Genomic DNA, 137,387 nt, shown 5'->3' on the forward strand with positions numbered 1-137,387 from the left:
TGCTTTAATGACAAAATGAAACATATTATATCTTTATCGATTATTCTCCTAATGTTTTAACAGGTCGTCTTGTCTCTCTGCAACCGAAGTGGAATAAACTCAACAGGGAACCGCTCCAATAATCACTAAAGAGGAAGTGTTGTTGTGTGTCGGCTTCACCAAATCACAGCCGATACCACAGCAGGCTCTGCCGTGATGGATGATTGCTTGGTGTTACCCCCTCACCCCCTCACCCCCTCACCCCCTCAGCCTGTGGGCTTGATGTGGTCCAGCTTGTTAAGCCGGCCCAGTGGCTGCGCTCCAGGAGGGATACGGCCGGAGTGAAGGGGTGAGAGGCAGGGTAAGAGTTTACCACATGATACAGTCAGGATGTGACACAGACTAAACAAACCAGTCACACTTTACTGACTCAGTTAAGCTGAGACCCCCTGACCCTCCACACTGGCTGATGAGTTAATTAAAATACTAGGAAAAGAATGCACTGTTATATTAGTTGGTATTAACAAATGTTTATATGGTTTTTAAATCTGTATACTCTGTACACATGTTTGCAATAAAGGCTCTAGTACTTTTGAGAGAATAGGATGAAGGTGAATAGCAGCGGAACATTTTAATTCAATCTGAATTTCAACCTCAGCCCATTGTTGGTTTGTTGGTTCGTTAGTTTGTTCAAAATCTACAGAACAAAAAGGTTCCCAGGAAAGAATTCATAAATCTTGATAATCTTTGAGCAGCTTGATAGACTTCAAGCGGACTGTTCGGCCTTGGTGTTTATCTTGAGGGTGAACTGTTCAGCTCACTCATCACATCAAGTCGTGGACCCACAGGGAGGAAGTTGTTAGACAGACTGACACACGGCTCCGTGCAGAGCTTTCTCTCATAGTTGGACCAAACCGTGGTCGGCAGCGGTGGCCCCTGGCAGCGGCGTTGGAATCATCTTATCAGAACGCAGGCCGTGCTGCCTCGGCTCTTTGGCTCCCGCCACGATATCGTATTGCTGAGTCTCACTTTGCATGAGAAATCGAAGAGGCGTCCCGTTCTTTATAGCCGCTGCCCACGACCTTTGTCAACCCAGCGAATTAACCTAGAGGCGTATCAGCTGCGCTGGCCCTTTTCTTCTAGAGCCCGTCCTATTAACTGAGTGAGGAGCACGGGGAGGGTCACACTTAAGTAACCTTATCTTGTAATTGGGTTCAAGGTTAAGTGACCCTGGAGCACGAGGTCCGGGGGGGGTTAAGGTCACAGTGTCAGGCAGGAGGGGGAGCTTTTAATCACAGATGAGGCTGGAAATCAAGGACCCGGCTTTTGCTATCTGTCCAGGCCAGACCCATGCCACCCCCCATCACCTCCAGCCTCACCCTCGTTCACCCACACCCCACACGATGCTGACCGTGGGGGGGTGGAGCCGGGCGGGGTTCGGGGGTCTCGAGCGGAGCAGTTGCCAGGCAACCCGTATTCAAGCCAAGGTCTCTCAAGCTTTTAACCTCCACAAATCGATAGAGACAGCGAGTGGGCTAATATCCATCGAGCAGATGGGAAAATTAGGCGCAGGTCTGCCGGCAGGAGAGAGAGGAAAGACGTACGGTCGTCCTAACGATCACAGCATCACTCAGAATCCTCTAATTGAAAGTATGCACAGCGAGGGAAGAGCCCTGAGACGAGGGGAGAGGACGACGATGACGATGGAATTGCTGCGATAATGTTTTTTGGTGAAGCAACATTTCATCAAGCTGTGGCACTCTCCTCCTCTCCAGTGATATCCTCCTCTTCTTCATCAAGCATCACCTTCTTTCTGTTATCATCACTCACTCTTTCATGTCTTCTCATTTATTCCCTCCGTTCTATGTGTTTTCCAACGTTCTTAAAAGATCGTTCCTTTTGTTCTTTCGGTTTCTGAAGGTTTGTCTTTGTGAGCACATATATATTTTGTTTCCTGATAATGTGCCATCAAGAATTTGCAGTAATGCTTAAATAGCTTTCGTATCATCTTGTTTGTTGATTCGAATCAGCTCAATGTGACATTTATTAATAATTTAACCATTTTTGTCCAATTGAACTGCAATTACAAATCTCCAAATCCAATTGATGTGGTTATTTTTAAGAAAATAAAACAAATCCATACATTGCTTGGTAAAAGAGGAGTATATTTTTATTTTTCACAACTGCCCGACCCCCCCACCCTCCCCCTCTCACTCCCTGTCTTTTAGAGAGGGAGATGGATGACCACTGGTGGAGGGGTTCAGGCAGCATGACCCACAGACCTATCCATTGCCAAGGGCGAGGAAATAGCCCAGATTAAAGAGCTTGTAAATAATGGCCCATAAACATCTGCCTGTTAGCCCGGCCAATCCATCTCCGTCTCCCATCTGGTCCCCTCTCTCTCTCTCTCTCTCTCTCTCTCTCTCTCTCTCTCTCTCTCGCACTCTGCTGCTTTTGATTTCCTCATCGTGAGCGGTCCACAGGGCAAATGCATCATCAGACCAAAGTCAGTCATATTCCAACATAAACAAACACTGCGATTGACCCTCGGGTCGTGTACAGTTCAAATCACCACCAGTCCCTGCACCCATGACTTCATCCAAAGACAACAACACAGAGCATTAGCTTTGTTTTCTTTGCTTGGGTTTTCTTCTCGTTATTAGACCCCCTGTGTGTGTACTGCTCACTCAGATTAGCATATGGCATGTTCCTATTTAGGTGAAACCACAGCCGTGAATTCTACTAATTATTTTTGCATGATTACAGTTGTTTTTCAGTCCGACCTCCCCTTTTTTTTTGTTTTTGTGCCACAGTCAAACCTTCACCGGGGCTCTTGTTAGCTGGGTCTAATTAGGACCCCGCCCTGATTAGTAATTAGGCTTTGTTAATGTCGGGCTCCAACATCTGCTCCAAAGACTGGCCACTTGCTCTCCCACTCCCACTCCCCACTTCTCCTCCCACGGCGATGTGGTCTGGCTGGAGCTGTGGGAATCGACCCCTGGCACCGGTGCTAACCACCTCAGTCATGGCCTGACTGCAGGTGGCAAATTGGAGCAAACAAAGGGCCGACGAGCCTCATACTCGCTCAATGAGTCATTTCATGTCACATCCAAGGTCTAAACAGCTTCAAGTAAAACATGGACATCATCTTGTTCATTATGTTTAGTATTCTAGATCAAAACTCTTTTTGGAAGATTAATTTGTGCCTCTACAAAGTGAGTTTCGACCACCAGGGACCTGTCACTTATTCAGAGCAGTTTTTATGCATCTTAAATTATTACCATCAGGTGTGTGTGTGTATCACGATTGACGACATGATGGCTCCAAAAAAGTGAAGACAAAGCATTGCACTCGCCCCCTGGTGGCTGGCTGCAGCATAGGTCAGAAATCGGGCCTCCTCCGTGTTAGTGTAGGGGACTTGGACCCAAAAGTTGAAGTACAAATTCATTTTTCTCAAAGACAGTTTGTTTTGTATTAGGTAGTTCTTATCAAACCGATGTTCAAGTTGAAACATCACGATTGGATCTATCTTAACACATTTCATTTACACTGTATAGAGTGTGTAACATGTTGTGTCTCTGCTCTCACATCCACACGCTGTCACCTGGTGCCTGCTCATATCTTATGCACGTATTCTGCTTGCCTTGGCAAAGCCGTTCCTCGATGTTGGAAGGGAGCTGTGTGGAGGTGTTATCTGCAAACCTATGCAAAATTGGAAATGAGTGAAATGCAAGCTCGGGGAATCACCAAATAATGTATCGATCCCTGTGAACTTTGTAATTGTAAAAGTAGCAATCTTGTCCTTTTTGTAATAGCTGAGCAGACAGGGACTCTGTGACTTGGTGTCATGTACACGCAACACACAGAACAGTAAATCAAGACCTGGACCTGGACCAGAACCCGGAGGTCCTTGTAAATGACCCCATGCATACACCAATGGTTTTTATAATCGAAATATTTATATTATTATATTATTTTTATTCTGGGGGGGATAAAAGTGAATAAATCTAATTACCCGAAACATATACAGCTTTTGAAGCATCAACAAGATATACTGTTTTTCTTACTAGTATTCAAACATATTGAATATTGCATATTGAGGCAAACAATATTTTAAAAGAATTACAAACCAGATTACTTGATGTACTGCAGTGGTAATGACAGAATGCCGTGGGGCTTTATTTTGAAATTCCTATACCCACAGGAAGTGGATGTGAGAGCTGAGAAATGTACCTAAAATACAGTTTTTCATCCAGGAGGGGATTTACTGTATAGGCTGAATAACTTTGAGTTGTATTACCTAAATTATACTTTATAATCTTTAAGTGTGTCTCATCAGAAAGAAATATATTTGGCTGCTTGATTATACATTTTACATTCTGCATACACTTTTAAAAACCTCCTGTCTGAGTCATGTCTCATCTTCTTAAAACAATTGTCAACAATTATCTTTTCTTAATAGATGCCATGGGTTATCTGTTATAATTATATAAATTTATGATATTATTTCTATTATTTTGAGCAGAAATATCTTCTTTCAATATTATAAAACTTCCCTGCACAGTGTTTGACTTTGATTTGTCAGAGAGTAATTTAACAGCGTTTCATTTCTACTTCTGAAGGATCCGATCATTTCCTGCAGCCACTCGCTCCCGAACAAACTTTGACAGCCACTCTTTTGTGAGGTGTGTGTGGGGGGGGGGGGTCTGCAGGGCCGTCACTCATCTTTCTCCTCGCTGACACTCAATGTCACAACCGACACCGGCCCCCAGCGAGACTCATAAGTTTGAATGGGAGGCAGGTAAGTAGATTTTCCCGGCAGGTGAGCTCCATGATCTCACATCACTGAGAGGGACACTGTCCTTCACTTCTCAAATGAGCCCTCTAACCTCACACTGTCAAAATGACTGATCTTCCATCTTAGCGCCGGATCTCACTCAAGGTAAGGTGTCCAATGATGGCCGCTTATGTGTCTTACTTTAATGCATCTTCAAAATGGAGAAAACCATATTCTCACACTCAATATTCGTGCTGTTATTATAAAAATATTTAATCGTTTAATTTTTCATGCCGAAAGCCTTTTTCTTTCCCCTAAAATCTCCATCTCCTCGTTTCCTCTTTTAAGTCACGCGTCGATTCAATTTATGAGCTGCCATTTTTGACCTAGTGAATGACCCTACACCTTAAACACATTCCAATGGAGCCAACAAATTTATTTGGCAGATAAATCATTACTTACCAAATGCTGGTGGTGTGCAAGGTCACAGCCGTGGACGGGAATAAAAATGAAATTATAGCGATCGTAGGTTGAGCTGAGTGTCAACACCGATGTCCCAGGAGTTTGTGCTTCCACACAATTTAAATCTATATTTGAGACACTTATCGTCTGTATGCATCTTTCTAGATTATGTGCAAATAGAGCAGATTTAATACAACAAAGAAATACTGTATTTATATTTGTTTGTTATTAAAAGTATCTGGACGCGGCAGATGTTGTGCATTGGAATAATCCTGTTTCCAATCAAGTTTGACAGACGACTCTCTCTTCACCTATTCTACTGCATATTTAGTAATAACAGGCTTTGTTCACATTGCAGCTGAATGTCTATAACTTCTCATATGAGCAGTATTCATAAAATAAATGCAAAGAAAATATTTGATAAACCTGCTTGACTGGAAGGAAGTCATATTTTACAGACAATCATTATCGTGCAGAGCTCTCACTTCATTTTAATTCATCTTGAAAACAATGGCAGAATTTCTCAAATAATAAAGCAAAATTTGACCTTCAAAAGTTCATAAGAGGGGCATAAATAAATCCATTTATTGGTTGACATATTAGTTGATTTTGCAAAGCTCCAGATTACAATGAAGTTGTTTTTTCTAAATTCTAACTTTCATGTTTAAAGTTACAAAACAGTAATGGGGATGAAAAATAAACTATATATAGATAAGTCCTGGTATCTGCAGTTTTCCAGAACTGACTCTGTTTTGAAGCTCAAACTCAAACTTGTATTTCTCTGGTGTTTGCCTTCACCTTGTTTAACTCTGTGTTCCCTGCGCCTCAGGTTCATCAGCCTCATCTACTTCCAGTCTGTCTGCTCCACCACCTGCTCTGTTTGCCTGTTCCACCCGATATTCCCTCTGCCTGACCCCACTCCACTGACAACTGTGGCTCCGCTCCACAGTTCTTGGCTGAATCCTGCTTTTCGGTCCAAACTTAAATCAACATTACACATACGCTGCTTTCAGACCTGCACTGGACTCCGGCTGTTTTCCTGAAATTTACTTTAATTACTTTAATTTACTGGGCACATGTGAGTATGGAGCAAGAAAATTCACAGCAAATAAGAAGTCAACTTGGAAAGACAAAGAGATTCAAGAGCTTTTTGTGATCAGGGCCGACACCAGTGTGAATGGACTTCAAACAAAAACACTTCATTTGTCATGTCCTGACTCCTTTGTATGTTAAAGGAAAACTCCATAAAATATCTGTACCCAATTTCTGGTGTTAATATCTGAACATGACCAGTAAGTTGGACTCAACCTGCATGAGTGAAGGAAGCCATGCTGAGAAAGAGGCAGAGAGAAACGGTGTCCACACAGAAAAGGTATTTTCTGACTGCAAGAGTTTTGTGGCTTTCCACAGTGTGTTGTGTGTTTGTAGTTGTGTCGCCTGACAACGTGAGCAGAAGATAACGTGAACTTTGATGACCTCTCGGTTGACCCTAGTCCGGGTGGCCCAACTTAACCACTGACTTAGATTACACAATTTCTCTTTCTGTTCATTGACTGAGGAAAAGTGAACAAGCTTTAAGTCGACAGCTTTGCCACAATCACACACACACACACACACACAGACACACACACACACGGACGTCCAGCAACATTTCCCTCAGACGTATTTGTGGATGCACGTCAGCGTCAAGTATCAACAGATATTATTCTACAAACTGTTTGTATGATAATAATTCAATTCCCCCTCATTCCATCCAACCCCTGCTGTGTTGTGTTGCTTCGAAAGCTTTGATCTGACAGTGGAGCAAGTCATTATTAAGCCTGCACATCACACAGGTGGCTCCACGAGGCCCTAACACCTGTGAGATACCTCAACTGCGAGCTGGGTATAATTGATAACCCGTCATGTGAACATATGCACGGATCGGATACGATCAGGATGAATGAAATGAAATGTGCAGCCACCTCTTGTAATTCTTCATGGGTGGCGGTTTGCGAGGGGGTCACCAGGGGATGCTAATTTGATTTGTCTGACCAATCACCCAATAGGGCGGCTTATCCATGACCGCTGAACCTGTCAGTTTTCCAGTTGGCTGATCAGGGCGAGAACCTTCACTTGACCCCCCTCAGCCTGTATGGTAATGTCATATACGTGGGGGGAGGGGCGCTGGTCGGGGGGGGGGGGGGGGGGGGGGGATGCAGCCTGAGCTCAAGGCCATTGGCCGCTCTGCATCTTGTCATGTCCGTAATAAAACCCAGTGTCCTTGAGGAGAACTTGCAAAGAGGAATCTGATGAAAACATTTCGTGTGTTTATTATTTTTGAAAATATATGTGCAACAGTAAAAAATTTCATTATTCCTGATATGTACGTGAATCATTTCTTCTACTGGCCACTCTTATGGGATGGCAGCGTTGTTTGGTCGGTCCAGACTTAAATATATTTATTAAAAGTGTGAACAAGCATTCACAGGCTCCAGAGAAAGAATCCTGATGACGTGGGTGATCCCTCTCTTCTCATCTGGTGCCACCAGCAGGTCAAACTAAACAGCTACAGGACAGATTGGTCCAACATTTAGTTTTTTAACATTCTTCCCACACAATGAATCCTAAATTTGTGATTGTGATGCAGATATTTGTTGTTTTTGAATGAAATGTACCAACAGCAGTTCAGAGCTGTTCCTCAGATTTTTCCTATATTGCCATAATCGTGTCATCCTACGGCAGGAGTGGGTCGTGTGTTAGCATCGGTACTTCTGATAGCGGGCATTTAGGATTTAAACAAATGTGTAAATGACGCCGGATTTGAATGTCCTTCAATTATGTTGGCTGCAATGCTGTTTACCACTGAAACTCCAAAAGGGTTTTGTGGATTCAAACACTTCACCCACCTGCATCAGCGTAGTGATGAGTGAATTTCATGTTTTATTTTTCGTTGAACTATCCCATTTCCTGCATTTACAAAACGTCTGATCTAAAGTCTCTAGCAAAAGGCGAACACACACGCACATACATGTTGGCGGTCGTGGATAATCCCGTGCCAGGTATAGTTGATAAAAGCAGGTAGACAGTAAAGGGGATTTCCTGGTCAGACTCCAAAGCCCTGTGAAAGCATGCAGGGGTTTACATGGAAGTGCTGCGATCAGAGCTCTGCCGCTCAATTAGCTACTGTTGTAGGTTGGGGGGGGGGGGGGGGGGGGGGGGGGGGGAGAGCGAGCCGAGGTCCAAATCCTCTCTTGCAGGCCAAGCTGCGAGGATTAAGAATGGTTCCTGTCCCATGGCTGACCTCTTCAAAGCCTGCGCAGATGTCCTGATCCCCCCCCCCCCCACACACACACACACCACTCACCAACACTTACGCACACTCAAGCACCCCCCCACCATCTCCTCGAACTCTCTCTTGACCCCACAACCAAAACAAAGCACTCAGGTGATATCTCTTATCACGAGAGCACTCACCAGTTCTTTGAATTGGTATCTCTGGTATCTCATCTCGCCTGCAGTACGTCTTTCTTTCTCTTTGTCGCTCTGCCTCCTGCTCCAGAGACGGGTCCCTCCCTGTGTCCGCTGTCCTTCGGGCTGTGGGCACGGTCGGGTTTTTCTGAATGAGCATTGAAATAAGTCTGTCGTTCCCCACACTCTACTGCCCCTTGGTTGCAGTGTGTTTTCAACCAGGAGCCAAGGTCAAGAGACTCCGGCAAAGACAATGAGCGTGAAGTTTTGAATGACAAATCTCAGACAAAATAGGAAATACACTCTTTATATGGAGATCGCTGAGAGGGTCTGTGAGGTCGGCGGTGGTCCTCAAAGGTCACGACCCCTTTTTAGGGCTGTGAGTCATGTCTCGATCAAAATAATGGCCACCCAATTGGGGCTTCATTTAGGGCTAAGAGGGGCCTGATGGACAATGGATGGATTAAATCATGATAACAGCCAAAATCCAAGGTTATTTTCAACCAGTAAAGACCCTCAAACATTCAGTTAAAATAATCCAATGAGAGATTAGGTGTTTAAATCATTCTTTTCTGTATTAGTGTCTTCTTTGGTGGCCTAAAACTTGTCTCAGAAAGTGCACGGCAAGCACATAACTCCTCCAAGACTTTTATTTGGATCTGGTCCTAATTCCACACGCTCATAAATATCAGTCTCCTGAACATTTCAGATTTTTTCCTTCAAGATCCATAAATTAAATGTTAAATGTTGAAAAATGACCCTCTCTCACAATGGGAAAGAAAGTTTAAAAACAAAATCATGGATCCTTCCGTTAAGTCTTGTGGAAATCAGGGGAGTAAAAAATCCTGCAACCAATACAAATACAGATGAAAACAGATTGTCATGGATGGGTGACTTTTCTGCATTGGTATATAAAGGGTCCACTAATACTGTTTGTGGTGCTACAGTCCGAGGCCACTGCAATTCAATGGTGCAGAATGTCTTAATATAAATCTAATTTCTAGGGATACTGGGCTGAGCATGAAAAAAAAAGTTTCTACCTGTTTGGTTTTTACTTCTTTCCACATTTAACTTAAGAAAGATGTGAAAAAGCTGTTTTATTTTGTAGTATTTGCATGATGATGTTTAAAATCTGTCTAATTTGCCTGTTTCCATGTTATTCTAGCATCTCAGTCCTGTAACAGCAGCAGGAGAAGGACCATACGACAACAAGCTAATGTTTCATCCTAACTGCACTAGTATGTTTATATCCAGACTGATTAACCCAGAAAAGTGAGTGTAGTGTTTCTACATTTTATCTCAGGTTTGAAAAGAAGCACAAACAGGACGTAGAATGTCCAGATGTAGATGACACCTGTATGTGTTCAGACACCATCTCCATCCCATCAGCCGTCAGCTGCTCATCGTCCAATCTGTCCATCTTCCATTTCCTGCTGTCGCTCCTGCATTCACCGGCCCCATGCCGCGCCGTCCCCTCCATTCCTGCCTTCTTCCTCATTCCTTCCATCGCTCCCTCCCTTCCCCTCATTACCCCCCACCTCAGTGCGAGGCTGTCAGAGTTTTAGGGATTCGGTGAGCTGTGAAATCGCACAAATTGCTGTTGCTTTGCGTCTGGCCCGGCAACAGAGGGGGGAGATAGGGAGAGAGGGAGAAAGAGAAAGAGAGGGAAGGATTTTATGCTTCAACACTTCTGAACCTGAATCCCCCCCCCCCCATCCCATCCCTCCCTCCCTGTCTGCCCCTTTCTCCCCTTATTCACTCAGACATGGACAAGAACACGCACAGCTGCAAAATCTACACCCTACAGTCCAAACAACCCCCACCCCCCCCAACACACACACACATACACAGTCAACTTCTCCATCCCCCTCCTCCTCCATCACCACCACCTCTGAACATGTAACCACACCAACGCCCTCGCCATCCTCACGGTGAAGACACCTCCACCACTTTGCTTCAGCGTGCGGGTCACTTCACAGAACAACTCGACGAGAGGCGGCCGCCCTCGAGAGAGAGAGAGAGAGAGAGAGAGAGAGAGAGAGAGAGAGAGAGAGAGAGAGAGAGAGAGAACTCCCCCTCAACCTGAGGAGGGCTGTTTCCGCCACCTCCACTAAAAAGAGCAAAGCCCCCCACCCCACCCCAACACACACACACACACACACACATACACACACACCTCAAACACTGCACACATACACACACACATGCCCCCAGGAACACACAAAAAAAAACTTGCAAAAGGTCACAAACATACATGTTGTAACAGTTTTTTCACTCTTTATTATTCATGTTGTTTCTTGTTCGTGCCAAAGAGTAGTTGTCATGACCTCTGCTGCATTATTTGCAAGGATTATCATTATCAGCAATGAAAAAAAATACATCTTTCTTCAATGGTGTTACCTCCAGTGAGGTTATGGTTTTAACCCCTGTTTGTTTGTTTGTTTGTAAGCAAGATTACACAGAAACAACTGAACCGATTTCCACAGCTTCTGGTGGAAGGATGAGGAATGGCTCAGGAGCCGTATCTTAAGCTTTAGTTTAGCTTCTCTTCATTGGGTTCCTGTAACTTCTAGAATTGATTGTAGATTTTATTGCTGACTTTAAGGACCCGTTCTGGAATTCCTCTGAGGTAGATTTCACATCTTTGGACAACACACATGTCTTCAGCGCAGGCCCGACTCCACAGGTTGAGGCTGAGGACCAGAGGGGATCACATCCACTCTATGGAACCAACTTCCTGAGAAACTCCTTATCCTCTTTTAAATATCTTATTAAGAAACCAGGTGTCCCATCTCTCCTGATTCTGATCTCACAGTCTATTTTCTGATTGTTTTCTTTTAATCCTGCTTCTTTTGTGATCTTCAGATTGAAGATTAATTAGTTTGAATTTAATTAAATTGTTTCTTAATGATTGGTTTTTAACAGTTTGCCTTCCTTTTTTTTTTTTTTTTAATCTTTAATGAGGCACCTTAAGACCTCTTTTCCAAGAGAGGCCTGAGAACAAGAAACATTCACAATCAGCCACAAGCGATTACACACGAGCAACAACAAAACAACACAATAACGACACACGATTCCTAAAAAGACAACACATAGTAAATATTTAAAATCTCCAGGGGGAACATAAGACTGTAGCTTGAGGGAAGTTTGTAAATCAGTTAATTTGGTAAGTGCAACTGAATCCAGTTCTGCCAATATATACATGAGGGATGTCTAGGTATCTTGTGCTGTTTGTACTGGATTTGAATTAGTAACTAATAAATAATAAAGTAGTAAATATTTAACTTGTTAAGAGCCTTGTCACTGTGTTTTGAAAGGGGCTTAATAAATAAAGTGTTATTTATAACGACAGTATTATCATTATTATTATATTTATAATAAATATAGTTCAAGAGCTTTAGGGAGAATTTAATGTTTCAGTGCCCAACTCATCCACACTCCAATCCAGAAGGTGGCGGTAATGCGCAGAGAATCCTCCATTATTAATGCAGAAGTAGAACTGTAGTGCCACTGCAATGCTAACAGCTAACAGAAGAAGATGCTACTTGGCTAAACTCCTTTAGATCCTTGTTTTTAAAAGCGATCATGGTCTCGTTACCTTCACGACTGTTTGTTTTACAGTCGGCAGCAGTAAACTACACCAGTTACTTTAACTTAGTGCAGGTAACTATCTGTCTGTGAAGTTAGCTAGTTAGCTAGCTAGCTGGTGTCTCCAGAATGGACGCGTCCACAGCGACAGTCCAGGGTCTGAGGCGGTTTATCAGCGAGAGACTGACCGCTGCTGCCGCGGAGATACTCGGAGCTTGCGAGACAACCATCGCAGAGTACGAGGGGGAGATCGACCGTCAGCGCAGACTGTTGGACGTCATCTGGAAACCGGAAATCAAGCTGCACAGAACAGGTCCGCACGAGCCATGACAGTAAATAAAACACCACGCGTGCATTCCAACACTTATATGTGAGTCCTAAACACGTGTTCTGTCTCCTCTAGTGGCCCCACAGCAGGAGGAGCAGGTCTCTGAGGAGGAGAGGAGCCAGAGTCTGCACCAGGAGGAGAGGAGCCAGAGTCTGGACCAGGAGGAGAGGAGCCAGAGTCTGGACCAGGAGGAGAGGAGCCAGAGTCTGGACCAGGAGGAGAGGAGCCAGAGTCTGGACCAGGAGGAGAGGAGCCAGAGTCTGGACCAGGAGGAGAGGAGCCAGAGTCTGGACCAGGAGGAGAGGAGCCAGAGTCTGGACCAGGAGGAGAGGAGCCAGAGTCTGGACCAGGAGGAGAGGATCCAGAGTCTGGACCAGAAGGAGAGGAGCCACAGTCTGCACCAGGAGGAGAGGAGCCAGAGTCTGGACCAGGAGGAGAGGAGCCAGAGTCTGGACCAGGAGGAGAGGAGCCAGAGTCTGAACCAGGAGGAGAGGAGCCAGAGTCTGGACCAGGAGGAGAGGAGCCAGAGTCTGGACCAGGAGGAGAGGAGCCAGAGTTTGGACCAGGAGGAGAGGAGCCACAGTCTGCACCAGGAGGAGAGGAGCCAGAGTCTGGACCAGGAGGAGAGGAGCCAGAGTCTGGACCAGGAGGAGAGGAGCCAGAGTCTGGACCAGGAGGAGAGGAGCCAGAGTCTGGACCAGGAGGAGAGGAGCCAGAGTCTGGACCAGGAGGAGAGGATCCAGAGTCTGCACCAGGAGGAGAGGAGCCAGAGTTTGGACCAGAGTCTGGACCAGGAGGAGAGGAGCCAGAGTCTGGACCAGAAGGAGAGGAGCCAGAGTCTGGACCAGAAGGAGAGGAGCCAGAGTTTGGACCAGGAGGAGAAGATCCACAGTCTGGACCAGCCTCCGCCGGTGAAAGAGGACCAGGAGGAGAGGAACCAGAGTCTGGACCAGAAGGAGAGGAGCCAGAGTTTGGACCAGAAGGAGAGGAGCCAGAGTTTGGACCAGGAGGAGAGGAGCCAGAGTTTGGACCAGGAGGAGAGGAGCAACAGTCTGGACCAGGAGGAGAGGAGCAACAGTCTGGACCAGGAGGAGCCAGAATCTCCGGAGGTGATAGAGGACCAGGAGGAGATCTGCTCCAGTGAGGAAGGAGAGCAGCTAGTTCTAAAGCTGGAGGAGGATGAGGAGGATGAGGAGTACTTGCAGCTTGTTTCGAACAAGGGGCCTGATCCGGATAAGGTCTTGTTGAATCCTACGTCCGAGGAGAGACCCCACAGGGAACCAGAACCAAACGAGGACCAGCTCCTCCCTCTCGACTCTCCTGCAGCCCAGAGCCAGGATCTCAATCAAAACACACATGAAAACTCAAGATCATCTTCAGATCCGATGCGTTGCGTCCTAAAGAGGCGGGCAAAAAGCAAAAGGCAAAACCACAACCTCACCGTGTCAAAGATTTCCTCGATTATCTGCAACGAGGATTTCGAGTGCGACACGTGTGGCAAAGTCTTTAAATGGAAGTCACGATTGATCAAACACGCCAAAGTCCACACAGACGACCAGCCGTTCTCCTGCAAAACATGTGGGAAACTTTTCAAACACAAGCAAAGCGCTGCGTTCCACATGAGAGCGCACACGGGCGAGAAACCTTTCTCTTGCAAAACCTGTGAGAGAAGTTTCGCGTGGGGCAGCAGCTTGAAGATCCACATGCGAACGCACACGGGAGAGAAACCCTTTTGTTGCAAGATATGCGGGAAAAGTTTCCGATTTAGAGGAAGCTGGCGGGTCCACGTTAAAACGCACGGGAATGAGAGACCGTATTCCTGCAAACCGTGTGGGAAGACTTTCACATCCAAGGGTGGTCTGCAGTATCACATGAAAACCCACTCGGCTAAGAAGACGGACTCCTGTGCAATTTGTGGAAAAACGTTAAGTAGCGGAGCGCAACTCAAATTGCACATGAGAATCCACACGGGAGAGAAACCCTTCTCTTGTAAACCATGTGGGAAAGATTTCCGATTTTCCAATTCATACAGAAGGCACATGAGAACACACTCGGGTGAGAAGCCACTTGTGTGCGACGTCAGTGGGAAGAGCTCTGGTCTGTTGTCAAACTTACAACAGCATAAAAATATCCAAACTGACACAAAGCTACACACCTGCAGCACATGCGGGGAAGACTTCAGAATCGGGAGTGAATCGGAAGCTCACATCCGACTCGTGCACCCTGGTCAGAAACCAGTGTGAGGTAACAGAGATAAATAGACTTATAAACGATAACGCACATTCTCACATCACGTACTTGAAAATATGTATGGATTTTTATTCGCAAGAGAGACTAGCAACGTTTGCAATTGAGTGCAGTTTGAGTGTGGACCCTGTTAAAGAAAGAGAGTGAATCAAGATGTAGAAAATCTGTAGTCTCTCAATGTTACATTCCCTACCAATGTATAATGTTTTTACTATTTGTGTACCAATGCGTCAGTGCTTTTGTACTTTATTAAAGTTTCTTGAATCATGATTTTTGTTACATTTTCTTATGTCCATCACAACTATTGAATGTTCTCATCTGCATTTGTCAGCAGGATTATGCAAAAACTAAGGATTACCTCGAAACCAGGTGGGAGGATGCAGATTGGGAGGTTTTGAGACATGTTGGGGAATTTCTTAATAACAAATCCAGAGACCTTGATGAGAAATGATATTCAGAAGTGTGTGAAATCTGATGCAGCGTGATTTAATGTAATTTATCCGCTCTACTGAGGGATATTCTAGATTATAGTTTTCTATTCAAGTAACATTTCCTAAATACAGAGCTTATGAATTAAGGGAAATGGGCAAATTAAACAAACTAATGCTAAAATTCAAAGAACCTGAAAAACAAGCAGCATTCTCACAACGTCCTTGAGTTGAACTAGTTTGATTAGAATAAACATGCAGCCTGAAGCGCCTGAGGAAGTCATTGTTTAGTGTCCTGTTATGTTCTGCACTGCATCGTGCCAAGAACAGCAAAGCTACAGGAATTTGTCTCATCGTGACAAACAAGCACTGATAGAGACACAGATGCTGAGTTGATTGATGAACCATAACAGAATAAAAACAGTAGAAAGTGACGATAGATTATGTTTTATACTAAATAAATTAAACAGTCTGTCTAATACAGAGAGCTTTGCTTAATGTGAAGTCAAACTATCTATACTGCCCTCCAGTGGCGCCATTCAGTTACTGCTCCTCACTGAAATCCTCTGCAGTGCAACCTCTCACAGAAATGAAGCTTTAAGATGAATGGAGAGTTTTATTATGTATATTCAATTCATCGGTTTCATCATGAACAGAACACAATTCATTCTAGTGACATGGTGATGCAGGAGATGGAAACATTTCAAATTTAAACTATATTTTAATCTGAAGGTTTGAATATATTCAGACATTTTAAAGCCACAGACTTTTTCAGAGCTTGTAATGATACAGATGTTGAATAAATGAAACAGCTTCTTATCTACGCTACGGATCAAAGTAAAAATATATATAGATTATTGTATTATCTATCATGATAATTTATCTGTATAAAAAGAAGCACGTTTTGACTGATTGAACCTTGGAGGCTCAGTAGCAGTGAGAGATGTAAAGTGAAAACAGTGGATTTGAGGTGCATTGGTTTCGGGGGGGGGGGAAGTGGAGCTCGTTAGTAGAGTCCTGATGACTCCACCAGTACAACCATCACAGACTCTGTTGTGCTTTCTCTTCTTGTAGTTCTGTTAAAGAGAGGAACAGCAAGTACCGGGAGGAGGTTTCACTCGCTGCAAGACGAGAATCAATGTAAACCATTGTGTTATATATGACACCACTTCCCCCCCTCATGAGACTCTTCCCAAAATCAAACTTTCTTTTTAACTTACTCTCTTTGCATATTCTTCTAGTAGTGGCCTTTTAAGCTGCTCCACTCGACCACACTGGGTCTAGTGCCTTGCTCAAAGGCATTTTCACCAGTAATAGGTTATATTTCCATATATTTCATTCCATATTTATTGTTTCTATTATGGTTCCTTTTAGATGACTGGTTTTAATCGGGCTGCAACATAAGGATTTAATCCCTTTCAATCAGTGTGCAACCATTATCTACATCCTCTATAAGGGATCACTTCCTTGAGTATGAGCTAGAAAAGTGTCAGTCAGGAGGTCAGTGATTCCTGTGTGGCCTAGAATTGTAAGTTGTAAAATGTTGTAACACACATATATAAATACACTTAAAATGCAAACCATTTCGTAAAAACCTGTCCCTTTGCGTGTTTTACTTCCTGTTTTATTTTGTACTCGCATGTGTTTCTCAAACTGCTTCACTTCCTGTGTGTGTGTGTGTCCCTCAGTGATCACCTGCCCTGCCTCTGATGAGTCCTACCTGTGTTGCTCTTCACCACGTGGAGTCTTCATCACTCGTCACTGATGAAGAGAGAGGATAGTTTCACTTCATCTCCAGGTTCAGTCTCTGTTCAACTTTCTCTGCGATGCAAATCATTTTAAAGCTCAAAACTTTACCAAATTTTATGATTTCTCCATGTTTTCTATTTAAAAAAGAGGTTGGAAACCAAATTAGTTTTCAAATATACTGAAAGCATTTCAGTACAGATCGATAATTGTAGATTTTATCCATCAGTACAAACATGTGATTCCTGCCAACACAGTGTTGCAGTGAAGTGTCCAGCTGACATTATGACTCTATGACAAACCTGGTGCGTGGTCATTCCACCACAGACGGGACGGGACTTTCACTTTTCGTTTCTTGGTAAAGATTAGAACAGAAGTTTACTTTGATTGATCTTTGAATCAAACCTTGAGATTACACTCAATGTGAAAACTGAATGAACGTCGTGGTGGAGTTCCCCGTGGAGATCTGCTTGGATAAATTCAGCCTCTGTTACCGTTAGTGAAATTAGGTCTCCTTATGTGTGTGTGTATGTGTGTGTGTGTGTGTGTGTGTGTGTGTGTGTGTGTGTGTGTGTGTGTGTGTGTGTCACATTACACTGGTATTCAGCTGTTATTACTTTGAAGCCTAAGTAGTAATACTGGTAGTAGAACTGATTATCTCAGGGGGCCTGGATTTACCCATAAATTCTCCCCTTGAAATATAATCTAAAAGGGAAACACCCCCGATAACCCCCCCACTGCACTGAAAGTCTCATTTGAAAGCGAATATAATATTCAGCCGTATTTGAGAAGTATCTGGGTAAATTTAATATGTTGGTGTCCCTGAAATTCAAAGAAGGAAATACAATTCCTCGAAAACAGACAAGCAAACATTACTCCTCCTCCCTAGTGTTAATGTGATTCTGAATGTTAAGCCACATATTATGCATGAAGATGGAAATAATCCACTGTGGTGATAATGTATCATCCAGGCTATAAAGGGAAGAATGACTTCCTCTGCACATCAGCAAAGTCGGTGCAGAAACAAAAAATAGTCTTGGTTCTATACCAGGACACTGAGTTCTCACCGTCTCCTGACTTCAGCCTGATCTCAGGTCTGCTGTTGACGCACATCACAGTGATCTGAAAGGTCATTCTTTCATCATGAACAGCTGTGAGGACTGTGGTATTAATCAGTGACCACAAGCCTGTTGAGTAACATTTCCAAGTATCTGGAGGCGGAATTGTTTTTTTTTGTCTGTTCAATGTGCAGTTTATAGAAAGAGGCTGTTGATCTGCTGTCGGTCTGCAGCTACTTCCCTCGCCCGCTTCTCTCCTGAAACACCAACACTTCCCTCAGTCTCTGCAGCTTCAGCTCCGGAGCCGTCGACCGGTGGAAACTGTCCGGCTGCTGAGTCCGGTCTCTGTCCGGAGGGTGATGAGCCAGAGGAGACGTGGAGGATGTCGTGGGCACATTCTGAGGAACCAAGGTAGATAAACTCTCATGCTGGCGTCATCCTCTATTACCACATGGGCTTTAATATCAGTTTGATCTCATGCACGTCAGCTTTGCACACAGAGGCGTCTTCTTATCCTCTTATGTGGAATTTTTATTCCACGAAAGAGAATTATTCTGTACATTTATTAACATATTCTGACATTGTTTTACAGGTGAATCATTTTGTTCTTTTTTTTAATTTATGAATTTGCATCAACTTGCATATTACCTCAGAATTGTTATCACTTTGATACCATAATTCTGGTTTCACTCATTTCTTTCTTTAGGATTTTATTGTTTTATCTTTATCTACTTGTTTTTTTTCACATTGCAAATTTATGAGACCTGCGATAGCGCTTCCAGTTCCTGTCTTATTGTTATGCTCTGTGTGTGGAGGGGGTGGGGGGGGGTGTGGGTTTAAAGTGAAACGTTAAATTAAAGGTTAAAAATGAAGAGTGCGTTAAGAGAACCAGAAACCACTTAAAGTCAAATTAAATTCACATTCACAGATATGTTTATTTCTATCACACTGTTACAGTTACAAATTTCTCCTCTTGAATTCAACAGCCTCACTGCAGCACCCAGGGTCCGACTCCAGTTCTGATCACACTGCCTGGCTCAAAAGCAACTGAGCAGCTTCACAAAGGTAATACACTCTATATATATATATATATATATACTGTATATAATGTATATACTCCCAGGCCACTTTTTACACCCACGTAATGCAAATGAATTCAACAGCTCTGCATTAACCCGCAGTGTTCAGATCGTGTTAAGTTTCCGAGAGATGCTAAATCAGGTTTTTGTCTCAGAGGTCACAGCAACATTACACTGACATGGAACCTTCTTCCTCATGTTGGTAAATGAGGTGAACAGAGTTAGCAACTTGCTTCAGTTCACTGCAAACTAAAACCTCAGGAGTAAACATAAGGTCAGATTCATTTCTCTCTGATATATTTACTTCTGCAAAAAGGAGGCTTCGTCCGATTGTTTGTTTGTTTAGCGAGACGACACAGAACCAACCAAACAGATTTCCACTGGTGGACTGATGCATTGTGGGTCAGAGATCACTTTTCATCAATTACCCAGAAAATAATTCGTGGAGCCTGATGTAAAAGATTGAGGGAACCGTTACTGTCTCTGTGAGTCTGTGCAAATGGGTGCAGCTCATCTGACTTGAAGACAGGCGCTCTGCTATTCTGGCATTGAAATGAAATATTCTTCCCCTTTCATGTTGGTAAACGAGGTGAACAGAACATTCAAGCAGACGTGTGGTCAGATTCATATCTCTCTGGCACCGACTGTCTTGGATGGCTGAGCTGACGCACTGGATCTCATTAGACCTTTGTATGATATCAAACCGGCTCTTTTGTCACGTAGAAGTGCAACAGGTGCAAAGTCTGTGTGGGTCTGTGAGGCAGAATGGCCTTTAGCTCTGACACACATCAGTACCTTGACATTAAACACACACATTCACACACCTACACAATGATTTGCATCCCCACAGCCCCCCTCCTGAGGTATAATGTAAAAACAACTTTTGTGCTCTAACGTAGTTTGTGCATCACTCGGGTTTGGTCTCTTCTGGTTCAGCTCCTGGTGCCTGATGTGAACATCTGTCTCTAAACACTCAGAGTTAAACACATTTGGAGTTAACGTGGTTATTAAAGCTGAGGGCTGAGGGGCTGCAGAGGCACCGAGTGACTCATTCAGCTCCTAACACATCTGCTCTGTGCTGGAACGTTCAGAAAGAAAACCCCCCAATAAGCCGAGTGCACTAAGTGTGACAAGGGTCTTTTGAAAGGTCTCATTAAACACACTGGATCCTGTTGTGAGTGTTTTACACTGTTGTACATCAATAGTTATAGGTTCAGTCTGACAGGTGGAACCCTAGGGGGGGGGGGGGGCTGTTTTAAGTTCAATTCGTCATTTCCTCAACACAAAGTAAAATCATCAAACGTTTTTTTTTTTTTTTTTATTTGTTACAAACATTTGTTATAAACATTTTTATTTTTGACTTGAATTTCAGCTTCCTGTTGATGCTAAGTGTTGCATATTCATAGCAGCAGTGTGGATGTGGTGGAAAAGCAGCATCCACGCTGACGCCACTCAAAGGGGCTGAAGCCACATCCTTAGTCACGCCGCTGACGCCTTCGCTGTGACACACGCTGAACCCTGTTCCGCTAAACGCTCTCACACAGACAGCAGCCGTGACTCAGGCAGCTCAGGGGCACAGCTTCTCATTTTGACAAATAAGAACGGGTAAGATTGCTGCTTTTAGAGAGAGAGAGAGAGAGAGAGAGAGAGAGAGGGAAGTGATCAAGTTATTGGAAAAAGTTTGTTTTGACACCTTTAGAAATCCTGACTTGTTAAAGTGTGTGCTCGTTAATGAATGTCTTTACATGCTCCTGTTAATTCTAATCTTCTATATTTTAACCGTTTGTCTATTCGATTAGGTGTTTGGCTCTTTTATTTTATTTTTTACTTTAACCACTGATTATTTTATAACAGATATTTCTATGTACAGTTTCAGCTGCTGTGTGTCCTCTCGTCGAAGCGGCTGGTAACACTGGCTCGTCCCCATGGCGCTGAAGGCTGTTTCTTTATTGTTACTGTGGGAAATCACTCTGCTGATCCACTGTGGTAAGTCGACTGATCCAATTCTATTCAATCTATTGATCTGAGTTCCTAATGGAAGCTCCTCGGTTTAGCTCAGGATTTCACTCTCAAACCTTTGGCCAAGTTTTGCCTAAAGATTCGGTTCCTTAACTTGTTGTTTCTCTTGGAAACCGATTAATTAACGTGTGAATGAATGTTATTTTTTTTTTTTGTAAACCTCACCAGCTGACCGCTCACTTCATTTCATTTGTGTTCCAGTCACGTCTTTGTGTAATGTCACCTGCTCGACGGACTATGATGTGTCACTGAATTGCTCCTGTTCAGGAATAAGCACACATCCCGTCCTGGTGCAAGTCAGCTGCAGGTACGAGTTACAGATTTCCATCTATCTTTAATGTTGATGTTTATTTCCTGTGAGTGGCTTCATGATCCTACCTGCAACTCAAAGGGCTCTGGAAACAGTCGAGTCGATTTAAAATGGCTTCGTTTACCTCAGGAGAACACAGCAAGATGCTGAAGAGAAGTTCATGTGAAACTGGTCTCATGTTTATTATGAGTGATTGACTGATTTAGCATTTTGAATTTCTAAGCTACTTTATGTGTCGTCGAGTGTGTTTTTCATAAATACAATATATGACTAGAACCAAACTTCTTGGGGGATTCCTTGAATTTGACCTTTGGATTATGACTCAGTTATGTACCGACCTCTCAGGACATGTTAATGCTAACAACAACACTTCCTGCTCCCTGCTGGACAAACTATATAATGGTCACACTGTTTCTAAATTTTACAGCAAAGAACTAAACTAATAACTTTTGTTCCCGCTGCCAAGGAGGTGATGTTTTCAGCCCTGTACGTTTGTTGGTTGGTTTGCTTGTTGTTAAGCAAGATTACACAAAAAGGATGTGGTCTATGGTTCAGGGAAGAACCCCTTTAAACTTTGGCGTGGATCCGGATCAGGGGGCGGATCCAGGATCAGGCCCATGCAGGGTACTGGTATCTATCAGTGTGTGTTATCCGGTGCAGCCTGATTGAATTGAAGGGGCCTTGGCGGAGCTAAGAGCTTTAACGAGGGTCATTCCAGTCACTTAAATAATCCCATTGGTCATTTCTCAAGCAATGTGTTAAATGTTTTCTGTTTCCCACCTTTTTTTCATCTCTATTTATACGTTATGATATAAAGCTGGTAGTAATCTGAATCCATCACAATTTTCTGACTTTCTCTCTCACAGACCAAGGTTTTATTCATCGGGGGAATTGACAGATTAATCAAAAATGAATGCTCCTGCCTTGCATGGTTTACTTTCTGTCCGCCACGGATTGTAACTCAGAGTTTTTCTGTTGCAGTGACACCGAAAGCGTTGTTAACGGCAGCTGTGAGGTCAAAGGGCCTCGGTCCTGGTGCGTCATGAACCCGACGGATCTCGATATGCTCACAAGCGTCGGGACCAACTGCAACGCGACTGCCAGTCACCAGGGGGATCGAGAACTAACGCAGGAGACCGAGTCCTCCAGCTGGGCTCTGAGTGAAGTGGGTAAGTTAGATTTAAAAACGTGACGTGGTGTTTTCATTCCGTCACGTACTGAACAGATAAGAAGACAAGAACACGGACATCACAAAAGGTCAGACAGACAGACAACAGCCTCTGAGCTGCATCACTCATGACGTGTTTTCGTGGCAAAATATATGAGTTAAGATGATTTCTGAGAAGTTTGATGTTAGTTTCCATCTGTGTTCACACATTCAGATACTTGTTAAGTCTAAAATCATACCACAGCCTATAGATCAAATCAGACCAGCGCTAGAATGGCACATACCTCCACCAAGGCCCAACATCCCCGCTTGAGAAACCAAATTTAACTTCACTAGATCCACAATTTTATTTACAGCTGCATCCAATTGCAATTGTTTTCATCAAAAACCATGAATTATTCTCTTGAGAAATCAGGGAAAGTCTTGTAAAAATTTGAAAGTTGAAAAAACGTATCCTGGATCTGTACCAAAAGAGACGAGGACAGAATGATTCTGCGGCAGTTCAGCGAAGAACCCCGGTTATTCTTTGTTCTAGCGAGCTCTCGTGGAGATAAGAGCAGGTAGCACTATTCAGGCAATAGCTAAAAATATCTTCTCTTATTGGCGTGCGTGCATTTTCAATTTCACAGTGAAACCTCCGCCTCCTTCAGACGTTCGAGTGACGAACACTGACGGACGCTACAACTTCTCATGGGCCAACCACAACTGGACCTACTGTCTCCAGTACCTGCTGCGCATAAGAGAGAGCAAACACCCGTCAAAGGTTCGAAAGCACAAACAGAAGGTGACACGATGCTGCTGCAGGACGATTAATGTTTAAAGGTTCTCCCCTGACGACTCCCGTGCCATCTTCCTGACAGGCTCCGTTTCCTCCCCTTCTCGTGAAGTCCCAGCACACCTGGCTGTACCACAGCAAACTCCGGCCGGGTGTGAACTACACTGTGGATGTTCAGGCCAAAATATGCATTCCCCACTTCCTTCAGGGTCCGTGGAGCGAGTGGAGCGCTGCCGTGGACTGGAGGACAGAAGGAGCTCCTGTGGAGGAGGAAGGTGAAAGAACTGAATCCAACCTGGAAACATTCACATCATCAACTTTGTCACGATAAATCATTTCATTATTTGATTACGTTTTTCTTTCTGTGCATGTGCAGGGATGAATGGATATCCTTGGTTGGTTCTCATCCCCATCATTACTGTCTTCGGCATCTTTTTGTGGTGTTTCAAGAAACAGTGAGTATTGTTCACACTGGAGTGACTTTGTGTTTCTCTCTGTGTTGTTTTTTTGGCCCCTTCACAACTTTAAAGGAGACATTCGCTTTCCTCTGGTGTGTTAAATAGGTTTTAATGTTTATGTGAAAGTTCGGCTTCAAATTAAAAAGAGGCTAAAAGAGAGAAGCAGCAGCAATGGACGGTTTGAGGAAAGGGATTTCTGAACATTAGAGTATGAAAACCTTTTTTAAGTAGTAACCCAAATTAAAATATGTCTCTATTAATAACTTCTTAAATTGCTCTCCAGAAATTCGGTGGCCCATGTTTCCTCATTTCCTCAAACACAGTGAAGTTTCTCATGTTAAAACATCACACATGAGCTCAACAACTTCATTTCTATTTATTCAATCAGGCTTTCCTTAAACTACTACAACGATTCCTGCAACTAGTACTCGGAGAAACCTGCAGATATCATTACATTTGGAAAAGTAGAAGATGTAAATTGTGTTTAACGTTTAATTTCCTTTTAAACTTGCACATCGCTGAATCTAAATCAATTGTACATAAAAGAAAAATAACTGCAGTGTGAAAGCAGGCTGAGCCTCGAGATCACCAGCACTTTAATTTCCTGTAAACGATTAGCATGAGTTCTCACTGCTTCGATCGACACTTTCCGGGCATCACCTCCCACAAGCAGACAAACCACGGCAGCATCGTGTGTGCACCTTGCACTGCTCTGGCTAAAAGACATAGGAAGTCATGCAGAGCAGTGTCAGAGAACTGAGAACACCACCGAGAGCACACACAATTACAAGAAGAAGAAGAAGAGCTCACGTATCATGAAGATGCAATCTTCTTTGAGCCATAACGATTATTAACTCTGCTTTGGTTCAGTGCATCACTTTATGATTCTTTCTTAAAAACAAATGGGTCGTTATTCGTAGCAGCAAATGCAACGTGGTCCTTTTGAAAGTTTCAGTTCGTGGGGAAGTTGTTTTTTGCATTTTACTGCATTTAGGTGTTTTATAATGTTGTTTCACCGCAGAAGCAAATAAGGATAGAGCAATAAAGGTGTTAAAGGTGAAATGTGCCATCATGGTGGTGGTGCTGCTGTCTGTGCAATTCATTGATTTCACTTTGTAAAGCATTGTCCTGAATTCAGAGAGAAATCATATTGTACAGAGCCACTGAAGATCATTGCTGACGACCCTTGCTGTTTTAAAAACACCAGATCTTTAAATATGAAATAGTTTTAACATGGATAGTTCAACAATATTCTCGATGAACTCCTGAAACGTCTTTACAGCAAATAATGTCAGACTGTCTTCAAATCAACATTGTTTTCGACTGTATTATGATATTTGCACCTCATACAGACGTCTGACTTTTGACACTGAGTCAGAAATGAAGTGGTCACTGCAGATTAACACAGAATTGACACAGTGGCGTCATATAGTGCTGGCAATTTTGACTCATGTTCCAAGCAAACCAAGTGTGAGATACATTCGTATTTTCACAGAAAAAACTGCTGTGAAATCATACAAATAGGTTCTGATGATTAAACACGATTAAATGTTCTTTTTCCTGTGATTCACACCCTGAACCCCTCTAAGGTTTATTATTAATATTAAGATGTGACTGTCTCCGGCTTGAGTGCACAGCAGCTCACATTAATGTCTGTTTGCAGTATCAGGATGACTGGTTATGTTTTATAAAGGCCTTTAGCCTCTGCACCTATGAGTTATAAATGTCATTTCTATTTCCTTCCTTCCTCTGAAATCATTTGGTGTCTGTTTCAGCTTTTTGACCAAAGGACTCAAGGTGGTGACGTTCATCCCCAGAGCAAACGTGTTTTTCGAGCCTCTGTACCACGAACACGGAGGAAACTTCAAGGTAACTTCTTCTGTATTTATACTTTTCTACAGTTGATGTCCACTCACATCCACCAATTCAGATACATTCATACACGCCACCAGCACTTTCTCTATCATGCATCCCTCCTAGCATCCTTAAAGAGATAGATGGGGATCAAACCGGCGACCCTGTGGTTAGAGGGCGACCCGCTCTGCCCCCTGTGCCACATCCGAGGAAAGAAAGTGAAATAAACTCAGTTGAGTGTAATTTCAAAAGCGGCCCAGCAGGTGTCGCTGCCGGGACTGTTCAGCACATCTGGACTGAGCAGCCTCTCCGGGGACTTTCCCCTGGCGCACATGTGAGGCCTCTGATGTTGAGAGTGACGCTGTGTGCAGGGGCTTCAAGAGGTTTCTCTGTGGTTGGATATTTTTATATGACAGCACAGTGGAAACTTCCCCTGTCTTTAATGTGTCATCGCGTCAGACCTAAAATAAGACTGTTTTCATCTGATACGGCCACAGATTACGAAGATTTTTTTTTTCCACCATTGGTTTATTTCCCCTGATATATGATCTTCCCTCGGGTTCGACACCCAAACAGACGATTACTGAAACACACTTAAATGTCAAAACAGCCTAAAAATAGTCACATTGAACTTTGCCCCTAAAAGATAAACCACCCGAGTGACAACCTGGAAACAGGTGTTGGATTTTAAGCAGCTGAAACTAGATCATATTTTCAGGGTCGAAGATTCAAAGACAAAAATACTTTTCCCCAACTTGTTTATCATCCAGGTGTTGAGATAGTATTGTATAATTCCATTGTTACCAGGACATTTTCTAGAATCCCATTTATCCTAAACCTGTGATGTGGACATTTATCTCGGGATTAATCTGAATAGAAAGAGCAATAAATACATCTAGCACTAAATAAATCTAGTATTAGTTTTAATAATGGTACAACATACTCGTAGAGTTTACGGTTATTGAGGTACTCTTTAAAAACTACTGACAGCTCAGCTTAAATAAACCCAACACCTTCAGTTGGGAATTTATGTGCAGTTACAACGATTTTCCAGCAGAGTGTGCTACTACGGCAAATACCCTGGAGAGCGTTCAGTGTTGTGAAAGGGGAAGAAGTACAAATATGATGAAATACAGAAGAGATCAGAGTCAGCGTATTTAAAACTATAAAAGCACACAGTTATATGCAAAACATAAAAATCTATAAGAGCAAAATATGACGGTGTAAAGAAAAACATGTGGGAGACAAGAGATCACAGCGTGAAATGCAAACTATAAAACTAATATATAGTTGTATTCGTGTGCTTTTAGCCGAATTATGGCTTGTGCAAGAAAAGCATATGTGAACGATATAAAGCACGTGATATATAGATGTCGTGAAGGGCATATGTGGGGTCACTGGTAACGTTAAGAAATAAAATACTTTCAATAAGAGGTCAAAAGACAATCTGCTGCAAAGGAGTTTAGTTTATGTATTTGATTCTGATGCTGCAGAGTTTCTTTAGTAGCAGCATCTGGATTCTCAACGTCTTCAAACACTTGAACTGACGACAGTTCATTAAACTAAGGTTAAATTGGTAAGTTTATGAAGGACTTGCTCTTAAATGAAACTTGCAGGACCCCAGTGAAAAGCTGTGGTACATCATCCTGAATCTGTGGCAAGTGACACAACAGCACGTCTTCAGTGGCAGGTGCTTTTCTGCAGGTTTGCTCTTCAGAACTATCTCATCCGGGCGTTGTATTTGTTTTGTACACGGTATCTTCAGGATCACCTCGATAAACTGAGCCAGGCTCTTGCAGGACTCTTTGGTCTCGACAGCCTGTGCTATCTGTCTCTCCCTCAGCACAACCAGAGACGCCTCGGCGATGCTGAAGATCTTTTTCCGTCAGGAAGTGGTGACGTGAGCATCGAGAGTGCGGTTCATTCTTATCTGGGCATCACCTTTCTGCGTGTAGGCAAAAACATGGCTGCAGACAATTGACACTTAATAAGCTGCTGTTCACAGCAGTGTGTCTTATAGGTCACATATGCTCAGTGTGAAAATGTTCATGTCAGCTCCTTCTTCCTCCGATGAGTCTTAACGTCTAATAGAAAATGGTTAAAAAAGTCAAAACTTTCCTGCAGTGTGTGCAAAAATAAGTTGGTGGGTAATAATTATGAGTAATGCATATTTTATTGCCATTATGGTGATATCATGTATGATTACAGATACTAAAAATGTTTAGATCCTGCTGGAGGTTGTAAAATCCTCAAGTAGTGAAAAGCCAGAGGTTCCTGCCTGAGGAGCTGGAGGCTGCTGATGGGCGGGGGAACATTTCACCACCGAGCGTTACCTCCTGCCTCCGCTTTTCACCTCTGGATGAGCAGTGGAACGTTTCTGATAAAATCACAGAATAACACCTCAGTCATCCTGGAAGTTTCCCTTCCCTCACGCAGTTCACTTAACCCCTGGTCACCCTCCCCCCCCCCCCCTCCTTCCTGCAGTAAATTGTACTTTCAAACCTATACACTCCTTAATTAACACATTACATCTCCATCCATCCATTCATCCATTATCTATACAACTGAACCTTTCCCAGAATGTTGCCTTCCTTATATTCCTTTAAACATGCACAGTGGTTCTATAGACTCTGAGTTAATGTCTTCCATCTGCTCTGTTGCAGGAGTGGGTGAAGCCTATATTCAGTGAGTACGACTACCTGCGGATGGAGTCTCACGTTCAGCTGATGAGCGAGAAGCACTACGACGTCCCTCAACGGAGCGAGGAGAAGAAGAGCTTCAGAGAGGTCAACGAGGCCAGTAATGGCGGCCACCTCCTCCACGTGCTGCAGCCTCAGAGCAGCTTGCCGCCGCCCTTCCTCTGCGACGGCAGCTCGCAGGGCACCGGCCACTCCGCCGGACACGTCTCCATCCACACGGTCACCCTGTCCGGAGAGGAGTACGAGGAGGAAGCCATGTCGCAGAGCTCCGTGAACACCCTCGCCAGCTACCAAGACGGAGAAAGCTTCGGGTCGTTCGAAGAGGTCGACAGCGAGCATGCTGGGTACGATTCAGAGGGACCTCAGCTGGACGGGCCAAGTGCGATGTCACCAGAGTATGAAGACAAAATGTCCATCGAGTTATCAGAAGTGGGAAAGATAAACTTTCAGCCACGTGCTGAGTTCAACGAGCCGGAGAGGATTTCCCTCGACTCCTTCACCTCCAACGAGCAGTCGGAGGACGGCTACCCTCGGGTGGACCTGGACACCATTGACAGTGGCTTTGCAGAGTGCAGCAGCCCCGGGGCCTCGGACACAGCGGAGCACATGGACTCCGACTTATTTCAGGAGCAAAAAAACTCAAACTCAAACTATGTGAGGCAGTGGATGATATGTAACATTATTCAGGAGGACGCCAGCAACTCAGACTGTGAACTGCGTGAAGCACAGTGATGATTATCTTTCATCGCTGCATTGCATTCAGCTGCGTTTATGCAGGACTGTGACTTCAATGCAACACTTCCCCCTCTTTACAGACACAGTTTGGAGTTCTGTGGGTCGTGCATTTAAAACACGGACGTCGTTGTCGGTATTTTCTTTTGTTTTATAATCGTTGTTTGTGTTTAAATATGGTTTGAAAATGGTCTTTTCCCTTCATGTCTCTTGCGTTGAGTTTCTCAAATGCTCATTCAATGCATCAGTTGGTCCATTAACAGGTCGTAACAAAGCAATGAGCATCTGATATGATTTGCATGGCACCCTGCAACACAGAATCAAAACTCTGCATTCATGCTTTGTGCATAATATCTTTGTCATTCTGTCTCGGTCTCACGTTCTCAGGCTTCTTCCTGCACCAATGCGTGCTGCCTTATCAAGATGTCTGATAGCGTTCTTGTAAAGGACCATTATCTGTCATCACTGCAACCACCCGTCCTGTTTTGTGCAATGTCCCTCATCTCTAAACACAGTGATTATTTCTGAGGTGTGTTTTTTTTATATCAGTTTTACTCTTTCACCAAATGTTATATTCGTTTGGTAAATGCACAACTGTGGAGGTGCAACTGCAGGAGCTGGCAAAAGATTTAAAAAAAGACTAAACTTATGAAACTATGATGTTTTTGAGTAATTCATGGCTGTTGATGAAGCATCTGCAGGGACCGATATGAGTGTGTGATTTAGTTCAGCTTTATTGAATTTAAGGGAATTGTTTGGTTTTGCAGTTGTATCAGATCTAGTCAGCGCCATTCTAATTGGTTGGTTTGTTGCTTTCGTTATTAGCAGGACAATGCTTGAATGAATTTCCTCTCAATTTGGTGGAGGGGTGAGACCTGGGCTTTTTAATGAATCCATCACATTTTGGTGCAGATGTGGATTAAGGGGAATTAGAGATCTGCACTCTATTATTCTAATTCTGTTTTCTCTGTCTTAAATTCCATGTAAATATTAAGTTGGGTTTGGATGTTGTGGTGTTTGTTTCTCCTTGGTGCTCTGTGTGCTCAGACTGTGCCTGCAGATGTCAAAATAAAAGAAAGAATCATGATTAGAGAAGCTGATGCACGTTCTTCAAGACAAGATATATTAATAATTCACCTCTACAAAAATGACAATGAAGAAAAGCATGAAAAAAATGATCAAGAAATGACACCAAAAAAAACACAAAAAAAAAACACTGAGGTTTCACTTCCTGTGATGCAACTGATAATAAATTGAGCCTCAGTTCATCTCATTCAGTGTGTGAGCCACCAGCAGCACCAGGGCAGCCCCTCAGGTAACAGCACATTTCCATTCTCTACCATCATGACAACTATATAGATTTTCTTGTCTTTTTCTTGAAGATTAACTTAATAAATTGTTATATTTAACTCTATTTGACTTTTGATTCTTGCTACTGTGGACTGGGATGATACATGTGTTGAATTACAGTAGAGGTGGACACTAATAGAGAACAAGACGAATTGCAAAGTGATGTTTTACTCTTGTACGACAGAGTGGTACTCATCTCGATGGAGACATGAAGTGTCCCCAGCTCCTGTTCGTGTGCTGGTGCTCCAGCATCCTCGCTGTGAGCAGCTGCTTCACAGGTAAAGGCTCAGCTCTCTGGACACTGACATGATGAAAACCAGGCGTCTCACAGCAGATCTCACCTCGTGCTTATTTGTGCGATCACCTTCTCCCCATTTAACTGTGCAGAGATAATTTCACTTGGGGTCCTGCGTCCTGCGTGGTCGACAAACCACAGAGCAGACGGGAAATGTTTGAAATGTCAAGTTGTTATTCACGTCTTCTTTGAGTAATCTTCATTTACTCAAGCACAGTGATTTTAGTAAATGTTGAGTAAACCCCAGACTGTGAGGTAGTAATATTTTTACTACCCCACAGTCGGGGTTTACTCATCATTTGTCAAATGTTATGGAGTCTTGAAAAGCCCAGGTCTCACCCCTCCACCAAATTTAGTGGAAATTAATTTAAGCATTATCCTTTAAAAGCCCCCGACTCATCATTTACTCAACTCACTGTGCTTGAGGTTTTCCTTTTTATGAAACGTTATTCTTCCACACTTGAAATAAACCTGGTCAAATTATCTCTACTTGAGTAAATGCAAGTGCTGCTTTTCCATGCTTTCAATGCACTTAAGTGAGGTAACTAAGTAAATGTACTTTGTTACATCCCACCACTGGGAATAAGTAATTATGTGCAAATCTACATGATATTCTCTCCCTCACTTGAAGTTGGTGGATATTCCTGTGTGAGTTCCTACTGGAGAGAAATCGCATGTGAGTTGAACATCACCGGTGATCCTGTGGCACCGTCCGACACCACCTACAGCCTGAAGTTCACACAGACCGTGTAACTGCACTTCTTCCACATTCATATATATAAGTTAATGAAAATTTTGAATTCTTAATGTTTGTGTTCATGCATCATGTTATAAACAAAACATGTTAATGGTGGTTTTATTTTTAATTTTCAGGGGAGGCCACGGAAACAAATCTTGTCCACTCATCTTCACTCAGAATCACACTTACAGTTGTGTCTGCACGGTACTAAAGACGAAAAAAACTTTCGGCCAAAGTCATCAGTTCACCTTGGAACTGTGTAAGAACTCCAGCTGCCTTTCACTCATCAAGGGATTTATACCTTATGAACACAGTGAGTAGGATTTTATTGTACTTCAAATAGACCGTATGTGACTTTGTGAACTTGTGTGACATGTGTGTGTGTGTGCATGCATGCAGTGGTGTGTATTTGATATCTGGGGACTGACACATGCACATGCGACACACGCACACAAGTATGCAGAAAGCCTTTATTTTACCATTTTGCACTAGACTTATCTCTAAACATGTCATAATTGTTCTCTGTATAGTTATATATGCAAATGAAATACTTCTGTTTTTACATTCTTTATTTACATGCTTATATGTTTACACTTTTATATATCTAACCTACTTCGAAGATAGAAGCCACTTACAATTTAATTGTGCCTGGTTATAATGACAATAAAGATTTTTCTATGTAAAGACCTTCTGCACTAAATCCATAATGTTTGTTGGACATAGTTTTAAAACTATTGGAGCTAAATAAACTGACTCACATTATCTCAGCTACTCAACCACTTTTGAATCCATTAGATCCACATCTGGATTTAGATCCACCTCAATGTGCCCACACTCAGAGATGTTAGTCCCCTATGTGGGATTTCTTGCATTATTTGGAATCTGTTTAGAAGTTTTTGCGTTATTCTGCTTACAAACAAACCAATGGACATAAACAAAAGCTCCTTGCAGAGACAATAGTACATTGTAGGATTATGACAAGTATTATTCAGGAGAGATACTCAACAGCACATTTTAGGTAGTATCTTTGTACTGTACGTAGTAGACAGATTTCTATGTATGTAAATATTATTCGATCACTGTTTGTGATCAGTTCAGCTGACACCCCCGGATAAAGTTGATGTCCAACAAACACCAGAGGTTTTCAACATCACCTGGAAAAACATGTATGAAGGCCATAGGTACATTGGCAATTACCTCGACTACGAAGTCCTCCTGGAGAAATCTCCCAACAGGGAGAGCAAGGTGAGATCCACTGTCACACACAGACAAACTGAGACGCCCTGGTTCGCTGCAGACCTAAGATCTGACAACGTTCTGATTGTTTCCCCAGAAACTTTCCACCAGTAAGAACTTTTTATCGGTTCCACGGATACAACTTGAAGCCCATGCTACATACTGCACTCGAGTGAGGTCCACTGTCTTTGAATTGCCAGAGTTTGCCACAAATTGGAGTGAATGGAGTCCACAGATATGCTGGAGAAACGGAGTGCAAGAAGGTAAAATCAAACCTTTTCTTTTGTCTTCATGGCACTGACTATGTAAATGTATTGATAAACATCAGAAGTCTGCTTCCTCTAGTGTTGTACTCATGTGTGGGTCTCTGAGTTATTGTGTATCTCAGGTATTACATATATTGAGATATACAGTTACTATAGTATGAAAGACATGAGTCAGTCTCAAAGACCAAAACCCACTCTACTGCTTTTGTGGAATAACCATGAAAAGCCCTAAATGTCAGTTCCACTGTGACCCCTGACTCACTAATGCTGAATTGTTTCAGACTCTCTCTCAGAACAAGAAAACATCATGATAACTTTGACCAAATTTCTGGTGCCGGTGTGCGTGGTTGTGGGAGTTCTGGTATTTGTGTTCCACAGCCCCGCTGCAAGGTAAATCATGTGCACTTTAAAAAAAAATTCAACTCTATCATAACCAAAGCTCTCTGATCTGGATAATGATTTGTATACTTTGCTTTGATTGACAGAATGAAGATTAAAACTCTGTCCCACACGCCGTCGCCCGCTCCTTTCTTTAAACCCCTGTTTCAGCAACATGAAGGAAACCTCAAGGTGAGATGGCCGAGCGGGCTCCTCCCACACAGGGCTGCACAGACACTTAACCACAGTGGAAGTACACTGATTGACAAAATTACATATGAGGATAGAATTTAATACAGGGAAACAATCAAGGCACCCAAACAGCTAGAATGGAATTCTGTTGAATACATACCTGCAAATATCCATCCCCTAAATAGGCCAGATTTGTTTTAAAGGTCAATGTATTATGCTGTGTAACATGTGAAAATAAGTCATGCAGCTGTTTGCAGCCTTATGACTCCTCCTGTCCATGTATGTACAGGAATGGCTCTCACCGCAAGGTAAAGGTGCACTACCGTACAAAACCAACGAGATCTTGATAAACGATGCTGTGACCGTTGAACCGAAACCCAAAACCGAGGACCCAGAGGAGAACCAGGACGTCCACATCACTGCAGTGACACAACTCATATTCCCTCAATGTCCAGCCTCCTACGTGGGCTTACCTGGGCAGCAGGTGGCGCCCCAGCCGATAACCACGGTCCATCCTGCAGGGGACACTTCTTACACCCGGCTCCCCGGCTCTGTCTGGGGTTGCAGCATGGGGGAAGTGCAAGTGACGCCGCCGCCGCCGCCTCAGGACGTCTTCGAGAGCAGCTGCACCGACTCTGGTTGCAGCTGCGACGAACTGACCCCAAGCCCAGAGTGCAGTTTACCAAACAGTCCTGTTGAGGCCAGTTCGCCGCCACGTTACTGTAAAGATTACTGCATCCTCAACAAAACAGCAGAGGGCGTGGTTCCTGTTCTAGTGTCCAGATGAGAGAGGTGCACAGATATTCCATCTGTTCAAAATGTTAAAACCTGTTCCCTGCTGGCACGGATCAGAGCGGCTGGTCATTTCAGGAGAGGGTCCGAATCAGGCCTTTATGCATTTTGCCAAACTATGTTGTATTTGTCTTGTTTGTATTTTATGTCCTGTTATACTTGTTGGGCATTCCTTCCACATTGAAGCTGATTACTCTGAACTCTGACGTCTTCTCCGGGGGGGGGGGGGGGGGGGCGAGGGTTTATAGAGCAAGGATGACACTGACAGTAGGCAAAAGTAGGGCCAACCTCACAAGTGTGGAATCAACACCGGAGCTCAGCGTCGACTCACCAGACCATCGGCCACATCTTCTGTGGGAGCCCACTGGTCCCATTTGCCTTGAGCCCTGAAGGAGACAAACAACTGGTGCGATAAGATATGAGGATTTTTTGGGGTTTGAGAAAAATGCTTTTAGATAATTGCCGGGTCGCCCTCCACCTTCCTATTATTGAAATGTTGATGAAAGCTACGAGTGTTTTTCTTCGGGGGGGCAAAAGGCACTGCTCCTAAAATAAAGGGGATGAATGAAGTGCTCCTGATGTGCTGTACAGTTTTTCCTTAAGGGGATCAATAACGAGCAATTCAATCACGTGAAGGTTTCTCTATTAAACTCTGTTTGTTCTCAACCATTTCTTGTATATATGTTAAAATGATGTAAATGAAAATAAAAAGTTGGCTCTGCTCTGAAACGTAGGTTTGGATTTTATGATCTTTTACATTATCGTATTTCCTCAGGACAGCTAAATTGATGGAGATAATTGGATTTATGAATTCATATTTATTTTCTTATTATTTCAAGTCTACATTTTTCTCAATTGGACTTTTACACATCCTGGTTCACACTCCATACCGGCTGGTGGCGGTATTGCACCCTAACGGTTTTTTGTTTTTACCAACCTCTTTAAAACACCGATAAGAAGCAGCGATAGAGGAGCAGCTGTGTATCAGCAGACGTGACTCTCACTGTGTGTGTGCGTGCACGTGTGTGTGCGTGTATGTGTGTGCGTGTATTTGTGTGCGTGTATGTGTGTGTGTGTCAGTTACAGCTGCAAACATCTGGACTCTAAACCCAAGCTGTGGCTCATTTCACTGTGACATTCTTTAACAGTCAGTGAGAGCAGAGCAGTCGTCTCCCCCCCTGGACGATGTGTCTATGCTGCAGCTTGAAGATAGAAAACTTTGTGCTCATCCTACCTGGTTTATCTACAGTGAAGATTTTTATTGACGTTTTTTTCTTAAAATTTAACAAAATTGTCTGTATTGTCGTTTCATGTGGTTTATATGTGAGTTTGACTGATTTATTGCACTGATTCTATTTTTCATACATTACATGTCGACTTGGTCAGAGGTCTGTTAAGCAGCCGACACAATCTTCAGACCCAAGTTCACAACTTTTCAAAATATAAGCTCTGATATTCATCTCAATATGAAGCATAGCCGCAACAAAATGAAACTTGTGCTTTTACTTTTAGGTCAAATTGGCCAAACAGGAAGTGATGTTATCAGTCCAATATGGTGATTACAAATAATCAAATCATCAAAATGATCCTGTGGTGAGTTTGACCCAGTTTGACCTTCCACCGCCGACCAGAGACACGCTGCCCCGCCCCCACTGACTCCTACAGAGCGCTGGTTGTCTGTTTATTCAATTTTTATTAATTTTGAACATATCAATGCACTTCCCTGGACCATTAACAATACATTTAATTATTTACACGGTTCACAAGAAATCCGTTCCACATTCAGACAGACAGACGTGGGTCGGTGGAATTAAGTAGCTGAGTTGACACATCTCCACCCACTTATCTCTATGTTCATTTATCTGTTCATCAGGTGCGGGTGGAGCAACAACAAGTCACCTTTCCCCGAAGCGCCATGACACAGCAGAGGCCTTTCCCCACCAACATGCCCAGAATGGAGCCCACTCATTGGAGGGTGAAGCAGCGGCTGGATGCTTCACCTCCGGGATAAAAGAGGAGCCCTCTGATCTGGAGCCGGTCATTAAATGGGAGGTGTGGGAGGGGAGTGTGCTGGACCAGCAGGAGGCTGATGGAGCTGAACATCAGCGTCAAGAAACAGCTGCATTGAAACGTAAGCTGCTGTCTTAGTAGAAAAAGCCCGAGTGGCTGCAATGAACACTGTGATGATTTCAGATTTATATTTTATATTTATTTCAACAAAGGTTACAACAAAGACACTTTACATGAGTTTAAAGTTGAATTTAAATCAAATAGATAATACACATCAGAATCCAACATGAACACCATGATATATACTCAGTATTCACACATATACACACTGGCCTAGAACAAACTCCTACCAGAGTGCTCAAAACCACCTCTGGGGCATTTCCTGCTACAGAAGGTGTCTCCAAGACCACAATTTACCGTGACGACACACACACACGCACGCACAAGTTGTGTCTCCATGACTTGAGAGGACATTAAGTTGACAAATTGACTTATATTGATTTCCTGGAGACTTGCTCAAACCTTGACAGTAGGAACTACTTTTTCAGACACAATTTGATCTCAGAATAAGTGACCAAGATGAAAACATGTGACCAGATCAGTGGAACAAACCGACGACAACAGAAGAGGAAGACGAACCTGCTGCCAATCTGAAAAGGAGAGGGGGGTATAGATTTCTCTATCCTAAAAAACATTGTAGGCTACATATACAATTGATTTACAGTGAGAATTATGTTTGAAGGTTTTATAATGGGCTCAGAGGGAAACCAGTCAAACGTCATCGACCAACTTCCAAACTCTTTATTTTGAATCCAGGGAAAGAAACGAATGCCACCAACTCGAGATGGAGGAAGAGGTTGTAGTTGTGAAGAAACCCCGTGTGACTTATTCATCTGCCCGAAAAACAACTGCTCTGAATGAGAATCTGGGCGAAATCGGCTCAACACAGCTCCACTGGCAGAGCAGCAACGGCTCAACAACTTCAGAGTCACATGCACAAGAACCGCTCGCACGTCAGCAGCCGACATTCATCACAATGACAGCCCCACAACCTACATGTGACCGTAAGAGCTGAAAATGCATTACCACTAGAGAAGGTCACGTTTATTTATGAAACGGATTTAAAACAACCAGAGATGACGAAAGAGCTGCACAGTAAAAGAAAACATGAGAAGAAGAACGCCTCAGCCTCTTACCCCAATAACAATAATCAATAAAAAGTTGTCTTGTTACGGTCAACGCTGAAAAATTATTGTCGTGTTTGATCTTTTTTTTTTTTTTTTAAGCAATACTTCTCGAGGTCCTTGTTTCACTGGAGAACATCAAGCAACAAAACAAAACTGTCCTTCAAATACTGCAGTCAGGAAATTCCCCCGGAGCGCCGCTCTCTGAACCTCCAGATGTCGGCACGCTTCCCCTTCCGCTCCAGTCGGTGCAGGACTTGAGATGTTTGGAACAGAGGCTCTCTGCCGACCCCGAGCTGAAGAAGAGGATGGTTAATATCTGTGACAAGTTTTCTGCAAAGCTCTACATGTGATCAGGATAATGAAAGTAGCATAGACCCCCTAGCTCCTCACATAGACGTAATTTTCTTCTATCAAACTCTAATCTGCAAAAAATCAGCAGCTTCATGAATTTAAAGTTCATGAAGCTGCAGAGTAATGTTTATGTTTTGTGTATCTTGATTGTAGAATGAAAGGTTACAACTTAAATTTCGAAGTACTTAAATCAATCATGTGCTTTTTCTTTCAGTGAAAATATTCAGACACGAATCACAGATTTCAAATGTTCCAGCTCTTACTATTTCCCCTGAGGAAATGTTTCCTGTTTAAAACCTTCAATTGACATTGACATTTTATTTTGTGTAGAATGCTACACACTGCATACAACAAATGAAGTAATGTCCACTCTCCAGATCTCGTACCTGGGCCTGTCTGGGGGGATGACGACCAAAGAGAGCGTCTGGAGGATAATGGCCAAGCTCTTCACCAACACTTTGGCCAAAAACATCAACTGGAGGGGAAGAAATAACAAGCAGAAGATAGAGAACCTCACCATCAAAAGAGTCATCATCAGTGAGTGTGATGCAGCAAGAACATACCTCTAAGCCTTGGGGGGAAAAGTGGAATTTGGTGTGCAGGTAGCGGGCGGGGGGGGGGGGGGGGGGGGGGGACTAGAGAAATTAGGTTGCCCTAGAAAGGCAGGCGGTGGGTGCAGTAACCTCTTTTCAAACTTGACCTACTTCCCTCCTCTCCCACAGATGCAGTCCGGCAGAATTCGTTCTGCAAGGACGCCGTGGATGAGGAGATCGAGCGATTCATAAAGCGCTGGCTGCAGCTGGCAGGGGACAGAGATGGAGGGAGAAAAAGACGACAAGAAAAGGGCAAGGAATCCGCCAGCATGCAGGAATACTGCATGGATGACATGTTTACTCATGTGATTGAGTAGTTTCAGATATATCTGCAACAACAACTGTATATATCCTACAGCCATTTTACTTTAATCATCTAATGTGTAACTGGTAAGTGATCTGAAATAATAATAAGAACACAACACACTACAAAACAACACGTCTATAGTCAAATGTAGACGCTTGCACACATACATACAACTACACTTATTGTTCCCTTTATCATATTTACTCTCCTCAATGTTAGGTACAGTAGATATAAGAAATCTATACAGTTCCTTTACATTATATAGTTAATGACAAGATTTGCACTATTAGCATTATTGCTTTTGTTTATTTGGGGTTCTTCATTCTTTGCACTTCCATTTTTAATCATATTTTAATAACTGTTTATGATGTCAATTAAGAGAATTTTATTTTATTTTATTTGCCTTTATTTAACCAGGTCGGTCCCGTTGAGATACAATGACCTCTTTTCCAAGGGAAGCCTGGCCAAGACAGCAGCATACAAAAAAATGTCAACAGAATGACTTCATTGTATTCGTTGTTATTTTACCTTATCATCAGCATTGATTAAATGTTATTGTAAGGATTACAAATATATATATATATATATACAAGAATATAAAAAAAATAAACAAAGGTTGTTACACCGCAAGGTTATTTGTTTTACTCATAAATGTTGAAGAAGATGAGTGTGTTCCTTTGTCACATTTTCTTTTTCTTTTATATATATAACAGTTCTGAAAATAAAAATAATTTAAACACTTCATCTTAGAAATATATAATATAATGTAAAATATGCTTGCACTATGTTTAAATTCAAAACCGACCAATAGCGTTTATGAAGTGGTTTTATATTGTTGTTGTGAGCTTGTGGTTTACAACCTGTAGGTGGCACTGTCGCCGCCAAACCGACACCCGCTAAACGCAGAAGAAGAACGGCACCGGAAGCAAACGTTGGAGTCTTGTGTAGCAGAGAGAGTTTTTTGTGCATAACAGCAAACGTGTTGCTCCGTGTTGCTTTGTGATTGTGTCATTTCACAGAAAGGTGTTGTGTTCGTTTGCTCAATGTGATTTAAGGAGCGTGTGTACGTGCTGGTGTCTTCGGAGAGCCGTAACGTCCCGCCGCCACCTAGCATCCCCAGCTAGCCTGTTAGCTTCCTGTCAACACCACGGGCCGAGTCAAACCATGAATTCGGTCCAGAGCAGAACTTTGCCGCCGAACCTGCGCGACGACGAGACGCTGCTGGTGGAGAACGCCATCAGACTGGCGATCGACTCCATCCTGAACGTGTTGTCCGGCGTCCACGGCGCCAGGACCCATGAGTACCAGCGGACGGTGGCGGACAGGGACAAAGAGATCCGCCGGCTGGACCGCAGGCTGCGGGGGATCGAACACGAGCTGCAGGTGCTCCGGCTGCAGGGATGCACCTGCTCGGTGTTCGGAGACGAGCTGGGCCCCGGTGGGTCTCACACCTCCTCCGGTGACCGGCAGAGGGGCGAGCGGAGCGGGTTCGAACCAGGCTGCCTGGACCCTGAGATGTCAGCGGTGCAGCAGGAGTGTGAGATGAGCATTTCCTGTGAGTAACCATGAGTGTTTACACCTCTTTTAACTTTGAATCATAAGAAAGCACAACTGCATTTTACTTGAGTGGTCGTTCTCGAACCAGAAGATCGGGGGTTCGATCCCAGCCTTCCCTAGATACTGAACCTCAAATCGCCCCTTCTCATAGAGAAAGTGATACACCTGGATGCACTGGATGAATGTAAAACTATACTTTAGAGCACTTAGAGTCGTCATCAGGATTAGACAAGACCCCTAAAGATGAGATATTGTTATTTTGTGTGAATGAGTTGTTTATGTTTAGAAGATGTTTGTGTTTTAATCACTCAGATGCACACAGACATTAGATTGGCACCATAGGGTGGAGAAAACTCAGGGGATCCAGTTTCAATCATGATATTTAAGAAATCAAGAAACAGCTGGTTTTCACTTTACTCTCCGGCCCTGTTGGTTTGCTTTGTTCACTTTGATCACTGGACTCAATTGGCTTTTGAATTTTTCAAAAGCAAATTTCACAAGCACGATGGGCTTGTTGCTGCGTGAAATTTCAAACACAGGGATGATGCCAAGCAGAGCAGGTAGTTAAAGGGCTGGAAGACATGATAGAAACGGCTGTTTACATTGATGAAGAGGTCTCTGTCTCACTGAGGTGATCAGCACATTGATGAAGAGGTGCCCAACATCTGGCTCTGCCTCTGTGAGGTGATTGACCCCCCCTGCCTCAGGAGCTCTTTGCTGGAGTCCAGGATCTCGTTCCTCCTCCACAGGCTGCAGCAATGACTCAGTCCAACCTTCACCTCCTGCTGAACTAACGAAATCTGAACAAAACAAAAAAACAGCTCCATTCACAGTAATGACATCAAATGTAGCGTGTCACTTCCTCCAATGAGACGCTGTTTTTTGTCTCTTTTCTCCACAGTGGGTCTTTTTGCCAGACCCCTCTCACACGTCTCCTCCCAAAGTCCAGAGTCGGCTCCTCTGTCGTCCCCCAGCAGGTTGTGCCTGGAGCAGGCCTGCGCCTCCCTCTCCTCACAGACTTCAGGTGTATCGGAGGCAGCCAGACTTCTGCCCTCATCTCCCAGCAGCCTCGTGGTCAAAGAAGAGCCGTGTGACATCGACGCAGTTTTAATCAAGATGGAAATGAGCGAGGAGCGATTCGGGGAGTGTCAGGAGAGCACAGGAAGTACATGTCAGGACGAAGACGGCCTCGCTGTAAAAAGTAATTTATCCAACATATAATTCCTATTGTATATAAATATTAACATGAGCATAAGAATGTATTTGTTTGAATGTTTTCTACAGAATTTTTCTGACACGAGGGCTGGATATAAAACTGGCTTATACTTTGAATCCCAACTGAAATGAGTCTAAAATCTGTCCTATCAACAATTTTCTTCAAAATACATTTTACTTCTTCCTTAATCAGATGTTTTTTATTTAAATCACAATTACACACATTTCAAACTACTTCTGTGTATTTTGTTAAACAGAAAAATAATGTTCTATAAAGTTGAGTATAAGATATGCCACTGGTATTTAACATTTCCAGACATGTACCCAGTCCAGTGCCACAGGGTTATGCAGCGACGATTTAGTGACATCTTGACAAAAATGAATCTGTGTGTTTTTTAAGATTACATGACCCAACAATCTGTTTCTGATCACTTTAGAAACACCGGACGGCAGAGAGAGGGCAAACTTCAGGGAGGAACCTCAAGCCGATGAAGATAGAAACCAGATCACAGATGGAGAGCACCTGAGGTACGTTACTGCATAGAAACAGATACTGAAGTAACCGACGACTTCAGGGACCTCATCGGGTTTACTGACTGTTTTTTAAAGTGGAAAATCCCCAATCAACCCACAATAAAACTCTGCATCTATATATTCATAATGAGATAAATGCAAACTTGACTATTCATTTTTAGATTTATACCTCTGAACAGATTTGCCCTAAACTTGGTGGTTTATAACTATAACACAAACAGCTGATGCTCTTTTGAAAAACCCAAACCAGCAAGTATTTCTGCCATTTGACTTGATAAGTGAAAAAGGGCGACACATTTATTAAAACTGTTGATTTGTTTACCTGGTTGACAATTCAGATATAACTTGTTGAAGCTCTATTCAAGAGGTAGGAATCTCCTCTGACAGTAAACTGTGATCTAAAGCATGACGTCTTCTGGGGATGAAGGTGAAACAGTTCTATAGTTATAGTGTCAAGAAGGATTTAATGCCGACTGATGACACTGACACCAAACTGTTTAGCCACACTAGCCGTACTTACACGAACATCAGTTGATAACGGTCTTCATTCAGCATCACATGGTTCTATGAGGCTGCACAAATTCTTTATTTACAGTTTAGTAGTTTGAGAGCAGCAGATTAGTAATGGTGACATTCCCACTATTCAGCTTTTTCCTTTGTGCCTTCTAGACTCTGACAGCTGGCAAACATTACCATGTAATAATATCCTGACAGTGACGAATGTGTAACAGCAGACGTTACTTACCCTGTAAAACATAAATCTGTTCATCCGTCAGTTATATCTTATCAGACTTACAAGTATTGTATTTGCCCATATATTCTAAAATCTGAATAAAGCTGCATATCTACTCCTGTGTTTGATCCTCTCTCACCTCTTGACCTCCTCAGGATCCAGAAGAAGGGCGTGCCGATGTCCCAGCTGCCGGAGGAGGCTCAGAGACTGAAGCGGGCGGCGTGGAGAGCAGCGTCCAGGCGCTACTACGCCCGGAAAGTAGCCCGGCAGCAGCCAAACCCCTCGCGCTGCAACCCCTTCCCCCACATGTCGGCCTCGCAGTATTCACAACCTCTCTCCTTCATGGACAAGAGTAGGACGCTCATATCTCACCTACCCAAAGACTCTCAGCTGACGCAGAGGGAGGCCTGGAGAGCCGCGTCCAGGAGGTACTACGCCCGCAAAACTGCCCGTCCCCAGATGGACCACACGCAGTACGGACACTTGCTCCAGAACACGGAGCCGTCAGGAGAGACACACGACCCTGACGGAGCAGGATCCCACAGCAACAGCGAAGGAATCATGTGCAGCTGACACGGCGATGGTGTTTGAGGAGATTCTGCATATTTAAAACTTTACGAGGTGTCCGATACTGGACTGTGTGAGTGGTTGCATTTTGCTGATCATGTTGATTTGTCTCAGGTGTTATGATACGATCTGCTTTAACCTCAATCTCTAACCTGTCTACTTGCGTTTGTAACTTTTCATAGATGAATTATGCAACTAATACTCCTGAGGACGTCACTGCGTTTATATATGATCGATTTTATTTTTTGTGTTAAACACCTCATCTTCATGACTGTATTTCTTTGGAACACACTGCATGTCTGTACAAATGCATTAATATATTCTAAGGCAATATAAAGCCACTGTATCAGTGCAGTGCCCCCTAGAGCGCAAGACCTGTAACTACAATCAGCTGCCCATGCTTAACTTATAAACTCAACATATTTGTATTAATAACAGGTGAAGCAATATTAGATTTGTTACTGTTAAAAGTTTGTAATTTTTTTTAACATGTTAAATAATAAATAATTTAAATACTGCTGTGATATTGTGTTTCACGTTTTGTTATCAAAGAATCCTTGTGTACATGTTTCATTTAGATGTTCAACACTATGCAAAGTGAAGGGAGGAAATGCAACAATTCAATTTCTTTTTGTATTTTATTTTGGAATAATCATACACTGAATTCAGACACATACAATATCCAAGGGTTGTATAGTGAAGTCAGTAAATACATTCAAGTGTTAATTATGATAAAACACTTTATTTAATTAACAGTTCTACATAATGAATGAGATGAATAAATATGAAATGTTATCAATAACAGGGATATGGATTGATCTGTACCTCATGTCTCTGTGTTCACTGGCTCCAGACCTCACCACTGTGGGTTTCAAACCGTCAACACGTCGCTCCACCTGCCAGCAGCTCAGAAATAAAAAAAACACACAACACTCTTGCAACACGAGGCTGTTTGTGTCTCTCTGGAACCTAAAGATAATAACGTTACACATCTCTCTCTTGACCGCAGCAGCACTAACACGCACAGCTGACGTTGCACAAGTGTGGTTCCTCCATGTGTGTCATGACCAGTGAGTGTTCGTCTCTTCACCGTGCGCCTTTCAGGGTGAAATGTGATCTCTCTGACAGCCGCTGCGACAAATGCACAAAGAGAACAGGCGTGCGTCCTGCTGCAGAACCGACCGCGACCCCCCGATGCGCGTCTGTTCTGTGGTCTGAGCGATGACATGGACAACCCGAGCTGCAGATAATGAAGCCTTTTGACATTCCCAACACATGCTCGCCTTTATGCTCCCGTCTCCTCATCCCAGGCTGCAGAGAGAGAGAGAACAGGGCTCCACTTGTTCAGCTGCTACCCGAGGCTGGAGGTTTCTGGAGAGAGAGAGAGAGAGAGGGGACACGGGGTCTCGAACCGGCTGGAGGCTCAGGTCGGGACACGCAGGGGAGATAACGCCCATCCTGTTTGTGGCTGTGTGCTGTTGTAATGTTGGATGTAAACATCGCAGCCATCCCAGGCTCACGGGGAGGGGAACAGGATGCGTTACCGCTCTGCTGGCAGCTGCTCACACGATTTGCATGAGGGCTTGTTTGTTTTTGGGAAAACAGCCTCAACCGTCCCTCCACCATCGACTTGGATTGGTCTGACTGGTTTTTAATACATACAACATATACGGTCGGATTTTTGTGCGACAAGAAAGAATCTATTCGTTTTCCAGCCTGGATGAAGGGGCAGACTGTGGATCATCGCTGGAGGACTTTTGCGCACTGGATGGTGCGTTTACAATTCAGGGTTACGCCGGATTAATGGCTACTGGTGATCAGATATATAGATATTCTTAATCTGTGATCTTTGCTAATGTTCTGTGTGTATTTCATAGTAAATATTTAAGAACATAATACATTTAAATATGAGGAATTAATCACTTCAGTGTCTACAGTGCCACTGCGCCATTTGGAACTATTCTCTCCTCGCAATTTGCTTCCTACTGGACTTTAAATTCGACATTTTTTTTAGTGTAACCTTCAATTTTTGCGTACAACTTATATAATTTAGACAAATTTATGATTTAAATTACCTTTTATGCTGGATAAACTTACACTTGTCCCGCTTGGAGCCTTTGGAAAGTCTTTGTGCCTTTGGATAGACCTGCGCACTTTTGGAGATGCCCAAATGGATCCATAGATTTCCTTTTGTTCTGTTGGACTCTGCTCTCGTGAAAATATTTCCCTTTGAATTTTCTTGCTCCAGTCCACAAGAAAAGGGTCTCATTGATCCACGGATCCCACAAAGAGACTATTTGCAGCCTGTCACAGATGCTCCAGGGCTTTGGAAACGCACAGAACGCAACTGAAAGTCTCTGAGAGCTCAGCTGCGCACCGACTGTGCCTGGTTCATTAGAATCAACTGTATGACAACTGGATGGGCCGAGATAAGTTCAAACCATAGGGGTAGACCAAGGTGTATATGAGGAGTGGGTTTCACTGTTTAAAACCATTGTCGAGCAATTTTTGAATGGGAATTTAAAGCTAGTATATTATTGGGTCAAAATGGGCCCTTTTGGGGTTTTGTGGCCCTTTTTGGCTTTTTAAAAACGACCCAGTCCAATTTGGTCACCCCTACATGTACAGCATACATGGAAGTGTCCTTTTTTGCAGGGATTGCTGGGAAGAAGAAGGAGGCTGTCGAGGTTGGGACTCTAGTGAGGGAGGTTCAGGCCCAGCTGCTGTGAAAAGGTAAGAAATCCTCTGTCCCACTGGGGCCTGTGGTGCCCAGTGCGGGCTGAAAGGCACCCTGAGAGGGGGAACTCCACGTTTGGACAGAGAAACGGAGGTTTTCAGGTGTTTTGAGGTGGTTTAATGTGTGAGATAGACCAGGGAGGGCCAGTGTTGGGTGTGCATTAACGAGCAAACATGGAGGCACGGCTAGGGGGAGCCAGAGCTCGGCTGCGCGGCGGAGCACTGGGCCTGAGCTGAATGGGGCTGGTGTTGGGTTTGTTTTAAAACTCACCAAACATGGAAGAACTCCCGGTTGTTACCTACGTGTCAGGCTTCGTTACTATTACCGTCAAAGTTTGAATTAAATGAGCCTGAAGGGTCCAGAGGCTCCTCACAGGCTGAGATGTGGAAAGACAACACGCTGTCATGTTGGTTAAAGTAAAAAAAAAGACACAAAATCATTGAAATAAGTCGTGGAAATGAAAGTAAAGTAGTTCAGGAGTAAATGTGATGAGATTTAACGCGTGTATTTGGATCAGGCCTCAGTTTATCTGATCCTAGAAAACATTCAAGATGGCTGCTCCACTGCAGCAGACAGGTGAGACACTTCCTGATTAACACTCAGCTCGTGTGTGCACAACAGCAACACACACTCTCACGTCCCACCAGTGACTTTATATTTCATTATTTATATCTTCCTATATAGTGAGTTTGTGTATAGACTCGTTAATACAGAAGCTGAGTCACTGCAGCTCAACTTTAGGTCCAGGCTTTGTGACTGAGAAGTGGGAGTGTTTGTGTGTAAAGGCCTCTGCTGTCTCGAGCTGTGATTGGATAATCCACAGATCAGAATTCAATCAGGAGACGTAATTAATCCTTAATTTACTGGGAAATAATTAGCATATTGATTGATTAATGAAGAAAGGAAAGAAAGAAATCCTTGCTTTACCTCAAAGCAATAACAAATATATCATTATCTGGCTCCTCCATTTTACAGAGATATTATAGAAAATGACTTAATTTAAGAATTATATCAGTTGCACAAAGGGTTAATTTACCATTGTGTATAAATATGAAGATGTGAGATGAATCAAAATTGGATTATTCGGGATTAAATATGAATCAGAATATTCCACAGGACTTTTAAAAGAAATACAATAAACTAAATGATATGGTTTCGTTGCAGAGAAACTTTTCTGTGTCAAAACAACAGAGGTTAACCCTTTCACTACCTGCGTCGCTACCTGCAGATTTCCATCATGTGTTCAGAGATGCAGGATTTTCTCTTGCAGGACGTCATCATCTGTGGAAACAAGAGCACACAAATTGAAATATAACACGTGAGGATAATTTGACAATAATTTCATGGCTATTGTGCTATTATTATGAAATAAAAAAACATTTATAGGCACTCGTAATTGGGGAAAAAATATAAACCTGTGATATTTATGGGCAGAGCAGATGATTTTCGGACAATAGCTGAAAAAAAACTATCGCAAAATTGACACTTTACTGCTTCTAATGAGGATTTCATCACATTTTACAAGATCTTACAACCCTACGCGTCACGTGTGTTTGAATAAGTTCAACAGACACGTGTGTTTTGTTAATTGATCAAATTTTAACACAACATCTGAAGTTAGCCTGAAGGTAAAGGGTTAAATCCTGCTCCTGACGTCACTTCTCTCAGTCCACGGTGGTGGTGCTGAAATCAGATGGTGTGTGTCTGTGTGTGATCATGGGTGAAATACTGCTCCATCTGGTGGTCACAAGCACTTAAAGAGGAAATGAAAAGACAGACAGAAAGCGTGAGTGTGTCATGGGCCTGTTTCGACCTGCTCAGCCGTTTGGTCGTCGGCTGCGTCCACAGTGTCGCCACTACACAGGGGCTGGGATGTAATCTCCCAGTGGAATGTGTGTGTGAAGCACCACAGCAGGCATGTGGAGCCGCTACTGAAGTGTAGTGGGAGTTATCAGGATACTCGACACACACAATATATATCCTCCTACGGTGGAAAAATCCTCCCTGTTATAATCCAGTCAATTATAGATTCTGTCCAGATCCATAAAACATTTATATTGGAAGAAAATCGTGAGACGGAATCCTGATCTTTTATGCTAGAAAATCCTAACTCTCAGTTTTCTTCAAAATTGTGTAACCCTACTTTCATCCATCCTTTATCTTCCACTGGTCTGAGCTCAGGTAGCAGAGATAGCCAGACCTCCCCCTCCCCAGCCACGCTTTACACCTCTCCCTTGATTATCCTGAGGAGTTCCCAGGGCAGATGGTTTACCTTTAATATCTACATTAACAATGTTACACTGTGGATAGTAGCTCTGTCCCGGCCTCTAGCTGCTCCTGCTCCTTGTGTCTTCCTCGTTCAGCTCGCTGCTCAGTGCTGCTGCTGCGGAGCTATCAGCTCGCTCCATAGAAACACACAGAGAGCGGCCTGGTGCTGAAAGCCTCCAGCGCTGGGTTGAGCTGTTTCACAGACAGGGAGAGGCTGTTAACTCCTTCACTGCTGAAACCTGCAGCAAGTGAAGGGCAGCAAAATCTGCTCACTTCCTGGTAGAGACGTACAGATTGAACCACATCAGTGTGTCTGGGTTGGATGTATCTGAAAAACTTGTGTCTTAATCCTTGTTTGTCTTTATTTTTAGGAGTCATCCTCATCAGGACCTGAGTCGCCCTTTTTGTTGCACGTTAACGACACGAGCCGAAGCTCCAGAGCGAGACATTTCACGTAAGATGCCACAACTCTCCTCTAGGGCTGCACCAGCAGATTTGTGTCTCAGTCATTCGTCCAGCATCTGGGAATATTCTGTGAAATTAACCGTGAAATAGTTTTGTTCTCTCTGATTAACGGAGCAGTCATAAACATTTCAGGCTTTGAGAAGCAAAATAATCAGTTTGCGGTGACAAGAACAGACTCCCTCAGCACAACTACTGTAAAATCATCCAGATGTTTTAACCCGAATGTCCAGAGAACACTTTTACACCCAGAATGCTTCATTTTGATAAGTGCAGCATCCTAAACATCATGGCTGACATGAATCATCTTCTCTCTCTCACAGACGTCCACCTCTTGTCTCAGTGACCTCAGCATCTGAACCATGATGGACGAAGACATCAACGAGGACCGGGCCAAGCTGAAGCAGGGCCTCGTCAAAGTGCTCCACTGCGTGGCCACCATCTCCTCAGCCGCAGCTGTGGTTAACCCCATTTTTGGCGTGGCCGGCTCCCTGATCCGGGTGGTGCTGCACCACGTTGACGACGAGGACATCCGCACCCTGAAACGTGAGTTTGGCTCGGTCAACCGGATGCTGGACCAGCTGTCCCAGCAGAATCGCAACACGCTGGTGCAGATCAAGAAGGAGACGGTGGACGGCCAGTACTGTCAGGTGGAGGAGAACCTGAAGAACCAGTTCAGAAAGTTCATGGAGATGGTGGAGGCGCGGCCGCAGCACCGCGAGGGCAAGAAGGACGACTTCGAAGACAGCTACGCCAATGACTTGGGCGACCAGAACCTGCACACGCTCTACGACGGCGTGGTGGGTAAACCGAAGCTCTTCAGCAGGCCCATCCTGGAGGTGTACCTGAAGCACTCGCAGGGCGACCGGCCCACCATGGAGCGGCTCTGCACGCGGCTCACCTACCTGTTCTGCATCGGCCTCATCGCCCTGATGGGCTACGCCGCCGTCATCGGGGACGATGAGGAGAGCCTGACGGAGGAGTGGGCCGAGAAGATGGAGCATGTGCAGGAGAAGATGCAGGAGGCTCTTCGCAGGTGCCAATGAAGAAGCTGTGAAATGAAAAGCTTGTTTTCTGCACTTTGTCTTCAGGACTCGCAGGTCCATATTCCAGCTGTACCTTCCTCCTCCTCCTCCTCCTTCTAAGTTTCCTCTTCCCCTTTAAGCACTTTGTCGCCCCCTTGGTTCACAAGTTGAGAACCCAGAGATAACATTTGAGCAACAGTGTCACATTCAAAAAATCACAAATCAAATTTGTCCAAACCTGCTGAATAAGCATCTTTCCACATTGTTTCTCTCCAGCTGGAGGTAAAGTAAACAATATTATAATACAACATTCACCTAATTGTGTTGGACTTTATTCACAATTGGCTACAAGTCACTAATGAATTCTTCAAATTTAGTGATCGATCTGGATTCTACTGTGATGATTTAAACTGATGAATGAATGTTGAGATCAATCATCTGTGGGCTCATTTTAAATCATCTTAAATCTAAACCAGGATTTAAGTTTCATGCAGAAATATCACCTCTACAAATTGGGCCTAACAGGCTATAGTGAGTGATATTACAATCTATCCCCCACCACAATGCACTTTTAGAAAATAACTGCTAATAAGCCATTTATTGCAGATTTTGTGAACACTACAAAGGAAAAGTATGTTGAAACGAAGTACTAACGAGGTTAGGCTGCTGCCATTGAGCCTAACAACACTACAGAGCCACTTTGAAATTAGACAAAGTTAATATCCTCAATTGTTTCTCTCATTGATGAGATAATTATTCAGTTTGAGTTGCCAAACAAAGTTGTCAGCAAAGTTCTATATCTGATCTATAACGTGAAACGCTAAACAAGGAGCAAATATCGCAAAGTCTTGTGAGCTATGAATGTAACTACACGTATAATCACATATTCACAGCCCTGTGTCATGTGATCACACACATGTTACAGTGTACACGTCTTATGCATGGAGCTTGTGATACATTACACCTGTGGCTGTCGAGCGCTAATTCAAGATGCTGCTGTGCCGAGTCATTTATTTTGTCTTTACTTTAACTCACATTTACGTTAAGAAAACACTAATAGTACAAATAAAAAATACTCAACAGAGTATTAAGGCCACATTGAGGAAAGGATATTATGTGATTTTGAAAATGTTCTAATAAGAGCATAAAGTCGTAATTTAAAGACTCACATTTCGTGTAAGCATCCTCAAATTATGACTTTGTTGTCATAAATCTTTATCCTTGTAAATTTACAAAAGATTTTTTTTATATATTCTCCGATTGTCAGATTTTTTTTTTTCTCCATTAAGTGGCTTTAATGCATTGTTATAAAAGCCAGACCTGTTTTAACACTAAACTATGCTCCACAACAAATACACTAAATCTAAACCAAATATACTGAGCTTCTATTTTCACCATGTTCCATGTTGCATTGTTTATTTTATACATAACAGATTTTACTTTCTCTTTGTTGTGTCACGGAAAGTTTTTATTTCCCTTTGACTTTCTTTGACTTCCCCTCTCTTGTCCTACAGTCTTTATCAACGCAGGAGCTGCACTAAGTGTTGTTGTAACATGTGGGTAAAATGATCAGTGGGTTTCTCTGGGGTTTGGTCATTTAGAGCCAATAAAACATTTATTATTGATCATCTGGTTGATTCTCAGCATCAGTTTAACTATTAGCTCCTCGTCATCTTGTCTTGTGCGTCTTCATCTGACCAACGGTGCCTAAATGGGCTATTTTTGTATTCTTTCTATTAAGGGTTGTAGGCTTATATTATTGTATAAGGCATTATCTGAACGGTTTTTTTTTCTACAGTTAAAAGAATGTTTGTAAATGTGCGTCATGTTTTTTCTTTGTTTTATCAGACTGGTGGTATCGGATGGGTTTGATCGCTGCATCAGAAAAGTTGTTGAGTAGAAGAATAAAGAAAACGTGTGATCACTAAACAACACGATTGTCGTTAACAGCTTTCAAACCTGTCACTTTGTATATTTTATATTTTACTGAGGTCCACACTCTCGTCCTTTCGATACCAGTCTCTGTGTTAAACTGGTTTGAGTCCCTGGCTGAACGCCGCCTCTCTTATTGTTACAACAGATTCTGTATATGCTACGTTCATATAGTCAACATGCTGCAGACATGCAGGAAAGAGCCTCTTATAAATGTCTCGTGTGTGAATATGTTGCCTTTTTTTGTTATGCAGCACAATAAATAAACATGAGTGAAAAATACTGAGTTGGAAGGGTTGATTCTTTACTATATATAAAACAGAAGTTAACTCATTAGTTCAGTGCGTTAAAGGTAAAGTATCAGAGCATTATTTCTAAATGAATGTTTACTTTATTTAATATTTTAACTACTAATTTATCCACTGAGCCCCTGTCACAGTATTAAAAACAGACATTAACTGTGTCAAACCGATCAAAATCAAACGTTTTAATTACTATCAGATTTACTATAGTCGCCATAAGTATGTGGACGATTTACAGTTTTAGGGGGTTTGTTTGTTTAGCCCCTGTAGTTCGCAATATGTAATATGTATGCAATATTTTAGAAGATGATACTCGGTGTGCTTCTAATTCTATCGCTGCAGTTCAGAGGAGACTTACGCTGTTTTCAACATAATAATGCATGTGCACAAAGACCGGATCCCAGTTTGGTGATCCCTTATCTCTATAAACAGATTCCACATGCGAATATAGCATCAGCTCAAATCCCTGATCTCAAACCCCATCCAGAAACCATTAGGATGAAAGTGAAATGGAGACGGTGAGTTAAGCCGGTGAGAAAAAAAAAAAAAAAAACTGCAGCCAGTTTCTAAAAACTGATGTCTCATGATTTGGAACGAGATATTAAACAAAGACATGAGTATAATGACTGGGTGTCCGTGTACTTGTGGCCATATACTTGTGTTTGTGCCTGGCATTGAAAAATATTCAGATCTGTTGTATTACATCAGTCCATTAAAACGTAACCTTTAAAGGCAGTTGTACTTAATTCTATTTTGCCCAGACACACAAAACTGTTTGGAAAACTACACTTCTCTACACTGGTATGTACAATGTTCTCAGTTGCTGCTGACGATCACAAGAGGGGATGTAAAGTTGTAATTCGCTGGAGTGAACACAAGAGGGCGTGAGAGCCTCTCTTCACCTCCACTCCACCTGTTCTCCCTCAGCTCCCTGAGGGCCCACAGACACTGAAGCATCGTCTCTTCTCTGACGAGCTGATAAAGGCTGCTGCTCTGAGTGGAAACACATACACACTGATCTATGTCTGCAGGGGAGCAACACACATTCACGAAGGGTTGTGTGTGTGTGTATGGGGAGAGGGGGGGGGGGGGGGGGGGTATCTGCAGTATATGACCGAGGTTAAGTACCTCTGGAATGGCCCTAATGCCCAATTATCTGGCTGAACAGGTTTGACATATATCTCAATGTGTGTGTGTGTGTGTGTGTGTGTGTGGAGGGGGGGGGGGGGGGGTAGCATAACAGGTGTTTGAAATGCGCAAAGCTGTGAGGAGCTGCAGACCCGCACCGAGCGTCTCTGAGCCACTGACGCACGTCCTCCTCTGTCATATGATGGTGGCTCATTTATCTTTTCCTCCTCATGACTTCAGCTCGTTCAGAGAATCTAATTCTTCCCATCAGAGGAACGTGCATGATTCATATTGAGTTTTACGCACGCGTCGAGCTGAAATCACACATGAGCCGAAGTCCTTAGTTTCACGTGTTGGAGAGGAATCGATTTGGGTAATGATTTTTGTCCTGGGGAGGGAGGTTCTGTTGGATCCTGTCAGGGCGCGTCGTGTGCGCATGGATGAAGGAGATGTGCAGGTTTAAAGGGATCTTCCTCATTTATTCTTGGCACTAATATAAATATCACAGTGTATAATCACATTTCAATAGGTTCTTAAGGACATATTTATATTTGAAATAAATCAGACTGGAACTCGGTGACGCGCGTCAGATCACAAACAACGTGCGGTTCACAGATGCGCTCATGGGAACTCAAATCTCTATTAATACCCAAATAACACAACATATTCTGAATCTTTACACAACAACATATTCAGTGTGTGAGGCCCAGGTCGCAGCTGAGGAGTGTAAACTGCATCCATAACTGATCTGAGGTGTGTTGCTGGTAAAAATCAATATTATTATAACCCCCAAAAAGACACAAAAAGACACAAAAAACAACAACAACAATGGTTTCCCTTCGTCTTACCTCAGGTTTGGAGGCTTCCAGCAGCTGAAGCGCATCATGGCGATGAGGCTTTTGCGCCAAGAGCGCAGGAGTCCTCGCTCTGAAGAAACACAGCGTCCACGATGTGTGGGAAAGAATTTACCCACAAAAAAACATATAATCAAATCAAAATTAGCTCCGATGTGTTGAAAAGACGCTCAATCGTCTTTTCATGGTGACATGAAGACCGAGAGGAAAAGGGAACCGACCGCATCTTCACCTCCTGCAGTTTGTGCTGTTTCTGTCTGTCTGTCTCCTCTCTCCCCCCCCCCTTCTCTCTCTCTCTCCCCCTCTCTCTCTTTCTCTCTCTGTCTGTCTCTATCTACCTCTCTCTTTCTCTGTTCCTCTCTTCCTCTCTCTCTCTCTTTCTCTCTCTGTCTGTCTCTATCTACCTCTCTCTTTCTCTGTTCCTCTCTTCCTCTCTCTCTCCTTCGCAGGGAACAAGTGCGCATCGCCTCCCTCTTCCCCCCCTGGCTCCTGTCCTTGGACCCTCCTCAGCTCCTCAGCTCCTCAGTGGATCCGCAGAGAACCGTGGGAATTTTCTCAAACTCGAAGGACAAGACAGAAACTTGTTTGCAGCTGCTCGTCGGGCGTGAAGGAGCAGCGGGCAGATTCTGTCGAGGTACAAAGAAACGCTGTTTATAAGTGAATGTGCTGAATGTCCTTATCTCCCTTTGGCAAATATGCAGCGACTGCGAGGTGTGTCCGATGCTCTCATCTGTGCGTAAAATCCAAGCATTGCGCATTTCTCCTTGGGTGCGCATGTCAGGTAAACACTGCTGTGTGGACAAATCTCATCTTCATGTATTTTAAAGCTTTATATTGAGATCCACCGATTGTATTTCATAACAGTAGAATTGACTTATTTCCCCTTATTCTTTTCCAAATATAGCCAATCAGAGATCATTTCCAGACTCGAATAAACAAAAATAAATTAACTTGGAAGTTGATTTGTGAAGAAGTTGCGTGACGCAGCATTTGGGTCCATGGCAGACACGACACTGCTGCAGTTTGTGTGTGTCAGGTTGTGATGAAACGACGAAAGGGGGATTTTAAAGATGCTCGGGCCTTGTTTTGCTTCTGCTCTGCTCTGACTCATCCACAGACCCAAGGGCATCTGTGCCATTTCCTCATCCAGGCCCCCATTTTGTTGACTTGATGTCATTACCGGCCTCCCTTCATTTTATTCTGCTGGAGGAGCATCACATTGTTTAAATACTACAGCTTGCACGATCAAGATTTGAAGAGAATTGTCTTTATATGCTGCGTTTGTCACATTCATTGTTTGATTTTATTTCCATATGAACAATTTAATGTCTCCAACAGGGCCGTGCACAGGCATTTTGAGGGGCAGGTGCCCAAGTGAGAAAAGGGCTCCCCTCACACTTATTATATGTAAAAAAATAAAGTTACAAAGAGCAGCTACACATTTATTTATTTATTCAAATGCCCATACACACAAGGATGTTTAATACTCAAACAGAACACACACAATATTATTTCACACACTATTCATACTTTTTAATTTTATTGACCTGCTGGGATTCTGGATGCTTCTTCTTACATCAATACAAATATGTGCATTAAAGCCTTTAAAAGCAAGATAACAAAACTCCATTCATTATAGTAAACACATTAATACTTCATGGCCTCATATGAACAGTGAAAAAACGCACCCTGTGACAAGGTGTCCCTTCTGACACTTTTTCATGAACATCTTTGCCGAGTAAAGACTTTGGACCTTTCTGTCCAACATTTAATTTCTTCCTCCTCGAGGTTTGTTGATGTCTGACAGCAGATTTTGTCCCTGTGTCCCAGATCATGTCCAATTCATTGGAGCGGGTTGTGGCCCAGAAGAAGGAGGCCATCGAGGCAGTGATGGACATGTTTCAGCAGGGGGCGGAGGTGGTGGCGAGCGCTGTGGGTGAGCTCTTCCCCCTCTGTGAGGCCGCCGCCCCGGTTCTCCGCCTGGCCTTAGACAACGTCCACAGCAAAGAGGTGTTTTACGTCAAAGAGCAGTTCCTGACGGTGCGGAACAAGCTGGACGTCCTCTCCACGCAGCTGGAGGACATAGACTGCGAGATCAAGAAGGGCAGGCTGGACTCTCAGTACTTCTGCGTGGAGGAGAACATCAGGAACCAGTTCAGGAAATACATGGACATCCTGGAGGCGAAACAGCAGTTCAAGGAAGTGAAGACGAGGCTGTTCCTGGAGCACTTTGCTAAAACAGGGGGAGAGAAGAACCTGTTTGTGTTATATGATGCTCTAATGGGCACTAACAGCTTTGGAGAGTCAGTGTTAGAGTTGGTGGAAAGGTAAGATGTTGTTTCCATCGTAGTCATATAACTGCAACTCCTCCTTTGACTCCTCTTCTGCAAGAATGTAGAAACATGCATTGGGGTCAATTTAGACTTGAACTAATTTCATTTTCTCTGGATACAAACAAAAGATAAATACCTTGTAAACAGTTTGTCCATTTTGCAGATATGTGGCGAGGAACCGGCGCCTCCTGGAAGATTTCTGTGTCCGCATGAAGGAGCTCTTCTGTTTGGGCCTGATCGCCCTGCTGGGCCACTGCGCCCTGACCCAAGGCCAAGAGCAAGAAGAGGACAAAATCCAAGAGTGGAGCAGCAAAATTGAAGAAGTGGAGTCCAGGATGAAGACGACCATCGAGGCCTGCACCGCTGCCTTCCCGGACCAAGCCAAACTAGACGCCCAGCGACTCCTGCAGGAGAAGGAGGAAGAAAACCTGCAGGACACGACGCAGCAGATTCTGGAGCTCTTGGTGAAAAAGTACGACTGGGTGAGCTGGTCTGTGCGGCTCATCAACCACTCGGGCAGCACCTACCGCAACTGGCGAGCAGGGGAGCACTTTCACCACGTGGCCGGACAGAACTGGTTCGAGGTGCTGCAGGTGAACAACATCAACCTGGTGGTGTCGTACAGCGTCAAGCCGCAGCCGGTGCCCCGCGACTGCATCCGGCAGGCGATGGAGGGTCAGGGGAGGAAGGGGAACGCCCCGGCCGTGGTGGAGGTGCTGGAGAAGCAGCTGTGCGGGTTTGTGGTTCACGCCGTGAGTCGCCACAAGGAGTCTGCAGCTGCGTGGAGCTTCCCAGAGGAATGTCACTACTGGGAGAGACACAAGAATGTGGCCGTGTGTGTGCACTCTGAGTAGAGCTGTTTAAATGTGTAGCATTGACATAGTGCAGGTGTGTGTCGCTTGTCCAACTCTGAGACTGAGTTTAACATGAAAACTTGAAAATACTAATTCTCACATTATCAGTATCAATATAAATTTATTTTGATTTAGTTCAAAATACAGTTTTCTCCTCTGAAAGTTTTTTTCATCAAGGTCCATGAATTATTCTCTGAATTCATAGGCCCCAAAAAACTTCATATCTGTCGGGCTCGAGTATTAATTGGTACTGGTACTGTAGTATCATTAGTATTAGCCAATACAGTGTTTACATATATTCAGCTTTGCAGTTCAAACTATTTCAGATCTTTGACTAAATGCACTTTTATTTTTAATTTTCTGTCAGTGTTGCACGTATTCTTTTTACAGTAGATATTGAATTATGGACATTTTTCCTGTAAATGTATTTATTTATTCATGCTGCAGCTGTTTAAATATTAACCGCTCGCATATTATAAACCGTGTCACCATGTGTGTGTGTACTTGTAGTTTTTGACTTACTGACCAGTTCAACTTAACGAGTCTCTGCACTAGCACTATATGTAAAAACAGGGCGTGTCTTTATGCTTTTACTGCACCTCAGCATCACAGTCATAATCCAGTCTCCCATGAGAAACTGCCTCGGCTCTGAAGAGATGATTTCATTTTGCTGAGGCTGCATCTGCAGAGCCGTGCTCCCATTTTGTCTGTGCTCAGCAGACTGGCCTATTTAACTGTGACAGGAAGCGCAGAGGTTTCTTCTTCAGGCACGAGAAACAAAGAGGCTCCGAGACAACGTGCCTTGTGTTCCCCCGACACGTCAGACCCGCTGAGGCTGAACCAAAACTACTGGACCCCAGAGCCGCTGCTGCCTTCAAATACCTCGTTGTGTTCGATTTTATCTGCAACAATCTTCATTTGTTTCATCGTTTATGTCAAATTTTCTACCTATGTGTGTGTGACACTCTCTCTTTATTAAATCTTTGCTCCCACAAAGTTTTTCCTGCATATTTCTACTGGGATTTTTCTAGAAATTTCAAATCACATCATTTCTTTGTCGTTGATCAAAACAAACACATCCACTTGTAAGAGCTGGGGAGTTTTTCTAATCTACTGGTGCATCAGGGGCAAACCAATAGTGGAAAGGTCAGATGGGAGCATTGGTTTGACTCCTGACCAACTGGACTGTTTACTGTATGTCTATCACTCAAATCCCTGTGTCTCCTTCTCTGTAACTATATCACAATAAAGACAAATAGACCCCAGAGTTGTAAATTGGTCCAATTCAAATACTAAAAGCGCACCAGCTTCTGCATTCAAAACAAATCATGATAATAAAACAAGTGCTTGATCGATGGTCGTATTCTTTTTATGCCTTATGACAATTATTGACAAATTACAAATAATGAATGGACGCGTGAACAAGTATAATCTAATATCTGTCTCTCTTTTCTTGTACAAATGTGATTTACGCAGCTCTGTTAGTGTCGCTGCCCATTAGAACCCGGCTGCGCTCCCTCAGCAGCAGCGACTCCGACTAATTTAATGGATATTTACACGTAAGTCAGCATTTCCTGACCGCAGCTCCACTCTCACAGTCTATGAATAACCTCTGGCCGAGCTAATATCCTGCAGACGAGCAGCAAAGTGCTTGGCTTTGCAGAAAGGTGCACCGGTCGTAATGCCCAGTTGTAGGTGCAGAGCGGGCGGAGGCGGCCATGGTGTAATATCTCAGAGGATCTGGAGGGTCTTCAGCTGCTCTGTCGTAACTCAAGCCTGCCAGAAGCCATCAGGCTTTATCTGGGACACACATCGCTGTGCAGGAGGATGTGGACTGTGTCATCGTTTCTCTCTGTGTGTGCAGAGGGGAAATGGCTTATGCTGGGGGGGATATCGGTTTTTGTGAGGAATCAAATTTGTGCATTGATCTGATGTTAAGCCACAATTATTCAGATTTTAAATGAAGGTGAAGTGAACTTTTTCCCTGAAAACTGCTTTGAATTTCACGAAAATCCAAATTATTCATGCAACAGAAGAGTTGGAATGTTTAAGGGATCAAATCATTACTTTATTTCCAGTAATGAGGCCTCAGGATAGAAATATGTGTTAAGATAATTTGGGGTAATTATGTGTAAAAGTAAATGAAACTGCGATTTCTGGTTCAGAGTGTTTTCCCAGTTTCCAGTCTTTATGAAAAGATCATCCAACCGACTGCTTCAATAAGAAAGCAAATATTGTCCTGTTTAAAACATCAAACTATTATACTTGTTGAGCTTTGGTGACATTCTGGGATGTATTTTTGGACATTGGAAAGATTTCCTCTTGCTTCCAGTCTTTATGCTAAGCTAAGCTAATAGCCTTTACAAACATGGGGGGTGTTTGATATCAATCTAAACATCTTAATCTCGACAAGATGAATATTCTAGAAGATCCCATCTCCTGAGGTGTGAAGTCATTCTTCCAACTTTGGTGTGTTTGTGTGTTTTATAGTGGGAATGTGGAAAAAACATGGACGCTGTAAACCAAATGTGTTTCTATGTGTTTATTGTAACTTCAATATTTGCACAATAAGGACTGAAGAAAGTGGATCAGATGGAACCGGCTCATAAGTAACTCAAAATACGTTAACTGTAAGAACATCTGTATTGGCTAAAACGTGATGGACAGTTTGTTTTTGACAAAAGTTCATATTAAAATCAATTTAGCTGATTATAAAATTATTAATTGATTTATAAATGATGATGTCTGCGACTTTAGTGAGTTTTCTGACTTTGTGGCATTCAAGTTAATTTTACTAGCCGTAAAAAAAAAATTGCAATTATTCCAACACCAAATTGATGCACTTAAAGTATTATAGTGTTTTTATATGAAGATGGCCCAAGATGCAATATACAGTGTTTCAAAATGCTACCTCTAGTATTGAATTAATGTGGATGTTAATTATCTTACATCTAAAACTCACTTTCTGTTTATTCCAGAACCAAATCAAATCCTCCCACCAATGTGTGTCACTGTCCAAATACTACACAACAGAGACACACACGTCCCTGTGCACCTGCCACCTCGTTGGCATGAAGCCTTCTTATAATGAGAGAAATCCCAGACAGGTGACTAACCTTCTACGTTTCACTACTTAACCTGAAAAAACAGAAGATGTGGAGCAGACAGTGAGACAGACGGGTGTGCCAGACGACAGCTCAGTCCTCAAAAGGCACCACAGACACCACAACAGACAGATGACGCAACACAATGCGACAAACACAAAGCAGACAACTGCACCGGCTGTGGGACAAGACCTTTATTTATTTAGCACCTGTCAAAGCAAGGTTACAAAGGTCTTTACAAATAGAAAACACACAAAAACAAGCATAAAAGAATCCAAGAAAACATTTTAAGCATGAAAATCAGGGAATGTGGAACAACACGATCTTTTTAAAGCTTCGATTCAGAAGGAAACCACCGACTCATCCTGCTGAATTGTCTCTGGAAGGTTTTTGCCGGAGCCTTGGAGCTTTTATTTCAAAAGCTCTGTTCCCTTTAGTCTTCAGCCGAGAATCTTGAAGAGTTAAAAGGCCTCTGCCAGAGGATCTCGACCTGAAGATAAATTATAAAACGTCCTGGAAGATGGTGTAAAGAGGCCGGAACCATGGTGATGAGTTCATACCGCTTTACTCTTAAAAACCTTGGCAGCTTTGCTCTGTACAGTTTTTCTCTTTACTGTCCAACCTTTGTTCTTCTCATAAACTCTCTCATCATTCCAAACTCTTCAGTTTTACCTTTTAATTCAATGTGTTGGCGGCTTTTGGATGTAAACTTTAATATTATAACAACGAGCCTTGTGTATTTCCCTGGTTTTCCTCCTGTGTGGACATGGAGAGCAGTGGCAGCCTGTGCTGTCAGCCACTGGATTCATTAGTGGTTGTGTGGGCTTTGCAGAGGTAACAACTATTGATCCAGGAGGCTCTTCCCCTGCGTAAAAGGCTCTGGCTGTGGTAGCCCGTCAATCCTGACTGCCATTAGAAGACTGAAGCTTCTGTTTACTGATGAGATCCACCGCCTCCATCTGCAGGAGTTTGTTCTGCGGTTGAGGGGAAAAGACTAAAGAAAAGTTTTCTGAAAAGGAAAAGGGTGAAATCTGCTGAGGCACCACAGGGGGTTCACAGACAGAGGGCGCTGTCGACACACAGCTCTACAGTCAGATCTTTAAGCGTCTGGTGCCAGGATGAGGATTCAAAAAATTTGTAAATCTGCTTTTTGTGGCTTTTGTGCTGTTTTCATAATGAATATATAAATGGACATTTTTATAACAAGTATTTATCTTTATTATTTAGTATTTCAGTGTCACACTAGGCAGTTGAAGACTGGGGACGTGTCCAGTGTGTCCCACTTCTTGTCCAATGGCAGCTGGGACCGGCTCCACTTCCCTTACAACCATGAAAGCATTAGCAGTAAAGAAAATGGAGGGATGAGAGCATCATTACCCTCATCCTGATTTCTCCCACTCACCAGGAAGCAGGTACACGTCTGCGTTTCCCTTTTCTTCTGCTGGGACTTCAGGCCGAGAAAATCCAACTCTCGTCTTTTACCACCATCCTTCCCCAAACACTCTCCTTACCATCAAACTGGATCTCTTCATTCTCCAAGAGGAGACAGCAGCCAATATCAATATTTCATAAACAAATGAAAGACTGGATATGGAGGCGAGCGTCGAAGTGGCCCTGGAGGGGGAGAGGGGATCAATGGAAAGGATAGCTCCCTTCAACGGTGTCTGCCAATCCCGGCCCCTCGCAGGATAATGCCATTACCCATCAGCCCGAGTGAACATCGACCAGCCTGCTGCTCTTTGAGTGGACTAATCTGATAAAAAGCCTTAAAACATTTGTTCACTGACACACCGGCTGCAACGCCGAGCCCGGGGCCGAGCACTGACATGACTGTGGGTTTAGTTCTGTGTTACAGATGTGTCAGAGTTGTCTGGATGCAACAGCAAAACCTTCTGTACCTGATAAGGGTTGGCGTGGTGTAGATGTAGGTCAGTTGATAAGTGCTCTTAACTACATGGAGGTTTTTTGAGATGGAGGTGGAGGTTTATCTGAAGTCAGTTAAATCCAGGAGAGGAGATTAACCTGAAGAGTTGTGTGATTATTTATGGTGGAGGAAAAAGCTTGTTGTATAATTTATGTAATCATTTAAGGTATTTTATGTTTGTTGTTTAGAAGAAACTATCTGAAAAATTTGCTTTTGGTGGAACTGAAAAAGAGTTTGTGTCTGAAACGAGTCAAGAAGCTGCTCAGTTTTATTTTAAAAGGGTCAAAGGCAAAAAAAAACGGTTAAGGAAAAGTAACTAGCATGAAACAGAAATCCTTGTTTTACAGGATTAAATAAATATGCATACTACACACTATTATGTCCAACTATTGAGCTGTAGTTCACTCTGTCTGACACGAAGCATTCGTCACGTCTGATGACAAACACGCTGCCTGAACGTGTTTGAATCATATCCTATCAATCACTGTTAGTGACGTCCTTTCAAGCACAGAGCCAAAACCTTTTATTAATCCCAGTGCACACATTTTATCAACAACACATTTTATCAACAACACACATTGTCTGTTTCAGCTGTTATTGTTTTACAGTTTCATTTCCTTATTATTTATTTCCTTGCTCTTATTTGTCTTAGTCTTCAAATGTTATAACCCTGATGTGTAAATTTCTGTATTTCCCAAACTTGTCAACCATCATTAAAATGGTCCTTATTGTCCTGTAAATGGATAAGTAATGATAGAAATGGACTGTGCAGCTGCAGATCAGTTTAAATGTCAGTTTTACCTGATGTTTAAATCTTTTACAGGACGTTCATGTGCCTGGCTGCAGGAGGAGCGTCTGGGGAATCCGTCTGTCAGCAAAGCTTTTAAGTGGAAATCCATCAGGTGGTAAACACGTGTCCAGGCCATCTGCACCGCTTCAGAATTTCCCTTGTGTTTTCCAACTCGTCTCCCCCCCCTGATGCCCTCGCTCTCTGCCTGCACCCTCCTCAAGGTCTGTGTAGTTTCACACAACACCCCCCCCACACACAGATTCCTCTGATTTGCAGCAGGTCATCGGCCCCGTCAGAGTCTCGGAATATTAATCTTTCTCCTTGTTTATCTTTTACCTTCACTTACATGACTCTGTGTCTCTGCTGCATCTCTCTGTCTTTCCTCATGTGTAATCTGCAGCTCTTCACCTTTCTGTCTGTCTTCTCTCATCCTGTCTTTCTTTGTTCCAGTGAGGATGAAAGTCTGCGAAATGCAAAAACAACGCCTGCAAAAGAAAAGAAAAACACTTGGCACATATTGTTGTGATCAGGGAATAATGAATTAAAGTTTCATTCTCGTAAATAACTGTAGGAACGCTGTTATATATTAAAAGAAACTGGAAATCATTAAGTGATTTTTTTTCTTTGGCTTCATCAGTCACAGCTGTTGCATCTGGTTGTGCAACATGAACATTGGGGGGGGGGGGGAAGTTGTGCATAATGTCCACAAGGGAATGAGTAAAAGCGTGAGAATGAGAGAACCAGGAAATGCCCACGTCACACAGCTCCAGTGCTCACACTCACAATCTGCACCAAACCCTCACGGGAGCATCAACACACAGAGGATCAGACGCAGGAGCAGATTTAATCAACTCCAGTCATGAGTTGACGTTCTGCTTCAACAGACACATGTTGGTGTAAAGACAAAAACTTACATTTCTTAGTGACACAAGTGGGAGAAACTGCAATTTTCCAGATTCACCTCAGGCCCTCGGCAGCTGTTCAAACAGAGATGATGTTCAGTTTGATGGGATTTGAGCTTTTACGTGACCGATGTTGAGTTTTAACACGTGAACCGATAGAGGTTCAGTTGAGTTGAAGCCTGATGTTCAAGCATTGGACGTCTTGTTGCTTGATGGTGTCATTAAATCCACCATCATCTAAGCTGCCGTGCCGTTCGGTCTGGTTCTTGGTTCGGCTGCCAGAACACAAAAAGGAAACACACACGTGCAGCGGTGGAATGTTAAATGGGAATTTTCAAAGCAGATTAAATAACGGTGATCAAAATGTTCAAAGTTGTTGCCTCGTTACCAGGAACTGTTTGTGTTGAAATTGGATTTCTATGCAGAGTCAGCACTGGTTTACTGAATCGGGTGTGAGAAGAAACCAAGACCAGTTACTGGAATACCTTACTGGTTTCAGGGAACAAGTGTGGGCTTTTTCTTAATTTGACTTTTAGTGTAGGAGGCAACTGTGACTAACACGCTGTGGTTTTTGCAATGCTGTAATTTTGGAAGGAGGCCGACAGGGTTGATGATGTGTAACCTCAACATTTAGGGATGTAACCCCCCCCCCCCCCCCCACACACACACACACACCTCCCACCCTACAGTCAGAGTATAAATAGACCCCCAGCTGTTTGTTTGTCCAGAGTGAAAAACACTGGTAAGTGCTGTATTGATCTGCTCTTTAAAACACGCTCCATCCTCTGCATTAGTTTCTCTCTCAGTCCCGGAAGCCTCGACATGCTAACATGCATGTGGCCTGTCTTTAACAAAATGGTTCTCTTGTTGCTGTACTTCTTTTTTGTGCATCATTGTGAAGTCAGTGCTGTGAGATGTCTGGCTATGACAGAGCAGCTTCCTGTACATGAGGGGAAAACCAGGAGCATGTAATGGTGAAAACATTAAAAACCAACCAGTTTTATTGTGGCAATAAAATTATGTTATATTATGTTAAGAGTAGTAAGAAGCCTTCCATTAATTCATCCAATTACATTTTGTGACATCAGTGTGTGTCTCAGAAGATAACAGTGGCCCTGAAGTGCAATTCACAACGGAAACAGATCACAAAACACGAAGTCAAATGAAAGAAAACACAAAATGAAATCACTAAACAACATAAATAGGTTTTGTCAACGTTTACCCAACCATGCACCCATCAGGGGCGGATCCAAAGGCAGGGCCAGGGGGCACTGGCCCCAGCGCAAATCTGATTGGTCCCTCAAGTGCAGCTGTCATATTAGGACCCTTATTTTTTTAACTACTCACTTACAAGCAATACTAACAAAAAGTGATAATGTTTTTTTAATTTTTTTTATTTCTAATTGTACACAATGTGCACCTCACTGAATCAAGCAGTGTTTAAATTGTGGCCCCTTTATAGCCCCTGATTTAGACAAATCCCAGACAAGCCTTGTCTATGGTAGATACTCATCTTTTCCACTAGATGTTAATGCTTTTGTGTTTTGTGATTCGTTGTGTTTTGTGATGTGCCTTTCAGAGCCATCGTAGAAGATGCACGTCCTTCTTGGAGGCTTTCGGTAAATCAGAAGTACAAGAATATGATTAAACCCAAATGTCTGCCAGCATGAGTAATTGGGTTTCCAATTCACGTGGAGCTTGAAGGTGGTTTGACTCACTGGTGTAAGGGCAGAGTAGGACTCGGGGGGGGGGGGGGGGGGGGGGGGGGGAATCCGCCTGCGATCAATAAGCCACCTCCTCCCAGCCTCCGAAGCCTTTATCTGTTTCCTCAGATCTGTCTCGAGTTAATATTGATCCTCTTGAGTGACAGATGGGCTCGTGGCGAGTCCGACTGTCGGCCTCTTGGCTGCCGGAGTCCCTGTTGTGCATACAGATCGTTGCTGCGTGACTCAGACCGGTCAAAGGTCGGTGGTGATGTGGATCATGAGCAAACTGTACACGGCGGCTCAATAAAAAAAGAGGGCAAGGCGGCGATAAGTGACCAAAGGTGGATCAGGATACTGTAAATTTAATAACAGTTGAAATAAATGTGGATTAGCTTTTAAAAGTCTTTAATTAAGGTAAAACCTGATCTCATTGGGACTTTATACCCACTGCTCAAGTTACAGAATAAGATAAGCAGTGAACAATCATCAACGAGGAGCTGATAGAAGCTCTGTCACTTATATTTTCCACAAAACTGCCCATGAGACTTGCTGAGGAAGCACTTTCCCTCTGTCCCTGCCCTCTCTGCTGGTGTGTCGCCGAACACCCGGTTCACTGTGACCTGGAAACATCTGGAGAGCGGAGCGGGAAGCCCAGAGTTACTCAGACTGAAAGCACCTTCAAACCAAAACCAGAGGCGTTCCCGTGAGAAAACATCTGTTGACATCATCTCTAGAATTACTCAAAGGAGGAATTTAGAGACGAAGAGGAAGTGACAATTTTCAATCTGGGTGTGGAGACTAAAAATCTCTACAATTACTGGATGGACTGGCAGGAAATGTTGCACAGACTTCTGTTGATCATTCACAACCCCATGAAGATTCATTCTAATAACTTTGATGAACTTTTCTTCCTTCAATAACATTTTTAAATGTACTTTGCTTTATGACAAAATTCGTTTTTCCCCCAGATTACAGATTAGCAACAGTGAAGTGAAGCTGCAATAATGAGATTTTAATAAAACATGTTCAACCTCTCGCGAGTCACTTGAACAAACATCAGTGTGAGAAGTACCTATAAGGTCTTTAAATCTGGCCCATGTCTTGTCTACTAACATGGATGAGGTGGAGCTTATGACCTATACCGCAGCCGGCCAGCAGGGTCAGTAGAGAAGCCTCCAGAGGTTCAACATGTTTCTTCCTGAATGTCTGGAAACCCGGATTTACAACCTGGAGATTTCCCCTGGACCAAACTCATGACTCATGACTCCTGACACATCCCGTCCTGACTCCAGGTGTAAACAGTTCATTCTTTGCTTCATTCATTCACGTTGTTTCTTGTTGGTTTGATGCTGATATCGTGTGAAAGATTTATTTAACACTTATTTATGTGAGCACGCTGGAATATTAAGGTTTTAACTTCCGTCTTCGGCTGCAGGAAAGTAATCATGAAATACTTGCAGTAAGCAAAAGTTAATGTTTTACTCTATAACCTCAAATCATTTTACATGGATTATGTTTCTCTAGCCAGCTGGAAATGAGATTTTTAAATCACACAGAGGACAGATGCTATTTCAGCAGTTTGCACCTCAGCAGCTCATCAGGATTTCTCTGCTTGAGCACAAATTTAAATACATCCTCTCCCTCCATTCAAATACCTGCAGTTTCCAGGGAAATGTTAATGATCTGGACACGGACCAACTTTCTGTCTGCCTCTGGAGACATCCCACAACCAAGCTTCCATTACACCGGGAGCGGTGTTACAGCTCAGGTGCCTCCACCACACCTGTTAGTCCTGCCCACACTTACTTTCCCATGGGAGCCGGCCAAATCCGGCGTGACGGGTGCTAAATCCCACCGTTCCCACAAACGACTTTCTATTCACACAGCTCTCCTCCGGTGCTGTGTGGGATGCACAGGACAGGAGAGAAACTGTCAGTGGGCATGTAGTACACGAGACAAAACCAATAAGGTTGTGCAGTTTTGTGCAGTTTGTGCAACAGTAAGCAGGATAAATTGGCACCGGGTCCGGGCTTGAGCAGGTCATTAACATTTTGCAGAGCTCTGTTTAAAGCTCTGCCAAAATGAAGCCTTGTATTTCAGGCTTAGCGTCTTTATCTGCCTGTTTGAGTTTCTGTCTTATGATCGTTCATCTCTCTCTAATGCTCTCTGGTATAGTGCTATTGATGTTCTCACACACCACCGAGCCGCTGTTTCCAGAAAACACTGTGTATCTTCTGCCCCGCGATGAGCCACCGGGGGCTTTTCCTGTGAGCTGAGGAGACATCTTGTGGCGAGGAGGAAGCGTTTGCCATCGGACAAGGTCAAGAAGATAAGATGAGGTCAATATAGCTTCCTTGGACGAGGAAGTCATTTACCATTGATCCAGACAAACAAGAGAGAGCTCGACCTCTGGGGCTGGATCTTGTCATTAGGTTTGTTATCATCAGAGAGAAAACAGCAATGAAAAAATCAAATAAATGTATGAATAAAGTAATTACATTTTGTATTTTCGTCTTTTGAATAAAATAGAAATTTACCATAAAGACACAAAGCAACCTAGTGATTGAAAATGTTCACTATGTTTATATGATAATCAGCACAAATGAAAATTAGATTTTTATGATGCATATATTTATGTTTTGGGGATATTGGTGGGATCATATCTCCTGAAACTGTAAACATGAGTATCAACTCTATCTACTTATTCCAGAAAACTTGAGAATGACTAATTTGATCGGCTTCCAAATTTGGCCTGTGTATTGTCAAGGGCCCAAGGAAGTGAAGGGTCGAATTTGGTGCGATTTTGAAAAGCGCTAAGTTGAATATTATGAAACTTTTGAATTAATAGGCGACCGGTGCTCGGTACGACTCAACGTAAGAGACAACAATCACGAGACCTTTCACAGTTTCAGGAAGAAAACAGCAACCAAAACAAAAAATTTACATAAAACGACCCCAGATTATGAATCATGAGAGAGATTCCCTGCAGTTAGCTTTGCAACCATGTCCGGTTGATATGCACACAACGCTTCCTGCCAGTCCCCCCTCAGCTGGCTGTCATTATCTCAAAAAGTTCAGCTATGTTTCCACCTGGTGAGCCCACACAGCCACAGACAACAAAGGCAAAGCGTCTCTACGGATCCAACACTTTCCATCGACGCTGCAGCCAGAGCCTCTTAAACAGGCCGACGTCTCAGGCTCCAAATGTCGGGACGCTGCATGTGAGTGTTGTGCAATTGTGTTTTTTCTTTGGCAGCAAAAATTCAGCTCTTTAGAGGGATTCTGTCTGGGAAACAAACACCCGGCACAACACTCGGAGGGAGCAAGTGAGGTCATCCAGCTCAGGCCTTGACTCTGTGTATGTGTGTGTGTGTGTGTTCCAGCATCAGCGTGTACCACCCATCACGCCACATACTGTGGAGTCCCTGCGAAAGCTGAACTCTTTGCTTTCTGATGGTGCGTTAAGTGTGAGATCTGACAGTGGGACGCCACCGGAGCGAGGCGGGTGGTGGTTTGACGAGCTCGCCAAACCCTCTTCCACCCGGCTGACCGGCATCAACTCACTGCAGACATCCTTCCCTCCTCTTCCTGTTCCCGCCTATCTGTGCTGGGCTGACAGTGACATGGAGCTGTGTGTGTGTGTGTGTGTCTGTGTGTGCTGTCATGGCGTGTGCTCAGAAACACAGAGCGTCTTTCAGTCTGTGACGGACGGATTCTGAGAGCTCGGCCCCTGCAGGGTGAACGTCCTCCCTGTTGACTCCAGCAGCCAATCGCCTTCCATCACTAATTAAAAGGATTATTCAGCCTTGAACCGTCGTGCATGATGTATTTTGTGTTTTTGTTGCTTCGGGTGCTAACGTGCTCCGAACCCAGGGAGCTGAACTCTGCCACAGTCACTGGAACCAGTGCAGTCACCATGGGAACCTCGTCCAAGCCACAACAAGAGGGGTTTTGTCCTGATGGGCCACTTCGCTGAGCCCCACTGTGACTGGTCTCCTTTTTACACTCTCACTCTCTTTGTCTCTCTTTCTCCAACACACACACACACACACACACACACATGCATACTTGCACATGCACAAAAAACTAGCAACAATTTAGTTTTTTTTCCCAGGGTGCATGGTGTCCCTGCATGGGGGGTGTTTACAGGATGTTATCTGTGTCAGTGCCGGCCCCTCATCCCTCTGAGTGGGTTTCTGAGGAATGCTGGAACGGGATGGAGGAGTTCCAAAAGGGGGAGTGACGAGCGAGAGAGAGAGAGACAGAGAGAGAGACAGAGAGAGAGAGACACAGAGGAATACTTGGAGAGAGAGAGAGAGAGAGAGAGAGAGAGAGAGAGAGAGAGAGAGAGAGAGAGAGAGACTATATATACATCCCAAAGAGGCTGGTGCTCACAGGCACAGCTGGACTACTGGATAACTGGACTCTATCCCACTGGATATTTAACTAGAAAGGTGAGTTTGATCTTCTTTTGCTCTAGTTCTTGATTCTGCATCCCCATCATCTACTTCACCAATTTACCATCCATTTGTGATGTTCTACAAATTAGGAAAAAAAGAAAAGAAGGAAGGAAGAAAGAAAGAAAAAAATTAGAAAGAAGGAAAGAGAAAGAAAGAAAGAAAGAAAGAAAATTTAATTAGAATTGTTTGTTCAGCTTTTCTCTCCATTATTGAACGTGGCCTTTATTATATTCGTTGATTTTATCCTTGATCTTTCCATAAAAGTTGAAATTCTCTGCTGTTGAATACACGGCCCTGGTTCCAGTGAAAGGTCTGAGGGGGGGGGGGGGGATGAGTCCTCTGGGGGATGTGGTTTTGCTACAGACGCACGTACGTGGTCTCCATTAAAGCTCTGGAGCTCCGTAGCAAAGTGTCTCACGGTGAAAGAGGAGACCAGTGTTTGATCAACTGTTCGTGTGGGACTCGCCTTTTTTCTTTTCTCCTCTCACAAAAACGAATTTTACTATTTGTGTTAAAAAGAAGAAAAACTTTAGAAGATATTTCCAAACACAAAGCAAGATAATTACTCAGTAAGTATTTTTCCTTTAATTGGTTTTTAAGAAATTTTTTGTCAGAACGGGATTTCAGTCTGTTATGTAATTGCACCTTCAATTTTTTTATTGTGTCCTTGAGTGTTATTTTCGTGAGCTGGTTCACACAGAAATGTGTTAAAAACACACACACTGATGACATGTGACTGAATTAAGTAAATCTAATTAGTGCGGTTATAGGAAACGCTGTAAAATGACACCACTGATCTCATCACTGCAGCAACTACTGCTGAGCCTATTTTCTTTAACTAATCTGCATTTGTATCTTTTTCTCACGGAAACCTTTAAAAACCCGATATCTCTATAATGGTTTTAATTACGTCGAGGCTGTAATGAGGAGGGAAGAGTGCGATTGCGTTATTGAACAAGTGCAGTGGTTGGGATTTTCTCCTCAGCCCTGGGTGTGCCTTTTTCTCAACTGGATATGGACTCCAGGGAACGGGAGAAACCAGTTAGGTCATATTTTACACCAGATAGCATATTACCGTTACCAGCGTAAATCCCCTCTCCTTTTATTTCCCATGTTGTGAACATCTGTGTTAGTTTTGTGTGTTTGCTATTGTTAGACCAGTGAGATAATGACACCCAGGAGGGCCAGTGCTGCAACGTTGCACAAGACCTCGCGTCATAATTCATGAGCACACAAACCATGTTTGATATTTGTTCTGAGCTGCCATCCATATGTGCCTTGTTTGTGTATCTCAATGAGTTCCTTTTTTTATTTTGTCAATGCCACCAAGGTTTAAAAGACTGAGTCCCTGTCATTAGCTGCGGCTCTGAGGGTGCGGCATGCAACTCGATGCCTACATGTGCTGACATGACCTGCTGCCGGCTCCATTGTAGGATTTTGTTTGTCAGGAAAAATGTCCTGTGAGAAAAAGAATGACTTCATATCAGCTGATGGATTTCTTGCTTTGCCAAATCTAACCAAAACCAAAACAAGAGCCGTATTTTCTGTGAAATGCCATAAAGTCACGCTGTCATGAACTTTACAAGGGTGTCGTGTTTCTTCTACTTTCAGGAACCACCAAGGTCTCTGGCTGTGGAAATCATATTAGCTTAGTTAGCGTGATAAAATCCTAGTGCAAAGATGAACAGTGTGGCAGATTGGCTCGTCCAGAACAGGGACAAGATTGAGAAAGGTGTGGAGATCATGGGGCAGGCCTCCGAGGTGCTGGCTTCCACCGTGGGCCAGCTTCATCCCGTGCTGGAGGCCGTGTTCGTGGCTTCGGCCGAGCTTCTCAGCAACCCGGATGGCAAAGAGGCTCGCTACCTGACCCAGCAATTTGAAATCGTCAACCAGCAACTCGAGGGAATCCAAGATGAGATCGATCAAATTGCCCTGGAGCTGCAGAAGACGTCGATGAACAAGCAGAACTTTGACCGGGAGGCCCAGATGCTCAGCCAGTACGAAAAGTTCCAGGACTTCGTCAACGCCAAGCCGAAGTTCCGGGAGAAGAAGATGGAGAAGTTCCTCAGCCATTACGAGAACACAGAGGGCGACTGGAACTTGGACTCGCTTTACAATTCCGTCACCGGGGAGAACACCTCAGGAGACCCTCTGCTGGACACAGTGGTCGCCACAGAGCAGAGAAGCAGACGAGCAGTTGAGGACTTCTGTGCCCGCCTGAAGAAGCTCTTTGTAGTGGGCATTATCGCCGTCATGGGCCATGCTGCCCTCAAGGAAGGGGCAGTGGGCGAGGACATGGTGAAGAAGTGGCAGGGACGCATGGAGGACGTGGAGAACCTAATGAAAGCCGCAGTGGAAGACTGTACACAGAACTTTGCAGAGCAAGCCAAGATGGACATGGAGCACCAGCTTCAGGAGCATTCCGGCCCTGTTGACGCCGGGTTGACCAAATCCCTCCTGGCTTCACTTGTTAAGAAGTACGACTGGGTGAACTGGTCCATCAGGGCCTTCAGCGACAAGGAGCGCGTGTTCTTTTTCAACTGGCTGGCAGGAAAGAAGTACCACGGCAGCGGAGGCGCCAACTGGTTTGACGTTTTGACCAAGAACAAACTCAAAGTGGTGGTCTCCTTCTGTGTCGACCCCAAGCCCTTCAACAAGAGACAGATCCAGGAGCAGCTGGAGGTGCAGAAGATGAAGGGGAACATGATGACGGTGGCTCTGACTTTGCACAAGAGCTTACCCAACTGCCTGGTCCACGCGGTCAGCCATTACAAGGAGGTGGTGGAGAGCAACAACTTCCCTGAGGATTGTTACTACTTTGGAAAAGACAAGAGAGCCTACCTGTGTATCCACCCTGAGTAGATGAACAAAACAAAACAAAATACACACAAACTGTAGCTGCATACACGAAGAATCAAGCTACAAATACATTCATGAATGTCCCGGAAATCAGATCAATCAGATAAAGACATTTAGTTTAGTAAATATTGTCTGTGTTGATGTATAATCTGCTCTGTCTGCTCACTTGGAATTTTATTCTTCTACAAACAGTGTAAATCTTTCCTCTGCTTGATGATACAGCAGCTTCAGGGTGTTATAGAAGTTTCGGGGGCCATACTTCTCTTAAAGTTCGGGTTGGTTATTCTGGAAATTATTCAACCAATAAATCGCCCCCCCCCCCCCTTCTTGTCAAAGCTACAGAACAAATGAACGTGCACTGACTGACGACATGAAATGATCGGTCATGTCATTTTTAATTGATGACTGTTGGGACGTGAAGAAGATTTAGATATATAAGAAACCGATCTTACCTTTAAGTGTAATGAACCAAATAAAGATCAGATATGACCAGGGGTGGGCAATATGACCATATTAGTCTGCCAGCTTTCATATCTACGGTACCTGTTATCCCTTAATCCATTTAATACCTCCAGGTGTATCACACAAGTGACCACTCCTGGATACAAATGTGTATTTAATAAGTAAAATTATCCGATATCCAATATTTTTCGTTATTTGTCGCTGCTTTTGGTGCAATATAGTTCTGCGGGGGAAATCTTTGGTCCACAATCTTTACCGAGACACTTATGTATGTTTCACTTTGATTTGCAATAAACAACCAATATGAATGCTTCTGTCTTCAATGGTTATTTAACAGCCACTTCTGGATTTCAGCCAACATGTCCGTGTTTATCAAAAGGGTGGAGGTTTCCTCAGAATGAATAACCGCTACAGCAACAACCTGTTATACTCACACGACTGTTTTCCATCCACCGCCCACGTTTTTGTGTGTGTGTGTGTGTTTGTGTGTGTGTGTGTGTTCTGTTTGACTGGGTGTGACTCTGCTCTGTAACGCGAGGAGCCACATGACCAATAGGAGGAGAAAGAAACTCTCTGGAAGTGTCTCTGAACTTCTTCTTCCGCAAACTCTTCAAGGTGAGTCTGAACTAAACCTCTCAAAGTGAACCGGGACGCGTCGAGTAACTGCGAAGTAACGACGGGACACGTTAAGGGGGGGAATGTTCGCTTCACTTTCATCCACTTTACGCGAGTGGCTCGTTTACATAACCGTGCGTCTTTTAGCCTCTTTTACGCACGAGCCTTTAAAACTCCCAACTTACTCCCACGTGTCATAAAAGCAGCTTCGTGTAACAACGTGAAACAGGTGATTGGATGAATCTGCAACATTTTGTTAATGCAGTTTAAACTTTGAAGTGTTTCTCTCGCTGCGGGGCGTTGGTTGCCAGATCCGCTTCACTTTTTCCAGGAAGCGTCCAACTTTTAAGGCGTTGTGCACGTGCGGGTAACCAAAGCTCGATCTGTGGTGTTAACGTGCCATGTTTGTTTGCTTCTCTGGGCTCCGGCTGGAGGACATGATACAATTAGGGGCCTTGTTCTGTGTGGGATCGATATGTTCTCCATTAACAGACGCATTAACGTGGGAGAGGGTTGCTCGCTCTCTCTCTCTCTCTCTCTCTGTGGCCACACTGGCTGAGGGAGAGTCAGCTGACTCAGGGAGGGACGCAGCTCGTGTTTGTGTTCAGAGGAAGAACTGGAACTGGTTAGAATCTGTCCAGAGCCAAGTGGTTCCCAGCACCTGATGTGTTCAGACTGGTTTCATTATTGCTTTTAATCCGAATTCTGTGAGAGGAAGTAGTATTTATAAAATGCCTATAAGGGAACATGTTACCTGAGATCATTGCATCTCATACACTGGTATATTAACAGTTTTTGATTATTACTTGTACTACCAATACCATCAAATAACCATCAAATATGACATGTCACTAATATAAAAGAACAAATGTATTATCAGCAACATGTACATAAAATATAAAAAATTAAGCTACTGCGGTTCTACTGCTCAGGATGGAATTACTTAGAACTTGCTTATTTGAAAGCTTAAATAGGTTTGTTCTCTATTTTGTTTGTTTGCATTCTTATAAACTAGAGGCTTTGGTAAACGTGATCTTACACAGTTATTTAACGGAGAATAACTAGAGTGGAAATGACAGTTTTTAGTACAATTGCTCACAAGTGTGTCAAAGGGTCCCATCGAGACAATTGCTTTATTGACAGTGGTTTAACCTTTAAATATTGTTTGTATTTTATTTGATTATAATATGTATTTTTTATCTGTAACGCGTCTTCTAGTGGGGAATACGTAATACCACACAATGGGAATAAGTAAAAGTCTGTCGGAATTGTACTTTTTACAGTATAATGTGTATTTCCACTACGTCTGAATATTAATGGACATACAAGTGAAATTCTGTGCTGCCTGTGATTATCAATAGTCTCTGTTCCGTCAGTTTCTGCAGCGCCTTGTCTCTGAAAATGTGATTTCTCAGAGCACTTTTATGTTTGAACTAACTGTGTAAAGGTGCCTCACATGCACTTAAGACTGCAGCAGCTCCACAACCCCTGGGAGGATGAGAGAGAGAGAGAGAGAGAGAGAGAGAGAACAGATGAGTGGAAAACAGGAATCACAGTTTTATCACGGTCAAATCAAATAAGATGCAGTAACTGTCAATGCTCTGACATCCTACTGGAATCTCGTGTGCTTTGTTGTGTCTGTTGTCAAATCTTACAAGGAAATTATTCAAGCATTTTGCATCTTTCATCTCACAAACCACAGCTCGCTGTCATTTCAGATCTCAGTTGTTGATGTTGAAATAACATAAAGAAATAGTTTATTTAAGTCTGAATGAAGCTGCATTTGTAGCTTAGCATAAAGACTGGAAACAGGGGGGAACTGCTAGCCTGGCTATGTTGAAGGATTTAAACCTGACAGCTCCTCTGAAGCTCATTGAATCACATGCTGGATATTCTTTGTTTCACAAGCACAGAACTGAATGCTGAATTTACACTTTGGTTTTTGTTGCAGATTAAAAGATCGAGACATAATATGTCAGTTAGTTGATTTTAGAGGTGGTTGTTGACAGATTGTGACGCCGGTGGACTGAGTCAGGTTATGAACTAAGCTTTTTACTGTACACTCAAATGAGTTATGCAATAAGTAAGTCTATCACCGCATTTCACAAGATATCAAACTGTTTTAATTTGAAGAAGGAAGGTGATTCATCTTTGGTCTGAGATGTTGAAATGTAATCACAGTTATGGAATCCGTCGCGGCTGCAGATGTGTGCGATGTATCAGACGGAGGAACAGTTCTTATCTCCCCCCCATGTAGCCAGATAACCCCCCCCCCCCCCCCCGGGACTGAGCAGACCTCAGCAGAAGGAACAAACCAGCTGACGGGTTACTTTCCATTCTCTTGTTTTCCTGGTAACTTGCTGAGTTCCAGTGTAAAACGCACCCTTGCCCAGCAGGTTTCACCGCGTCCACTTTATCACCTCCCACGCCCGCTGCCTTCGTATCGACTGAGGCTGGAGAGAGAGAACTGTGCTGCTGCAGCTCCTGCCTCAGAAACCTGAACATGATGTAAACATTAACAAGGGAGGAGGTTCATAACAGCAATGAAATATGATCTGACTCTGTGAGGCCCAGTGACCAGATTGTCAATAATTCCACCCAAATAACTCATTGCCAGTTTTTTAGAAGGACTTGTCTGAACATGCCTGAGAAATCATCTGTTCCTACTCTCAGTGACTGGGTTAGATTTTCCAAGTCATGTGCACAGCTTGTATTTATGGTGACAAAGTGCAAGATGGGAAGTTACTGACATCACCGAGCATGACAGAATACTGATTATTTATGCGTCATTACTACGATTTGAGGACCTCTCGTCTGGTTTGGCTCAAAGTTGAAGGAGTAGTTTGTCATTTTGGGAGTGAAAGGGATCTGCTTGCATATGAAATTGAATATGAAATAATACTTGTGACGTTTTAACTTGTGTGTTTCATCTGAATTGTACAAGTTGTTGTTTTCTTCACTCTAGAACGGGGCCTTTTATGTTTAAGTACTTTATATTTAAATTCGTTATATTTACATCAGCAGCTGATCCTCTCTACGGAGGCCGCCATGTTTTTCCCAGTAGCTCAAACTTGACAAAGAAACACCTTCTGAGTTTTATGACGACAGACGGCTACCACAGGCTGTCTTTCATGTGTGGAAGGGGAGGGTGAGGTGAGCTGCTACATGCAACTTCGCCACTAGATGTCACCAAATTCTACACACTGAACCTTTAAAGGTTTCTTGTTGACATACTTTCCCATTTTACAGTATATTATTTGACCATATGATGTATTTTAGTAGTAGTCCTGGTTAGGTTTGGTATTGAAGCTCCTCAATGTTTCCTAATATTCCAGAAACTTTATAAACTTTGAACTTTCTTGAGCCTTTTAGTGAAACAGTTAAACCCACACTGCGTCTCCGTCACTGCTGAACTCCCTTGGCATTGTTGACTCATTGCTCACTGGGTGTGACCAGCAGCTCACTCGGCTCTTTCTCTCTTTTCTTATCAGTTTTCACCGTGTGGGGAGAGGAGCAGGAGAGAGAGCCACAGTCCGACAGCACTGCCACAGAACTGTAAGTGAATCTAATAAACCCAACATTTGTTTGTGTCACTCCTATCGCCTCTTTTTATTCATCCCCGGCTGTATTTCTCTGCCTGGATCAACTATTTCTAACCACCCATGTTTGTCCTTGTCAGAATCAGCTTGGAACAACATCAGCAAAGATGGCAAACCAGCTACAGAAGCTAGTAGCAGAGAGGAAGGACATGGTGGAGACTGTGATGGAGGTGTTTGAGCAAGGAGCCGAAGTGGTGGCCAGTATCGCGGGCGACCTCTTCCCCATTTTCTCCATCGCCGCTCCGATTGTCAAACTAGCTCTGGACAATGTGGAGAGCAAAGAGGCCGAGTTCATGAAGGAGCAGTTTCAGAAAGTTCGGGAGCGTCTGGATGTGGTGTCCGAGGAGATTAAGCGGATCAACGATGAGATCAAGAAGAGCGGCATGGATATTGCGTATTTCTCACTGGAGGAGAACATCACCAACCAGTTCAGGAAGTACATGGACATCCTGAACGCCAAACCCAAGTTCAGAGAAGTCAAGAAGAAGCTATTCCTGGATCATTTTGCCAAAACGGGGGGCGACAAAAACCTGAACACCCTCTTCAACGTGGTGACGGGAGATAACTTCTCCGGGGAATCGGTGCTGGAGATCACCCTGAACTACGAGGAGAAAAGTCGCCGGCCGGTGGAGGACTTCTGCGCCAGACTCAAGAAGCTGTTCTGCATCGGACTCATCGCTCTGTTGGGCCACGCCGCTCTGAAGGGGTACGACGAGGATGATGCACTCCTGAAAACCTGGGGCGAGAAGATGAACACCATCCAAGTTAAAATGAACGCTGTGATCGAGGACTGCATCGTCAGCTTCCCCAAACAGGCCGAGCTGGATTCCCGTCGACTCGTGAGAGACGAGTCGCACCTAACCAGTCAGCAGTTAGCTGATGCTATCATAGAGAACCTGAAGAAGAAGTACGACTGGGTCGGCTGGTCCGTGCGTGTGTTCAAGTCGCCTTCGGGCATGTTCGTCCAGAAGAAGAAGGTTTTCCACTGCCCGACAGGGAAGAGTCGCTTCCAGGTCCCTTCATCGGATGAGAAACTCAACGTCTGGGTGTCCTACAGCTCCTCGTCTGAGCCTGTGGACGGGAGTCACATCCAGCAGCTGATCGAGAGTCAGAAGAAGGTCACGGTGAAGAGTGTAGCTGAGTCCCTGTTTGAGCAGCTACCCGGCGACTGCATGGTCCACACGGTGAGAACCAGCAAGGACCTGGCCTGCTCCTGGAGCTTCAGCGATGATCTCCACTACTGGGAGGAGCACAATAACTTTTTCGTCTGCGTTCACTCCTCTTAAAGTTTCAGATGCTCCTAAAACTCTCAAGTCACTCCAGTTTCTTGATGTTTGCACAGATGTAATCACTGAGTGTATTGCTGCCTCTCATATTACACAGTATGTGCCTTAAATCGTCTTTGTAAGTTAATCTTTCTCCTTTTCTAAGAATGTTTGATATTTGTTTCTTGCAGAGATGAGATGCAGAAACCACCAGTTCTTATTTTTTTTACTTCCTGATCTCTTATAGTTGTACTTTGCTTCCTTCTCTACAGAACTCACCTCTCGTGACTTATGTTCTAGATTCCTCTCTTGGTATGAAAGTTGTGGATTTTGAAATTTGACAATATCGAAGCTAAGAGATTCTATTTTTAGATGATTGTATTTAATACCGTAGTCGTAAAGTTCAGGAGGATTAGCTGTTTTGTTACAGGGGGATATCTTGGGAAACAAGAATCCATCTGTCGTCCACAGATCATGTTTTGTAGTGATAAGCAGTGACCTCACCCTCCTGCGGACACTCAGACTCACATTCACTCAAACCAAGAGAGAAAATGGCTCCTGACGTTCACACAGACTCTAACAGAAGAACTTAGAGTCTAAGAGAAAAATAGTAAACCTCATAACTGGCTGCAGGAAAGCACAAGAAAGCAAAAGGCCTCAAACAACATGGCACCCATGACACTTTATTTACATTCCGAGGCGTTGTGACGGAAACACTCTGTTTACGTGCAGAAGCCTTTCACAGCTCTGGTTGTGTCACATCTTCAGCGTGTGATACTTCTACCTGAAAGAATTTCTACTTCATTTACTTTTTTAGAATATTTACTTTTTTATTTTTATTTTGGGGGATTTTATTATCTAAATCTATATAAACTAACCACTGACACTGCAGAAATATCCTTTGCATCACTGACCTGTTCTCTTTGTGTTGTGTTATTGAACACCACTGAAATCGGTTCCTTTGTATATTGTGTTTATTAACTTTGTTAGTTCAATTCCTGTATTTTGAACATTTTATCATCTGATAAGAACAAGCCCCATATTTACTTAGATTACTTAGGGGAAATGTTTGCACCTTCGTTTTTTCATTCCTCCATTTGCATACGGTGTGTTTGGGATGTGAGTCGTCTAAGGTTCAGAATGCTGTTGGTTCAGCAGTGAATGTAATAAATCTACCAAATAAACTCAAGTTACACATCATCGGTTTTTATGTTTTTGTGCAGTCGCAGTCTGTTTATCGTTTCAAAAGAAAAATATATAATGGCTAATATCTGAACACGTTAATTTATCCAAATGTGTGAACATCATACTCTAAATGTTCACGTTCTTGGTAACATTTTATTTTCTTAGAATCAACACTCACAAGTCCCTTTTAAATTGTTGCTTTGAGAAATATTTAAACATTGAATAAATCTCTAATTAAGACAATTTATATATTTTTTGCAACTTTTCTTTATTTATACTGCAGCTTCAACACATGTTCATATGATAACACTTATATTTACAGACAACTACAATGTTATTTAACTGTATAAACCAGTCCTCAGGTGGTGTTAAAGTCAAGTGTTGCTATTATATCTATTTCTGTAACATGTTGTTGACTCTTAAACTGGAAACCTGCACAAAATAAGTGTTTTTCTGCCATAGAAAAGTCAGATGTCAGCATCAGGAGCAGAGTAAGAAAAAACAAGAAGTGCCATATTAATATCAACTCCTCTGAGGTGTCACAGTGATATACAGCTTAGAAAGAAAGAGGATATTCTGGTTTGCTGGTTAGGAAACACCCATAGTGCTCAGTAATTACGTGGTTGTGGCTTTTCTATCTTCGTCACATAGGCTCAAGTGGCCAGACACTAACCAACAAGTGCAAAGGAAAACAAGTGGGTCAAAGATCCTTGTCTAAATGTACATGTTTCATTTTTTCTTAGCGTGGACGTTAGCAGAAGGAAACTGGGTCAAGAATCCAAGGTTTAAATATAAACATTTATTCCAAAAATGAGATATACTGATTTGAAGTTTTTGACTTTATGATTTAATAAGGAAACACACTGCGACTAAAACAGTACCTGTACCTTAATTCATTTAATCCTCTGCAAAGGTGACGTCTAGCTGTTGAATTTGACCTCTGACCTTTCATGCCAGCCTGAAAACTCAATCTTTTAACACATTTGACTTCATCACAAAATGAATGTGGCGATCATGAAATTAAAGAAGAAGATAAAACAGTAGGTTTCTCACAATGAGGTCAAACACACACGTTGCTTTGTTTGGCCATTGAAGGGTGAGAACCTCTGGTGTAGTGCCACATGGTCAAGGTCATTTTATTTTATTTATCCAGCCTGTTATCACAAGAAAGTCTCAACAGACTGAGAGGAGCCAGGGAAAAGTCAGAGACTGAGGCCAAAACAAGAACAAACTGATACTGTGACATTCCTTGAAACAAATGGAGAAGGTGCAAGAGGACAATAACATGGATAAAATCATAGGACAAGGGAACTGCTTCATATAATAAATATTAATTCTCAAATAAAGAGCAGAGTCTTAAACTCGGGGGGCTCACAGTGTCTGATGAAAATGATTCCTGGCGCAGGGAGGAGACAGAGCTTGTTGTCTGGATACCTGTTTGCCAATGGAACGAAGCTGAGACAGCAGGAATTTAAAGTTTCCATTCGCTTCTTAATGAACCGAAAATCTCTGATTTTCCACTGGCAGCTCAGCCACTTACATCAGTGCTCACCCAGACGCTCACTCTGCTGCATCAGCAGGAAAGAAGCTTCCAACAGAAACGGCCTGAATTGATCCACACGGACAAACTTTTCCACTTGTCGAAGTTTGGATCTGAATCTTACCGGTGAACTTGAAAAACTGTGAAATCTCTCAAACTGAATGAAATAGGGATCAAATTACAAAGTGAAAATAATGTAATCACTTTTGCATATCCAAATAAAACAGACATAGAGTTTAAAGGTGTAATAATAAAAACCACAGATCTATCAGAAGCTCCTTCCTCCCTCTGCAACTCCAGGCGGACTTCTGTCGACCCCCAGGTGGGTTGAAGGGCCCGCCGACCCAAAACGGTTGAATAGGTGAAGTGATGCTGTTCATCAGACCAGAATTACTCTGCCATGAATATGATTTGGCCACAGAGTCCTGCATTGAGCGCCGGCCCCATCAGGTGACCTCAGGAACGCAGAAAAACATCACGCGGCAGCGGAGAGATTCGTCCGACTTGCAGGAAGACATTGTGCTGGCACCCGGCACCACGATGCAACCCGGAACGCACACTTAATCCAGCGTGAATGGAGAAAGCAGCCATTTTGGTTTAATCAGATGGTGCATGTGGGCCTGTGTGTGGGAGGGGCTTGGTCTCTGAAGGGCATGGTCAGCTCAGGGCTCTGAATGCAGCTCAGTTCAGGAGCTTGTGTTTGTCTGTTAGAGCAAAGTGGACGAGACTTCAAAGAAAACCCAACGAAGTTAGTCAGACACTAATATGTTCCCATGTACACGTCCATGATTACCTCCTTGATCCTCCTGAAGGATTGTGGCTCTGATGCTGTTACAGCCTTTTCGGTGAAGTGTTCCGGCAGCGGCAGGGAAAACAAAACTTCTTACATGCGTTTGGTTTCACCTCAGAGAGGATTCCTCTCACTGCCAACTTTAAGAGTCTGTCCTCAGTAGATGTACAGTATAAACAAACGTTGGATGTACCTCTGTTTATTTACTTCTTGTCTTTTGTATCAGAGAGGTTTGCTTTCAGCTCAATGGGATAATGCTACTATTGACGAGACATAGAAATTGGCTAAAGCAGCTCTGTTTTATAACGGTAATGAATAAAATGACTTTAGCTGTTTTCAGACATGATCTTAATAAAATAAAAGTGTGTCTGGTCTCTTTCTGGATTTAGCAGCAGGAGATTGTCTGAATCAAACGTGGGGAAATGTCCTGCACATCCAGATGAGGGGTAGAGCAGCAGGAGGCCGGACTAAATGTATAAATTAATTTGCTGCACCAAAAACTCTTAAATCTCATTGACATCCCCATTGATGTGACCTTCTCCTTCTGAGATATTTGTATTCTTGCAATTTGGCGTCCGTCACGTGTCAGAAAAGTCATCGACACGCCCACTCCACAGCTGCCTTCAGGTCTACAAATCATAATTCTGCATTTATCAGAATCAGAATCACTTTGGTCTTTTCTAATAGTGTCCACAGTTTGCTGCACTGCCACCATGTGTGCTCATGTTTAGACTGAGGCCTCTTCTTCAAGTTAACGAACAGAGATGAAGACTTTATGATAAAAGCATCTGAAACCAGAAACCTCTTGACTTTTACTCTCTGTGTTCAAACCCCTCGTCTTCACTCGCCACCTTTGTCGCCGTCTTCGCCCTCGTTGCTGCTCTGTCCTCACTCCACATACCAATGTCAGGGCAAGACCCGACAGGTTGGTGTGGCACCGCGATCCGGCTGTGTCAAAGAAAGTTCTCTGCTATGGAGCGTTGGAGGTGCTACCACAGCTTGGTGTCTGGGGATGTTGTAAAGAGATTCCCCCGAGGCGTCTCCCTCATCCTCTCATACCTTTCACCTTTGAATATCTGAATTTCATTAGAAAAACAAACAGGGAGCCGATGCAGATTGTACAGCTCCTCCTCTCACATCAGTTAAATAATCCCAAACTGGTTTCTCTCACTCCGCAGGTTAATTCCCATAAAGAGGAGGAAACACTGTGGTTAGATACCTGACTCTCAGAAAACACTCTTAAAGAAATAGCTTGTGATTTTATCACGCTGTCACATGTAAGACATTATTTTAGATGTGATAAAAAATCACTTATAAGCTACATGAGTTTTCTTTTGCATTTCAAATCGATCAATTCTAATCACCACATGTGACTTTTGTGTAAATATCCTATTTTGTGTTTTTCTGGGTACAGGTATAAAGCCTAGTTGTTCCTTCCACTGTGGAGATTATGTTTTAACCTCTCTCAGATTGTTTAGTGGTTTTGCAAAGAAGTACAGCACAGATTGTAAATGTAAATATGGTTTTATAAGAGGACTGTTTGGCCTTTTATGTTCTCTACTATTTATCTACTGATCCTGGATTCAAACCAGAAACCTTCTGTTCACACGTCAGTTCCTATGACTTTAGGCTCACGGCTGGAGAATTGTGAAAATTGCATTCAAATCACATTCGTACAGTAAAGCTCAACTTAAATATCTTCTGTGTTTTTCTGTTTTTATTTCCAACCGTTCAAACTATCAAATAAGAAATAATTCATTTCTTCTATGATGTTGTTTGTTGAGTTTAGTTTCTGTTTGATGAGACCTGTGTTTCTGGATGTTGGCTGTGGAAGCTGTACCTTTACATGCAGATTCCTGACATCACTCCTCAGGATTGATGATGATATATGAACAACACAGACATACCTGTGGCTCTGCCTTAAGCCAGGTTGTGTGTTTGTAACCGTGTTGTACAACAGGAATTCAGCGTGAGTCAACTTGCACGTCCGAGGCACCTGCTGTCATTTTGAGTGTAGTTGGCTGAAAACTAAAAAACAAGACAGGTGCGTCTGCCATGTTCAGATACTTAATTCTGAAAGTCTGGAGGAAAGTCTGACTGTGTGAACATTGTTGTGTGAGGCAGTGGTTTGAGGATTGTGTTTTTGTTTTTCTTTAAACTGCTGCAGAATCCCACAATTTCCTGTCAGCTCAGTGAAGCTATTTTAGAACTACACACAGTGCAGTGAAGGCACGAGAGTCATCGGGGATGGAATCTGGATTACAGCAGTTCAATATATATCAATATATTGCTTTTGCATTGTGTGAGCACAGAGAGAAGGTAAAACAAATAATTGATCTATATCTAATTTGTAAAATGATCTTGAGGAAACACCAGACTCACCGACCCAACGTTCACTGGGACCAGACAAGAATGAATATGTTGGTGAATATGTTGAATATGTTGAATTCTTCTCAAAATAAACTGTGCACAAGAAAAAACAAACAAACAAGGAACCACAGCGTTGACGGACAGGGATTTTCTTTTATATTGAGAGAATGAGCGCCATCTTGTGGCAAGTAATTCCAACACAGGGTAAGGAAATGAATAACGACTTGATTCAAGTGCATCTTTATGATGAAGAAAAGACCTTAAAGAAGCAGAGAAATGGTTAAAACACTGGAAAAGAGAGGAATACACAAAGAATGAAGAAACTGCAAATGTGTTCTTTGAATTGTATTGTGTACACAGCAGTTTAAATCTACTTTAAAACTAAATCTAAGGCTCATTGAAAAAACAAACATTGAAAACGTTTTAATATCAGCTGAAATCAAATCTAGTGTTGTGATGTTGTATTAGATATGTAAGGTGTTGGATTGAAATGAATGAGACCCCACCAAAAAAGAATGAGCCCCAGCCCCATAAACCGTTAATTAAACACTTGCATGAACCAGAACCATGATTTATTAACCTGAAAATGTTTCTGCCTTCGCCCAACAAAACTTTAACAAACCTGCAGATCTACATCTATAAAGGAGGAAAGCTACGGGATCTGTGGTTTGATTGGAGGATGGATTCTAAGCACAGGAACCTGACAGGAGCATATCCTGCAACTCCGGCTGCTGATGTCCAACACGTTCTCCAGCCTGATGGGATGAGAAACAAAACATACATCAACTTTCATAGTCATGATTCTGCCACTGAAATTCTTTTGGACTTTTGGGGCTTTTTTGGGGGAAATGGTGTAATTGTGATATTTGGTTTGATCTTGTAATCTTCTTCTGTGTAGACTTTTTGACATGAACTCTGGAGAACGTCTGCACAATTGGCTCCAGACATTTTCTGGAGTTGGCGCTTGTCAACAGAATCTCATCGTGTTTCTAAGTTGACCTTTTTGCCCCTGTGGAAGATTCCAGGAGACTATCCGGAGTTCAGTGCACGTCTGAAAGTTTTTGGATTAGTTCCTGTTTTACTTTGAAGCTTCTTTTCCTCACGTGTCTCTTGCATGTTTTACTTCCTGTCTGTGTCGGATGTTCTCACCTCAGTGATTGTCTCTCATGTGTTTCACCTGAGTTCAGTTTTCTCTGTGTCTATCATAGTCTCTGTGCTACAAACTCTACTTTCCCACTTTGTCTGTGAACATTTTATCTGTTTCCCAGTCTCCCAGTTTGCTGCCCATGTGGTTTCCTGATTTCGGCCTTTTTTGGACTGGTTTGATTCTGGATCTTTTGAGTTTTTCTCCCTGACAACTAAACTGTAAACCTGTTATTTATTTTTTATTAAATCCATTATCTTCTTTACTTGTTTCTTGGGTCTAATCAAAAATCTAAATGTAGCACCATATACAAACATCCAGATAATATAACTTACACACATGTTACAACCTATAGACTGTTTATAAAGATGGACATCAAGTGACGTAAGGGTGCCTTGATTGCCCCCTGGTGGGAAGCTGCAGTATAGATCACAAATCCTGTCTCCTCGGTATTGCTGGATGGGACATGGACCAAACAAAGTCAAAGTACACATGCGCAAGAAAGTGGAAGGAAATCCTTATTTTCAGTCTGTGTCTACAACCTCTACAGACCCCGATAGCAGTTTGCTGTAGATCTGTTATGGTCGTGTATGTTTTGGTTCATACCTCTTTCTTCTTCATTACGATCACGGCCTTGATGCCGACAACAGCAACACCAATACACACACACAGCTGGAGAACGGCCAGCAGGACGGACACAGCTTCAGCATTCACCAATAAACTCTGTTGGACAAGAAGTGAATCAAGTCATTAATGGATTCTTCCACAAAAAAAAGACAAACCCCGAACACGTTGTCCTGCTTTACAGTTTATGCAATTTCCAACATTAATAGTGAATATTTATACATTTACTACCTCTAACTATAAGTACCTTGTTTCCTCATTAGCCAATTTGTCTGAGAAATACACTTATTTTTCTTATTTTGGTAAGTGCAATAGACTGTCAGTGGTAGTAGTGAAGCTGTATTGTCATTTACTGTAGTTATTAGGAATAATAATTGTTAATATTCTTGCCTGTAAACTGAAGCTGTGACGATCATAATGGGACCAGCCCCACACTCGGCCCATGTAGATGTCTTGAAGTTCGATGCTGTACAGCACAATGCCAGTGAAGGCAAACACTGCACCAACCATGTTCATGATCACGGTGAAGATCGCCTGAGAGACACGGAAGAAATCCTTCAATTCAAAAAGCTTTTGATCATATCTGAAAAATCTCCTGAGACAGGAAATTGTGGTGGACCTTGGAGCACGTTGCTCACCAGGCATGGAGAAGGGTACTGTCCGGCCAAAATGGACGTGATTCCAGCTGCAGCGTACTGGAGGACAAGATGAAGAGCTGTGTTATGTTTGAAGAAAAATGTTGATTCCAATTTACATTTCCCCTGTTTACTGTCTTTATGCTAAGCTAAGCTAACTTCATGCTGGCTGCTCCTCAGACTCTCTGCTAGAAAGTGACTCTCAAATTATCAAAAGTTTCCCTCTGTTGTCATTGTAATGTTATCAGTGGTGGGACATTGACTTTGTTTCTGTTCTTTTTCAAGTATGTGTTCAAGTACTACTTAGGTTTTCATGTAGTAGACAAACATACTCTCACTTTGAATTTTAATACTTTTTTTATATTTTAATGCAAATGCTTACATTTTACTCAATCACTACGTTAATATAATATAGTTTAATATAGGAATTTAACTTCAGTACATTTTTGTCTATTTATTTGTACCTTTTCCTAAAGTAAAATGTTTGAGTACTTCCATCACTGAGAGTAATAATAATAATATTTTACCAAAACACCCAGCCAGTAAGAAGCACCAATATCTGTCAGATCCAAAGGGTGTAGGGAAGGTCGTCCCGGCCCGAGCGCCATGTTGAACATGCCCGACATGATCTGGATCGTCTGTAACGGATTCAAAACCCTTCCATCTTAAGAGCAGCTCTGTGTGTGAATTATGGTTTGCTCAATTCATGTATCAACCAATAAACCTTGTGTTGCTTTATAATGTTTTTCTATTCCTCACCCCAAGAATCGCAGAGACGGAGGGTTTCATCAGCTCGTGGTTCACAGAGCAGCACACGGCACTGGTGCACAGAGCCCTCAGGATTTGCCACAGCGGTGGAAACAGGCTCTTGTTGTCGGCCTTTATGGTGATGACGGTCACCTCCTTCTCTTTGGTGAGAGTCACAGACATCCTTTACGCTGCTGACGCCACACACACACCTTCCGCTGGAAAGGTAGACTACTGTAAATATGTCCCTTGATAGGGGAATAAGAGTTATTGTCTTTTCTTATTCAGATGAGAAGATTGATTACGTCTGTAGGTGTCAAGGATGAAGTTGGAGCCAGGAGGAGATTAGCGTAGCTCGGCATAAAAGGCTGGAAGCAGCTAGCCTCGCTCTGCAGGAATATACAACAACAAGCCCCTGTAGTGAGATCCTGCTGATAAACGTGCTCGACCAATCACGAGTCAGTCTCAGCTGTCAATTCCCTATTTCATTTAAAAAATCCATACCATGATGGGAACGACCTGAAACCACAGACACCATCTTTGAGAAAAATCTATTGTTAATGACTGTTTATGACCCGTACTGCCACTAGCCACTAGGGGGTGATCAAGATGATTCGGATTCCACAAGCTGTCATGGCGTCCATCTTTAGATGCAGTCTCCAAATTTGTACTTTGTGTCGGTGTCTCCTTTAAATTAGCTTGATTATATTAGATTGTGGTTGTGCGGTTATTTTCTTTGTTGCGTCACCAGAAGAATGTTTGAATCCCGACTCAGACATGTGGAGTGTCATCAATTGGAGACTATAAGTTAAGTGTGAAGGTGAGTGTGAATGTTTTTTTGTGTCTGTATGTTGAACCTGTGATACGTCCTCCATCGACCCTCAAAGGATCAGCGCTATATTAGATTGTGTTTTATTTTGGTGCAGCCATTTTCCAAGTGGTCTGTTCTCACCTCTGTTATTCCGTTCAGCAAGAGGGACATTTAGTTGTGTAGCTTGTTCGTCAACTTAACAAACAAGATATGACATGTACTGTATATATCTGAGCTCCACCTCCGTTACCTCCACCACATATCAATCTCCTCATCGCACTGAGAACGAGAGAAGGGAAAACAAGAAGGTGCATATTACACTAAAATGATATAAATGCTTTTCCTTTTTGTGTGCATGGTTCAGTTTGACAACCTTATCAAACCCAAACATGCAGATGTGTTATGGCTCAGCAGGAATTAAGGGATTTCTCCTTTTGAAAAACCACATCGCCTGGGGAGCGTGATGTGTAACCGACTCGATGTGGCGACAAAAAGCCTCATGAGGCAGATTCCAAAGTAAAATATTATGAAAATGAAGTGATGTGTCGTTTTTTTTTTTAACCACAAATAAATCCATAGATATAGAAATAGATCTGGTGGGAGGGGTTTCCCAGAATGTGCGTAGAGCTACATTAGTTTGTTTGTCACTTGATTTCTCGCTGTCACATTTCAAACTGCCGCCACAAAGACGATTTCAAATAAAATCTCTTACATCACACACACAAACAACCAGTTCAAATATTTTTTTAATTAAAATAAATCATATCATCATGGATGCTACCTTATTTAATTATTCATCCATCGTCCATCGTCTTACACTGAGTCCCTAAAAACATGAAATCCATTTTTAAAAAGTCCAAGTTCAGTGGCGTCTTTTTAAAAAGATCCTATTTGTTGTGTTGTGTTGTATGAGAACTCACCTGCTCTGCTTCCTTGTGAAAGACTTTCCCACACACATTAGTTCACACCCTGTGTTTTCCTGTGACTGCAAAAGACACCGCCCCCCCGCCCAGGTGGGACAATACTTCAAAATAAAAGCCTCTTCATTAGATTTAACGCAACAGCATAATTTCCCCTCAAAGTAGCACAGCACAGACCATATGTGTGTGTGTCTGTCTGTTTATGTTATTCAATTATTTTTTTTATTTCTGTAAACGAGAGCATAAAAATATCCACGTAGTATCATTTTATTTAATTTAAACTTAAACAGAAACTGCATTTGGACAAACTGAAATATTTGCAATTTGAATTGTGTTAAACTTCATCTCAAACTTAATCTTAAAGCTTTCATAATAATGTTAACTGCAGAAATACAACAATGAAAGTGTAGTCAATAGTTTTGAAACCTTTATTTTTTAACATGGTTTAATGTTATATAATAGCAAAAGAAATGCGTATCAGACCTTGACCCACATGCAGATACATACATGCATGAATCTCCCTTCTCCCTGCAAACCAACTGAAACACAAAACATGTGTAACCACAAATCTAAATCAATTTTCTTTTCAGAAATGGAAAGCAGCATTTACAGTTTAGATTATAGACAAAACTACTGTACAGAGCTAGTGCAAATATATTTTCTAACAAACTCTTGTAGAAAAAGTGGTTTAGCGGAGTTAAATCATTTGATGTAAGGGAAACACACAATGACACAAAAGCAAACTAGTACACTTCCTGGTAACTGATCGTGCATTGCAGAGCTCTTAGTTCAGGCTTTAGTGTTACTTGGTGGTGATTTCCTCCAGGAGAGGTTGGTACTGCTCCAGGTCGCCTGTTTTCTGAGGGAGGAAAAGAATCAGTGGAATAAATGTTTTTAATGTTTTCAAGAATATAACATTACCACACACTACATATACTCATAAACTGATTTCCATGTAAATTAATGGAAGGATGTACGGGTCAAGAAAGAACCCATACACTTTCAAGCAACTCCAGGATTTGCAGGATTTTTTAAATCTTTTTGACATTTTAACTCTTTTCCCAGAGAATAATTAATAAATCCTGATGAAGACAGACATATTCAGGGGTCTCGTATTATGTGTGTGAAGTGTTGAGCCATTTGAATGTTGTCTATATTTGCAGATTTCAAGGGATATATGTATATGTTTATTATTTTGCCTACTCACAAATTCTTAAAGGATTGTTTACCATGTAGTGAAATAAACTAGAAAGCGTCAGATGAGAATATCAACAACATTCTCATCTCTCATCTCTACATTCTATATGAATCTGGAGCCAGTAGGCAATTAGCATAGCACGTGTAGCTTAGAGAGAAACAGCCGGGCTCTGTCCACACAGCTCTAACTGCACATATACTCACAATGTCAAACTTTTCTTTTAATTGATATTAAAACTTTTATATTTCAAGTCAACAATTTTGAATAGTGGGATCATAACCTGAGGCTCCCTACACTTTAGCCCTGTTCACACACGAGGGCTCGAACGTGGGATAAAAAGAGTGAGAAAACGTATTTGTGTTGTGTGTAGTCACTTCCTGGTTAAACAGCAGCTTCGACAATGAAATATGATAATTTTTTTATAATCTACCTTATTTTCTCCCTTGTCCTTGCTCCTCAGATCTTTGATCCCCAGGACGACAGAGCTGATGGCGACGCAGAGCTCCAGGACCGACAGGACGATCAACACGCCATTGATGCTTCTTAGGAGCATCTGGTGGGAAGGGAAAAACACTTTTAACATATTTGTACATTGCATTAATTAAATCTTATAAAATGATAGACTCTCATGATTGCATTTATTTAAAGCTTCATAATAATGACCAATATGGTAGGTAATCACCAAAGATTACCAGAGCCAGATGTCGGGCATAGATGCAGCTCTCCATGATGCGGCCCCTCTTCTCTGTAGACATTGTGGGGATTTGATCGTCGTAATTTAATTGATAGTCATCGCGACACATCCACCACAAGCTCACGCCTGCCATGTTGATGCTGTAGAGTACGATGGCTGTTAAGGCAAAAGCAACTCCGGTCATGTTCAGGATCACGTTGATGCTGACCTAGAAAACAAGTCTTGTCAGTTTTGAAACCAAATGGAAAAACAGACACAAAATCACAGCAACAAACTTCTGTGACATTACCTGTAGCATGGACGAAATAATCTGGAATACTCACCAGACACAGACTGGGGAACTTCTCCGAGAGAATGCACATCACACCGAATAAAGTAAACTAGAGAGGAGAGAGAGAGATCTTAGAAATTCACTTTTACACACAGCTCAGAGGAAAATTCAGTTTGGTCCTAGTCACAAGAACACAAAAGGACATTTGTTAGAAGTTAATCCAACAAAAGCTTGCTCACCAGTACTCCCATCCAAACAGGAAACAAGGTGACATCCATCACCCACCCAGAGCCACTTCGACCGTTCAGGAGAATCACTCCGAGGCCAATGTGGAGCAAACCGGTCATAATGTGCAGAGCCTGTGGAGCAGGAAACGCAGTTTGAACACGACTTCAAACATCTGTACGGTTACCACACGTAGCTTCGTGGTATTTTAAACAAACACATGACTGGAATGTGATGAGCACAATACTGAGCAGCTTTTGGACCAGTCAAATGTTAAATTTTAAAATTAAATCAGAGAGGAAAAGAAAAGATGCTTCATAAAAAGAAGAGTTCAAGTTCTCAGAGAAACGTAGAGCAGACGGTTGCAGATCAAATCGTGCTGAGAGACAAAGGATCAAGGTCGTAACTCACCCCGAGTACTGACTGAGACATCCTCTGAGCCGCCCTCAGCTGCTGGGACACAGTGCACCACACTGGGCTGTAGCAGAGGGACTTGATGATTTGGCACAGTGGCGGACAGGAACTTTTGGGGTCAACGGTCATAGTGAACACAGTGACCCCCTCGCCTTTGGTTATGGAGACAGACATCCTTCCTGAGACTGAGACGAGAGACAAGACGGTATATGAACTTTAATTATGAAACCATAACATGTTGATCATCACCTGGTGGCTGGTTGCAGTACCACAATATTGATGTTGATATATCCGTTTTTGCATTTGCTTTTGCAGTGAATCTCTCCGGAAGATGTCAGGAGCAACTGACTCTGGCATTTGCATTCTCACATACTGGAACCTTTCAGGAAAAAGTCCATTAAGATGATATTTGTTTTATCCTATGATCACTAGATACTAACTTTTCCCACAAGAAATTAACGTTTTTGAAGATATTCTTTGGGAGAATGACACAACCTGAGAAAAGATGTTTTCATTGATACAGAGACAACATTTAATCACCAGATACAGAAACAAAGAACGAAATAGATTTAATTAAAAATGAAAATAAACAAAGACTGAACTGATGAAATAATATAATAATATGAGAAATATACAAGGAGAAAACCTTAAGTGCAGAAAAATGATATTTATAATATTTGGTTCTGATGATGTAATTTATATTATAATGTAGATGGATCCTGATATTTACATTTAAATGATTTTGTTCTGATGAGGATGTTGTGAACTATGAGTTCATTATGTTCGTTGTTGACTGGACAGATGTGACAGAGAAGAAACCTGATCCTATGAGGATTCAGTTCTGGATTATGAGCTGTTTTATTATTTTTTTGGTGGGTGTGCCCGGTTGCAACTAGGAGTTTGCGTGGATGCCGCAAAGAATTGTGGGGCAGCTTTTTCTCCTTACCTTAAATAAAAGGTCAAATGTTTCCTCTGCTAGGAAAAAAATATATAAATAAATAAGTTAGGAAGCTTGGAAGCTCCTTTCCTTCCCTGATCCTTTGGGGAATTATAACCGCTCTTATTATTATGACGGCTGCTCAAATACATCTGGGTCATTTCACTAAGACAAAATAACTTTCTGAACGCAGACTCGATTACTGACTCTCAGATGTTTTTATTATTAAATAAATCAGAACTATAAATCAGTTTTACTTTAATCCATCTGTTCTTCGTTTCACCTCCGGTAAATTCAAAACCCAGCAACACAACATTTTATAACAACACTTTACAAACACAAGCAGACACGTGGACACTCACCTGCTTGTTTGGCTGTGAGGGAAGAATCGAGCCTATGGCGGAAATGATTCTGGTTTTAATATCAACTGCGCAGTTATAGTTCAGAGGAGCTGAAACATGATGTCTGCCTGTTCCCAGAAGCACCTCCTCCGAAAAACCTTAACCCTTCACTGACGGTCTGTGCGTGGGCTGTGTTCACCCTTCATCAGTCACCACATCCAACAGATGTTAATCATTTACAGTATGCAATTATTGTTGCATCCGGCCAAACTGTCAATCAAAAGCCACGCCCACAGACGTGCAAAACGAGTTTATGAGCAGATACAAATTGACAGTGTTTTTTAAAAAATAATTTCAGTTTTGAGACCAACTCTTTTTTTTCATTTATATTTCTACTACTACATGTTTCTAAGATCTAGACAAGTTTGGCCTCGATGCGGCTGTGTGCTCCACTCACTGCCAGTCAAGTTGTTATTATCTATTGTAATTATTATTATTATAAATTTCTAAGTTAAAATAAAGGCTCAATAATGTTTAATGCAAATGCCTCCTGGCTCCTGAAGATGACGCTCCCATTCAGTTCCCATCTCACCTTTTATTTATCTGGTTATATTGTGAATAAACTCTTTATTTCCGTGACACCATCACGTTCCTCTGTGTTTGTTCTCCTGGTCTCGTTCACATGTGTGACGCCCTTTTTCTCCCCGTGGACGAATCTCAGGGACGTAACAAACAAAGACTCAGACACGTGATGTCACTTAGCAAACAAGACTTCAAATCAATGAGGAGGAGGCAGTAATCTTTATTTTTTATCTTAATTATGGTCAGAAAACAATTGTGAATAATGCATTCTTCAGAAATCAACTGACAGGGAAGAGTAAAGAATCAGTTTGGCTTTACAAGAGATTTATTACTTCTTTCTAGAGAGTAAAATGAAGAGTGAGCCGGAAACCTTCTTGTTGGAGAACGACCACTCTACCCCCTATTCCACACCGCCCCAGTTGACATTAATAACAGTTTGAATGAGGTCGATGCCAGGGAAGTCCATGGCAATGATACCAAAGCATGGTCTTGGATTGTTAGGGTAAAACTGCCTCATGTACTGATCAAGCCATGGGTTTACCTTCTCAGCCACTCGCTTTGGAGTCAGGAACATTCCCCCGAAAGTACCGAAGCCAGTGCCACTGGTGTAGGTCATCACAGCATTATCCCCTCCGCAGGCTTCATTGGCTTGGTTCAGCTGTTTTATTATTCTGTTGTCTTTATCTTTAACGTTGGTAACCTTGCTTTTACCTTCTGTCTCCACCAGAGGGATTCCTAGAGTGAAGGTGCTCTCCTGCAAAAAGACAATCTTCCCCCTGACTTGACCCATGTTGGGCATCCCAGAGGTCACCCAGACGTGCTGGTCGTTGCCAATCAGACTCCGCACCTTGTTGTTGACTGTGGATTTCTCTAAAGGCTCCGGTTGCACTCTAATGAGCACCGCCTCGGTCTTGAACTCGGACATGAAGGCTTTCACTGTGTCCAGGACCTCTTTGAAAGTGCTGCGCTGATACATCACGCCGTGCATGACGTAGAGGGTGTCAAACAGAGAGAACACTTTGAGATCCAAAAAACGGATGCCAGCCCTCAGCTGATCGTTCAGGGTCCAAGCCTGGCATTTGCCCTCTGGGCCTCCGTAGCGGGCCATGGTATCGTGGGTACCAGGGATGGTCAAGAGCGACAGGGTGCGGAAATCCTGCACGCCTGCCATCCACGCGACTTTGTAGGACCCAGGGAGTATGAGGTTTTTGTTGTCGTTGAAGAAAACATCTTTTCCGTGGCACAAAAGGCTGATGATGTAGAAGATTTTGATTGTTACAATAACCCCAGTGCCAACAAATTGCAGCATTTGCAGTACTTGTTATTTCCATATAAAAACAACATATTCTTTACTTTTATGTACAAAATTCATATAGTACTTACAGGACAGATAGCAAAACATGCTGGAAAAACAGGCACTTGTGACCAGCCTTCATTCTTGCAGAAAGTTGAGAAATCTAGCAAAGGATATGGACAAAATTATACATTTAACACATCACAAACATCGGTTAAATTGCAAATTAAGTATCCAATCAAGTTGGTTTTCAGAAAATTCAACAGTTTTCCACTATACCTTCGAGCGAGGAGGATTTCACAGGCAACCGCTGCAATGGTCAGAATAGTGACCTTGCAAAACAGAAATCCAAAACTTATATTGTTTGCTTATCTGAGAATTTGTAGGTGTGGGCCACAGTAATCAGCTGTATGAATCAGACTGATTGTTCTTGATATGGAACAATGAATCCTGTTGGCTCAGATTGTGGTGTTTGAGAAGGTGGATCCCTTCAAGGTGAAAAGAAACCGATAAGATACGATTTTTCAGATTTTCAATAGAAATTATCTCAATCCATGCTGCTCCATCAGTGAAAATAAATAAATAAAAGATGACTCAGCAGTGCAATGAGAGCCAAATGAACCAAACCACCTAGTAGTGGAAAGCATGATCACACAATCACTTAATTACTGCTCTTAAAGTACAATTTTGTGGTAGTTTTACTTTAATTTAGTATATTTGTTCCAGTATTTGTGCACTTCAAAGGCCAACATTGTACTTTTTACAACACTAAACTTATTTTACATCATTAGTGCCGCATAACTTTATTTTTTGTGCAATAGCTGAATGTGACTTGTAGTATAAAGCATTTGAGTTGTGATCAAGGCCAGAAAATCTCTGTAAATAAATGCAGTCCACTACAATTAATATAGTCCCACCTTTTTCAGCTGCAACAATAAAATTCATTTTAATTCAATTATAAAATGTATATTATTCTGAATTAGGCCCTTTTCCATTGGAATACTTAAACCTTTGGTTATTATTTTAATGATAAAATATAATTTTACTTGGTTAAGAGAGTATTTCAACACTGATATTTCTAAAGATCTGTCCACTATTACTGACATGTAATGAATAAATAATGTTTGTTGCATGGCTCAGGTCAGATCTTGATGAAAAAACATCTGGCAAATATCGGAGACTAATATTTATGAGTGTGGTGCAGATTTGTTGAATTTATGTGGACTCTTGGGCCTTGGCTGAGATCTGCACGCCACTAAGTGCTATTTGTGTATTTAAGATAAGATAAGATAATTCTTAATTAGTCCCACATTGGGGAAATTTACAACATTACAGCAATAAGTAATAATAAGTTGCATGCAATACTTGTATGGGATATATAGTATGTAAATATATATGAAAATTATAAATTATAAAGTAATATTCCAGTTCTGTATATAAGTAAGTTACTTTACAACTCTGGTATAAGAAATATCACACACACAAAAAACTACAATCACGAAAAATATGTCACTTTCTTCTTCTTTCAAACTGTAGAGCCTGCAGTTCAGCTGAGTATCGATAGGCGGCGGCAGCACGCCGAAGCAAAGTCAACTCTGCAGCGAACGATAGCAGAAGAAGAAATCGGTAAAGATGGCGGAGAAGAGCAGCAGCAGCAGCAGCGACCACACGCAGGACGTCACTGCGGATAAAGGTGAATCTCCCGGAGGCAACTCGATGGTGATTAACGTCCGGACGCCGGAGGGGACGGAGAAAATAGCGATTTGGGAGGAGTCCACTGTTTCCCAGGTGCGTCCATTGACCCGCTTCCATCGTGCTACGAGGTTAGCTAGCTCCACCTGCAGCTGTCAGCTGGTCTGACGTTAATTAATCCACTGGTTTGTGACACATCATCCCATCGATCACTGGGAATTAGGGGGGGGGGAAAAGGTCAACACGATCGAACTGTGGACATTTTCTACATATCAGATGTTTTTTATTATTTTATTTTAATCTGCCCACAACTACCGAAGTGTTTTTGTAGGGGGGGCGGTGCAGTTGGTGGAAATACAGGTTCTCAACTCTCTTTGCTGTGTGAGCACATTGGCGTGTCATTGGACTCACACATCAAAGACACAAGCTAATGTTTGATTGTGAAGAACATCTCACAGACAAGAGTAACAAAGTGCGTCACAGGGCAACAATAAGACGCCATGCAGATTCTAAAAACAGAAAACAAACACATGTACGATCTAGAGCGAATAACGCAGAGTCCAGTGACGTGCACAGGGAGAAATAAACTGCCTATTTGCACATAACTGTCTTTTGATTGAATCCACAGACTCAGTTGAAACTTGAAGATGTAAGTAGGATCCACACTTCCACTCAAATGTCCCAAAAGCTTGGTCACCACATGTCTTCGGACGGGTCTGTGGAACTTGTAATAGATTGAAATGACCCTCACCCAAAAGAGAGCGAGTGGGTCAATAAGCGTGGACTAGATCTATGAGATGAGTAATATCTCACAATAATGAAAAAGCTCCTTAATAATGGGGAACAAGTTTCTCTATTTGCAATTATTGAGTTTCCCAGTATTTAAAGATGTAGACAAATTTATTATTTTAATAAACAAACTCAAAAGAAAGTTTAAGCTGCTACGAACGCAAACTAACCCTTTTAATTTGAGATACTAAATCATTATTTCAAGAACTTGATGTAATGAGCTCTATGACAGAATAAAACATTGTCATGGTTGTTTATTAATGGATTTCTGTGGAGTCCAATGTCGGCAGCATGATGGAGATTAAACTGGGAGGAAGTGGGGAAGATATGTCAAAGTTATAACGTCTTCAAAAGCCATTTGGGATTCTTTTACAGAAATTGAAGGTTGTCACTTTGACCTGAATGTTAACAGATAAACAAAGGGCACAAGCTGGGGCTAACCCGAGGGCGGCGGTAATGCACCTCTCAGTTGTTTGCAAACCACCAACAAACAACACAAGAAGAAGAAGATGAGAACCGGTTTCCCACCAGGACCTGGTTAAACCGTTGTGGCAGGCCGAGTGAGATTAGATGTTACTCTACAAACAGGAGAAACATCAAAAGCAGAAGACTTACCTTATCTTACATAATCTGTCCTCTGGTGAAGCTGACAGCTCGCTGATAAGTGAACTTTTCCCTAGGAGGCAGGGCGCTGTTGACCAACATCACTAAACAAACCAGAGTGCTGATAGTGATCCCCCACACTTCGATGCTGATCTGTGAAACTGTTTCCCAACACAATCTGAGGGTGTAACCTCTGTGACCAACCCAGTGGTGCCCGCATGTCTAGATTAAACAAAAGCTTTGCTGCATCAAATTCACACTATAGGTGGCAGTATCTAGTTTGACAGTAATAACTGCAAAAAGACTACAAACAAATACATCTAAGAATAAATGGTTCGAAACTAGAGTCTTGCATATGGTACAAGTTGCAGTTTTACTTGTGGGACTTTTGTTTCAGGTGTAACCACCATGTGGGCAAAGTGTGAACTAAAATAATTTTAGAACGAGATCTTCACAAAGCACCCATCTTCAAAAGAGGTGCACCAGATTGCATATTAATGTAGGATCATGTTGTGCTTATTTAGTTCTGATCCTCTCTAATATTTGCAACTAATTAAATCACCAAAACCTGCATTTCTTCCTGACTTTGCCCTGCTGGTAATTTACCATCATTCTTTATTTTCTCATGTGTCCAGTTTAGACAGGAAGTATCCAAACGATATGAGGCCTCCCAGAACCAACTGGTGCTGATATTCACAGGGAAGGTTCTAAAGGATACTGATACTCTGAAGCAGTATGGCATCAAAGACGGTCACACCGTTCATCTTGTTATCAAGAACATTCCAAAGTAAGTATAGTCTATGAGATCTGTGTTAAGAGGTCGCTTATGTGTGGTGAGATTATTATTTGATTCCTGCTGTCTCTTAAGATCAACAGATGGCCGTGCATCTCAGACCAGTTCCACTACTTCACCACCTCAACAGAACACCATCAGCACCAGCACCAGTACCAGCACCACCAGCAGCAGCACCCCCAGCCCCACTGTAGCAGGCAGCACGGGTCAGACACCGATACAACCTGCTAATGCAATGAGTAAGAATGTTTAACATACATTTATTTTGTTGCTTTTTGCTCTGCAGGGAGATTCAGGATTTGAAGTTTTTTTTATGAGACTTTTTTAGCATTCTAAGAGGACTGAGTCTGAAGTCTTGTCGTGTTTCTGTGTAACATGAGTGCTGCAGAAAGAAACTCGCCCTGATTAATATACTTAGAATGCAAGGCAGATGAACCTGTAGCTCTCAGCATGAGGCAGGGTCTTCAAAATTGGGGAAAGGTCTTGGTTTGTCCATCTAACTTTCTAATAGCTTTTCAGTCACGTAAGCTGAAGCATTCAGTGTCACCTGCTCTTGTAGAGACACAACACATTGTTGTACTGCTGCATGTGTCATGTGACTACATACATACGTTTTTCGCCCCTTGCACTCAATGAGATACTACATGTTATTGGTTCCACCATGCCACGTGCCCACACACCTGCCAATAACTTGTTGACCTGTATCCTTCCTCCTCAGGTGGACTTGGCGACCTGTCCGGCTTGTTAGGTCTCGGCATGGGTTCACCCAACTTAATGGAGATGCAGCAGCAGATGCAGAGGCAGATGATGTCCAACCCACAGATGCTGTCGCAGATCATGGGGAACCCGATGTTCCGGAACGTGATGTCCAACCCAGACCTGATGAGACAGATGATGCCAGGCAATTCTCCGATGCAGCAGCTCCTCGAACAAAACCCAAACGTTTCTCGCATGTTCAACAACCCTGAGTTTATGAGACAGGTCAGAGCAGAGCTTTACATTGTACCGTTCAGCAGGAAAGGCATGGGGATTTCCAAGTTTACTTTTGTGCCCAAGACAATATGAAATAATATTTTCAGGAAATTGGGGCTTGGCAGGTTTTAAAGCTGATTTTTAATCTAATTGTCTTTGAGCAGTTGCAGAATCCTGAAACCCTTTCTACGATGAGCAACCCCAGAGTCAGACAGGCCCTCGAACAGATCCAACAGGGCCTGCAGATATTACAGACGGAAGTGCCAGGATTCGTGTCCAGGTACTAGTTACACCTGATTCCACATATTCCTCCTTGGGTCTCTTGAAAGGCAGTAGATTAATCCAAGCTATTATTATTATTAAGATGTTGGTGGAAAGAAACTTCTTCCAAACATCGAAACTTCAGGGCGAACTCTTGGTGTTTAGGGAAGGTTGTGTTGCTAAATACTAGCATGTTGTGTCCAGTTTAGTATCACTTTACATAATTATATATTGATTTAAAGAGGGTTTACTCTCTCTCAGGTATTTAAAGCTGCTATAAAGCTTTATTTTGTATTTATTTGAATGTATTCTTTTACCTCCAGTGTGCCTACTGGTGGTCTCACAGTTCCTCCAGCCACAGGGAGCAGTGTCCCTCCACAGAACTCCCCCTCTGCTGACTTACCACCAGGATCCATTCCCTCTCAGCAGATGCAGCAGATCTTACAGATGTTTTCAGGCGGTGGAGCAACGGTACGTTTAATCTGGATGCAACAACTTGCTAGTTTATTGAGAAAGACAAATCGATAATGTTGCCTGTAAATGTGACTTGCATTATACATAAATACAGGTTCAAATGGGTAAGATTAAAATAAAATAAAAAATTAAGTGAAAGTAAAAGGGTTTTATGTTATTCACAGTTTAAAGACCTATACAGAAAAATGTAATCATGACATATGAGAGGAGGAATTTGTCTTTGTATTATGATGCAGAAATTGTGCACGAAGTAGAAGTACTGTAAATATAGTTAAGCCCAAGATTTTGTGTCTTCTCTCTCACCACGTACTGACAGTTATCACAATCTTACGCCGTCTCTTCCCTCACACCTTCACCTTCAGGTGCCGGAGGCTCGTTTTCAGCAGCAGCTTGACCAGCTCAACGCCATGGGCTTCATCAACCGGGAAGCTAACCTGCAGGCGCTTATCGCGACCGGAGGGGACGTCAACGCTGCCGTTGAAAGACTGTTGGTCTGATGCGCTCAGTTCCTTTTGGGGATTGACGCTGGACGACCATTGTAAAAAAACACAATAGTACAGATGTTGCTTCGTCAAAATGTCGCGGGATGGCGCTGTAGATGTTGTGTGGGGTCAATTTATAAAAGTCAACTTATAAAAGTACAGCAACCAGGTTGGATGATGTTTGTTTCTGGGTTGTGTTGAAAGACTGGTGGCCTAATGCGCTCAGTTCATTTTAGGGATTGACGCTTGAAAGACTGGTGGAGTTGGGGACTAGCGATGGAGATTTGAAAATATATTTAATTAAATTGATCTAGATACATTCAGTCCTCTATGACATTCAAGTCTGACCTAAACCCCAGATAGAGTTAGAGCTGTTACTGTCACTTGTTTCCATTAATCTGAAAATCAGACACCACAACGGTCACAGCCAGTTTCTCTTGCTAGTGCAGACGGAGACAGTTTCAGGCATGACGGATGCACCTTTACGTCTTCCACACGAGGACGCAGAGAAATTGAAGTTAAGCTTGTGTTTTTATATTATTTAATAATAATAAAAAGTATTGTATTTTAGTCTAACAGTTTTAAAACTGGGTTCTGTTGCAGTAGGTTGGGTGATGTTCCTGTCTGGGCACTCGGCTTGTTTGTTATGTGATTTATTTTCACTCTTGAGCCTTAATCTTTCCTAATTGACAGGAATTTATTAACTTATCTATAATATTTTATCCTGATTTCTTTTTTTTACGCATATTTTCTTTCCTCAGAACTGTTTAAAGTACTTCATCAGCTTTTCATGGTTGTTTCTGCTGCGTTAATGTTTCCAGGAGAAAGTGAAATGTTCAGGTTGTTGGACCAAGGCTCTGATACTGTTATGTTAGAATAAGATAAAATAAACTGTAAAGCAACATTGGCTCGACATGATTTTGTTGGTGGGTTTTCTCACATTAGTAAGGAGGTGAAGTAAATTCTATTAATGATTACAAATGACAACAAGCCATTTGACATAATATGATTGTGTATTTCCATACATGTCGTGTCATACCTTAATCTATTTGATGGAAGCTGCAAAATACTGCAAAGATTAAATGTAAAATCTTTTGTCTACCTTTGGACTTTCGACCAAATGTTCTTTGTAGATGTGAAAGTAATTGCATAAAGTTTAGTTTGCAATAGATTTGAATCCATGGTTGTAATGTTTAGTCTACAACCCCCCCCTCCTCCGAATCTAACATATGTTTGTTTAATGTCTCAGTCACTGACAGTTCTGTGCAGTGATGGAGAAAGAGATTAAACAGAGTAAATGTAGAAATTGCAAAAAAATAATAACAGTCAGCCCCAGTGTGCCATGTGGCAGCCTTCAAGCTGTTCGGTGTGGATTTGGTGATCTCCTCTGTTAAGCTGCGTCTCCTGTTTTGGTTGCGTGACCATCTCATTTGTTTAGGTTGTGGTTGTGAGTTAAATTTGTACTGCTGTTTGTCAGTGTCTTTCCTTTTAAGAAAGTTGTTTTCAGTTCATTATTAATAAATTACTCTTTTGTTCATTCATCCGTTGCCCATGATTCTCTTTCCCTGGGTTATTAGGGCCCGAGCACGACAATGCAAGAAGCTTCATAAAATGCAAGGAGTTGTTTCATAAACATTATGAAAGCATAAGCTTTCATAAAGTTCACGATCCAACAATAAAGTTCATCATTTGTTCAAACATATTTCATTTTATTTTGAGCAACAGGATATTTACATTTCATGTGTGTGGGTTTGGATTAAGCTCACAACACTGGAAAGCACAAAAAAAACATTCAGCAGTGATTCTCAGCATTTCTTATCTAACTGCATGTCATTTATATATATATAGATTATATAAAAAGTTATTAATACAATAATTTTACATTTTAAGTTGCAAAATAAGGATTTTAACCGTTTACCCCTCACATTTAGCTTTGTTCACTATTTTCTCCAGAGCCTTTAATTAACAGTTTTAAATATTGATATATTATATTTAAGCTCAGTAATGTAACTTCTGTGCCTTCTTGCTAACTTGTTTTAAAATATTCCTAATGGCAACACGATTTAACACATGAACTCTTCAGACTCTCTGTGATGACTTATTGTGAATATAAACTTCCTCAGGCCCGAGGTAGCTGTAAAAAGCAGGACGAGAACATCTCAGGTCAAATCCTGACGTCAGAGTATTAACTCTCATCTTGGTGTGAGCTGCTGGAGTCTCTGTTGGTCGTCTGACGTCGGGGCGTCGCTGTGAATCTCACCTGTGGAAAGTTCAGCTCCACTTCACCTTCACTGGTGTGGTCGTCAAGTAGATTTGGAGATGTTGGTGCACGTGCAGCTGCATCACTAACGTCATCATAGTCCTGCAGGCTCTCTGGTTCATTCTAGGATGAGAGTGAAGGTAGTTTATAGATTATTTGAGTGACACTCGCTGGATGTAAGTCACAATAAAGTTCATACAAGACTCACATCTGATTCTTTTAGGACTTGAAGACATTTTTCTTGATTTAATTGTTTTGTTTGTTGCACAGAATAAATGGGTGAAGGGGAGGTTTCATCTCCTGACGATTTTTGTTTCCTCTAACCACATGATTATCCAGCAGCAACTGAATCTCTTCATTCAGGCTCTAAAATGGATGCTGTACAGATTGACTTTTAACTATTGGCCCCAGTATACTGAGATATAAGTGTACTGACAGACAGCTACTGACAGGGCAAACAGTGAGGGCAGGATGTGGAAGAACAAGGAGGGAAAAGCAACAGCTTGAACAGTAAAAGACACATCTGCCTGTAGAGCCAGATTAATACTGATGATAGAAGATGGAAGGCAGTAGCTCTACATGGTCAATTTGAGTGGTTGGAGATATCATGATAGATTATTTATTATTTTAAAATCTAATGTGCACATGTTTTTTTTTTTTAGATCCTTGGATCTTGTGTTCTTAACATAAAATTAACAAAACATTCTGGGACTTTGGAGGCTTTGTAATATCACCATTAAAACATATTGGATTACATATTATTGAAATTATGACATCATTGAGAGTATTTAGAAGAATTAGTAGTTTTACAGCTGTAACAGGTCAGAAGTGATGAAGCAGAGTCTTAAATATCCTAAATCTTATAACTGTACTCTCCATCATCACTGTTTGCTATGATTTCCAATATACAAATAGTCCATTAGAAATAGATTTTTAAGTTTAAACAAATGTGTCATTACCGAAAAACCAGAAGGGGATTCGATGTTTGTTGTTCCTTGTTGAACAGATTTCCTCCAGTATCTGAAAACATAGAGGGACATGATGTGGTAAAACAAGCCAGACCATCTCTGAAATGTATTTATTTAATTTGATCAAATGCACTTCTTATTCATTCACCTTAAATTTACCACAATTACACTGATAATCATCAGGAGAAGTAGAGCAACAATGAGGAACCTCTGGTTCTCCAGATAGTTTCCTGTGGTCAGAAGAGAGAGAGCATCATATAGACACTGAGTTGTGAACATGGAGAATTATTTTAAACTTTATTCCTTGTGCAGATATTTATTTAAGACTGAACTAGAAATACTGTTCTGTAGTTGTTTACCTCCATCAACCAAGAGTCTGATGAGGCCACTGTGACCTTTGACCACTGATATCTAATCACTTCACAGTTTTGAGTTCTCATTGAAAGTTGAGGAATTTCTCTAAAGGCGGTTTTGTAAAATGACTTTCAAGAGGACAAGATACGTGTTTTGTGAGGCCACTGTGACCTTGACCTTTGACCTTTGACTGCCAAATCAAATCACTAACTCCTTGAGTCTAATTGTGTGTTTGTTCCCTCAAGGCGTTACGTGGGTATTGCTTTTACAATGCAAAAGTATGCTTTGTGAATTCACAGTTTTGTGAGGACACAATCTTAACCTTTGACCTCCACATTCTTATAATTTCCTTCCTGAATCACACTGAACATTTACATTTTAAGTTGAAAGAAATTCCCTCAAGATCTTCTTGAGATGTCACGTTCACAAACATAGGATGTACTGACGGACAAACAGAAAACATGATCTGATATAAACCTCCCACATGTCTCCTGAACAATAAAACACACACAGTTATAAGGTCTTGAAATTAACTCACGTTCAAACAGATGGACGGGATCAGACAAACTGTGATCTACTTCATTTTGTGCGATGCAGTAGTAGACTCCTGACTGGTTTGAGTACACTGTGTGGTTTTGATGCTTGGACACAATTTCCATCCTCTCCTCTCCCTGACTCCTCCTGTACCATGAGTAGTGTTGGACTGGGGGAAAGCTGTGACTGAAGCAGCTCAGCATCACGGAGCTCCTCCCGTCAAGCTCCTGCTTCTCTGCCGACTCCGTGATGTGTGTGTGTTTTGGAGAAACTAGCCGGGAAATTCAGGAGAAAAGACAAAGTCATTTTCTGAACATCATCAAAGAGCAAAAATGAATAACACAACAAATCTTTAAAGCCAGACTGAGAAGAATGTGAAACTTTAAATGGGAGGATAAAACAGACTGGCTTCAGATTCACCTGGTGAAACTATCAATTTTTTTCTCAACAATCTCTCTTTGAAGAAAACTACAGCCACTGATTTAAGGTTACTGTTCCTTTTTTTTAACTTATTTTTTAGCAGGTTTGCTAAACGTTATTTTGAATGATTTGTTCAAAAAGTCTATCTGAAATAGATTTTTGAAGTATAAACAACTTTAAATGTCGATAAATAATAAACAAAGCTTTTGTACTAAGACAAAGTTTGGGAACAGAGTTTTAGAAATAAGAACCCCGAAGCTCTGCAACACCCTGACTAGCTTAAAACTAAAACTAATACTTTTATCTTACTTCCCTCTATAATTTACATACTTCTAGTTTTTATTATTTTTTTGTAATTTGGGAATCACTTTGTTACGTTGTTTTGTGAAGTGCAATTTAAATATATCAAGTTATGACAACAACCACTTTAGTCATGTTGAAATAGACGTTTTCAGTTCAAAGAAATGTTGGATAAGTTTAATGAATGAATTAATTTAAACAATAGTGAAAAGAACCCTGTGGTGTTTTTGACATTGTGGAGTAATGTTCTCTTCTTTTTAGAACCTTCCTATCTGAAAAATACATAAGAAAAGCTACTTTTTTATAGATTGATTGTCTAAAGGAAGATTTGGTTTGATCTGTTTGGTTAAAAAAAAAAGGCTGCAGCTGAAACAATCACATTTCACCACCAACTCCTCCCACTCGCTGTCCTTTGAGCCCTCAGTGTTCTGGGCACGGCAGAAGTCACAGTAAACTTGTGGGAGAGAGAGTTGATGGGTCGTGAATTAAGATTATTTTCAGCGATTTTGAAAGACCGATTATTTGTGTTGATCCTCATCAAGGTGAGAGTTGACTGTGGGAAACTTTCAACAGTGCAGCTGACTCTGATGGTTTGACCTTCTGTGACCTCAGAACTCATATACAGTATAGGTTCAGTGGGCGGGTCTGTAGAGAGGAAGCAGAATCTTCTTTAAAAAGGCACATTATGATTTTATTGTTGTTCTTCCCTCTAGCCTGTGTTTAATAGGTTTCTTGTCAATGTAAAAGTTCTGCAGAGCAAAAGATCCAACAATCTTTGGTAAAGGGAGCTCCTCTCCTGAAGCTCCTAAACTCCTCTTCATCAGTCCAGCCCATACGATTTAATGTACTAAGAAAAAGTTGGGGGGACAAAGCCTTTGAAACAAGAGCCCTGAGCTCTGCTATGACATTAAAGATAGAGAGAGTGGCAGTTCCTCTTTCTTCTTTGTAATAGAGCAAGTCATTGATTGTGGTTTTCCACAGAGTTGTTCCTGTTCCATTTCTGCTGCTTTGATCAGAAACTTTAGTCCACGTGATCCGCGATGGAAGGAAACCTTCAACAGTTCACTTCAGAGTCAGAGTCTTGTCCTCACTAACACATTTTGGGTTAATCTGACTTCCTTCACATCTACGATAGATAAACACACGTTGCACAGTCATATAATGTGGTTAAAGCACAAAGTTTCTTGTTGTAAAATTCAGCCCCTCAGAAATGAAGTAGTTTCTACTCACAGCTCACACTCAGAGTCGCCGTCTCCTCTGTGCTCACGTGTCCTTGGAAGAGGACCGTGCAGGTGATGTTGGTTCCGTGATGTTCAGCTGAAGGGGAGAAGGACAGAGTCGAGCTGCGTCTCTTAGCGAACTCAGCCACATTCTCAGTTTCGAAGGCCGTGATGTTTCCTGTGAGGTCAGCGTCGCTCTCTCCTCTTCCTCGCCACCTCCAGGTGAATGTAGGTTCAGATCCAGAGCAGAGACCAGGAGCTGTGCAGGTCAGTGTGGTCAGCTGTCCTTCCGTCAGAGGTGGAATCATCACTGTGGGCCTCTGACTCAGACCTGATGGGAGACCAGTTCATGAATGGAGTCAGATCAGAACGTCATCATTCACTTCATTCACATTTTTTTAAATGGGGCAACGATAGGAATCTGCATCAGCTAAACAACGGCCAAAATGACTTTAGGTCCCACCCATAGGCTGTGAATGAAGATGGACGACATGACAGCTCCACTAAAGTGAAGCCAAATTCCCTTGATCCCACTCTGGTGGTTGCCACCTCCATGTTAGTAAATGGGACATGGATCAAAAACTCAAACTTCACCTCAAATGAACTTTTCACAAGAACTGTTTCCTTCACTTCCAGGAGATCATATCACACTGATGTTTGTTAAATTGCAAATTCTTCAGAAAGTTTGTTTCTAATACGTTTTTTGGTGTTAGCCTCTGTAACGGGATGAAACATCTTAGCTGGTCTTACAATCGGTTGAGCCCATGTACTGACGGGACTTTGACACCACTCCACATCACAACATCTCTACTGTGCAAACTTTGACACCAAAAGTGCAACGTGGCATCACACGTATTTTGTACAACGGAAGGAAATGGAGAAGTGTTGTTCATGTTTATTTGCAGCCTATGGCCCAGAAACACCAAACATGTCATACAGCAGGATGGTTCATACCTTGAACAGAGACAGTTGCTCTTTGGAGGAAATTATATGAACCTTCACTCGGTGAAGTGTTAACTTTGAGTTGATATGTTCCAGAGTCCGACTCCTTCAGGTCATTGACGATGATGCTGCAGTTTTTCTGGCTCACATCAGACTCCAGCAGTGACACTCGTCCTTTAAACTCCGACTGAACCTTATCGCTGAAGGTGTTACTGTTGAAAATCCTGTCTCCATCACCACATCTCTGTTTGGTCGATTCACATTTAAACCAAACTATATGTAAGACTTTGATATCCTCAGGAACAGTGAAGGAGCATGGTATCACGACACAGAGTCCGGCCTCCGCTGTTATTTCTCCTTCAACTAGAGTGATACAGTAATCTGTCAACGGACGACTTTGTTTCCCCCACACTGAAGAACCTGTTAATGCAAACATTAAGAGAAAAACAGGAGGAGAGATTTTTTAAACTTTTAAAATATACCAAAAAAGAAGAAAGGCTACTTAAAAAAAATAGAACATGTGAATCTGTCCTTTTTACACAGTTTTATATATATATATGAAATGAGGTCAGCAAACACGACACAGAGGAATTCCAATATTCAACGTATTATACATTGAAAAACAAATGTATAGTTGAAATCCTAATCCCAAATTAAACCTTGTCAGTAGCAAATTGTTTTAATGGCAAACTATTTCCACCTATTTTCTTCATAACTATAAAGTTGGCATATAAATAAAATAAAAAGTGAATACCTGTCTCAGCATCGCTGACTCTCACAGAGAAAAGCAGAGTCGCCCAGATGAGAACAAACATCTCTTCTTCTTCTTCTTCCTCCAACGAACCTGACACAGAACATACAGTAACGGAACCAGAGGAAAGTCTACCATCGAAATCATCGTCTTAATAAAGGATGCTGCACGTTCAGATTTTCCTCTTTTAGGAGAACAAGCAGCAGCTCTGAATCGATTTACATCTCACACCTTCCCTTCACCAGCAAAGCCAGGAATGTGGCAAAGATGGTTACATAAGCCTTTACATTTCAGAACATTATATATGTCAAGCATTAGTTAAATGTTGTATTTTACCTTCTCTCTCCCTCTCTCTCTGTTTCTGCTCTGAAGTGACTTCTGCTCTTGTTGCTTTTCTGTCAACTCCCCAATTATCACACTCAACCGTTTAAGGAAGTCACTGCTGAGAAATGTTTTTCCTGTGCACATCGACAGGCTTTTACACACTGTGATGTGTAAGAGGCTGGAACACCATATTTGTCTTTGTGTATTTTAATAGGAGCTTTCTGCAGAAAGGATCAACAAAGAGAGTCACAGGGATCTCAGTGAAGATGGAGAACAGTCAAATGCAAGGATCTTATATAGAAGAACTAAGGCCGTTTGTCCGATCCAGTTCAGACTGGTTCTGTAGGCCAAGTTTGAGACAGGAATTAGTTTTTCTCAGTTGTTAACACACAAAAAGCGAATATTCTGCACAATTTGCACAACCTTCACTTCATGTACCAATCGCTCGACCCAGTTTGGCACTACTTCACACTCCCTTATCTGCATTAGACTCTGATTTCCTTCATTACACTCTGATGTCAATTACACATCACCTTGTTGTCAAAACACTACACACAATGTTCAGTTGTTGCACACACTTCTCAAGTAAAATCTCAAAGCATCAACCTACAACACATAAATACTCAAATCTCTAAACATTCAGGTCTGTTGAGCCTCTGTGTTGTTTGATGAACAATGGAGAACTTGGAAGATATCGACAACCAGAGAAGGAGAGGGGTAAGAGTGAGAGGAGGAGGAGGAGGAGGAAGAGGTGATGCCTAATTCATTTTTGTGAAGGGGGAGGGGGAGGGGGAGGGGTGAGCAGGCCGGTTTACAGTACTGTACTGTTCTCTGTGTGTACCGAAATAAACCTTTTTATGCTGCATATTTGTGTGCTGTTTTATGTTTGACTATGAAAAAAGTAGGCCTACACTGAGAAATTTACAAAAGGAGAAATGGCTCATTCATTCATATGGTGTTTTCCATTTCGATGATTGTGTTTTCAATTTTGCACTTCAGTGTGCTGTAAATGCTTGATAGTGTGCAAGCAAATGCTTAGTTGTGTGTTCCCAATGAATGGTATGTGTGTGTCATTTGAAAATATGGCTGTGTGTACCAAATGAAAACACGAGTTCCATTTTGTGAACAGGTAAGAGATTTGATGGCAAAGAGTCATCTTGCAAAGGGAGTGTCAGGTTTAGCATTTTGTGTGTGAGGTTTTCAGTTGTCTGTGTGCAGTTTTGAGAAGCCGTTATTGTTTTGAAAAACGTGTGTTAACAATTGTGAAAAACTGTAAGAAGACATTTAGAAACATTACACCTCAGTCACATGCAGGCACGTGCATAGACATTTTGGGCGGCAGGTGCTCAAACCAAAAAAAGGGCACCTATTGCCAAAATTATTTATGAAGTTAAAAATAATAATAATAAATAAATAGTAGAACAGTAAAACTGCCTTTAAATTCTCTGCCTGTCTGTCTGCCTGTCTGTCTGTCTGCCTGTCTGTCAGTATCTCTCTCCCTGTCTCTAGTGAGCGCCGCCGAGCATGTCGGGGCGAAATTTGTGCACGTGCCTGCTCACATGCATGTGTTCTTTTTCAAGACGTGATTTAAGGTTTAAATGGTCCGTTGATAGAAATGCATCACAAAATAATGTGCTTTCTTGACGCAATGCATTTTGTGTGTACATGCATGTTCCCGAAACTCTTTCACACTGTGACATGTTCACAAATCAAACAATAATATCAATAAACTTAAAGTTCATAATTTGTTCAAACATATTTCATTTTTATTTTGAGCAACAGGATATTGACATTTCATGTGTGTGGGTTTGGATTAAGTTCACAACACTGGAAAGCACAAAAAAAAACATTCAGCAGTGATTCTCAGCATTTCTTATATAGCTGCATGTCATTTATATAAATATAGATTATATAAAAAGTTATTAATACAATAATTTTACATTTTAAGTTGCAAAATAAGGATTTTAACCGTTTACCCCTCACATTTAGCTTTGTTCACTATTTTCTCCAGAACCTTTAATTAACAGTTTTAAATATTGATATATTATATTTAAGCTCAGTAATGTAACTTCTGTGCCTTCTTGCTAACTAGTTTTAAAATACTCCTAATGGCAACATGGTTTAACACATGAACTCTTCAGACTCTCTGTGATGATTTATTGTGAATATAAACTTCCTCAGGCCCGAGGTAGCTGTAAAAAGCAGGACGAGAACATCTCGGGTCAAATCCTGACGTCAGAGTATTAACTCTCATCTTGGTGTGAGCTGCTGGAGTCTCTGTTGGTCGTCTGACGTCGGGGCGTCGCTGTGAATCTCACCTGTGGAAAGTTCAGCTCCACTTCACCTTCACTGGTGTGGTCGTCAAGTAGATTTGGAGATGTTGGTGCACGTGCAGCTGCATCACTAACGTCATCATAGTCCTGCAGGCTCTCTGGTTCCTTCTAGGATGAGAGTGGAGGTAGTTTATAGATTATTTGAGTGACACTCGCTGGATGTAAGTCACAATAAAGTTCATACAAGACTCACATCTGATTCTCTAAGGACTTGAAGACATTTTTCTTGATTTAATTGTTTTGTTTGTTGCACAGAATAAATGGGTGAAGGGGAGGTTTCATCTCCTGATGAGTTTTGTTTCCTCTAACCACATGATTATCCAGCAGCAACTGAATCTCTTCATTCATACTCTAAAATGGATGCTGTACAGATTGTCTTTTAAATAATGGCCCCAGTATACTGAGATATAAGTGTACTGATAGACAGCTACTGACAGGGCAAACAGTGAGGGCAGGATACGGAAGAACAAGGAGGGGAAAGCAACAGCTTGAACAGTAAAAGACACATCTGCCTGTAGAGCCAGATTATTACTGATGATAGAAGATGGAAGGCAGTAGCTCTACATGGTCAATTTGAGGGGTTGTAAATATCCTGACAGATTATTTTATATCATTTTAAAATCTAATGTGCACATGTTGTTTTGTTTCAGATCCTTGGATCTTGTGTTCTTAACATAAAATTAACAAAACATTCTGGGACTTTGGAGGCTTTGTAATATCACCATTAAAACATATTTGATTACATATTATTGAAATTATGACATCATTTAGAGTATTTAGAAGAATTAGTAGTTTTACAGCTGTAACAGGTCAGAAGAGATGAGGCAGAGGCTTAAATATCCTGAATCTTATACCTGTACTCTCCATAATCACTCTTTGCTATGATTTCCAATATACAAATAGTCAATTAGAAATAGATTTTTAAGTTTAAACAAATGTGTCATTACCGAAAATCCAGAAGGGGATTTGATGTTTGTTGTTCCTTGTTGAACAGATTTCCTCCAGTATCTGAAAACATAGAGGGACATGATGTGGTAAAACAAGCCAGACCATCTCTGAAATGTATTTATTTAATTTGATCAAATGCACTTCTTATTCATTCACCTTAAATTTACCACAATTACACTGATAATCATCAGGAGAAGTAGAGCAACAATGAGGAACCTCAGGTTCTCCAGATAGTCTCCTGTGGTCAAAAGAGAGAGAGCATCATATAGACACTGAATTGTGAACATGGAGAATTAGTTTAAACTTTATTCCTTGTGCAGATATTTATTTAAGACTGAATTAGAAATACTATTCTGTAGTTGTTTACCTCCATCAACCAAGATTCTGATGAGGCCACTGTGACCTTTGACCACTGATATCTAATCACCTCACAGTTTTGAGTTCTCATTGAAAGTTGAGGAATTTCTCTAAAGGCGGTTTTGTAAAATGACTTTCAAGAGGACAAGATACGTGTTTTGTGAGGCCACTGTGACATTGACCTTTGACCTTTGACTGCCAAATCAAATCACTAACTCCTTGAGTCTAATTGTGTGTTTGTTCCCTCAAGGCGTTACGTGGGTATTGCTTTTACAAGGCAAAAGTATGCTTTGTGAATTCACAGTTTTGTGAGGACACAATCTTAACCTTTGACCTCCACATTCTTATAATTTCATTCCTGAATCACACTGAACATTTACATTTTAAGTTTAAAGAAATTCCCTCAAGACCTTCTAGAGATGTCACATTCACAAACATAGGACGTATGGACAGACAACCAGAAAACATGATCTGATATAAACCTCTCACATGTCTCCTGAACAATAAAACACACAGTTATAAGGTCTTGAAATTCACTCACGTTCAAACAGATGGACGGGATCAGACAAACTGTGATCTACTTCATTTTGTGCGATGCAGTAGTAGACTCCTGACTGGTTTGAGTACACTGTGTGGTTTTGATGCTCTGACACAAGTTCATCCTTTTCCTCTCCCTGACTCTTCCTGTACCATGAGTAGTGTTGGACTGGGGGAAAGCTGTGACTGAAGCAGCTCAGCATCACGGAGCTCCTCCCGTCAAGCTCCTGCTTCTCTGCCGACTCCGTGATGTGTGTGTGTTTTGGAGAAACTAGCCGGGAAATTCAGGAGAAAAGACAACGTCATTTTCTGAACATCATCAAAGAGCAAAAATGAATAACAAAACAAATCTTTAAAGCCAGACTGAGAAGAATATGAAACTTTAAATGGGAGGATAAAACAGACTGGCTTCAGATTCACTTGGTGAAACTTCCAATTTTTTTCTCAACAATTTCTCTTTGAAATAAACTACAGCCACTGATTTAAGGTTACTGTTCCTTTTTTTTTTAACTTATTTTTTTAGCAGGTTTGCTAAACGTTATATTGAATGATTTGTCCAAAAAGTCTATCTGAAATAGATTTTTGAAGTATAAACAACTTGAAATGTCGTTAAATAATAAACAAAGCTTTTGTACTAAGACAAAGTTTGGGAACAGAGTTTTAGAAATAAGAACCCTGAAGCTCTGCAACACCCTGACTAGCTTAAAACTAAAACTAATACTTTCATCTTACTTCGCTCTATAATTTACATACTTCTAGTTTTTATTCTTTTATTTTTTATTTTTGAAAAAATTTTAATTTGTTTTTTAATTTATATTCATATTTTGATGTGTTTTTACTTTTTTTGTTATTTTGGAAGTACTTTGTAACGTTGTTTTGAGGAGTGCTATTTAAATAAATCAAGTTATGACCACAGGCCACTTTAGTCATGTTGAAATAGACGTTTTCAGTTCAACGAAATGTTGGATAAGTTTAATGAATTAATTAATTTACACCACAGTTAAAAGAACCCTGTTGTGTTTTTGACATTGTGGAGTAATGTTTTCTTCTTTTTGGAACCAGCACGTCTGATCAGTATTTACTTCATACACAGTAATGTAGAATATATCCTCCTTGTTTATCCATTCACCATCACAAGTGCATCATTCTACTCACATCTGACTTTAACCTCAGCTGGCTGTGACTTTCCACTTCCAATGTCATTGGTGGCTTCACAGCTGTACAGTCCACTGTCAGAGGGACTGGTTGAATTCACCCTGAAGGTCTGAGTCTGAGTCTGTTGGATGATTTCCTCTCTCCCATCAGTCGTCTTCCTCCAGGTGACAGAGCTCACTGGTGGGTTGGACTCGGCAGAACAGCTCAGTGTCAACAACACATTTTCCTTCACATCAAGACCAGGATTGGCTTGAACTGTCACATGGTTGGGACTGTCTGCAGTAACCAAAGATATAGAAAACAGAGAACTAAAAAAAGAAGATTTAACCACTTTCTAATATAATGGTCTTTATAACATAGAATAACCTGCATAATATATGTTTTTATGTTTCATCAGGATGTAAATCAAGGTAAGTTTGGAGACAGTGGATTAGGGATCACAATAACATGCAAACCTGTGAAAATAGAACATTGCATGAAACCAAAACGTATATACTATAAGAAACCGTATAATTACTGGGAGTCACAAGGCTTCATATCAACATAATTATACTTTACTCTGGTGGATGAATTACAGAGATTTAAGTAAAAGTAGAAATATCGCAGAGCAAAAATACTCCATTACAAGTGTAGGCTCTGAATTCATAATTAAAATAAGCAGCACAGTAATTTAAAGTGAGAGCAGAGGCTGACATTTCACACACAAGCTGGAAGCAGATGATCAAAGTATTTGAATTACATAAAAATGATCGGAAACATCATAGTACTTACACAGTACTTGTATGCACACTGGTTGACTCTTATCCCCTCTACCAATGAGGTTTGAGGCGCTGCAGCTGTAACAAGCTTCATCTGCTCTTTGTATTGTTAAACTCAGCTCTCGTCTGTTTGTGTTCTTCCACCAAGAGTCAGTTTGTTGATTTTTGCTGCGGGACCAGGAGTAAGTCCTCGGGGCAGGATTGGCATCGGTGACACAGGTTAACGTGAGAGAACCACCAACTTTCACTTGGTTATCAGAAGAGCCACTGACAGAAATGCTCGTCTTCCTCGGCTTATCTGGAAAAAGGACCCAAGTGAAATGACCTTTATCTCAACAACAGCTGAATCTGAAGCAGAAGATTCTTTCAGGTTAATTCACAACCCAGATAGCACACGGATGTGGGCCACTTCAGAAAATGATCCATCACTTCTGGTCTTCTCCTGGCCCAGGACAAATCTGGACCAAGACACTTGCTATGTGAGTGACGGTCCACTAAGAATGTAATATTGTGAACACTATGCACAAGATTTTAGTTCAGAATTCAAATTAAAACAATACATGAAGACAAAGATTGGGGACAAAGCTTTTGAAACAAGAGCCCTGAGATTTAAGTACTTTCGGTTATAAATTCCTGAGGTGCTGTTGTTTCAACTATCAGAAGTAAAAATTAATGAAAAAACTGGGTCACTGAGAAAATACATGAGAAGATTTTTCTGCTGCATTGACAATTTTTTTTATGGAAGATTTTGTCTGATTTGTTTGTTTAAAACATAAAGCTGCAGCTGAAACACTCACATTTCACCACCAACTCCTTCTTCTTACTGTCCTTTGAGCCCTCAGTGTTCTGGGCACAGCAGAAGTACCAGCCAGCGTCGGATGAAGTCACAGTAAACGTGTGGTAGAGAGAGTTGATGGGTCGTGAATAAATATTATTTTCAGTGCTTTTTAAAGACTGAGGATTTGTGTTGATCTTCATCAAGGTGAGAGTTGACTGTGGGAAACTTTCAACAGTGCAGCTGATGGTGATGGTCTGACCTTCTGTGACCTCAGAACTCATAGACAGTTTAGGTTCAGTGGGCGGGTCTGTAGAGAGGAAGCAGAATCTTCTTTAAAGAAGGCACATTATCATTGTATTGTTTTTCTTCCCTCAGTGTCAACAACACATTTTCCTTCACATCAAGACCAGGTGAATCTGAGAAATGTTTAATTGTTATTAAATGTATCTTCATATTTTGATGTGTTGTTACTATATATGTTATATCGGAAGCACTTTGTAACGTTGTTTTTAGAAGAGCTATTTAAATAAATCAAGTTATGACAACAGGACACTTAAGTCATGTTGAATAGTAGAAGAAAGTCGAAAAATCGCAGTACAAAATACTCCATTACAAGTATAGGCCCTGATTTCATAATTTGAATAAGCAGCACAGTAGTTTATCAGGAGTATTCATTAAGTGGCAGAGTGGCACCACGTAACATTACTGGATCATTTTTATTGATAATTTATAGATTAAATGACTTTATATAGGGTCTGGTACTTTATTCATATTTTCCAAGCTATACAGAACTTAATCAAATAGAGACATTTAGTTTAGGTCATTCATTTCTCAGGTGCTATTGTTTCAACTGTCACACATAATAGTTGATAAAAAAGTACATGAGAAAAGCTACTTTTGCATAAACAGATTTTTTAAAGGAAGATTTGGTTTGATCTGTTTGGTTGAAAAAAAAAGCCGCAGATGAAACACTCACATTTCACCACCAACTTCTTCTGCTTGCTGTACTTTGAGCCCTCAGTGTTCTGGGCACGGCAGAAGTACCAGCCAGCGTCGGCTGAAGTCACAGTAAACGTGTGGGAGATTGAGTTGATGGGTCGTGGATTAAGATTATTTTCAGGGATTATTTCAACCTGATTATTTGTGTTGATCTTCATCAAGGTGAGAGTTGACTGTGGGAAACTTTCAACAGTGCAGCTGATGGTGATGGTCTGACCTTCTGTGACCTCAGAACTCATAGACAGTATAGGTTCAGTGGGCGGGTCTGTAGAGAGGAAGCAGAATCTTCTTTAAAGAAGGGACATTATGATTTTATTGTTGTTCTCCCCTCTAGTCTGTGTTACATAGGTTTCTTGTCAATGTAAAAGTTATCTAGAGCAAAAGATCCAACAATCTGTGGTAAAGGGAGCTCCTCTCTTGAAGCTCCTGAACTCCTCTTCATCAGTCCAGCCCATACGATTTAATGTACTAAGAAAAAGTTGGGGGGACAAAGCCTTTGAAACAAGAGCCCTGAGCTCTGCTGTGACATTAAAGATAGAGAGAGTGGCAGTTCCTCTTTCTTCTTTTAATAGAGCAAGTCATTGATTGTGGTTTTCCGCAGAGTTGTTCCTGTTCCATTTCTGCTGCTTTGGTCAAAAACTTTAGTCCACGTGATCCGCGATGGAAGGAAACCTTCAACAGTGCACTTCAGAGTCAGAGTCTTGCCCTCACTAACACATTTTGGGTTAATCTGACTTCCGTCACATCTACGATAGATAAACAAACGTTTCACAGTCATATAATTTGGTTAAAGCACAAAGTTTCATTTGTAAAATTCAGCCAATCAGAAATGAAGTAGTTCTACTCACAGCTCACACTCAGAGTCGCAGTCTCCTCTGTGCTCACGTGTCCTTGGAAGAGGACCGTGCAGGTGATATATATATATATATATATATATATATATATGAAATGTTGTCAGCAAACACGACACAGAGGAATTCCAATAATCAACGTATAATACTTTGGAAAACAAATGTATAGTTGAAATCCTAATCCCAAATTAAACCTTGTCAGTAGCAAATCTTTTTAATGGCAAACTATTTCCACCTATTTTCTTCATAACTATAAAGTTGGCGTTTAAGTAAAATAAAAAGTGAATACCTGTCTCAGCATCGCTGACTCTCACAGAGAAAAGCAGAGTCGCCCAGATGAGAACAAACATCTCTTCTTCTTCTTCTTCCTCCAACGAACCTGACACAGAACATACAGTAACGGAACCAGAGGACAGTCTACCATCGAAATCATCGTCTTAATAAAGGATGCTGCCTGTTCAGATTTTCCTTGAGTTGCTCTTTTACAAGAACAAGCAGCAGCTCTGAATCGATTTACATCTCACACCTTCACTTTACCAGCAAAGCCAGGAATGTGGCAAAGATGGTTACATAAACCTTTACAGTTCAGAACATTATATAAGTCAAGCATTAGTTAAATGTTGTATTTTACCTTTCTCTCTCCCTCTCTCTCTGTTTCTGCTCTGAAGTGACTTCTGCTCTTGTTGCTTTTCTGTCTACTCCCCAATTATCACACTCAACCGTTTAAAGAAGTCACTGCTGAGAAATGTTTTTTTTCCTGTGCATATCGACAGGCTTTTACACACTGTGATGTGTAAGAGGCTGGAACACCATATTTGTCTTTGTGTATTTTAATAGGAGCTTTCTGCAGAAAGGATCAACAAAGAGAGTCACAGGGATCTCAGTGAAGATGGAGAACAGTCAAATGCAAGGATCTTATATAGAAGAACTAAGGCCGTTTGTCTGAGCCAGTTCAGACTGGTTCTGTAGGCCAAGTTTGAGACAGGAAATAGTTTTTCTCAGTTGTTAACACACAAAAAGCGAAAATTCTGCACAATTTGCACAACCTTCACTTCATGTAGCAATCGCTCGACGCAAATTGGCACTACTTCACACTCCCTTATCTGCATTAGACTCTGACTTTCCTTGTTTACACTCTGATGTCAATTACACATCACCTTGTTGTCAAAACACTACACACAATGTTCAGTTGTTGCACACACTTCTCAAGTAAATTCTCCAAGCATCAACCTACAACACACAAATACTCAAATCTCTAAACATTCAGGTCTGTTGAGCAATTTCACCTCATTTACACAGCTGAACAGGAGACTGAAACTGTAGATATGATTCGTGAGAACAACTCTATCACACTCAGACAAATAAAAACTAGGATCCTGGCTGACCATGCTACATTTAGAAACGTCCAGACCGTCATTGGACTGTATTCTTCATAGGAATGCCATGTGGATGAAACAAGTGTTCAGGGTCCCATTTGAACGGAACACAGGCATCAAGGAGTAATGGTGAGAGTTTGTACTTGTAAGTACCAACATCCAGCACTGACACATGCATGTATTGTACCTGTAATCCAATATTGTTCCTTTTCTACAGTGTCTCACTAAAGCCCACTGTGTTGACCTCTCTGTGTCCATACTGTAACTTGCATTATCATGCTGATCCAGGAGCATGACACAGCTCATGTGTTGTACCAGTACATCTTTATTGATGAGGTGGGATTCAACCTGGTGAAGAGGAGGCGATGGGGCAGAAACGTCATTGGCCAGCGGGCCATTGTTGAGGTCCCCAGCCAGCGTGGTGGGAACATCACAATGTGTGCTGCAATGAATCACCATGGGATGTTGCACCGTCATCCCCACCTAGGGGCCTATAACGCTGCCCGTCTCCTCGTCTTCCTGGATGGCCTGCATGACCTGCTGGTACCACCTGACCAGGTAGAGGACCCACAGTGGATCAATCACGTTGTCATCCGGGACAATGTGAGCTTTCAAGTGCGGGAGTGGTTCCAGGACCACCCACATTTTTCCATTCTATACCTTCCACCTTATTCTCCTTTCCTGAATCCCATTGAGGAATTATTTTCAGCTTGGAGGTAGAAGGTATATGAACGGAACCCACAGGACTGGGTCCCACTGCTCCAGGCCATGGAGGAGGCTTGTGGCGACTGTAAGGGAAATGTAACATGTGACCATAATATAATCATGTTTATGTATACTTGGATTGATCATCATTGAATCTCTAACAAATGTAACTTTGATGTTGCTGTTTCCTGTAGAACTGAGTGAGTGTTGGCCTGATTACTCCAGTCACAGTAATCTAATTAGTCCGGACACAGTGTGATAGTAATTAGCTATTCAGGCATTATGATTGATGTAAGGAACTACTTTGATGTTCCTTACACAAACTCACCTAACAAAGACCTTACAGCACGGGGGATTTGTGGTGGTTGTAGACACTAAAGGCCTCAGTATGCTTCTCCGAGTCCGTTTCGGAATGACGGACGGACGGATCGGATGGACCCTTTTTGATTTATAGTTCTACGAGCCTTTTTGTTGTGAAAACAATTCACCGCCAGAACAGTAGATGGCGAGACGGAAGTCGAGCTTAGACAAGCCTACCTCATGAGGTATATAGAAGAAGTCCACGCTGGTTTATTTACGTCCTCCCGGCTCCTCACACACAGTGAACGATGGCAACTAACAGAAAAAGGATGTTGATGACGCGACAGTTTTTGCTGAATAAAGTGACACCCAGCGAGTCAAAATGCTTTTGTTATCGTGTCTTAGCGCAGCGGTTCCCTGGTCTTGTTTCCAAACTGCGTTGCTAATTCAACAGCTGCAACAGCTTGAAGCTACACGGAGGCAGCTAGCTCCCCCCAGCTTCCACACACAGTCAGCACGGACACCCGATACTAGCTACTACCAAGTGTTTGCTTCTAACCTGACGGTGTTTGAGAAACAGTGTCATGAGAGCCGTGGGATTAAAGTCAGCGGGTTTTTGCGCTGTTCCCACCGCAGTTAGCATGGTGGCTAGCCCACTAGCCCCGTTATCAAAGTTCGTTATAACCGTATGTGACCGTACACACATGCTGTAAGTGCTCTAACCAGCCACCGTCAGCCGGAAAACGCCGCTGGCTTAACACACTTGTCACATTAATCATAGAGTCGTAGTTGTGATTTTGGTTTATTGTGATGTAGGGAATGGAACAGGAAGTTTCCATTCCGAAATGCTGGCGTTAGCGGACCAATCACAGCCAAGTGCTATCCGTGGGCTGTCCGTCATTTCGACGTGTAGTTAGAAAAATGAGAGCGGCACGAAAAGCTCTCCGAGGAGCCTCGGAGAGGCACGGAGAGGGCGTTCCACGTTGGAGAGGGCGGTCCTATCTGTCCGTGTCCGTCAAAACGCAGAAGCATACATTGGCCTTAAGAAGGGATCTTGGAGACAGATGTTACACTCCAGGGGTCTGAGAGCAGGGGACAGGATACCCGTCACCTATTTCCTTTATATCAAAGAGGCTGATCAATAAGTTTGTTCCTCTCTAGGAGGAGCTTGAAGATGTTTGAAGTGCTGCTTCTCCTGTGTCATTAACTGTTTAACAACCCCCTCCCGAATGGGTGGGGTTAGCCAAATGTATAAATACCAACCACTGTCTTCTGTCTGGGTGCATATGACAAACTCAACTCTGTTGTATGTACCATGCTCGAGCATTAAATGTGTGACAATACTGTAAGAGAATTGTGTCTCGTTTCCTCCTTGCTAAAGTGGGATTATTATTAATTGCCACGACAATTTGGGGGCTCGTCCGGGATCCTAACTCATTCACGCTTCAAACCATTCTCAAGACCAAGTTTTAAATCTGCGCGCAGTCGGTGAGGGGATTTTCTTTTTATTAATTATTATTGCCCATACCCGAAGTCTACCTCTCCTGAAGGGCAAGTCGTAATCGACTCCCAGGGTGAGAAGAGGCTGCTTCTGAGATTATGGAATGAAGATTGTTCGATACGGCATCTGAAATTTTTCTTTGAAGGAGGATACAGTATTGAAGAGCACGGGGTGACGCGTGAGGTAGAGTGACATTAATTAGGGGTGATGACCCATTGATAAAGGAATTAATAAGAATAATATCAATTAATGTCATCTATGTGCTGGTAAGTGAGTGACTGCGAATTGAATTTAAATGGGGAAACTTAATAGCAAACCTTTTACTGAAGTGTGTGATCTAATGGGATGTACAAAAATTATGTGTGAGAAACATGGTGATGACTCCTGTAAACAGCTTCTGGTGTGGATAGAAAAGTTTGCATTTTCTGAGAGCGGTAGTTTTCGTATAATTCAAAAACAGGCGCTACAAGTTGAATTGGGAAAATATGACCAAATGAAGGGTAAAACTAAATAAATTAGATAGCATTGATAATGTGTGATTCAGAATTGTTAAATGTAACAGATAAGTAGTGAGCAGGGGTGCAAGAGGGGGGGAAGGGAAACTAATCAATGTCCTCAGCTCTCACATTCACAGAAAGAACTGGATCTCCTCCCTGCCTCAGCCGCTCATCAGAGCCACCTGAACCAACAGCCTGCTATCTCATACCGAGACCTCCAAGGACAGTCTGCCTCAACAGGACGCACCCCATCAGGCGCAGCATTCGCTCCAACTCCATGTCACCAGAATCAGGGTGAGGCTGCTGCAACCATCGCGGCACAAGACAGTCTTGGGTCAGACAGACTCAGTCCCATCTCAACAAGAACAAGAGCAGACGCAGATGCAGTGTTGTATGTCTACAGAGCCTGGACACCAGAGGAGATGCGCTGAATTTCCAGTGAACTGTCAGACATAGCGTCACAAGGAGGGCCTGCAATTTTCGAAGTACTGTCCCAAATTGTATAACAGTAAAGGCAGACTTTGAGAGAAACCAGAAGTCTCTTGCTCCACAGCATGAAACTGAAATGGCAAGGGGCCAAGTATAAAGGGACTGGCCAGGGACAGACATGCGCTATGACTGGAGAACAGATGCGGTTTCGCGGACATGTGAAGAGACTCTATGAGAACAACCTGCTGGAAAGGTGGTCAAATTGATTACAGTCTTCAAAGATAACCGCTGAATTTTGCCACCAGAAGACCCTGACCACTGTGCGAGAGACTGTAACACGACAAGGCTGAAAAGGAGATCCACTGGACTTATTTTTCACGTATCCCAGAGACTGCACAGAGGATGAGGCATGGCTTGAGGCAGAGGCGGAGGAGACTCCAGATTCAGGTGAACGCACCCCCAACACCACACGTACAAACATTACAAAGAATTGTTTAACATGGCAAAAAGCAAGTGGATCTGAAGTGTTACCTGAAATATCTCTACAGGTAGCAGGCAAAATATCTAATTTCTGGTTGATTCTGGGGCCGCAAAACAACATTATCTTCCAAAATTGGTTGGTATATATATTTTCACTGTTGGGGCATCAGGCACCAAAATTAAATAATCATATACCATACCACGGTCTGTTACCAAAACAGATGGGGATATAAAATACATGTTGACTTGAAAATTTGTTAGGAGGACACCAAATGTGGTCTTAGGCTTGATTTTTACATTGTAAACAGGAAGGGGTTTAAGTCACCAGAACATGAGATATCCATAGTGAATATGTACAACCAGATCATGGTTAGCCACTGTACCTACACCAATGGGACCTGTTACCCACTGGGCCAAGGTATATAACCTCAGATCTGCTTGAAATAGCACACACACACACACACACTGCGTCATGCAAGTATCTGACTTACATTGCACAGCAACAGTTAGTGAAGGAACAGACATTAAAAAAAAACTGGTTCCAGGAAGATTAAAGAAAGCAATTGTATTAGTAGTGATTTGGTGTATTATGATAATAGATTGTAAGCATTGACTGTTGTGTTGACCCCACAATAGGCAAATCTTTAATATACTTAACCCATCACCAGATATATTTCTAGCTAAAGCAAATGATGTGCAGTGGGAAAATTTGACACACATGGTCACTGAGTGTTCACAAGATTGTAAATGGGAGGATAGGGGAGAAGGAATTCAATATTCTTCCTCAATGCAAACACACAGATGCCCATTTTCAGAGCATTTTTATGGGGGAAAACAAAAATGTGTATTTAGAACAAACCGCTAAATTTAAACAAAAGGTTTGCAGTTTAACAATTGACTCTTCAGAGTTACAAAAAGTGCAACAAAATGTATGGACTAATGATAAGTATGATCTGGGATTATTTTAAACTGAACATCTCAATGTGACACCAAAGAGCACATAACGTTAATGTTCGAGCGCACATCCACTCAATCCAGAAGCAGCAGCAGGTATAACACCAGAATTTTAAAGCTGGTAGAAAACCGGAGTCATCAGTCCATGTGCACACTCACCAGTAAGAATGCCTATTAAATAAATTAAAATAAAACAAAAAAGAGAGGATAATATAAAAGATTCTCTGGTTCCACCAGAAAGCATGTAGTTTTTGTTTATTTTGAATTGTTTATTTTGCTAATGCATTTTTCAGTGTCCCAGTTCATCCACACTCTCAGTATTGGTTTGCTTTCACAATTCCGGATAAATCATATACGTTCAGACGTATGTCCAAAGGTTTTGTGGAATCCCGCGCAGTCAGGTCACGGGTTATGCAAGTGAGTCTGGAGGACTTGGCATTACCAGCGGTAAGCAAGTGAGTCTGGAGGACTTGGCATTACCAGCGGTAAGCGTGCTGATATAAATGTTGATGATTCGATGATTTGTTCACCAACAACACAGGCCTTTAAAGTCGACACAGTAGCATGCTAAAATATCTTGCAGACCAGGGCCACGAGGCCAGCCTGGCTAAGCTGCAATTTGTCCAGAAAAGTGTAACTTTCCTAGGACACAAAATTTCTAGTAGCGGTAAAAACATTGAGCTCAAACGAGTGGAAGCCATCCTAAAGATTCAAACACCGCGTTCTAAAAAACAATTAATGTAATTTTTTTTAGGGATGACGGACTACTGTAAACAGTGGATCTGTGATTATGCATCCCTGGAGGCTCCACTGCTGTATGTTGTGCATGGCCAAGGACTGACACCAACCGACAACCTGACGTGGATGACAGACGCTGACACAGCATTTACCTAACTACAACAGACTGACTTCGACACCTACACTGGGACCACCAGATCAAAACAGATCATTTACACAGACTGTAAATGAGGAACGGGGTTTCATGACAACAGTTTAGTGCAAACGACCAGTGGCGTATTTCTCCTCAAAGAAATTAGATAGCTTGGCATTGGGTCAGCCTCTCTGTCTAAGAGCAGAATGATATCAAGAGGTCACATTGTTAATGCCATATTCTGGATCGTCCATTCTGCTAGAGCAGCAACCTAATTCTATTAATAGCCATTTTACTCTGTAAAGTGTGAAGCTCACACTAAAGGTGATTCTGTTTTTCAACAGGTAATGCTCAAGCAGATACAGCAGCAGAGGAAGCGGCAACTAACCAACATACTGTCATTGATATTCCTTTTTCCTTTCTCTCACAGATTTAGCAGAAGCACAGAGCCATGCTAACAACATAGAGAAAGCAGAATGTAAATGTTTTAACAATGTATGTATTGACATACACCAAACACCAAACACATAACACATACACATATTGACATACACCAAACACATAATACATACTCATATTGATATACCACATATATTCCTTATACCTTTTACTCATAGTCAACACTTTATATCACACATCCCAGCTCCCTGATTCAGTTCACACAGAGACAGTGAGTAGACCTTGGCCCACAATCTCTCCCCCAGACAGCACACTAACGCAGCTGCACTGATACAGCAACATTATCACCTCTGGTAACCACGACAACGGAGTGCACGTACGACATCGTCATCACGCGATATTCCAAGAGGATATAATCTATGTGCGCACTCTGTTTAAGCGTCTTTCTTCCTGTGCAGCCTCCTGCGTAGAACTAGAGACCCATGCATGTTCAATTGCTGGACACCGCGTTTTCCTGACCTGTGACCTCTGAATAAACTTGCTTAACTTCAACTTGAGAACGACGACTCCTCTCCTTTGATTTCCACCCGCAACAAATGGTAGCAGAGGATGGTTTTAGACGATTGAAAAGAGCGGAGTGGAAATCAACCAGTCGGGGAGGAGGTCGTCTCTCGGACGGGAAAGAACCGCCCTGCGTGGCTTGTCTCTCCTCGGGAATCTGATCAAAACAGCGCTGTACTATTAAAAGGTAAGCAGAGCCTATTTAATTGAAATCTGCATATTGTCATGATAGGAAAAAAACAAATTCTTGATCAGTAGTACTGAGGGTGAGTACAAGTTGCATATGCTAAATTTAGAATAGTAATTAGAAAGGTCTGAAAACGCTGTGTATTTAGCAATTGTGTTTTTTTTATATTTAATAAAGAGATACCAGCTGCTTACACCGTAAAATCTGACTAAATGAGTTGGTGTAAGAGTTGCTGAAGGAAGAGATGCCAGCTGCTTACACCGTAAAATCTGACTAAATGAGTTGGTGTAAGAGTTGCTGAAGATATTAAGTGCCGGCTGCTTATACTGTAAAATCTGACTAAATGAGTTGGTGTAAGAGTTGCTGAAGAAGAAAAAAGGAGTTAAAATTCAGCCAGACGCATGTTGTAAAATCGCTCCACGACGGTGGTTAATGTGGGGGTTGGCGTGACGACACACACTGTAAAACACAGCGCCTTAACGGGTTTGTGTGTGGGCATGTCGCTACGGATTTAACTCACAGGCCCTCCAAATCTCGCAAAAAAGGGAATGGAAGGGCCTAACAATTGGACTATCAAATATTATATGTAGAAAGAGATATCAAATTAGAAAAAGTGACTGTGGGGGAGACTTCTGAGGAGCAGCCCTTTTTGCGGTCTCTGCCCGTGTGTTAGCATTCCTACACACTGATAGTAAAGCGCACACACATCCCCTCTCACTGACGGAGCAACACACACACAATTTCATAGACTGACTGAAAAAATGGAGGATTTTGGGGAATATGTGACAGCGCAAGTGAGAAATATGACCGCTCCTAAGGAGTGGAAGGGTAGGGAGGAAGTGTGGAGCAAGATTTTGATCGGGTGGCGGAATAAAGGGTGGATATTGCCAGGGAACATAGCCCCAACCCGGAAGGTGATTGGAAGTATGAGAGCCGCACTGCTCTTAGCAGTGGACGAGGCGGAATCAGCAGAGAAAGCAGCTAAATGCACTCTGTTCACCAAACACCATGTTACAACTAAAATGGCTAAATTGGAATTGGAGATAGGCTCACAGGCTCTGGATGTTTGCTTGCGGGTTGTGTTCGGTATGCCGAAATTCGGAGAAGGGACTGATGGCTTGGGGGTGAATGTCAAAACTCCCAGTGGGGACAAGGAGCAACTGCAGGAAACAGCCAACGCCCTTGCAGTGCCAACCCCGGCTGCTGTGCCATCCCTATATCCCCAAATGCCCCCTCCTTACGGTGTCATTACAGGTGTGATACCCCTGTCTCCCCACCAGAGGGAGACAGGGAGGGCTCAAACTGCACCTCCACCAAATGCCCACACAATGGCGCCAGTGCGCGTGGCAGGGGGAGGACCTCCACCACCATCCCACACGATGGCGCTAGTGCGCGTGACAGAGGGAGGAGTGCTTCATGGAGTCATGCAATTGACAGGAGGACAACTTACGGTGAAAGATGATTCACTTTCGGAGGCAACACAGATCCTTACAGGAACAGTAGAAACAGTCCAAGGTGAAATCAGACTGCTGAAAGAGGAAATGGCTGCAATGACTGCAGCGGGAACAACTGAAGGAGACCAAGATGGAGGGCACGAAGGTCACAGAAGCAGAAGAGAGACACCATCACGCTCCACCAGTGGATCGGTGAAATCGCTTCGCTCACCGTCACCAGATGGGGCTAAAAGAGGGCCGGCCTCTGCCCACGCATTTGAAGGGAGGATCAGAGAAAGGAGGTCCAGCCTTGGAGACCATACCTCATGGGGAAAGGGGTACACCTGGACAAGGTCAAAACAACATCCCACCATGACACGCACTCTGTTGCCCCCAGAGCGATGGGACCTCTCTCGTCCACCTAAAAAGGGGGCGCCAGGTTTCCATCAGTCGGATGACGACTGGGAGAAAGAACCACATGATTGTGACAAGCACCAGTATAGGTCGAGCCACTCAGAAGAGGAAGGCGAAAACGGGGAGGAAAAAGAGGGAGTCCACGTAATTAGCGGCATCTTACATGGCAGTGCCACGCCTATGAGGACGAGAGGGGATCATGAAAGGATGAAGGAGGCCCAAAGGCAGGAAGAAGCAAGACAGGAGGAGAGGCCTGCATTCTCACTCCCCTTGAGACAGGCACCTGGACAGTCACCCGGCATGTGTGATTTCCACCCATGGGGATTTGCTGATATGACTGGCCTAATTGAAGGATTGCCCCCTCTCACGTCAGGAGCCACTCCCTGGATTGAGGCGTTTGAAACCCTCACCATGGGGAACAATCTGGCCGCTGGGGACCTCCGCCCGGTATTAGCTCGCTGCACAGATCCACATCGTGCGGCTAAGCTGCTGCAGGAAGGAGGAATCACTGCATTGGTCCCCAACCATGCATCCTTCAACCCCTACCGGAACCCCCTGTGGACCGCCCTGAGGCGCAAGTACCCAACCCCACTAAACAAATGTGCTCTGAAGGCCTGTAAGTGGGATGGGAAGGTGTCCCCTGCAGAGTTCGCCACAGACACAGCAGGCCTGGAAGAAGGCCTACCTTGGACCCCACGACTCCTCAGACCTTACCCTATCCATGTGGAGAACAGCTACCGTTCAAGGACTTCCACAATCAATACAGGCCAAGTTGGAAGATTGGGTGGGATTGGAAGACATGGTGGGAGCCGAATGGCAGGCTCAAGTCACTCACCACATGAACAAGCACACTGAAGCCCAAGACAAATATGATGATGAGATGAAGGTGCTGCAGAGAAGGCTCATGGTGGCTCAAGTCTCCGAACATGAAGGCACCAAGGCTGAGAGGAAAACAGCAGCGGCTGCCAAGGTAGTGAAACCTCCCACGGCTGAAGAAGTAGCGGACCTGGTGGTTAAGCAGATGACAGCCACACAGCCTCTCCCTACGCCTCAGCCCCTGATGCAGGTTCCTCCCCTCTACTATGGCCCACAACAAAAGCAGCAGTATGGCCAGTATCAGCAACCACAAGGCCCGTATCAACACCAACCCCAAGGAGGAAGAGGAGGTTGGGCACCAGGAGGAAGAGGACGTGGCACAGGAAACACCTCGTGTCTCTGCTATAACTGTGGACAACCAGGGCATATAGCCAAATACTGCAGGCAGGGACCCCAGCAAATGGGGCCCCCACATGGTCGAGGCTATGACCAACCCAGAGAACCACCTTACCAACCACCCCCTCAGAGAAAAGCCAACATCCCTTACCCAGTCCCATATGATGTGGACCCAGCCACCCAGGCCCCCCTGAGGGAGTGGAGGAACCAATGAGGATGCCCGCCACCAAAAGGGGGACTGATGCGACACTTTGGACTAAACACCGAACCACTTGTGTCATGTGACATCGATGGTGTCCCTCATCTCATGCTGGCAGACACTGGAGCAACACACTCCTGTCGGCGGACCACACAGCCACTTTCAGAAAACTCCACTATGGTTGTGGGAGTTACGGGGTCCCCAATTAGACAGTCCTTCACCCAACCCCTCCGTGTGACGCTGGGAAGCCACACAGTTTCTCATGCATTCCTCTCTGCCCCAACATGCCCGGCCAACTTATTAGGACGTGACTTGATGTGCAAACTCAAGTTGAAGATTTATCTCGATGAAAAGGGGATCCAAATCTCCTCTGAAGTCCCAGAAACCACAAGACAGCATCCAATTCGTATCCTATTCACTGGAGAAACACATACATTGCACTCTCAATGTCACCTCGAACCCTGATGAGCAATATGAGGAAGACTGGGACGAGAACATGGCTCATCTACAACTCAAGATCACATGTTCAAGTATAGTGTGTGGCAAAGAAGGAGTGGCTGCAGAGGTTAAACTGGATGACTTTGCTGAAGAATGGTACCAGCTCACAGAATCTGCTCCACATGTAACACTAACTGTGGGATTTGGCCATGAAGCTCGCAGTCTAGGCCCCATGATGAAGAGAGCACAAGGTTTGACCTGGATTGCCACTACAGACCCAGAAGTTCTCAAGGCCGCCACTGAAGACATGTGGAAGTTCAACATCCCTGCCACCACGGAAACCACACTCCCAGAACACTTGCCCATACCAAGACATCACGGTTTGTCCTGCACTGGCCACACCAGACTACACCAAGCCATTTCATCTTGATGTTGCAGAGATGGGTGGTGTTGTGAATGCAGTACTATTCCAAAGGCGTTCAACAGACCGATGTGTCCTCATCTACCATTCCTCCAAACTCGACACGGTCGAGACAGGACAAAGTTCGTGTGCCCGATACGTTGCAGCTGTAGCGAAAGCCATTGACAAAACCAGCCATGTCGTCATGGGACATCCAACTCAGATTCACACCCCGCATGGAGTTGCAGCTTTCCTCCAGAGCAAAGAGTTCACCTTCAGTGCAGCCCGGAAGACCAAACTTCAGGTCCAGTGCACTCAGTCACACATAACCTTTGTTCCAAGCATCAACAACATGGCCTCCAATATTGCCAGTGGGACACCCCATGTGTGTGGAGAACTTGCGATCAAGGAAAACAAGCTCAGACCAGACCTGAGTGCAGATCCCATTCTGAATGCTGATGCCTGGCTGTACATGGACGGTTGCTGCTACAAAGGAGAAGATGGCAATGTGGCCGCCTATGCTGTAGTGCAGCAACACCCAGATGGAAGTCACACCACCTTGGAAGCTGCAATCATTCCCCAGCCAGCTTCAGCTCAGTTAGCTGAAGTCACAGCCCTCACAAGAGCCCTAGAGTTGGGACAAGGACGAATTGTAAATGTCTACACTGACTCTGCATACGCACATGGTGCAGTTCAGCTTGATGGCCCGTCATGGATAAGACGAGGCTTCCTGACCACCGGTGATCAACCGATCAGACATCAAGTTCCAATGAGACGCCTCCTGAGTGCAGTTCTGTTGCCCAGACGCCTGGCTGTCATGAAGTGCAAAGGACACGACACCAACCAAACCAGAATCAGTGCTGGAAATACTGCAGCGGACCAAGCTGCCAAGGAGGCAGGCGGTTACACGCCGCCTCAGATGGTCATGGCATCCCCCAGCCCAGCTCAGTTCCCTGAACTCACTGAAGACACGCTCATCCAAAGTCAGGAAAAAGCTGGACCGTATGAATGGTCCACATGGAGACAAAAGGGCGCCTTGAAGTCTAAAGAAGGCCTCTGGAGGTCCCATGATGGACGCATCGTTGCCTCGGCAGAACTTTGTGCCATGTTGCTCAAGGAAGCACATGGCCTCACCCATGAAGGAAAACTCAGAACCTTCCAGAGAATTTCAGCCCTATGGTGGCATCCACATCTCGAGAGCATCTCCAATCTATTCTGTGACGAATGTTCCATTTGTGGGAACCACAATCCTAGAAAACCTTTCCAAACGCCCATAGGTTCATATCCCGTTCCTGCCGTCTGTTTCCAAGACATCAGTATAGACTATACAGATATGGGTGCAGACATGAGAGTGCAGGGAATGAGATACATGTTGGTAATGGTATGTAGGTTTTCTAGATGGGTTGAAGCCATCCCCCCCAGACGGGAGGATGCAAAGTCAGTGATGAAGTGGCTGCAGAAGGACTTGATCCCCCGTTACGGGGTTCCATGGTTCATCTGCTCAGACAATGGCACACACTTTAACAACACACACCTAAGAGAGGTAGAGGCTGCCTTGGGCATTCACCACAAGTTTGGCTCAGTGTATCATCCACAGTCACAAGGCCTTGTAGAAAGAGCCAATCAAACGTTGAAAGCCAAAATTGCGAAGGTTTGTGCAGACACTAAAATGACATGGGTTGAAGCCCTGCCATTGGTGTTGATGACAATGAGGTCGTCCCCAGGCGGTAAGACACACCTGTCGCCACATGAACTGTTGACAGGCAGAGTTATGCCTGGTCCACCCAGGGATGGAGGTCACGTGCCACCCCTGGATGAACATTGAAATGTCAAGTTATATGAAGGTTTTAACTGCTGTTACTGTAGCTCTCTCCAATCAGGTCTCCAGGGCCCTGGCGACTGATCCGGAGGAAGCTGCAGGACCAAAGGTAAAAGTCGGTGACTGGGTAAGAGTTAAGGTTCACAAAAGAAAGTGGCCAGAACCCAGGTGGACTGGACCGTACGAGGTGAAGGAAATTACTTCACACTCGGCCCAGGTCAAAGGTAAATCAGGCGCTCCTTGGCACCACCTGACACATTGTACCCCAGCACCTTCAACTTCCCGCCCATTGGCTGAAATAAGAACTAATTTGAAAAATGGAGAGGGTATAAGTTGTGCCTGTGTTACTCCTGGACTGCCATGGAGTCCTGTGCTTCTTCTGGTCGTAAAATTACTCCCAAGATTAAGACGTGCACAGCACAGGATGAAAAGGGGGAGGGCCAGAAGCCTTACAGCTTACCACTGGCGTTAAACATCACAAAGAGACGTGGTTGTATGATTGTATGTCTGTTTGTTTTTATTTGCTTCATTCAGAAGTAAAGAATTCCCAAAGAAATTGTTAAAATTACACTGTTTGGTAGCAATTTGTTGTTTCAGATTTTTCAAATATATCCAATCCATTAGAGGAAAGGAGAAACGGTTTAGGCCTCCAAATTTCTACATAAAATCAGATAATTTAATATCTTATTTTATTTTAACCTGACACAGCAGGGCTAATAGTAAAGACCATTTTAATACTCCACAAGTTACTAATTTGATTCATAATATAAATTCAAGGATGAGTGATTCACTACATCACATTAAGGTGTCCTTTTAAAGCCCATCTCTAAGTACAGTTTATGTGCAAAGTTTTTCCTTCTCTTTCTCTGTTTGTATTATATTTAAGCCACTTACACCCATACAAAAGTTTCATCCGCGACTGTGGCCTTGTGAGAATGAGATAACAATGTTTTTTGTTTTTAGTCTGGTGAAGTTGCTGCTCCGATGAAATGAGCCCAGTGAAAGTTCAATAACAGCTGATCTGTTCTGCAATGCTGAGGTTTGATGAGAAGGGAAATCTAGCTCTTCTCTTTGGTTGTTGAAAAGCTGTTTTATTGACTTTTATTAATTTTGTTTTGTTGGCTGTGATTCTTTTAATCACAGCTATGTTTTGGCATTAAGCGCTCCAGTTCCCCAAGCAAGCACACAGAACTTGGGACACACTATACTGATACAGCCTGAAGTGCTAGCAACCTCTCAGAGCTACACCACACCCCCTCTCACACACTGATAAAGATCCTCTCGGCGGGACCTGCGAACCGACACCGGAGTTTTATTTTTCCTTATGTTTTCTATTTTCCTATTCATTTTTGAGCATTTAACAGAGTCCACAGTGTCAGAGGTTGATTTTGCTTTTTGTGTTCCATTTTCTCTCTAAATCCACAGTATCATGCATTTGTTTTAATTAAATAAGATATGATTGCTGTGATTCTTTTAATCACAGCTATGTTTAGACAATTCTATATCTATAATTGTCAGTTTTGAATTTTTGATTGATTGCTGTGATTCTTTTAATCACAGCTAGGTTTTGACAATTTTATAAATGCAATTGTTAGTTTAATCCTTTTTGGTTTTAGTAGCTGTGATTCTTATATCACAGCTATAAGTTGACGTTTCATTTTTTTGTATAATTCCCCTTTTTCCTGCCCTTTGCCTTCCCTGTGATGTCCACACCTATCAGGTGTGGAAAGGGGGATTTATTGACATACACCAAACACCAAACACATAACACATACACATATTGACATACACCAAACACATAATACATACTCATATTGATATACCACATATATTCCTTATACCTTTTACTCATAGTCAACACTTTATATCACACATCCCAGCTCCCTGATTCAGTTCGCACAGAGACAGTGAGTAGACCTTGGCCCACAATCTCTCCCCCAGACAGCACACTAACGCAGCTGCACTGATACAGCAACATTATCACCTCTGGTAACCACGACAACGGAGTGCACGTACGACATCGTCATCACGCGATATTCCAAGAGGATATAATCTATGTGCGCACTCTGTTTAAGCGTCTTTCTTCCTGTGCAGCCTCCTGCGTAGAACTAGAGACCCATGCATGTTCAATTGCTGGACACCGCGTTTTCCTGACCTGTGACCTCTGAATAAACTTGCTTAACTTCAACTTGAGAACGACGACTCCTCTCCTTTGATTTCCACCCGCAACATATGTCAATCTAAGGACGGCCGTCCATGTGTGTTTAAATGTTTATTTGTTGTTTTGTTTGTTTCTGTTTTATTGAAAATTGTCTGGTTTCCCAAACTACTCCTTTACGTTTTATTTCAAAATGTTTACATTTTCTGACAGGCAACACTACAGGAGGCCAGGACGTACAACCCCCTGGCCAACCGATTGATCGCTTGCAAATGGATTTCATTGAACTAACACCATGTGAAGGAAAGGAGCATTGTCATGTGGCTGTTGACATATTTTCCCTACAGGTAAAGCAGATGCCTCTGCAGTCGCAACGGTGTTAGTGCGAGAAAACATTTACCCTAGAAACAAGGGGTGGAGCAGTTGAAAGAGAACATTGGAACAATTAAAAACAAATGGTCAAGTGCTGTGATGACACAGAACTCTCATGGATCAAAGCACTACCGGTAGTGTTTACTGACCATGAGAGGGAGGGGAAGGGCCCGAACAGGTATGTACTGTGTGGACATAACCAAAATGTTGAGCCTTATACACACAGGTAAATGCAGCAATCCCGCAACCAGCAGAGAGCCAGTTGCATAATTGGAAACCAGGAGACTGGGTGCTGATATAAGTCCGCCACTTGAGACGGAGGCCCAGGGAGAAAGTGTCGCTTCCCTCACAGACGAGGAACAAAGCAGAAGAAAGACGACAGCTCTCACTGAGGTGTAAAACCATACCAACAACCAACAGCTGTTGCAGATAAAGGAAGAAACGGCGAGAAAGAGACTAAAGGAACTAAAAAAAAAAAAAAAAAGAAAAAAAAAAGAGAAGAAAGACCAGTACCAACTCATCATAAACCAACCCGACAGTAAAATGGACATCATTTATTTTATCTTATAATTATTTAACAGAGCGCACAGACCAAGTGAGTTCAAAACTGATTGTAGAAAATATCCAAATTCAAGATCATTGTGCATGCAATGCTCCAACCACATGTAGAATTCCTAGCTCTGCCTGCTAGCTTCAATGACACAGAATGCTGGCCAGTAAGTAATCCAGAATATACTTTTTGCGTCATGGCAGGAATGTGGATAGCACCGTGGAAAACTCAAACCCAAATAATGTTCTTAGAATTTAAATCTGAATTATTGTTCAAAAACTATATTTTCATCTAAATCCTCAGCCCGCAACTGCTCAGTCGCTTGGCATCCTCTGCCAGTGCATCCTATGTCAAATGTTTCTTCTGTGTACAGGATCCTAGCCACATAATTACAGCAAATGCTTATTTAAATCAAACAAAAACTGTTTCTTTTAACAGACAGTCTGCACTGCCAGAGAAGGTGTATTTAGTCTGTGGGGACCAGTGTTATAGCTGCTTACCAAGAGGATCCCACAGTCGTTTGTTCATGTTTTTGATTGCTATTTCTGTTATCACTTGTAAGATTGGTCTGATACGCAAACAATGCACTTAGGCCAATGTTACCGCAATGCAAATTGACCTCTTCCCTATTTCAGACTGGATTCCACCATATGATGACGTTGATAATATATCACACAACTGAAGTACCCTAAATCGTCAACTTTGGGCAGAGTGGGATTTCCCCCACCTTATAAAGTGTTATTGATCCATTATGATCAAAATGACGGATTGTAAGGGAAATGTAACATGTGACCATAATATAATCATGTTTATGTATACTTGGATTGATCATCATTGAATCTCTAACAAATGTAACTTTGATGTTGCTGTTTCCTGTAGAACTGAGTGAGTGTTGGCCTGATTACTCCAGTCACAGTAATCTAATTAGTCCGGACACAGTGTGATAGTAATTAGCTATTCAGGCATTATGATTGATGTAAGGAACTACTTTGATGTTCCTTACACAAACTCACCTAACAAAGACCTTACAGCACGGGGGATTTGTGGTGGTTGTAGACACTAAGAAGGGATCTTGGAGACAGATGTTACACTCCAGGGGTCTGAGAGCAGGGGACAGGATACCCGTCACCTATTTCCTTTATATCAAAGAGGCTGATCAATAAGTTTGTTCCTCTCTAGAAGGAGCTTGAAGATGTTTGAAGTGCTGCTTCTCCTGTGTCATTAACTGTTTACAGTTTTTTCCTATCGTTTTCGGTCATGTACCCATACTATGGTCACTTTTCCCTATCACTTAACACAGTGGGCTTTAGAGACACACACCTCTGCATATCTGTTAACCTTTGGTGCAAAATGCACTACAACAACCAGACCACAAACAATGCTGCCATAACTTAACACATGTTTCCTCTCAGAACACTATGACCTAAAAAACACTAACATCTTGAAGCATTGCCAATTGCATATATAAAATGTTGCTGTGTCCTCCAGTTTGGCATAGATTTCCTGTAGTGTTGC

At 42.5% G+C, this 137,387-nt stretch overlaps 13 protein-coding genes and 1 long non-coding RNA gene across 32 annotated transcripts; 8 read left to right on the forward strand and 6 right to left on the reverse strand.

The window, feature by feature from the left end:
- Positions 1 to 12,167: 12,167 nt before the first annotated feature.
- Positions 12,168 to 15,101, forward strand: LOC128448818 (zinc finger protein 37). Its single transcript, XM_053431600.1, has 2 exons — positions 12,168 to 12,569; positions 12,660 to 15,101. The coding sequence occupies exons 1-2, from the start codon at positions 12,386 to 12,388 to the stop codon at positions 14,825 to 14,827; spliced, it is 2,352 nt and encodes a 783-aa protein (XP_053287575.1). The 5' UTR covers positions 12,168 to 12,385; the 3' UTR covers positions 14,828 to 15,101.
- A 1,833-nt stretch (positions 15,102 to 16,934) lies between these two features.
- On the forward strand, positions 16,935 to 30,571 carry il21r.1 (interleukin 21 receptor, tandem duplicate 1). Of its 10 annotated transcripts, none has more exons than XM_053431605.1 (12): positions 16,935 to 17,057; positions 18,258 to 18,474; positions 19,050 to 19,128; positions 20,515 to 20,747; positions 20,997 to 21,128; positions 21,363 to 21,468; positions 22,453 to 22,640; positions 23,269 to 23,423; positions 23,500 to 23,689; positions 23,791 to 23,869; positions 25,648 to 25,741; positions 28,390 to 30,571. In XM_053431605.1, exons 5-12 carry the CDS (start codon positions 21,068 to 21,070, stop codon positions 29,155 to 29,157), a joined length of 1,641 nt encoding a protein of 546 aa, XP_053287580.1. In that variant the 5' UTR covers positions 16,935 to 17,057; positions 18,258 to 18,474; positions 19,050 to 19,128; positions 20,515 to 20,747; positions 20,997 to 21,067; the 3' UTR covers positions 29,158 to 30,571. The 10 variants fall into 10 exon arrangements, with proteins under 10 accessions (XP_053287580.1, XP_053287586.1, XP_053287581.1 ...); XM_053431611.1 differs by having other exon boundaries at positions 21,013 to 21,128; positions 23,290 to 23,423; XM_053431604.1 differs by having other exon boundaries at positions 16,936 to 17,057; positions 18,345 to 18,474; positions 21,013 to 21,128.
- Positions 30,433 to 34,632, forward strand: LOC128448821 (interleukin-9 receptor). The gene is made up of 9 exons (XM_053431613.1): positions 30,433 to 30,472; positions 30,692 to 30,785; positions 31,434 to 31,551; positions 31,676 to 31,854; positions 32,635 to 32,786; positions 32,875 to 33,040; positions 33,325 to 33,433; positions 33,529 to 33,613; positions 33,903 to 34,632. The coding sequence occupies exons 2-9, from the start codon at positions 30,716 to 30,718 to the stop codon at positions 34,398 to 34,400; spliced, it is 1,377 nt and encodes a 458-aa protein (XP_053287588.1). The 5' UTR covers positions 30,433 to 30,472; positions 30,692 to 30,715; the 3' UTR covers positions 34,401 to 34,632.
- A 5,385-nt stretch (positions 34,633 to 40,017) lies between these two features.
- Positions 40,018 to 43,985, forward strand: LOC128449171 (uncharacterized). The gene is made up of 4 exons (XM_053432222.1): positions 40,018 to 40,408; positions 41,312 to 41,611; positions 42,063 to 42,153; positions 43,048 to 43,985. The coding sequence occupies exons 1-4, from the start codon at positions 40,018 to 40,020 to the stop codon at positions 43,463 to 43,465; spliced, it is 1,200 nt and encodes a 399-aa protein (XP_053288197.1). The 3' UTR covers positions 43,466 to 43,985.
- Positions 43,986 to 44,181: 196 nt separating this feature from the next.
- On the reverse strand, positions 44,182 to 46,318 carry LOC128448823 (uncharacterized). The gene is made up of 2 exons (XR_008339814.1): positions 45,535 to 46,318; positions 44,182 to 44,830 (listed from the first exon to the last, which is right to left on the reverse strand). It is a non-coding gene; the product is annotated as an uncharacterized LOC128448823 (long non-coding RNA).
- LOC128448822 (protein rapunzel) lies at positions 45,033 to 52,165 on the forward strand. The gene is made up of 4 exons (XM_053431614.1): positions 45,033 to 45,230; positions 46,115 to 46,192; positions 48,836 to 48,918; positions 49,250 to 52,165. The coding sequence occupies exon 4, from the start codon at positions 49,289 to 49,291 to the stop codon at positions 49,970 to 49,972; it is 684 nt and encodes a 227-aa protein (XP_053287589.1). The 5' UTR covers positions 45,033 to 45,230; positions 46,115 to 46,192; positions 48,836 to 48,918; positions 49,250 to 49,288; the 3' UTR covers positions 49,973 to 52,165.
- Positions 52,166 to 56,000: 3,835 nt separating this feature from the next.
- Positions 56,001 to 57,354, forward strand: LOC128450044 (protein rapunzel-like). The gene is made up of 2 exons (XM_053433463.1): positions 56,001 to 56,494; positions 56,664 to 57,354. The coding sequence occupies exons 1-2, from the start codon at positions 56,001 to 56,003 to the stop codon at positions 57,352 to 57,354; spliced, it is 1,185 nt and encodes a 394-aa protein (XP_053289438.1).
- A 12,724-nt stretch (positions 57,355 to 70,078) lies between these two features.
- On the forward strand, positions 70,079 to 80,240 carry LOC128448943 (protein rapunzel). Of its 5 annotated transcripts, none has more exons than XM_053431828.1 (3): positions 70,139 to 70,234; positions 77,668 to 77,731; positions 77,856 to 80,240. In XM_053431828.1, exon 3 carries the CDS (start codon positions 77,883 to 77,885, stop codon positions 79,059 to 79,061), a length of 1,179 nt encoding a protein of 392 aa, XP_053287803.1. In that variant the 5' UTR covers positions 70,139 to 70,234; positions 77,668 to 77,731; positions 77,856 to 77,882; the 3' UTR covers positions 79,062 to 80,240. The 5 variants fall into 5 exon arrangements, with proteins under 5 accessions (XP_053287800.1, XP_053287803.1, XP_053287801.1 ...); XM_053431827.1 differs by lacking the exon at positions 70,139 to 70,234 and adding an exon at positions 74,018 to 74,176; XM_053431829.1 differs by lacking the exon at positions 70,139 to 70,234 and adding an exon at positions 74,260 to 74,405.
- A 5,015-nt stretch (positions 80,241 to 85,255) lies between these two features.
- LOC128449563 (uncharacterized) lies at positions 85,256 to 89,843 on the reverse strand. 5 transcript variants are annotated; one of them, XM_053432802.1, is made up of 8 exons: positions 89,807 to 89,836; positions 88,381 to 88,464; positions 88,088 to 88,293; positions 87,856 to 87,966; positions 87,332 to 87,388; positions 87,084 to 87,227; positions 86,676 to 86,792; positions 85,256 to 85,680 (listed from the first exon to the last, which is right to left on the reverse strand). In XM_053432802.1, exons 3-8 carry the CDS (start codon positions 88,256 to 88,258, stop codon positions 85,612 to 85,614), a joined length of 669 nt encoding a protein of 222 aa, XP_053288777.1. In that variant the 5' UTR covers positions 88,259 to 88,293; positions 88,381 to 88,464; positions 89,807 to 89,836; the 3' UTR covers positions 85,256 to 85,611. The 5 variants fall into 5 exon arrangements, with proteins under 5 accessions (XP_053288777.1, XP_053288778.1, XP_053288779.1 ...); XM_053432803.1 differs by lacking the exon at positions 89,807 to 89,836 and adding an exon at positions 89,668 to 89,712; XM_053432804.1 differs by lacking the exon at positions 88,381 to 88,464 and having other exon boundaries at positions 89,807 to 89,843.
- A 377-nt stretch (positions 89,844 to 90,220) lies between these two features.
- On the reverse strand, positions 90,221 to 94,068 carry LOC128449261 (membrane-spanning 4-domains subfamily A member 8). Of its 2 annotated transcripts, none has more exons than XM_053432332.1 (7): positions 93,908 to 94,068; positions 92,606 to 92,793; positions 92,209 to 92,328; positions 92,022 to 92,078; positions 91,697 to 91,906; positions 91,435 to 91,557; positions 90,221 to 90,665 (listed from the first exon to the last, which is right to left on the reverse strand). In XM_053432332.1, the coding sequence occupies exons 2-7, from the start codon at positions 92,780 to 92,782 to the stop codon at positions 90,609 to 90,611; spliced, it is 744 nt and encodes a 247-aa protein (XP_053288307.1). In that variant the 5' UTR covers positions 92,783 to 92,793; positions 93,908 to 94,068; the 3' UTR covers positions 90,221 to 90,608. The 2 variants fall into 2 exon arrangements, with proteins under 2 accessions (XP_053288307.1, XP_053288308.1); XM_053432333.1 differs by having other exon boundaries at positions 91,687 to 91,906.
- A 600-nt stretch (positions 94,069 to 94,668) lies between these two features.
- Positions 94,669 to 99,006, reverse strand: LOC128449769 (1-phosphatidylinositol phosphodiesterase). The gene is made up of 3 exons (XM_053433066.1): positions 98,859 to 99,006; positions 95,852 to 95,925; positions 94,669 to 95,718 (listed from the first exon to the last, which is right to left on the reverse strand). The coding sequence occupies exons 2-3, from the start codon at positions 95,902 to 95,904 to the stop codon at positions 94,869 to 94,871; spliced, it is 903 nt and encodes a 300-aa protein (XP_053289041.1). The 5' UTR covers positions 95,905 to 95,925; positions 98,859 to 99,006; the 3' UTR covers positions 94,669 to 94,868.
- Positions 97,369 to 103,369, forward strand: LOC128449768 (ubiquilin-4). The gene is made up of 7 exons (XM_053433065.1): positions 97,369 to 97,550; positions 99,482 to 99,633; positions 99,715 to 99,878; positions 100,358 to 100,620; positions 100,776 to 100,891; positions 101,196 to 101,343; positions 101,709 to 103,369. The coding sequence occupies exons 1-7, from the start codon at positions 97,395 to 97,397 to the stop codon at positions 101,841 to 101,843; spliced, it is 1,134 nt and encodes a 377-aa protein (XP_053289040.1). The 5' UTR covers positions 97,369 to 97,394; the 3' UTR covers positions 101,844 to 103,369.
- Positions 103,370 to 107,886: 4,517 nt separating this feature from the next.
- LOC128449172 (sialic acid-binding Ig-like lectin 14) lies at positions 107,887 to 109,706 on the reverse strand. The gene is made up of 3 exons (XM_053432223.1): positions 109,581 to 109,706; positions 108,839 to 109,246; positions 107,887 to 108,215 (listed from the first exon to the last, which is right to left on the reverse strand). Exons 1-3 carry the CDS (start codon positions 109,639 to 109,641, stop codon positions 107,887 to 107,889), a joined length of 798 nt encoding a protein of 265 aa, XP_053288198.1. The 5' UTR covers positions 109,642 to 109,706.
- A 6,708-nt stretch (positions 109,707 to 116,414) lies between these two features.
- LOC128449173 (sialoadhesin-like) lies at positions 116,415 to 119,067 on the reverse strand. The gene is made up of 4 exons (XM_053432224.1): positions 118,907 to 119,067; positions 117,744 to 118,031; positions 116,787 to 117,074; positions 116,415 to 116,464 (listed from the first exon to the last, which is right to left on the reverse strand). Exons 1-4 carry the CDS (start codon positions 118,965 to 118,967, stop codon positions 116,415 to 116,417), a joined length of 687 nt encoding a protein of 228 aa, XP_053288199.1. The 5' UTR covers positions 118,968 to 119,067.
- Positions 119,068 to 137,387: the final 18,320 nt, after the last annotated feature.

Source organism: Pleuronectes platessa, chromosome 10 (genome assembly GCF_947347685.1).
Source record: "Pleuronectes platessa chromosome 10, fPlePla1.1, whole genome shotgun sequence".
NCBI classification, from domain to species: Eukaryota; Metazoa; Chordata; class Actinopteri; order Pleuronectiformes; family Pleuronectidae; genus Pleuronectes; species Pleuronectes platessa.

What these genes read in the sequence shown, in the direction of transcription:
- LOC128449172 (XM_053432223.1), bottom strand. Translation starts at nt 109,641, where the DNA reads ATGTTTGTTCTCATCTGGGCGACTCTGCTTTTCTCTGTGAGAGTCAGC. An exon ending in AGTCAGCGATGCTGAGACAG is followed by an intron (nt 109,247 to 109,580) that starts GTATTCACTTTT and finishes TTGCATTAACAG; the next exon opens with GTTCTTCAGTGTGGGGGAAA. An exon ending in AGCAACTGTCTCTGTTCAAG is followed by an intron (nt 108,216 to 108,838) that starts GTATGAACCATC and finishes GTCTCCCATCAG; the next exon opens with GTCTGAGTCAGAGGCCCACA.
- il21r.1 (XM_053431605.1), top strand. Translation starts at nt 21,068, where the DNA reads ATGGCGCTGAAGGCTGTTTCTTTATTGTTACTGTGGGAAATCACTCTG. An exon ending in TTCGAAAGCACAAACAGAAG is followed by an intron (nt 23,424 to 23,499) that starts GTGACACGATGC and finishes TCTTCCTGACAG; the next exon opens with GCTCCGTTTCCTCCCCTTCT. An exon ending in AACACGGAGGAAACTTCAAG is followed by an intron (nt 25,742 to 28,389) that starts GTAACTTCTTCT and finishes GCTCTGTTGCAG; the next exon opens with GAGTGGGTGAAGCCTATATT.
- LOC128450044 (XM_053433463.1), top strand. Translation starts at nt 56,001, where the DNA reads ATGTCCAATTCATTGGAGCGGGTTGTGGCCCAGAAGAAGGAGGCCATC. An exon ending in GTGTTAGAGTTGGTGGAAAG is followed by an intron (nt 56,495 to 56,663) that starts GTAAGATGTTGT and finishes TCCATTTTGCAG; the next exon opens with ATATGTGGCGAGGAACCGGC.
- LOC128449171 (XM_053432222.1), top strand. Translation starts at nt 40,018, where the DNA reads ATGAATTCGGTCCAGAGCAGAACTTTGCCGCCGAACCTGCGCGACGAC. An exon ending in AGACGGCCTCGCTGTAAAAA is followed by an intron (nt 41,612 to 42,062) that starts GTAATTTATCCA and finishes TGATCACTTTAG; the next exon opens with AAACACCGGACGGCAGAGAG. An exon ending in ACAGATGGAGAGCACCTGAG is followed by an intron (nt 42,154 to 43,047) that starts GTACGTTACTGC and finishes TGACCTCCTCAG; the next exon opens with GATCCAGAAGAAGGGCGTGC.
- LOC128449769 (XM_053433066.1), bottom strand. Translation starts at nt 95,904, where the DNA reads ATGAAGGCTGGTCACAAGTGCCTGTTTTTCCAGCATGTTTTGCTATCT. An exon ending in CATGTTTTGCTATCTGTCCT is followed by an intron (nt 95,719 to 95,851) that starts GTAAGTACTATA and finishes CTACATCATCAG; the next exon opens with CCTTTTGTGCCACGGAAAAG.
- LOC128449563 (XM_053432804.1), bottom strand. Translation starts at nt 88,258, where the DNA reads ATGTCTGTGACTCTCACCAAAGAGAAGGAGGTGACCGTCATCACCATA. An exon ending in AGTACCCTTCTCCATGCCTG is followed by an intron (nt 87,228 to 87,331) that starts GTGAGCAACGTG and finishes CGTGTCTCTCAG; the next exon opens with GCGATCTTCACCGTGATCAT. An exon ending in GTCACAGCTTCAGTTTACAG is followed by an intron (nt 86,793 to 87,083) that starts GCAAGAATATTA and finishes CTTGTCCAACAG; the next exon opens with AGTTTATTGGTGAATGCTGA.
- LOC128448943 (XM_053431825.1), top strand. Translation starts at nt 71,921, where the DNA reads ATGAACAGTGTGGCAGATTGGCTCGTCCAGAACAGGGACAAGATTGAG.
- LOC128449768 (XM_053433065.1), top strand. Translation starts at nt 97,395, where the DNA reads ATGGCGGAGAAGAGCAGCAGCAGCAGCAGCGACCACACGCAGGACGTC. An exon ending in ACAACCTGCTAATGCAATGA is followed by an intron (nt 99,879 to 100,357) that starts GTAAGAATGTTT and finishes CTTCCTCCTCAG; the next exon opens with GTGGACTTGGCGACCTGTCC. An exon ending in ACCCTGAGTTTATGAGACAG is followed by an intron (nt 100,621 to 100,775) that starts GTCAGAGCAGAG and finishes GTCTTTGAGCAG; the next exon opens with TTGCAGAATCCTGAAACCCT.
- LOC128448822 (XM_053431614.1), top strand. Translation starts at nt 49,289, where the DNA reads ATGATGGACGAAGACATCAACGAGGACCGGGCCAAGCTGAAGCAGGGC.
- LOC128449261 (XM_053432332.1), bottom strand. Translation starts at nt 92,782, where the DNA reads ATGTCTGTCTCCATAACCAAAGGCGAGGGGGTCACTGTGTTCACTATG. An exon ending in CTGTTTGGATGGGAGTACTG is followed by an intron (nt 92,079 to 92,208) that starts GTGAGCAAGCTT and finishes TCTCCTCTCTAG; the next exon opens with TTTACTTTATTCGGTGTGAT. An exon ending in ATGCCCGACATCTGGCTCTG is followed by an intron (nt 91,558 to 91,696) that starts GTAATCTTTGGT and finishes CCTTCCCACCAG; the next exon opens with ATGCTCCTAAGAAGCATCAA.
- LOC128448818 (XM_053431600.1), top strand. Translation starts at nt 12,386, where the DNA reads ATGGACGCGTCCACAGCGACAGTCCAGGGTCTGAGGCGGTTTATCAGC. An exon ending in AATCAAGCTGCACAGAACAG is followed by an intron (nt 12,570 to 12,659) that starts GTCCGCACGAGC and finishes TGTCTCCTCTAG; the next exon opens with TGGCCCCACAGCAGGAGGAG.
- LOC128449173 (XM_053432224.1), bottom strand. Translation starts at nt 118,967, where the DNA reads ATGTTTGTTCTCATCTGGGCGACTCTGCTTTTCTCTGTGAGAGTCAGC. An exon ending in GAAGAAGTTGGTGGTGAAAT is followed by an intron (nt 117,075 to 117,743) that starts GTGAGTGTTTCA and finishes TCCTCTCTACAG; the next exon opens with ACCCGCCCACTGAACCTAAA. An exon ending in GAAGGAGTTGGTGGTGAAAT is followed by an intron (nt 116,465 to 116,786) that starts GTGAGTGTTTCA and finishes TCACTCACATAG; the next exon opens with CAAGTGTCTTGGTCCAGATT.
- LOC128448821 (XM_053431613.1), top strand. Translation starts at nt 30,716, where the DNA reads ATGAAGTGTCCCCAGCTCCTGTTCGTGTGCTGGTGCTCCAGCATCCTC. An exon ending in TGTGAGCAGCTGCTTCACAG is followed by an intron (nt 30,786 to 31,433) that starts GTAAAGGCTCAG and finishes CCTCACTTGAAG; the next exon opens with TTGGTGGATATTCCTGTGTG. An exon ending in CTCCCAACAGGGAGAGCAAG is followed by an intron (nt 32,787 to 32,874) that starts GTGAGATCCACT and finishes TTGTTTCCCCAG; the next exon opens with AAACTTTCCACCAGTAAGAA.